This window comes from Seriola aureovittata, chromosome 14 (genome assembly GCF_021018895.1).
Source record: "Seriola aureovittata isolate HTS-2021-v1 ecotype China chromosome 14, ASM2101889v1, whole genome shotgun sequence".
Classification (NCBI taxonomy): Eukaryota; Metazoa; Chordata; class Actinopteri; order Carangiformes; family Carangidae; genus Seriola; species Seriola aureovittata.
Genome location: NC_079377.1, coordinates 15,115,444 through 15,217,526, shown reverse-complemented (window position 1 = coordinate 15,217,526; position 102,083 = coordinate 15,115,444). Strand labels below are relative to the sequence as shown.

The 102,083-nt window shown below is 39.6% G+C and overlaps 4 protein-coding genes and 1 long non-coding RNA gene across 7 annotated transcripts; 2 read left to right on the top strand and 3 right to left on the bottom strand.

The window, feature by feature from the left end:
- The first annotated feature begins 8,759 nt into the window (after positions 1-8,759).
- Positions 8,760-14,846, top strand: plek (pleckstrin). Its single transcript, XM_056394566.1, has 9 exons — positions 8,760-8,915; positions 12,073-12,228; positions 12,438-12,619; positions 13,142-13,233; positions 13,318-13,502; positions 13,706-13,810; positions 14,028-14,111; positions 14,238-14,307; positions 14,460-14,846. Exons 1-9 carry the CDS (start codon positions 8,874-8,876, stop codon positions 14,597-14,599), a joined length of 1,056 nt encoding a protein of 351 aa, XP_056250541.1. The 5' UTR covers positions 8,760-8,873; the 3' UTR covers positions 14,600-14,846.
- A 9,200-nt stretch (positions 14,847-24,046) lies between these two features.
- LOC130180914 (uncharacterized) lies at positions 24,047-29,242 on the bottom strand. 3 transcript variants are annotated; one of them, XR_008829492.1, is made up of 5 exons: positions 28,799-29,242; positions 28,257-28,459; positions 25,489-25,584; positions 24,885-24,958; positions 24,047-24,583 (listed from the first exon to the last, which is right to left on the bottom strand). It is a non-coding gene; the product is annotated as an uncharacterized LOC130180914 (long non-coding RNA). The 3 variants fall into 3 exon arrangements; XR_008829494.1 differs by having other exon boundaries at positions 28,257-28,338; positions 28,935-29,228; XR_008829493.1 differs by having other exon boundaries at positions 28,257-28,338; positions 28,799-29,225.
- Positions 29,243-32,855: 3,613 nt separating this feature from the next.
- prokr1b (prokineticin receptor 1b) lies at positions 32,856-40,849 on the bottom strand. The gene is made up of 3 exons (XM_056395786.1): positions 39,210-40,849; positions 37,692-38,316; positions 32,856-34,334 (listed from the first exon to the last, which is right to left on the bottom strand). Exons 2-3 carry the CDS (start codon positions 38,156-38,158, stop codon positions 33,629-33,631), a joined length of 1,173 nt encoding a protein of 390 aa, XP_056251761.1. The 5' UTR covers positions 38,159-38,316; positions 39,210-40,849; the 3' UTR covers positions 32,856-33,628.
- Positions 40,850-44,282: 3,433 nt separating this feature from the next.
- LOC130181421 (filensin) lies at positions 44,283-56,594 on the top strand. The gene is made up of 8 exons (XM_056395637.1): positions 44,283-44,656; positions 45,810-45,870; positions 46,433-46,528; positions 48,281-48,373; positions 50,305-50,412; positions 51,498-51,718; positions 52,347-52,438; positions 52,739-56,594. The coding sequence occupies exons 1-8, from the start codon at positions 44,283-44,285 to the stop codon at positions 53,764-53,766; spliced, it is 2,073 nt and encodes a 690-aa protein (XP_056251612.1). The 3' UTR covers positions 53,767-56,594.
- Positions 56,127-86,153, bottom strand: pcsk2 (proprotein convertase subtilisin/kexin type 2). Its single transcript, XM_056395638.1, has 12 exons — positions 85,689-86,153; positions 83,640-83,744; positions 79,323-79,436; positions 78,754-78,862; positions 77,596-77,633; positions 72,006-72,082; positions 70,930-71,018; positions 70,142-70,317; positions 65,222-65,437; positions 62,879-62,979; positions 61,212-61,439; positions 56,127-57,221 (listed from the first exon to the last, which is right to left on the bottom strand). Exons 1-12 carry the CDS (start codon positions 85,872-85,874, stop codon positions 56,732-56,734), a joined length of 1,929 nt encoding a protein of 642 aa, XP_056251613.1. The 5' UTR covers positions 85,875-86,153; the 3' UTR covers positions 56,127-56,731.
- Between the last annotated feature and the right edge of the window lie 15,930 nt (positions 86,154-102,083).

Here is a 102,083-nt window from a genome sequence, read left to right as displayed (position 1 = left end):
AAGCTACCACATACAGCCTCTTAGCTTAGTTTAACACAAAGACTGGAAACGGGGGGCTGGCTCTGGTCAAAGGTAACACAATCCACCAATCAGCATCTCTAAAGCTCTCTATTCAACACATAACATCCTATTTATATGTTGAAGTAACTGAACAATTTACCCTTATGTTCATCTCTAAACAGTTTATTGATGGTAGGTGTAAGTCCATGACCTGAGGTGCTCCAAGTTTTTATTTTTCAATACTAAGCTCAGTGTGGGTTGATGATCACTCCACTTTGTCCATCTCATGCTGACTTAGTTTAAAATGCACTCAGAAGAAGAAAAAAGCTGCCATAGGTCTTAGTGGAAAGACTCGATTTTATAACTTATGGTCGAAGAGGTCAGAGCCAATCTATACTTGTTTCATATGGAACCACAATATGCAGCGATTGAATGGTTGCTCGAGGCAGGGTGTCAACCTCTGAGCTCTGGAAGTGTGGGCTCCCATGAGGATTTTGGATGCCATCTTTCATGTGTCGCTGCAAAAACCATTCAGAGATCTTGATTAATGGAGCGGCTCTTTTTTTTTTTCTCAGACAGACTGAAGCAGATTCAAAGCTTTTCCTTTTGCCTGTCGCAGATTCTGGGACAAGGCTGTGTTTCAGAAGTGAATGACACAGCTTCACTATTTGACTTGATTATTAAAGTAGGTTCTCGAGGCAGGTTTAACTGGAAGGAGCAGATCCAGAACACATTGGAAGAATGAAATATCCCATGAAGCCTGGGGACATCACAGGATCCTCCAGGATAAGTTGGAGGACAAGGCTGGGGAGATCGAATTGGCAGAAAATCTACAAATGAACAAATGAACAAAACACTTATGTTGTATCTCAATCCAAGGATTGGCCTCTTAAAAGTCTGCATATTTAGATTATGTAAATCAAAACAGGCCAATGAGGCCTGCCGCAATTCAAGGGCTTCAACAATTGCAGACAAGATGTGCTGCCTTCATTTACCCAGGACAAAAGAAACAATTTGAAGCCTTCAGAATTGTCTGATTCGTGTGGTCCTTGTCTTCTTGCAAAATGACAAAACCACAAAACCAGGTATTTGTCCACAATTGCTCATTTGTCACAGTTGGTCCAAGGAATTTAAATCATATGAATATACTTTATCAATTAATCTGGTACACACTTTATCATTTATCATTTGTTTATCATTTCTCATCTAGAATGTGTCAATGTGAAATGTCAAGACTTCAACTGTAATCTCAAGTACCACTGAATTTGTCTCAGTATTTTGTCTTCATCTGCCATTACCGGGAGCTTCCTGGTGAGAAACCACAAATGTTTGACATTACAAACTGCCGTGGGCCACCCAAATGCACCATTGAATTTAGTCTATGTGAAGCTAGAGTCTCGTTTTGGGAGCTGACACAGGTTTGAGACATCTTTGTGATTGTTTCGTGACAATATCCCTCCTGGATGAGCCCACAGTTTGTCACAAACTGAGCGACAAAAAGAGTCACACATGAGAGAGTAACAGAATTTATTATGAATTTAAGAGAAAATAAAGGCAGACTAGCAGGTGGAGGCCTGCTAGGGAAGCAAAGAAGAGGGTGAGGTTATAAAATTAAGCCACTTGAATACACTGAGGCCCAAGCCACTCAGGTGTAGACCGTTTCCTGGAGTTCCTCCCTTCTCTACTTCTTGACTCCTGAACCAGAAAGCTTGATCACACACACACACACACACACACACACACACACACACACACACACACACACACACACACACACACACACAACTGCAGCAGGCAGAGAGGAAGGGAAGTCCAATCACTGAATATGGACAAGGTTTTAATCTGCAGAGACATTGCCATCACGTGTAATTAAAATTTTCAACCGCAGTCTTTTGTTTGGTTCTTTTAGCTCCGGTTATCAGTATAGATAAAAGGCAACACATACTATTATCTGACCCTATAAGCTAGGGCACACCTGGCTGATAATACTTTATAATCCCTTAAAATTTCTCTAAAATCAAATCTCTAATGCTTTCCACCCACATCACTATTCTACTGTTGTAATCACTTTTGCATGCTTCTGTTCCCACCGAGTTCTGCAGTCATTAACCTGGTGGCTGGGGTACTGAAGCTCCTAGACCCCAGAAATCACACTGTGCGTGTGTGTGTGTGCCGTGAGCCCTATTGTCTCCAGAGAGATTTGATTTATATCCTGCTTCAGTCTGTTGCTTGGCATCTTCTCACTCCCTGCTACCCTCAGTCCCCCAGAGCAGTAGCAAGCCAGCCCTTCCCATCAAAACACATTATTTCCATGCCAGCGCTCGCCCGCAGCCACATATACCCTCTTTTAATTAAAACTTGATAATTCACAACAGTAGAGAGCTTTTGAGTGGAGCTGTTATAAAGCATTTTGATACAGATCCCAGATTTTTGTTCATAAACATATTAGAATAATTATTGTCAGAACAATTAAATGAGTACCTCAATGTATTTTTTGGTTGGCATTTTTATTGCAGAAGGTGTAAAGGAAATAAAATACTAGTATATTGTCGAAGTCATATTTCACCAGTTGCAGAGACTGACTGTGATCTGCTTTCATGTCTCAAACAAAGTAAGATCAAGGCTCGAGGCGAATGAATGCACAGCTGGAACAATCTTTCGTCCCACGTTTGAAAAAAAAAAAAAAAAAAAAAATTTTAACATTTGTACATTAATGATGTGGGCACAATGGCCCAGCCTGGAGCCACAAGCATGAATGTCAGCATCCATTTTAAGCAGCTAAAGGGACATAACACAGCAGTATCGTCCACAGGTGTTGCCAAAGCGTTGCAGATCAAATTGAATTTATGTAAAAGCCGGAGAAATAAAAACAATCTCCAGGGCACTGAGATTGAGCAGACAGACATATGGATACACCTCATCAGTGCTTTGGTCCGATGAGGAGGAGAAATCACTTCAGTGGCTCCGGGCTGTTACTCAAATCAATACTTTTTAAAAGGTTTAGACAAGACACATGAAGGCACTCAAAATCTGTCAGCCACTGCATTTAGTGTTGCTACTCCGTGGCCGCATCACTAGTTGCAGATACAATATAATCATCTGGATAAAGTGAAGATTTGATTTTTTTCTGAAGCCATAACCTGGTGTGTGTGTGCATGCAATTGTCCAAAAAAATATATAGTAAGGCAGCTGTTCCTATCCAAAACAATGGGCAGAAATAGCCAGCAGCAAAGCAGGTGTGAGGCGACGGATAAGAGGCCTTATCTGCATGAGAGCAAATATAATGTAAGAAAAGATCACATTAGCATAGCTCTTCATTAGAAAGAAACTCTTGAAGGGACTTTCCAGCAATGGCATGGAGAGATTAGAAAAAGAATTATGAGAATAAATAAATTAGCTTGTTCCTCTAGGCCGTTAACAACACGAGGGTGGTGGTGGTTATGGTGAGCATGCGGTGTAGTACCCTGCAGGGTTCACAGCACCATCAGTCTTTTCTGATCCCCAATGAAACTATTTATCCATTAATTTCCTCTTCATTTAATTGGCAGAGAGAGAGAACTCCTCCTCCTTCTTCTGACCTAGCCTGCAGGTTTATTAGTCCCACCACAGCAGGCCAACTTCTCCAGCAGCTCATTCATTTCACTTTGTTGTCAATTTAGTCGGTGAACGTGATGTCTTTGCCCTTTATCTCCCATTTTATTTTGCACCCTAACTGATGATGGGATCAAGAGGTAATTAGAGAAAAAATCACCATAAGGAAGAATTGACCTGATGTTATAGGTCAGACAGATGTGGACGTCCAGTCTGAACTGTGTCTGCTTTGGCAAGAAACAGTGATACTTTTGCATGAAGATGACACTTTGGCGGTACGGCAGAAAGTAGAAGGTAAATGTAGTGGACACAATGTGGAATGATTTCTGTAGAAATAATGTATGGGTGCATCTGCTCATCTTGAATTAAAGCTCACCTCATTATGACTAATTAAAACACAAGTCTACTTCCATGCTAGTGTCTCAGTGGGCTTTGGTATAAGCATATGCTCAGGTATAGCATTTATCATGCTGCCATCGCCATTACCAGATCCACATTGCTGGCTTCACCAAAAAAAAAAAAAAAAAAAAAAGCAGTTAAACTGATTCTGAATTGGGTTTTCACTTTACTACTGTTTACTTGTTTTCTCCAAACATTCAAAGCAGCTGCACTGGACTAGATGCTCACAGACAGCTCATAAAATATCTGCCATGTTATCACATAAAATCACCATGTGTCAAAATGACAGACTTCCAATATGCAAATAATCATCTCCTTTAAAAATCATGATCATTTGGCAGGATGAAAAAATGCATATCTATCAAAGACCAGTCATGGCGGCCTTATTACATTTCCCAGTGAGATTGTAAATGTTATCTTTCATTCTGCAAAAAAATATGCCTGAGTCTTCTGGTATCATGAAATCTGAGTTTCAAATGAGGCATCGGCTCAGTGTGGGATGTGTGGAAACAGACAAATGTTGTAATGTCCTGAGGGAAGGCCAGTACCATCGATTAGCACCAGTCTCAGCCTAAAAATGTGATTTACATGTCTGTGTGATTCATGAAAGCAAGTACGAGACAGACTCTCTTCAGAATGCAACTTATTGACACAGTAGTGCTGAAATTGCCATTTCTGTATGTGACCAAACATACAGTTAAGCTTATTAGCTTGTCTCTCCATTTCATGGTGTTTTTTTTGTTGTTTTTTTTGTACATGGTCCCTGACAAAATGTAATATATCTTCAGAAATTGCCTTGTAAAATCTCACAGTGGATGCTCATTTGTGATAACTCGTGATATACTATATCGTTATCTGAAGTGATCTATATGTCATCTATCTTAAAAGGCTGACAGGTTTTGCAATATACTGTATGTTTTCCAAACACTGATTAAATTCCATCATGCTTTTTATGTCTGCCATCCAATGCTTATCTTAACCTTTCAGCCCTTTTCACTGATTAATAATGACCACCGCTCGTGGCTCTTTGAATTATAAAACACACAAATACAAACACTCTTGAGAACCTAACTTCAGCAGCGGAGAGCTTTATGTCAGGGCTAAAAGCTGTGTGTCTGTGTGTTCCTGCCTGTGTGTGTGCCTGCGGTCCACGCCACACAAAAATGATAAACAACATTGCAGAAGGTCATGTTAGTAGGAAGTGTGGGAGCACGACAGGAATGGAAAGAGGTAGACAGATTGACTGTGCCATGGAAAAGCCATCAACTGCCCCCCACCCCCACCCCCCCATCCACCCCATCCCCCCCATCCCCTCACCCAAACTCCCCTCCCATTTTCAGCCCGGTGCACTCTTTAGCAGAATTATTGATGGCGCTTGTGAGGTACAGAGGACCGGGATGAAGATGTCTCAATCCCTGGGCTTCAAAACAAGAGCTAAGGCAAAGGGTGGGGCAGCAGAAGGAACAACACATGCAGTATTTATTGCTGTGTTCAATATGAGGGGAGAGAGGAAGAAAAATGAAAGTGATCCCTGAAGTGGAGAAACACACAACTCATCCTACACTGCTGCTACTGTATATTAGCAGTGGTAGAAGAGGCAGTCCGCTCCTTTACTAAAGAAGATGTGGCATTAACACATGAAAATATTGAATTACAAGAAGAGTGATCCCCTTAGCGTGCAAGGGTGTGAAGTGATCCGTATAGGAATATTGATTCCAGCAGTTTAAGTACAGAAACAAACTTGCACAAAAATTGTTGGAAATATCGTCAGTGGATATAAAGTGTGGCGATACTTTATGGTTTTCAGTGAGGATCTGAAGAGAAGTTTCACCTTTTACTTCAAAGTGTTACACTTTTACTGAAAAGAGTGGGAGGAATGTCAGAGGTGCATGCAATAAAAGGTCTGGGTTAGTTTTCACCACAGGATATTCACCTGTGCATGGTACACACTCTACTGACTCACCAGGAAACTGGAAGGAGCTTTCTGTATTTTTATTGATTATAAAGGAAATTATAGTGCTTTGTTATAAAGGTCAGGGTGCATCATGTGTACTGAAAGTACTGCTTGTAGGTGTTTTTGCACTGCATGTTGATGGGTCGCTTCGGGTGTGGAAAAGAAGTTTTATGTGGTTGGAAGAGAGTGGGTGTTTTTTTTTTTTTTCTTGTGAAGGTATCCTGTGTCTTCAGTTTCATCATGCTTACAGTACATTACTCGCCTCTTCTGTGCCAACAGATCCATGTCTTCTCTCTATTCCCAGGGTTTACAGTACATCATTACTACCTTATGCACCATGTGTGGATAAAAAAAAGCAGCACGGTGAGGAAGAAAAGAGACGTGATTTCAGTCAAATCAACCAAAGAGGTGTTTTGAATATGATTCCCTTTCTCTCAGCTTTTGTTATTGCACTTTTATGTATCTCATCCAAAGAAGACCTGGGTTAATGTAGTGGGTTTTTTTTTTGTTTTTTTTTCTGAAGCCGCCCTTGACACCTGGTCTTGATTAGAACAAGAGATTACAAATGTTCTGTAGTGTCCTCTTTGCTTCTGTCTCTTGTTTCCTCACTGAGATTAACATTCCACACCTCGAGACCCTTTTCAATCACCACCACAGAGAGATGACTCTTATACTGGCAGTTAATGAAACTCACTGCCTCCAAGATTCATCAATAAACTCGTAAACACCAGCCTCCTTGATGTTTATTCATAGAATGGGCAGGAGGAAAACATGATTCAAGGCAGACGGACAACACTATGGCCTGCTGTCCATTTTGATAAGAACATTCCTATGATCCATGTTTATAGAGTGAATGAGATCATCATCAGAAGGTGACTTTTCATGGTATGGTGTTCATAAAAAAATAAAATAAAAAAAAAGATGGTTGATTGAGAAGAGGCAGCTAATTTAAAGCCTCTCTCCATTAGGAGGATTACTGGAAACATATGACAGTTATTGATAAACATTATGTATTTCCAATTAATGATGTTTAAGTTTCACCAACAAAGATGCATTTATTTATGTGTTATTGTGCCATTCGTTCTCTGCCTATTGTGATTTGTTCTCTTTCTCACTGCCTTTTAGCTCTTGTGCGACCCCTGAATGCAGCGCAGCAAGCCTCCCAGATGTCATTCAGTTTATTTTGTTTTTGTGGCCCTCTAGAGGTGCATTTACAACATCACAAAAATAAACCAGTGTACGTGATGTCAATAAATTTCTAAGTTGCTTCATACAGCTGAATAGGAAGAATAAAAATAAACTGAAAGTACAGCGTGTATACAGGTTGTTGTGTGATATTGTGCAGTATGTTACACTTAAAGTATCTGAGAAACAAAAGTGAAAAGTATAAAGAAATCTTTACTCATTCAGTCACAATCTTCCAAAAGAACTCAAACCTGCACCCTTTCAATCTGTCACCCAGCACCCAGTGTTTCATCTCTGCCAGTCACTTCATTGTTGGATCTTGCGTTATTTCTCTGCCACAAACAGCTGGGTCACCATGTTGATGAGCGCTGACGTTTCAGATACGGAGACTTCCTTTCATGCCATGAAAAAGCCACAGTTTGTGAAACTGCAGCTGTGACACATGTTCTGATAAGGAGTGGGTGAAGTCTGGTGAATTCCGTTGTAACTAAAGAAAAATGACAGGAGAATGGAGAATGGACTGTGACTGCACATTTAAGAAAGCATCTCTGTATTTATGAGTAATAGATAGATGATATTTACTGTATCATATGTTAAATGGTGTATGCTGTGTTTTGTTGGGTGTGTTGTAAGTGTTTGGGCTCCATTCCTCTCTGTTTCTCTGTTATCTCTGTCTGTTTTTTACACACATGTTGAAGTTTAATAAATTACGATTTTTTTCCCCCTTTAGTTGTTATTCAGTCAGTCAACTTCACTTTGACTACAACAAACTTTAACCTCCACTGGAGTCTGACTCAGGTCAGCTGTTGTGATGCATCCTCCCATAGTCACATCATGTACTTACACTTAGTCATACCCCAGCTAAATAAAGAGTAAGGGTGTATGTGGGTCAAGAGTTTTATTTTTCCTTTTTTGTGAACGCAAAACTGCAATATTAATGATGACAGAACTACAGTTTATTCCTGGTGGCTCTCAAGGTTAGTCATCTTACAGAAAAGTTAAAACAAACAGCGTCAAAGCATCGGACAAAATGTAAAAAATGCAGCACAAACATATGAAAGACAACCACGAGATATAAAGGTCCACTTAACCACAGAGAAAACATGCACAGATGATCTCTACATCTCTACAGCAGCTTTCAGACACAGACACATTTGTAGAAGTGCCTTACATAATGTGAGGAAGATAGAGTAGGAAGAAAAAAAAAGTACACAGTAAAAAATAGCTCAAGATGTACAGTAACAGAGGAAAGGAGGAGAGTTTCATATATATCTGAAAGTGGTTCAACTTTTGGAACATTTACCGTCAGATCATCAGGAAGTTGGTTTTGTCTGTGTCTGTTTTTTTCTTCAACTTAACACCTCTATTTAAAACTCCAACTCAAACAGATTACATTTATTGTAACTGCAGTGAAATGTCCACAACTTGTCCAAATATTTCCATCAAAACTGTCACAGTTATTTATTTTAATTTATATACAGACATCAGCCAAAGAGCAGCAGCTGTAACTAATAATACCACAGGGAAGAGGAAGCTGGTTGACCAGTAGCCGTTGTCACACACTTTGCAGCATAACTTCCTGCTTGTGCATCTGTGTGTGAGATTGTGGTTCTGACGGTAGGGCAGAGAGAGAAAGAGAGAGAGAGAGAGAGAGAGAGAGAGAGAGACATTTGGTGGATTGGGTAGCAAACGGCTTTGACAGTCACTAGCAGCGTTGCAGTTGACAGCAGCAGAGAGCAGAGTAATGGAGCCACAAGAGATCAGAGAGGGATACTTGGTGAAAAAGGTAAGAACTACTCGAAAATACAATTCATCTCCCTGGGTCCCATTTGTAGAGCTTGAACTTGTTCTTGTCAAGTGTAACATTTACAATATTATAGCAGAAATAATATTAAAACTGAAAGCTCCATTGGAACTGCAATGAAAGGTAGAGATGTTGTGAATTGCCAGAGATACTTAGAGGTTTGGCTTTATAGAAACGCACTCAATAAGTCGTGAAGAAAACACTGACTTCAAAGTGATGCAGTCGCAATAACAAATGTGAGTGACAGAATAAATGGCAGAAGGTGTCATAAAATGTTTAAGTTTTCAAACAATGATGAGACAAGTATCACAGTGGTGATGAACAATCACTAACTGTCAGTGCAGGTTTAAGGTTAGTTGATGCATCAGTAACTAAAACTGGGAAAGAAACTACAAACCTAAATATCCAAAAACCGTCACGACAACACAGTTTCCTGGACAAACAGGAGAATAAGGTTACTCCACATCTAGAGGAACAGTTGTGAATGTCACATTAAAGTTGCTACATAATACAGAAATACACACTTCTGTTCTACAGCTGCAACATGAACTCCAGTTCCTGCTTCTGCTCAGAGCCCAGAGTAAAACATGAAACGTGTTTTGGATACACACATTTTTCTAGCTCAAGCCCTTTGTGACCTTTTGCTTTTGTTTCATAAAGTGAATTTTAATTCATTACTTCTGTGTGCTTATTTATTCTTTTTCATTGAGTTTGTCCTGAAGCACTTTATAAACCCTGTTTCAACACGGGTACTATGAGTAGCCACAGATGTACATAATAGTCATGGTTGAAGGCGTTGTCAGAGAACATTTCTTCGTCATAGACAGAGTGGTGGAACAGTCAGAGATATTATGCAAACAGCTGATTAATGGTGTGGCTATTTCCATTCATGACTGTGTCAAGAAGAATGTAATGAAACACTAAGCTGAAAGTAAAAATTGGTCAAACAACTAACTTGTCCAGCAGTAAAAGCTCATGTAAAATTAAGAACGGACGAGCGCCAGATACCTCAATTGGTTATTTCATGTAGGCAGATTCTTAAAAAAAACAAACACACTACAACAAGGTCCTATATATTTTTTAATATCAACAATGAATTGATCAGATCAGTATTTTTTCTGTGTAACCAAACCTTAAAATACAGCTTATTCCTTTGTTGTAGTGCATTGTGGTCCAAATGTGTATCAATCAAGTGGCTGAAAGTAGTCACTAACAAATGCACTATATATTGCTGTTTAAGTATTGTTTGCTAAAAAACTACAGTTCCAAGCTGTTAGGGAAATGACTGTCTTTTTAATAATGAAAATGAAACTAAATATTTATAACCATTTATAACCAAGGATTACTTCTTCATTTTTTTTTTTTTACAAATCCATTTGGGGATGTGTGCCACAAACAGGGCAAAGAGGACAGAAAGTACTGAGAAATGAACTAAATCATTGTGGGGTTTGCTATTTTCATCAGATTTGTGAACATTAAAAAAGTCCCAATTCATGTTAATACCTGTGGGAAGAGAAATCAGCACTGTGTATTTATGCCTCTGGTTTTTGCATACACAGATTTTTAGTATTGAACCTATATACAATTTTATGCTCCTCCAAAGAACAGAGCTAAACATGGACGGGGATGTTTTAAAGGTCTCAAATATTATACTTTTGTTTTATTTGAAGTTTTGATATCCATAAAAAGTTATATTTGGGGGTTTAAGTACCCAAAACATGTCAATGTAGTTTTCTGAGTGATGGAATATAAATATTGCAGATATCAGATAAACACTCCAAAGAAACCAAATCCTGCAAAGCTGGATTGTGGGTCCGGATAGGCCAAGCTTGAGACATGGCTGGGAGTGGTGACTGCTTTGTTGTGACATCACAACTTCACAGAAGCCCCAATGGCTTGTTTTACAGCAGTTTCTGAATATGGGCTGTGTGCATTTCTCCATGGACTGAGCGCTTCGTTACTTTCACAGTATTAATATAGAACCTAGACCTATTTTATAATTAAAAAAAAAAAAGACATGGAAAACTCTATTTATACAATTTGAGACCTTTAAGAATTAACTACATCTCCATATTCCTTACTACTCAAATAAATTATGACTGGTTCAGTATTCTGCTACATCGTGCAGGACGTGAATAACGTGAATGACAAGAATGACAGCCACAGTCGCTCAAAAAGCAAGAGCTGATATTCCAACATTGTTCCGTTCCACTTCCCCTGCATAGTTGAATTATTTGAGCACAGCCACAACTCTGCACACAGCTTTCCTGTGATGCTTGAAGGGGCGTGTTTGAAGGTTGTTTTGGTAAGACTTTGTTTCTAACATAAGTTATTTAACTTTAAATGTTATAAATTCTCAGGAGCATGCCATGCTGAGAAGACTCACATTGGTCAGAACAACCCTTCTCCTATTCCCTGAGGGAATGAAGGGAGCAGAGGACATTGCAAGCTGAACAGGGCATGATAGGGTTTGCTCAAAACCAAACCCAGTCAACTGGATCATTTATTTAAAAAGCAAACAAACAACAAACAAACTCAAACTGGTCAAGAAAGGGGTTGCCAAAGTCAGGGTTTTTTTCTTCAGCATATGAATAAACCAGAAGTCTTAACTGTAGATTCATTTCTGCATTTTCATGCCCTAATACATGATCAGCTAAAAATAATCTACTTTCATTTTTTGGATTGTATGTTGATCTTTCACCTCATGTCAGCAAACTCGGCGTGGGAAACAAAAAAGAATATTTAGAGAGAAAATCATGTCAAACTAGTAATTAATTAGGCATTTTCATGTTATGTCATCTGAATAAAAAGTTAACTCTCTCTTTATGTGAAACTTTTGTACTTTTGACGTATCAGTGAGCTTCCATGAACACTGCATCAGATTTGAAGGTCACTGTTGAAAGTAAGAAGCGTGATGTACGGCATTATTCATGGTAGTAATATTTGGACGAGAGAAGATGAGGAGGATATCAAAGTAACAGACATGAGGACTTTTGGGGTTTACACAGAGATGTTAAAATAGGACTAAATCAAAAATATTCAGTCAATGTACAACATGCCCTTTGTAGCAACTGCTTCCTCGACCAATACTTTTGCTCAAGGCCTGTGGTCACCTGTCTGTATTGTTATTGATCCTCAGGGTACGGTGCTAAACTCCTGGAAGGCAGTGTGGGTGGTGCTGTCAGATGATGGGATAGAATTCTATAAAAAGAAAACAGACCATTCTCCGAAAGGAATGATCCCACTAAAGGGAGCAACACTCCTCACTCCTTGCCAGGACTTTGGCAAGAGGACGGTAAGAAAATTATACCCTATACCTAAAGGTATATGTATCAGAACTAGTATTGAAGAATAATGCTGTGAAAACTCTCAACATTTTCAAAATAAAAATTTTTCTCAAAATTGGTTAAATTTAAATTTTCCTCATATCTAGGGGAAAATGTCAAGAGAAAACAGAAACTATAACAGTGTGACTGACTAATAATGCATTAATGCTCCATTTAGCTGGTTTTCAAGATTACGACTGACAAGAAGCAGGACCACTTCTTCCAAGCCTCACATGTGGAGGAGAGAGAGTTTTGGGTCAAGGACATCAAGAGAGCCATTACCTGTCTGCAGGGGGGGAAAAAGTTTGCTAGGAAGTCCACAAGACGCTCCATTCGCCTGCCTGACACAGTAAACCTGAAGTATGTTCTGTGACACCTTTTTGGTGGTGGAAATAATAATTCGAGAAGAGCTGTTGATGGATTTATTTTATTCTAGGGATTTACCTTAGCTGAGCCCCACATTGTTTGTAGTGACAATAAAGGCATCAGTCCAAATTTTAAGCAATTTGTGGAAATGTGTCTTTGATATCAGGCAGGAAACAAAAACAGTCTGTTGATTTAGCCAGGGAAATTGTAACTGTTGCTGGCAGGTTTTATCAGCTGTAGTGAGTCAGCCAACTAAGCTAATGTTAAGTAATGTGATTTGGTTGAAAACTCAGTAGCTCATGAGTAACCTGTAAAGGGATCTTAAATATCCACTTGACAGCCAGACACATTAATTATGCTGCCTAGGTTTGCCATGCTTAGTTACAGTTGCTAAGCTGTTATTTTCCCAATGGCTGTTTGGGGCAGGGTTTAAGTAAAGGGTCAATTGCTTGTGCTTAGTAATAGAGTGATAGTATGGGAAGACATGTTGACAGTGTTCACATTGTGTTTTCCCAGTGAGCTGTACACACTGATGAAAGATCAGGATGATGGAGTGAAAGAGTTAAAACTGGAGCAGGACAATCGAGTCTTCAATCACTGCTTCACTGGTACTGCCATTTTGGTTTTATTGATGTTACAACCTGTTTTTTGAATGGTCTCACAATTTTCACTCGTTCCCTATTTTTGCTCAGGCGCAACAGTGGTTGAGTGGCTGATTTCAAATGAGAAAGCAAGAAACAGGCCTGAGGCCCTGATGTTAGCAACAGGGCTCCTGAATGAAGGTTTTCTCCAGCCTGCAGGAGACCTGGCAAAAGATGGAGCTGAGACTGGAGAGCAAACAGCCTTCTTAGATCAGACAAAGGCTCTTTACTACTTTGTAAGTTGATGCATGATGCATGTCAAAAAGTTACTATGTGACATAATATTTTATGGTTATTAGAAATTGAATTTTTTATGTCTTTTTTCATAAATACAGAGAAAATATCAGTATTAATAAGGTTGGGGCTATTCATTCATTCAAAAAAAAATATATGTGTGTGTGTGTGTAATGTTTGTGTGCATGGCTGTTCTTTGTGGCAGGCAGACAGTGGATTCTTCTGTGAAGGCTACTCCAGTGATGAAGATGTGCTTGTGAAGGAAGAATTCAGAGGAAACATCATAAAACAGGGGTGCTTACTTAAACAGGTGAATCAGAAAGAAAGCACAAATATCACAGTGTTTTAGTTGCACTTCCTGCTTTTACACTGTTATTTACAAGAAAAATAATAACGATGAGAAGACATTGTACTATGCTGGCACTCCTTGTAATTCGTCACACTCACTGAAAGAGGAAGTGTGCTTCACTTTTGCTTGTTTGCTGTTAAGTGGTGTTCAGCTCATCTGATGAGTTATTTCTTCACAGGGACATAGGAGAAAAAACTGGAAGGTGCGAAAGTTCATACTGAGAGATGACCCTGCGTTTATGCATTATTATGACCCCTCAAAGGTAAACTTTCTGACTTGTACAAGCGGAAACACAGAAAAGAATCACTTCAGCACAGTTTCCTCTTCTCACATGTTGTTTCGCTCCTAGTTTATTTCTTCTTTTGTCTCATTTCTCTCTTGGTGTCAGGGTGAAGACCCTCTGGGCTCGATCCATCTCCGTGGGTCTGTGGTTACAGCTGTGGAGTATGTGCCTGATGGTGAGTGAGACCATTGCCTCATGAGAAATATGGCTAGTTGCATCACTACTGTGACAGACTGTGACGAGGAAATATAATTGGTGTTTACTGCCAGTAGTTTCTCTTCAAGTCATCCCTTTTAACTCCTCCTACTCATCTCTTCCTGGTTTCAGCCAAAAAATATGACATTGACGGCAACCTCTTTGAGATCATCACCTCAGATGAGGTTCACTACTTCCTCCAGGCTGCTACAGGCGAAGAAAGAAAGGAGTGGATCAAAGCAATACAGGCAGTGTCAAAAAGTGGAAAATAACAGGAACAGCGGAGCAGCAGTGCAGTGTCTGCCAGGCACAGTTGATCCTACTGATCTTAAAAGCTTGATAGATCTGTAATTATGTTTAACAGTGTGTTAGCTAAGTGTAACTAAAACATTATCTTAATGTTGTGCTGTGTCATTCTAGATTAACTGGAATGTTTCTCCTCTCTATACACTATCAAACCATGATGTTTTTGTGAAGTATGTAACTAACTAAAGAGAAATAAAAGTTATATTGTCTACATTTAACAGTATAAAGTTTTATCACTAATGCCAAATTACATTTGTGTATAAAAATGATGTCACACTGTTGTGATGTGTGGCAATGAATTAAGTGAAAGGGCAGACACAAACCACAGAGGGCAACTCCAGGGTTGTCTACCCCAGTTCAAGACATACCTACCTAATGGCTACCTAAGAAGCACTTTTAAGAGAAAGTGGCAGGAAATACTGGAACGAGTTGAGAAAAGGAACCCTAAACACTTAAGGGTGATGCTCTAGAAAATGCATCAGCCATAACATTTTCAGAAGCTTTAAGTTGCCGAATATCCAGCTGGAAGGACTTTAGGAACAAGCACCATCTCATCAAGTGTTGATTTTGGTTCTGTAAAGAATGCAGAAATGTGTGGGGGTTATGATCAGTTTACACCACCAAATGCCTGCACCCGCTACTTATGTGTATCTCAAAGTGCTGTAATGCCCAAATCAATGAGAGTGCCTCATTATCTACAACTGAGTAGTTTAGCTGGTAGGCGTTAAACTTGCAGATGTGTCCAAGAGGGAACATATGAACACAGGGTGGTACAGCTCATTTAATCTAGACTGTGGCAAGTATCCAAGCAATGACTCAAGTTTAACCAGGGTCTCCAGGGTTTTGGATTAGTATGGAGTTTGACTGCAGCTATAACATCCTCTTGACCAACCAGGTCATAAGGAATAGTGACAGCAACAGGCTTTGGTTCCTGACTGGGTTAGGGTGCTTTGTTTTTTGCTTTAAGTGTTGGGCATTAATTTTTCCAGTAACTTTGACCCAAACAAAGGTTACAACTTCAATTTGCATCCCCTTTTCCCCACCAACCATTATCAAACACCTTGGCACAGGACTCTCCACCTCACCACCAAACTTAGCCGGGCGGCGAGTTATCCTTCCCTCTGCAGGTATTATATTGTAGCGAGAGTGAGGGGGATTCCCCCAGTGAGTGACGTCAGGAGAGGGGACTCCTGTGTGTAATTAATGATTTGGTGCAGCTGTGACTGATGGCAACATGGGAAGAGACAAACAGTGAAAAGATGGGCAGAGGGAGCATGACGGTGTTGGTTTTTGTAGTTTTAATAGTATGGAGTGGGAGGGCTGATTAAAGGGGAAGTGACGAGTCATGGGCGGGGCAGTGTGCCTTACCTGTAGTGCCTCCTAGCGGAGGGTGTCAGCATGTCAAGTATTGCCTTATGCTAAAGCTTAGCCATGTGGGGGTGGTTTGTCAGTATAGCGTGCCGTGTTCAAAGGTGTGCCTCAAAAGCTAGTAAGACTAGCCCTGTGTGTAGTGTGGGTAATGTGTGTTTAGAGCAAGCCTTTTGTGTGCTGTGGGTAAAGTAAAGGAAGCCGTGTTCCCTCATGACTGTCGCCTTGTCCAGCTGAAGCTCTCCACCCATTTCTATGAATTTCATGATACTGTATTAATAAAGATTGTTCCTTTTTGTATACTATCCCTTCCCTCTGTGTGTTTATTCAAGGGTTCTGACATTTTTAGCACTTATTGCTGGGTAAACCCACATTTATTACAATATGCATTCATGTGTACTCATCAGCTAGAAATGGGTCTCTATTACTTTTTTAACCTAATGCTAATTATGAAGTAACATGTACTGGGAGGATATCATGAGAACTAAAGAGTTAATTCCCTCAACTTTCAATGCTTTTCACTTCAGAAGCTGTCAACCATCGCCTGAACTGTATGTTCAGCTCACAGACAAGTTCAACATATGTCTGGCTCACTGACCTCCATAGCTTCCTGAACTGCTGACAATAAGCTTCAGGCACCAATTCATAAGCTTTTTGCAGTGCAGGATTAACCTTGTGATAGTCCTCACTGTCAGCTATGCTTAGTGCAGAAAATGCTTCTTGGGCTTTACCAGTGAGCAGACATTGTAAGAGCAACTTCTTCTCTAGATCAGACCACTGTCATGTTTACAGTTTAAACAACCAAAATAAGTATCCACATCCATCTCATTAAATTTTGGTAATAACCTCAAGTTGTATGCTACATCAAAGGTTGCTGGGGAAACCCCAAGAGAAGATGGGTAAGATTTACCCTCTTCAATCAGGTCCAATCTATAACACTCCTGTTGCAATTCAAATTCATGCAACCTTGTAGTTACATTTAGCCTTTCAATCTCAGTTCTTGCTACCATTGATGAATCCTGTGCTTGTTCGTCCTGTTCATTTTCCTGCTTATACTGCAGCAGAAGTAGTTTTTTTTCTGTTCAAAGGGTCACCAAAGTAAGACAAAGGAAAATTTGACCTTCCCTGCAACAGGGGGCCAGGTGCTGTTTCCTCAATGGCCATCACATCATTTTTTGAGCAACTAAGCGCTACTAGGGTGGGTAGAACTTTAAGCTGTCTTAACTGAGCCCTTAAAATGGTCCACATAGCATCTTTATTAATCTGTTTAGGAAGATCTAATTTATAATTTTCTCATAGCTCAATACCTGGTTTTAAGTACACTCACCCAACATTTGCAATCAGGGGCACTGCACAAATTCATACAAGGTATCTGTCCTTTAAACAAGACCAAAACAGACAAATACTCGAACCACTAAATCTGATATCAAATGACACAACATTACCACCATGTTACTCAAACCAGACAGACCTTATATGGCAAACAGCCATCAACCAGCCACTTAGTCATTATGCCTAAACCAGGCTACACACCAAACCTTTACCCTGGTATATCTGACAATTGTCTGTTTGAACATGTAAGGCAGGAAAGAGGCTGTCATTTCAGTTTGAGGCTTATTATTTTACCCGGTGTGGTTTTCCTCTGTGTTCACTTGTCTTTCAAAAGTATGAGATAGTTTGAGCTATCATACAAGCGCACTCAGTTTCCTGAGTGTGAAGTGTGTGAGTCTGAATCATATTCTGCCTTCACAGTTCATTGCCACTTTGTGGCTTTTAGGCGTGCATGTGTGAGAAAATGTATGTTTTGTATGTATTCAGTATCAGCCACAGTATGAATGATGACTGGAGTCAAGAAAATTAAAGAACTTCCAGTTTATGACAACTTGATGCTTAATTTCATAGGGCTGGACATCGGTTCTGTCAGTCCTAATTATATTATACTTTTACCAATAAAGTGTTTCCTCCAACAAGGCATACTGAATCACTTTGACAGCACTGTCACTTTTCTGGGTAACAGGTACCAATGACTCACTTGCTTGCTTGCTCACAGAGCTGTTATTTTCTCACCATCTACTCTTCCGTACAGCTCATATGGTAGATAAGTAATCCTTGATTCAAAGAGAAAAATCTGAACTAGTCAAATAAAGTAACAATACTAATGTTTGGTGGATTGGAGCCATAATGATTGCACTGACTGGTTTGGGAAGTTTCTTTACAGATTGTCTGATGTTTGTAGAAGGGTGGGTATAAGCTATATGGTTTTGACTGCTGCCTTTTGACACTGAGTCATTATCTTGAAAGTGTGAATTGCACATTTCTGTTTTCAGTTTCAGTTGTTATTTATAAGAAGACCAAAGTTAAGATCGATCACTTACTGTGATGTTTCTATTTTCATGATCAAATAATTGTTATTGACAATCAGTCCCAAAACACACATTAAATTTGGCTGTCTGCATGTGTGGGTGTTTTACCATTTTAACACAGGAGGGCACTATATATCAACCTAAGACTGTTGCTGTGAGTCATAGCTAAACAGGGTCTTGCTTTCAATGGTTGATGGTCAATTAACTATACTCGAAAAACATGGTCAAAAGTCAAACTGCTTACACATTGTACACATGTAATGCTGTCAACACCCTGTGGTTCATAACCCACATACAGTCTCAGAGCATGGTTTACGTATGTCCTTCTCAATAGGAAACAAAATCAGTCATACTTCTGTGAATCATGTTTGGAAGACAGGGACTGTGCCCATTCAATAAAATACATTCAGAATGTTTGTTGATCCCCTTGAAGGTCAAATAGATACAAACAGGGATGTGGAGCCCACCACACTGGGAGAAAAACACAAATAATTCAATAGAGACACCATCACAGAATGGTCACCAGCACCACCCACAGTCAATCTTTTCTGATCAGTAAGTGATGGAGGCAGATTAAAGTGTGGCATCAAGACACAGCAGCTCTTTTAACCATTGGTTAAAAAAACAAACAAGAAAAAAAACTGATTCTGGAGGAGGAGAAAGCATCCCACTGCCCACGCTGTTCAACCAACACACTGTCAGCACAGATGGAGATAGTGAGCTGCTATTCCAGCAGGCAATGCAGTTCAACAACTGATACAGTAATGAATAAATGATTAACTATTGATTTCTTTTGTTAAGAAAAATGCAGTGTTCTTCCTTATAATGACCACCTGATGAAAACCATATGAAAATTCAATACAGTTAAAATACAGTCAAAAATGTACTTATGTACTGTAGGGTTGATGTTTTCACAAAATGATTTAAGAGGTTTTTTTTAAATCCTCTTCTCAGCTGAAAAATAAAAGAAAAAAAGAAAGAGCAGAATCTATCAAACTTCCTCCACTGGAAAATGGGAGAAATAAATCAACAAACAAGCAGTCGTACAGAAAAACAATCTTTTATCTAATCCTACTCACTCTCATGTCGATGCTTTTAAAATGCTTCTTTTTCTCTTTAGTTTTTGGCACTCTGAACACTATGCCAGCTCTATACCACCAAGAATCAGAGGGGAACAAATTTGTAAAGTAATGTTATGTGGGAGGGAAAAACTGAACACAAACATGGCTAAGTTGCCTACTTCCATGTAGTAAGAACACTAAGAAGCCAAATTGTGACTCCTCCAGCTGTCAAGATTTTTTCTATATTTTAATTTAACTAATTGCACAATAAAGTTGTCATTTTTTTTAACCTCTGATCTTTATGTCTCTGAAGTCACTCAAATCTAAAATAGCAAAGTGTTTTAGTGCAGCGTTGACTTATCCTTGGCATGGTTTAACAGGTAGCATTTACTTTGTAACTGTCAATAAAACTACAGTATTACTAAGTCGTTGTGTAACATAGATAACATAAATATGTGGCTGACAACATCTCTACTGTGTGATCGGCACTATAGTGGCATAGTGACAGTGGCAATGAACAATTCTGATGTTTTCCACGTGCTGTTCCATTCAATTGCAGGAAGATGACCACTTCTCTATTGTTTAGTGTAAAGTGTAAAATGGAAAACGCATGTGAATGGCATTTTTAAGTTCATCAGAATTCATTTGGGGATGGAGTCAGAAACATCAGGCAGCTTTCTGGCTCAGACCTGGGTTTGGCTAAATCAATCATTTGACAACCTTTTTTGACCAGCATGGAACAAAGCTTACCTCACCTTTGACTGGCGACTCCCCAAGTGGAGTCTTTTATACAAGTCTGCTCTCAAAAAACATGGTTTTAAGATTGGATCTGTTCCCTGTTGTTAGATCACAGTTCAGTTTCTGCCCAGGTAGAGTATTTCAAAGCTCTTCAGACTAAAAGCCCATCTTCAACAAACTGTTCAACAGACACAGACTATGTCTACAAGATTGGACCTGTTACCTATTAACAGCATTTAAAATTAGTATACGCTTTCTTTGTTCTAACTTCAAAAGGTTCTGATGTCTGACTCCCCAGCTAACACATTATGTACTGGAGATGATATGTTTTTGTTCTTTGTGGAAAGACATATTCAGAGAACTTCATCACTTATTAAGTGACAAAAATGGTCATATACATATAAAAAGAAATGTAATATTCATTTAACACATTCCCATTGTTGCAGGATAAATCTTTCCATCTTGGCTAACATGACACTTTACACTGATATTCTGTGATGTGCAAAATGAGACGCCACCTCATCTTTGATAAAAAAAAAAAGTGATCTGAAGCTGAGCTGCAGTTCAAACATACAATTCCACTGATGACGAAACCGAACAATCCACAAAAGCTTTAATGGGAATTTGGAAGAAAATATCTTCTGGTGGACATAGAGGTCTAACTGCTTCAGAGATCAGGGATACATCTGCTATTGAGGTCTGCATAGGTCCATCCAGCTGAAGATGAGTCACTGAATGGTTGATGAGAATGAAAATGATGTGACTCACTTCACAGTCAAAAGATCTCTGGGAGATTTGGGCAACCTGTTAAAAAGTGTTCTCCTCCACCATCATCAAAACAGGAAGGGTGGCGTTCATCCCTCCAGTAGATTTTGAGAGACTTGTGGAATATTGGGCATAGCGTTCAGGTACATGCAGAAAGAGTACTGAAGTCAAGAATAGTGAGTGTTGGGGCCCAACCATGCAGTTACTTTATGCGCAAGCTTTGTTGTCTCTGCTAAAAGATGGAAAACCGAAGCATTTAGTTAAAAGTGGCCTAAATCTGCATAATGAGCTTTAGGAGGCACAGGTGTGGTCAATATTACAAACTCAATATGTCATAAAAAGACCATGATGCTTTGCTTCTCTATATTTAAATGTAGTTGATTGTTTTTGATTTTGTTATCTTTAAACTCCACATTTCCCTTTCTCTTTCTTTTTTTCAGGCTTACTCACATGCACACATGTGCATTTATTTAATAATAGCCCACCCAAAACAATATATTCTTGGACAGTCTGTGTTATTTGGCATGCCAGGTCAGCATGAATAAAGCAACAACTTCCATGTAGCAATAGTTGCCTACAACAGAAATGACAGAATAATTACTCCCTATAAGAATGGATTATTTCAAAGAATGACCCTCCCCCTGCACATGATGTGGATAACAAACACTGAATCCATTAACTCTAGAGTGAGGAGCATACAACAGACTGTGAAAACTTTGTCACAGTCCCTGCATGTTTGACACTATGATACTCTGCATACAATTCTCTGAGCTCCCACATTTCTGTACAAAGTAAGCAAACATATAAATACATGAAGTACATATAGTAGAAAATTAAATATCAGAGCTGTTGTGGTGATTCATTTAAATTGATATATGAAATACAGTTTGCCCACCCAGTTCAGATGTGCTTTTTGGACTTAGAAAAACATAATGACCACATCCTCCAGGCTGTTTTGTGGACTAAAACTAGAAAATGACCAAAATGCAACTAAAACTAATGTGTGTTTTTGTCAAAAAAAACAAAAAAAACAAGACTAAAGCCAATTCATAATCAAGTGTTATAAGCTTACCTCTGTACAGCCTGTTTAAAGGGGCTATTTGTAAATTTTCTCTGCCGCCGATTGTGGTTTTTAGCTGGGAGGGGATGGTGGTGACTGTCACCTGACAAGAACTTTAGCCATTGTTGTCCTTATAATACAAGAGGTTACAATATGTCCTCTGAGCAGCACTATGTCTTCTGGACAGATTGAAGGTTAGCTGGTTAGCGTGCTAACTTCAGTCGAAGTAAAGACATCAGAAACAAGAGTTGACATTGGTGTTACTTTCCACCACTAGAGACAGCTCTTGGCGACTAAATGAATAAAGTCTGATGTTGAAGTTGTAACTTTTCTTCTACACTGGTTTGTAAACAGATTTTGATGCTAAAGTTGACTATGTAGCAATACCAAAACTTGCAAATAGCTACTTTAAGGTATATTTAAGTTTTAGATTATTGGCTGTGGAGGAATTACAAAAGATATCTGAAAATGGACTTGCTGAAGCCTAAAGTCGTTAGTTAAATCTATTTTCATGAAAAGAAAGCTTCCCTTTAAACACATTATATCCCACTATCTGTTCTAGCCTGTCCTCCAAAACTGATTCATTTGCAAATGCATCAGGAGCCTTTCTACAGACCTCCCTCACAGGCCCATAGGGAATAATTGTCTTTTTGAAACAAAGTGCATCTATGTTACTGTGTTGAAAAGCCTTTTCCATCCTTACAAATTTTAACCTGATGTTTCCAAGTCTTCAATTTAAAGTACAAAATAGTTTGTTTGTCAGTACCTTCCAAAATGACTCGCATGAAGAAAAAGATTACTCTCAAGCTTTTTGTCATCTGTCATTCTTACAGTTAACAAAAACTAGTGGTTTAAGGTGAGGGGAAGATCACCTTTATGACAGCACTTTCCTCAACTGAGAGAGGGAGGTCATTATTGCAAGAAGAGGTCACTTGTTAGGAAAATGGAAACATACAGTTGGTTGTTTTGACATTGTGAACCAACACTTTGAACCAAAGACCTAAGCAGTCATTTCTCTGAGTGGCACAATCACCCAAAAGTAATGCACTTTGAGCTGCCATGTTTCATAGTACAACAAGCAAGGTTGACAAGAGGGCAGAAGATGCTTGAAATAATTCACAGAACTTGTCATTTTAAAAGGTCATGCTGGAAGCATTTCAGTCTGGAATATTAAATTTCCAGACACTATCACCTCACTTCACCTCAGTTTGTCCTGGGCTTCATTCAACAAAACATGTGTCCTTGTAGTAGAAACAATTGTGTCAGTATACAGTCTTTGATTATGAATAGAAAGTAATGGATCCAATTTAATGAGAGGTTATAGAACTGACTAAACCCCCAAGGACATAAATTTCATGTTAAATTCATCAACTATACTGTAGTGACAAGGAAGTGTTAGTTATAGTACTTGGCATTCAACTGGATTAAGGTGGATGTCTACCAAGGGTGTTATCATCAATGTCAAATAGGCAATAGTTTTATGAGTATAAACTTTATAGGAATATATTTAGAGGTAAATCTTTTGACTGTAACGATGCATCTGTAAGCTGTTTGCTGTTGCTAAAAATTCACGACTTGTTTTATATCTCAACAACTTGACATCTGTATCAATAGTCTGAATGCAAAGTCAGATTGATAACATATTAAAACAAGCCACTAATACAGTATATGTGTACATGTTTATGACACTGTTTCCGACTAATATTGTTTTAAGTTTAGTTAGATAATACTTCTCATTTCATGCGAGTTGCACACATACAACATTTTCTCCTTATTTTTCTTGTTTACCCTCTTATCCCCCAGGAGGAGAAGCCATTTCCAAAGCCAGCAAACCAGAACACTTAATTTTCTATTACTCTGAGGGCCCCTCCACGGCACCAGAGAGGCTCATTGGATTTGTGCTGCAACTGTCCAGGTCACAATAAATGACCAGTTCAATAGTGTAAAAAATAAGGTTTGCCACAGCAAGAGAGAGTAACAACAGGGACATAACATATATAGTGCTATTATTAATTAACCTTTTGTTTTAGTTGAATTAATAATAAAGAATCTGTTACATTTTTATCTATATACCTGGCTTTATTAGATCACAGTGTAGGTCAAAGGGAAGATCTATATCAATGGGACAAGTACAATATCACTGACAAACAATAAAAGCGAAGTAAATATTATGGGTTTTTTTGTACTAAAAGATGTCTCCTTCCATTGTCTTTTATAACTTTGATAACTCTTTTCCTTTGCTTAAAGTAATCAATTTTCTATATCATCACGGTGTCTTCATGTCTGACAATGAGACCTCTGACCCATGCAGACAGTAAGTTAAAGATGTTATTGACAAAAGCCCTCTTTAGTATTTGAGCTGGTGAGATTGTTATTGATGGATGGTCTTGAAAGGTTGATGAGACCTTGTCCACATGTTCAGCTATGCTTACTTGTCCTTCTCCTCTTCCTCTCTGATGTTATAGAGGGGCTAAAATCTGGCCTTGGCAGGTTGTCATCGCTATGCCGTTCACATCTTAGGAGGGTAGAGCCACGCTAACAGATCATGACACAGTGGGATGGATGTTTTCCTGTTCGATCTTATGCCTGGTGGGGCTGAAAGTCAGAAAACATTTTGCTCAGCAGGATGTGATGCAGGCTTGAAGAATAGAATGACATGCATACACCACATACTTAATTATGTCCTGTAACATTACCATGCTCAAGTTTTACATGAGAAACTGCTAATTATTAATAAACTGGATTATTTTTCTTACCCTATAGTGTATTGTTACATGTCCAGCACTGTAAAGCGTCCTTTTGCTGATAACCAATAAAGATTTAAATAGCTATTGCTTTACATCACATAATTAACATTCTCAGTGTGTCAACGGCAAGACAGCAAATTGTTATTTACCTCAACGTGTTGGCAACCCTGCTGAGCAGGTCGTACTGTAGCTCTGTGAATCATGTCAGTTTCATGATTGATGACTGAGAGCAAAAATGGAGTCAATTAGAAAACAGCCATGGCCTTATGTAAATGCTGAGCTCCATCAGTTGATTTTAAAGAATGTACATGTAATATTTATGCTGAACCTAAGAGTTTGTATGTATAAAAGTAACAAATAAAACAATAAAAATCTGACCAATTTTAAGAACAATGAATAATAAGATTGTTCTTTAAAATAAAAACACACAGCTTCCTCTCAGTTCACACCCTGTGGTTTAGAGCTACCTGTGACACTGTATAACAAAGGTCAATGGACAAATGGGCACTTATTCATTTAAGCTGTTAAAGGAACAGTATTGATCAAATTGTTCTCTAGTGAGCACAAACTGAGGCTGAAATCAGAATCATTATTCGTGACCAGCCAAAGATTTGCTGTCACAGGAGGTCTGCAAAGCTGTGGGCCATGTGAAGGTAGAAAAGTACACGATAGGTGGCCTTAACAGCCCTGGTTTGTTGTCTAATCGTCATTTGTCCACTGAACATGCTAGCTCCCGGCAACACCTATACCCACCTGCTGATCTGCCAGAGGAGATTCTTGCCAGTTTCTTGATGAAATTGGGGGAACTTCTTTCCCGTCAAGAAAGAGCAATAGTGCTCTGATATCTGTCTGTTAGATAGAGCCAGGAGATGGTTAGCTTAGCTTAGCATAAAGAAAAAACAACTTTTTGTCTTTAAACCACTAACTTTGCTACTTAGGAGGAGGAATACCGTTATGTGGAGAAACTATTGATGTATGGAACATACTGAATAAAGAGTACTGTCTGGATCTGGTCTGGATCACCATTTGTGACTGCAGCTGTCCTCCATGAGGAAGCAAACTACAAGCCTTTAGAGCCACCTTTCAAGCCCACAGGCTTTGCGTTTTCAATGCTCAAAGGTCAAATATCAGTGGATTTGTTTCTCTAAAATAGTTTAATACAGAAATGGCTGCCATGTCACAATAAGTGGCATCATAGGGCACTGTATTTGTTGAATCACATTAACGGGTGAGAGTTCTAATAAATGGATGGAACAATTTGGGTACCAATAAATGCTGATGTCTGTAAATTGAATTCCCATTAAAGGAAAAGAAGGGTGTCTGTGTTAGGAAGGCAGTTTGCAGTATGAGCCAGCTACATTTAGGAAGGAAAAGAAAGAAGCAACTTCTTGTTAATGTCAATTGTAGCTTCCTGGACAGACTCATCTTGTTGGATCTGCTTCTATTGACAGTCAAACTGGTCGACAATATAAGGAAAGCTTTTTATACACCACACAGCCTGAAGTTGTAACATGAAGTGTTGTGAAGTTCAAGCCAAGCACTCTGGATAGACTCACTGTGCTGGATCAACTCCTGATGAAACTGAGAGGAGCTGGGCAGACAGGTCATGAGACAGACCCATCACTGTCCCACAGATGAACATCACACACACACACACGGGTCAGACTGTATACAGCCTGGTGGGAATGCAACATCATACCCCTTTTACATGTAAAGTGAATTATCAACATCAAGTAATTTTGCATGTCTTTGACTTATCGAGACTTTTTAAATGCTCAATGCTCTCTTCAACATATCAATAGTAATAATCACTGTTTTAACTATGGGGAGACAGTAGTTGGAGTCTGTCTAACAGAGAATGAGTAACTGGCTGAAAGATGTCAAAGGAGGATGACTCAGACTCTTAAAAGCAAGTGATGGTGGACTGTTGAAGATGGTGAAATGATGGCACATTCATTCTGAAAGATCCATTAAAAGAACTGTAAAGTTGTGAATTGACATACATGCATTGTTTATGGTTGTGATGTCGACACAAAACAAGAGTTATTGGTCAAAACATTGTATATGGCTGGAACACATCTTTGGCTATTTGCATTCTGTCTTCTGTCAGCTGGTTTCAGTTTGCTTCTCTCCTACTTTCTGTGATCACATATACATTTCAATACAGCTGAATTTCCAATAAATTGTTTTTTTTTTTTTAATTAATATAAAAAAAATGCTCACTCAGAAAATTACAAGCTCATTCACATCAGCTGTTGTCAACATAGAGAGGTGTGCCTGCTGGGAAACTCCGACCTTGAATAGTAGCAACTGTCTTTTATGGAAAGCAGCTAAGATTAGTCCAAAATGTCGTTAGATTTGTCGCTAGGTGCTTCTTTCCTTCGGGGTGGATGTTACGACTCATATTGAAAGAGCAATGGCCAATAGAGAAAGTCCATCACTCAACTGACAGACCAATAGTGTAACTTCATCACTCAGTCAGTCAGTCACCTACATTCTCATATATGACTGCCCCTGCTGTTGCAGTCCAGCCAAAAATACACAACAGTTACAGAGGGTTTAGGAATAAATATGCTGGACATTGTTGGACGAAAAAATCATTTTATGGTCTGAGGAATACAGACCAGGTTCCTGCTGTTTGATGAGAGGAATAAAGGATAAGGATAATCCTTCCTGATTTCATGCAAAACATCATGCAGTGGATCAAAAGTCTACATTTGCACATGGTATGGAGTGTAAATTCGTGGCAGATTGAGCCCCTTGATAAAGTATTGGCAGAATACTACATCTAGACATCCCTGCCAGTCAAGTGTGTGTGTCCCTTCTCTTCATGGCAGGAGTGCATACACCTTCCTTTAATCACATTATTTTTGTGAATAAAGGATAATTCCTGGTGCCCAACAAAAAGATTCATTCTAGAAATGTGAGAATGAATTAATATTACAGGATTGCTTTGTGAGGTGTGCTATAATTAAAACCAATCCCAAAATTACCTGCATTTACAGAAGTCAAGTGAAAATCCAGTATTCATTCTTAACTTTTCAGGTGATTCAGCCTAATGATGATAGTCTATGTAACCCACCTGGTGTGTAATTCCACTTAGCAGGTGTATCCAGTATTTAGGTTCTATGAGGAGACTTGCATATAATGAGGCAGAGAAGGGAATTGTGACATTACTAAACCTCCTTCAATAACTTACAGCAACAACAGATTTCTTGCTTTTTTGTGATTGACTGTATTGTATTATTTTTTCCTTGCTTTCCTTGTCTTAATCCCTTTCAGTTATTAGAACAATAACCTTTCAAATGTCCAATGTCATTTGCAGTTATTGGAACCATAACTTGCCACACACTCTTTCATTCCACAGTTCTGAAAGTTGACCTCAGTAAGAAAACAACAAATAAAGACAAAAAAACATGAGCTCTGAAAAAATGAAATAGTCTGTACCCACAATATCCACTGTAATGTGAAATTAGTCTCTGTTATTTTACTCTATTTAGTGTCTGCACTCAGAGTCCTACCTCCACCCAGGGTTAGGAAAACTGTTCTTGTTCTCAGGATGAAGATGATGAAGATGGTGAGATATGAGGAATGATGAAGATCCTGCAAAGGGTGAGAAGGTGGTGATGAGGGAGGTAGAAATCCAGGAGGCATTGGGGTGATGGCAACTCGAGCCACACAGTTCAGTCTGGAATAAGTTCTCAACGAAAAAAAACAAAACAACCTGCACAAGACGTGCAGAGCAATTGTTTAGTTGTCCATATTATTTAACTCAGTCATTCTTTATAAAACTATAATTAATTAAAATTAACTTATTTCCATAACTATACATCTTAACAACATATAATCTCTAATTTATCTTAGTTTTACTTCACTTGTCCAGGTGACTAAAACATAACCAAAATATGTGACATCCAAATCGCTGTTTACCTGCATCTGAATAATTAATAACCAAACATTAACTCAACAGTTTCCCATATTTATATAATTCAACAATGTAAAGCAAAACCACACAACTGATAATCTGAGTGCTAATTTGCTAATTACCAATCAACTAACTCACCTGAATGCTCAAGGGGTCGGCAGCTCCGTGGCTTCTGTGTTTAGCCAGCTAGCTAACTAAGTCAGTTAAATACAAACGCCGGTTTGAGCCGGCAGCTCCGTGGCTTCTGTGGCTATTTAGCTAACAGCTAACTCACCGGGGTTCTCAATATAAATGCCACTTGAGTCGGCTGCTCCGTAGCTGTTGCGACACACTCTAATCTCTCTTTTATGTCGATTCACTTGTTACTCTTTCCACTTTTTCCAAGTGATAACCGTCTTTTATCAACTTTCCTGCATAGGAGCTATCGGCTGCCCGGTGTTGGTCTGTGTTTCTCTCCAACATGAATAAAATCGTGCCACTCCCACACTCACTTCACTCGCCACAGTACGCCAGTAGGGGGTGCTAATCTACCATAGTAACTGAGGGAGTAACTAATGAAATATTGTCAGATCTGTTTGATGACCTTAGACGAGACATTATAATAATGATTTTATTTCAATGGTCTTTTAAATTTAAATAAGATGATAACTGTGACTAGACATCTGCTGACACTGACATATTAACATAATGTGAGGATATGACTACCTCAGACTACAGGCCTACACTACATAACCCTTGACCCATGACCCCCTAGCACTGCATGGATACTGTTATAGCATGATCCCCTTGTTCGGAAACCAAGAAACCAGGTAGGTGTAGGGGAACTGAAGGGATTGTGTAAAACCAATGGCTTTTTTAAAATTTAAACATTCCTGTATTCTCTATTCTGAAAATATTTGTATTAATTAATGTCTTAGTTCTGCACTATATATATTTCCCTTTTTCAGGTAGGAGAAATAGGCTATATGAAGTATAGTCTGTGAAGTATAGGAAAATACATGGCTTCAGATCAAGTGGGAAAAATAATATTCCGGAGGAACGGTGATGTGTAAACACTTGAGTCTCACTGGGAAAGAGCCCACTCGAGCCTAATAATGAGAGGCTGAGCTACCCGGTGGCAGGAAAATATATATGTTTGAAAATGTTGTTTATTTGTACAACCTAATAGCAGGTTCTACAGGAAAGTGAGGTATGGGGGGGGGAAAACACCCATGCGCTAACTGACAATTCACCCACAGGGGCCAGAGCACAGAGACTAATGGGTACAATAAGCAAGGACCCTGATAATGGGAAAATAAACATTTCCCAGCATCAAACAACAGCCTGTTAGAAAATTAGCATAAAAGGCGACAATCTTCATAACCTGTCAATATACTAAACAAGAACCTAATGGCCCGATTGGGAGACACATGACTAAGCTTACTGTAAAACAATAAGAGTGACACACATCATGCAATGAGGTTGATAAGAAAGAAGGTCAGCATATGCAATTCAAAGTAAATGTGTTCCAGACAATATCTCATTACTACTGTGCCTACTTTACAGGCTAATGGTTTGGAGCTTGTTAAATTGTGTATGTGATTCAGAATGTGAATGGCCTTTTAAGGTCACTGCTGTGACTTCATATAAAATTGTTATAAGCACTCAGCTGGTCAGGATTCCCTCCATAATGGAAACAATGCCCGCTGATTTCACCACCACAGCAGCAAGAGGTGGGAAGTAAAAAAGTAAAGTAAACGTTCCACCCTCTGCTGGCGCTGAAGTGCTCCACTATACTGCTGGTTCACACCTGATTGCAACAATATAATGCACTGCTACAGTTTAAAGAATGAGACTGGCAATGCTCTATAGTTTGTAACTGTCAACAAATACCATGAAAGGACCAAGACCTACAGTGTATTAGTCCATCTCTCAATACTGTCTAACTTTCTTAGCATGATAGTAGCTCAAAGCCATGAAAGCCATGAATGCAGTTTCCACTGTTCATCAATAGAATGGGCTGTAACCCCAAAGTAGCTATGATGTCAAGCAGTCACCAGTAAGTACAACAGTCGCTGTGAACTCCAACTCCGTTGCTAGTTTTCCCACTCTTTCATACAGCTTATGTATCCTAGTGACAACTGTAAATCTCGAGGGCAGCTCTTAAATTGAGCCGTTGGGCGCAATCCGAATTATGTCACACAGACCTTTGTCCTCTGCTACATAAATTGGCCAGCCTGCTGTAGCTATCCATTTAGAGTATAGAGCAACTTCTGATATAATCTGATTCACATGAAGGCTGAAGCAGCGCTCAATTAATTTGTAGCTTCAACCACAGTTGATACATGTCGGTCAATCAGAACCTGCTTTAATATAAGCAGTGTTGCCACCTCCCCCTCTGGGTTGTTTGAGTTTTCTTGATAGATTAGTGGCCTATCCATTATGTATCATGCCTTTTAAGCCTGTGTGCTGTAGACTCAAGCAATGCATGACCCCGAGCAGTATAAGTGGGTTAGTAATGTGCAGATGGCTGTCTTCACTCCTCTTTCAAAACAATCTTTGGTCTCAACATGTGTGGTATGTGGTCATCAGAGAACTGTCCCCTGTCCTTTAGATGTAAGGTAAACTACTGAATCATGACATGAAGAGAAGCTGAAAGTGTCAGCTGACATTTCCAGCATGAAAGCACATGGTTCCAACCCTTACCGCATAAGAGAGAAGAGCTCAGACAATATTTCGCAAGAACTTGGATTATCAGTGAAATGTACAGTCGATGCGTTTTGGAGAGAAACTCATTGAAGCAGTCTTTTACCCCAAAGTGATGATTCTTCTCGATAGTGACGATGAATTTGAAGCAGTAATGTCAATTCCCTTCAGCAGTCACCTAACAACAGTTGAAGACAAAACATCAAGTGACACACAATACCGTACAATGAAAGAGCCCTGACCGTGTGGTTGCGAGATGATGTTAAACTCTTTAGGGCCTCCAATGTTCAGCTGCCCATGAACATATTTGAGGCCAGGGGTTCAGTGGTAGTAATGCTGTCAGGTGTTGTAAGTTAGGATGGCCTACCTTTACCTGTTAGTCCTGTGATGATCCGGTTCTCTTCCCTCAGCAGTTTCCTAGGAATTAGTCATATTGGATGACTGTGCACCTCATATTGTACATTCAGTGCCAGTGCAGAGTAGTGTGCATGCTTTGCAGTGAGGTGTAAACCAAAGATGTGATGGTCAGAATGGTGGATAGGTGTCAGATATAAAAGTCAGATTTTCATGCAGGTAAACAGTGTTTGCAACCTCCCACAGCCCTGTCATTAAAGTTTGCTTTTTTATGAAGTGTAACCGAGATCTTTCCACAGGTTTTGCAGAATTGTCCAATATCAATGTATGAATACTAATTTTCCAAATTTAAGATGCAGAGAATAAAAGATTTATTCTCACACATGTATATATAAACTATTTGGGATGCATTTCGGGCTGTGACAATTAAGGTATGTATCTCCAAAATATGTTTTTTTTTTTTTGGTTTTGCTACAATTTTATTCAGAGGCAGGCACATAGGGACATGTAAAATTCATGAACTAGCTGGGTTCTTAACACATGTTCAACAATCGGATTTAAAATTAAAAATAGATGAATGTCATAAGTGCATCTATAAACAAATCCCTGCATGATTCTGAGAGAATAACACTGCACCCTGTAGCTTACTGTTCATTTGTTTTTCTGTAGCTATGGTGGAAACTTTTCAACAGTTCTTTATATAGTCACTGTGCATTTCTATTTTATCCACAGGAAAGATATATATATCTAAATACATTATTTATAGGGACTCAGCACCAGTGGTGGAAATAGCCCTCGTGTTTTAAATAATCTTTCTGGGTGTTTACTGTGGCACTTGTTCCAGTGTAGTGTTTTCCAAAAGGAAACAGATACACCACTCCTGATTCTATTGGTTTCTAAGAAGAAACCCAGAGCACAAACAAATCTGTAAGAAACCGGGGATGTTTGAAAAAAAAAGCCAGTGAAGCAGGTGTTCTTTAGCCCCTCACTATGTCTGCACATAACAAGGTTTGTGATAATGGTCACAAAGCTGTAGGCTTTACAACTGATAATGAATGTAACCATGGATGTTAAAGGCAACTAACATACAGCACAGGAAAAAGGACAACTGAAGTACAACTTAAGTAAGTAAGTAAGTAACTTTTTTTCCCCCAGTGACTCATTATTTATTACCATAAGCACACATGAAATGCATTAATCTACAAATAAAACATGCAAGAAAATGCACTGATTCCTTTCAATGACACATAATCAAGAGAAAAAAATATTTTTAAGACATTCAAAAGATGTTCTTGCTGGTTCTTCAAAGGAACCTTCTTCATACTCTTCATTCCACAAAATGACAACACGACTAAAAAATATAAATAAAAATTTCTTAGAAGCAAAAAACATGAATGGAAAACACAATAATTTAATTACAACAGCAATGGCCAATGCAAGGGTTTTTTCTTTAGTGTCAGGCATCATTTGACCTTTCTGAAAATCAATTTCATCTAAACATATACAGGCAATACAAACATTGACCTCATGTACAGTAGGTAGCCAACACCATGGATCAGTTACGGCAGCAGCTGCTATTATTTTTAAGTCTTCTGTATATCTTATACATGCAGTATGCTTCAACATTTCACAATACACTGTATAGTCACAGTATGCACAACAATTACATTCTAGTAATACCCCAAATAGAAATGCTACATGTACTGCTGACCAAGAAAGTTTGACCTATGTTGCCCTTTAATCAATGTACTGTACTGTATATGGGGTTTGACCTTTCCTGCTGCTTCATAATGCTTGTAATCTTTCCAAAATATGATTTAAACATGAGAGAAATGCCATGTCAAATCTCACAATCATTTCCTTCAGTTATGTAGTGTCTGTATGTCAACAGTCCGAATCTCAACTGTTAGATTACAGATTTTCTTCTCTTCACCTCAGGTGAATACATTCGATCTCCTCTGTTACAGGCATGGAGGAGGTCCTCATATCCATCTCATCCACAGTCTTATTGGGGGCATATGTCGATCTCCAGCGCAGAAGTACAATCTTCTTCAAGTGCTTAACCGTGTTGTTCTTGACGGTGACAAAACAGAAGGTATTTATCATGCTGTTGCTCATGGCAATGCACTCAATGATGTAGAAGGCCACCAGTGAGTTCTTCTGGCGGGAGATGAGTGTTGGATGAAAGTCTCGCAGGATGGTGAAGCCGTAATATGGCGCCCAGCACAGGATGTAAGCTGTCAAGATCCCGATCAGGACCATCACTGTCTTGCGGCGACAACGCAGCCTCTTCCTAATCTGCTCCGTCTGGAAACCTGGGACGTTCTTGAACCAGAGCTCGCGGGAGATTTGGGTGTAACACATCGCCATGACGATCACAGGCCCAACAAACTCCACGGCAAAAACAAACAAGAAGTAGGACCGGTAGTAGGCCTGCTGGTCCACAGGCCAGATCTGGGCACAGAAAACTTTGTGAGTGGTTGGGGTGGTGCCGCCCTGAGGGTACATGGTCTCAGAGGCAAAGTAGGCAGAGGGAACTGATATCAGAATGGGAACAATCCAAACTCCTGTTATCAGGCAGTAGGCGGTTTGGTACTTCATACGAGGCCTGAGGGGATGGACTATCGCCATGTACCTGGAAGAACACAGACATATTGTTGTATTGAAAAGGCTGGGAATACATAATACAGTCCAAACAGCCTATTTAGCAGTATAAAATGCTGTGCAGACTCAATACATTTGGCAAATGGCTCTCCGTCACTCATGGAAGTTCATTACACCATGCTCCATTATTCAGTGAACTGAATTTTTCATATTAGTTGAAGTTCATTTTTATGGAGTCAAAAGTATGGAGGCTTTTTGTTACTTAAGGGCACAATCTGTAATCCATATGTAAATCAAGAAGGTGGCACTGATATAATGGCCATTGAATTGATTTGCAGGTCACGTAAATGCGTGAACCTACATAAAAAATGTAGGTTATTCATGTTTTTCATATGTTCCTATATTAAGTTTCATATTTTCATTTACAATATGTTTAGAATGAAAAAAAACTGCCTTATTTAATATCAATAGCTCATAGCGTGGATACACTTACCAAATATACAGTACAAGTGAAATGTTTGGACACACTTGAACGAAAAAGTTTGAATTTACATATAAATCACAAGTTTTTTGCATACATTATGCTGACATCTAGATTTTACATGCAAATGTCATACTGTCATTCAGTGTGGGAAAAGCAACTTAAAGAAGTGGTTCATTTTTACAGGTGAGATGCAAAGATTAATATGAATCAAATTTTCCTGCATGAGGTATAGAGATTGAGTTTGGATTTGTAAAGAGTGGGAATGGGAGAAACACCTACAGTATCTAGCCTGGCTCTGACATAGTTAAAAAATATACCTACCACTGACTGTAAAACTGCCTTGTTTACATGACGTATCTGGTTTGTTTAACATACACATAAACTGAAATGAAAAAAACAATTTTAAATTCTCACAGCCGATGGTTCTCTGTGCTGAGGAGGCTGTGTAATGATGTTACTGATTAAAACTGATTAATGCACTTTTAAGTTTTCAAATTAAATTTTAGATTACAGATGGTCCAATCTTAAAATTGTTTGGTGTCTAATTTGATTAAATGCTTTTTAAATGTGTTAGTTAATAGTTAAATTTAATTATTCTGTAATTATTCTCATTCTTTTCTGTCTTGATCAAATGACCAAAAAATATTTCCAGACAAAAATAGTCTTTTGATACTTATTTTCTGATGTTGTTGTCCTATTCAATTCCATTCCACAGCTTTATTGTGCACACATCCCTTGAATATTTAACATTTAAATATACTGCGCACCATCCACAAAGTAGTAAATGATCACCCAGTAGTTTGGCACTGGGTGGATTCTCTATAACAATAAGCTGCAGACAGTAAGCTGTTGCTTTTTGTCAACACTAAAAAGCTCAAACAATTTCTGGAAGATTATTGACGGAACAATAATTTAAAATAATTACATTGGCACACTGAACACATTATCCAGCCTCAATGTTATGTTTGGGGCACAAATCAAACAACACTCCTGACAAGGCATCTAAAATGTGAACCATACTTCTTTGTGAATCTGTGGGTGTTGTGCGCATTCATGCACAAAGAGAGGAAGTGTTATAGACCGAATTACTGTGATCTGTACTGCTCTCGAAAGCATTTTAACAGAGTCATGGCCTTTTTTATTGTTTATCAAGCTTTGTTTGTGTTGCTCCTAGTGGCCTCTTCAGTATTTGTGAATGCAGGCCCTTTTCACAGGAGACATTTTGACCTGCCATTGCAGGAAAAGCACGTATGTGACTAATAATATTAACTATGGCTCTGTTCTTCTCAAGTGACCGAGTGAGCCATGACAGTGTGAAACACGCAGTGAAACATGCACAATACTAGAACCCTGAAACCAAAGAAAATGAAACCCAGCCATCATTAATCTTATTTACACCTGTTCTTTTCCTCCTGTGACATGTCAAAATGTCCTATTGAGCCTATTGAGCCTATGTGTGTATCTGCACTGTAGCTTCCGTCCTCTAATTAACTGAACATGGTCATTGATTGCCCCTTTGCCCTGTATGTCAGCACTGACGCAAGTCTGAAGGACTCAAATGTCTGCGGTTCTATGTTACCTCACTTTTTGTCTCACCTTCAGCACTTTTGCACAACAAAGAAACTATTTTTGCCTGTTGTTTTAGTGAATGATCAGTTCAGTTTTCCGTTCTTTTCCTACATGTTAATTAAACACAGTACACTGTAAGCTTGGTATCCCCTCTCCCTAAAGTTTTGACTTGCAGCATTATGTTAACATTTAGCAGATACATTTGGTAAAAACATTCTGATATGTTCACTTAAGTGTTTAACAAGACACTGAAGATGGGTTGCCATCCCGGCTCTTGCCACCAGTTAATGTTGATTTCCTTTAACCTTGAGGGCGATCATTCCTGAACCTTTACCAAATACTGAGTTCACTTAAATCAAAGTAGGCGTACTTCTGGTGAGTCTCTGACGGAGGGGCCAGATATGCTCACATGTTTTCTTTTTGATTTTTACATTTAGTCATATGGACTTTGATGCTGAGTGTTGGCTCCACCCCAGTCTAATTGAATATTGCATTGCAGTGGTTTCTGCATGTAGGCTACATGCATTCCTTCTCAATCTATCTGAAGTTTGTGCCAGAGCACCAAGGGCTAAAAAGATGCAGCTGGTACAGATACAGGAGAATCTAGAGATAGACTCATCATGAGAGGATATTCTGCCTGTTGCATGCATGAACACAGTAGCAGGGGGACTGTTTTTTGTTGAGCTTTTTTACATAATTAACAGTCAAAACTAAATCATGTTTTTACACAATCTTTGAAGTACTGGCGATAGTGTGCAGGAACACAAATCTTTTATTTTGATAAGTTATGCATCAAGACAAATCTGAGGCCCCAAACCTCAGTTGCATGCACGGTGCCAGTTGATGCCAAGAAAGGACTGCAACATTGATGAAAGTATCTACTCTCTTGAATATAACAAGTAGCGGTGAACCGTTACAGAGTAAATAACCACTGTGATTAGGCTTGCAGGAGCTTGGTGGTACTTTGTAGTACCTGGAGTTAGCGTTAGTTTCAATCTACAAATCGGTTTACTGAATCTGCCAATAAAAATAATGAAAAAAGCATTGCATCAGTGTCTAAATAACTCTAAATCTCATGGATACAGCAGGATGATGAAAGACTGGAATGTAATGTAATTTTAAATTACAGCTGTAGAGCAATGTGGTTATTTGTGAGGGAGAATACGGACATTTAAAAAACATGGATACTTTCTTCAGTCAAATTTTTGTAGACACTACTGGAGGATTTTTATTTTTATTTGTAAGAAGCAGTGGCTTTTTGAATTAAACGAATGTTTGTGCTCACAGGGACACACTCAAAGATTCAGAAAAAAATGAAATCCCTAACAGACTCACCTGTCAACTGCAATGGCAAGCAGTGCGTTTGTGGACACGTAGAGTGACACGGTCCGGAGATAGTTGACAGAGGCGCACAGCACCAGTCCATGATTCCAGGAAAGCTGTTTAACCACATAGTAGTCCACCAGGAACGGGCAGCACACCACTGCCACAATGAAGTCTGAGATAGCCAGGTTAGCGATAAGCAGGTTGGTGAGGTTGCGGAGCTTTTTGTAGCGTGTCAGTGTGGCAATGAATATGAAGTTTCCCAAACCACAGACAAGCATGATACAGACAAGGACCACGCCGATAACGATGGTGGCCACAAAGAAGGCCTGGCCTTGCGTGGTGTCTGGGATTTCATCAGGAGGGATGCCATAGTCCATATCATAGTTGTCCATGTAATGATCCAACTTTCCTGCCGGGAGACTCTCCTGCATCTCTGTATAAGCTGCAGCCATGTGGCTGATGTTGGTGTCTCCCATGTCTTAGCACACACTCTTATTTTGGTAACTTAGAGAAACAATTTGATCCAATAAATTAGGTGCGAAAGGGTCATGCTTTTCGGTATATCCTCAATTAAGTTGTTTCTGTAATGATGAAAATCTGGACAGGCTGAGTCAGACACAGAAGCACATCTCACCTGGAACAGAAAGTTCCCATCTCAGCATTACTCATGCTGGTTCAGGATTCATGGCAACAAGATATAGTCAGAACAAATTACATGATCTCAGTGCTTCAGGCGTAACCATGCTGGCATGTGTGACATTTCTATGATCTTTTTTGATGAAAAATGTTCGTGGGTGAGGTCATTATATCTAGGCCTTCATGTAATTTATTAGGACCATGTCACTTTACAGCAAGTCAGCGTCGCAGACTAGTCTCAGGGTGATGACAGGGCATTTTTAATTTGCTGCAAAAGCGGTGACTTAAATCCCCCAGCATGCATGTGAGCGAACCCAGACTAAAAAATAAAGCCACTTAAAAGAAACACAAGCACATTTGAACAGATAAAAACAGATTTGTGTTGATACAGCTGCGCAAGGCAATTAATCAGGTTGCTAAACAAAAACACAGCACACTACCACCAAGAAAGAGAGATCCAAAACCAAGAGAGGCAGATATGATCTCCACCTAGCTTTCACAATCATGACTTATGTGATCCCCACTGATATAATTCTAGGTAAAAAAAAAAGAAAAAAAAAAAGACAGAAGTTATTGCTTAAGGAGATCTCTATATAATGCCATGCCATGCAAAAGAAAAAAAATCTGCAGAACAAAAAATGTACTTTAATTGGCTCTATAAGCTGCAAGAGGTCTCAGGTCCTTGAGTATTAAGCTCTTATAGATCATCTGAGTCTGCGGGGGGGGGGGGGGGGGGGGGTTGCGGGGGGATCACAGTCTGTGAATTTAGATTCAGAGTAAAAACAGACTCAAAGGTAGACTTTTGGGTGATAGAGAAACGCTTTCTCTTTCTTTATGTAAGACATTGATTAAAACCCCAACAAGCTGAAACAAATCATTTCAGGTACTTACCAGCAAATGTAAATTCCGCGACTTTTCTGAGCTGATAATAGCAATAATAAAAAAAACTAATCTAATTGCCCTCTCTGTGGAAAGTCGAAGTCCTTTATTATTGGACAATCCCACCAGTGTAGACAGAAGGTCGCTACATCAGCCTCACTGTATGTGCTGCCGCTCCGCTCCGCTTTCCTCCGGACCGCTTCTCCGAAAGGAAATTTTTTAAAAAGTTGCTTCTCTTTCTCCTCTGCCTCAAGTGACAAAGCCGACGATGACCAGAAGAAGAAGAAGAAGAAGAAGAAACCACACGTCGCTCGTCTTGCAGGTGGTGTGGAAGAGGATGGTGGGCGCGTGTGCGCGTGCACATGTGGGTGGTCGCAAGGTTTTAAATGGTTGAAAGTTCTCAAGCTAAATGGTTGTCCATAAATAGCTTACATACTGTGCACAAGATGTTCTTTATGTTTAAGGCTATGGTAATATTTCTTCCTCTATTTCTATTTCTCACAAGATTGAAGAGGGATGAAGGAGGCAAACATTTAAATAACAGGACATTCACATGCAGTCTCTCCATGATAATATATCCGCATCTCTTGTTTATCACAGTGCACTGCGCTTTATGTCATAGGTAGCAAACTGTTGACTGAATCTCACTGATCCTCTTTAAATCATCAGAAAGGAGTTGCACTGTTCATTATTCATAAGGATAAGCTGGTGAAACTGTCTCAATATTTGTCTCTCATCTCTGATCATAACTAAATTCATGGTCTCTACAAATGGGATGAGTTACTTTGATATTAAACATGCACTAACTTTTCTTGGCCACCTGTGACCAGCTGAAAAAAGCTATACACACAACTTGCCTTGTAAGTTTATAGTGAATTTGTCAGCAACAATTGTCTACACATACAGCAATATTAGCATAGAACATATCCCCCTGGCGAATGTAAGAACAGTACTCTCTCCCCTATTAGCTCTGTTTTTTGTCTCCACCAGCTCCTGAAAGATATATCTGTTGCTTTCATGCATGGCAGTGCAACATCACGCAGAGCAAGGCTGGCTGCGCTGTCCCAGGTAGCACTGCTCTGGTTTTCAAGACGTTGCCACCCAAGGTTCAACCAAACTGAAATTTTACCCCAAATGCGTTGACCGCCAAGAGACACATCCGTTGGCATTTCATTATCACTGTGAAACCCACTGGGAGCGAAGAAACTGCCGTCCGACACTTCTCACTCATCTCTGTGTTGCTGGAATGTTTGTGCATGCAGGTTAGCAAGTAGCTTGCTCATTAGCCACCACTGTGTAAATAAGCAACCTGTACTTTTACCAACAATTTGAGTGACAGTTTGTTTTGCTTGTATCTGTAATCCTGGAAGCCAGGGATGTAGGAAAGAGGGAAGCCAGAGAGTACAATAATGATCTTTCCTCTCACACATGTTTCCTGAGCAGGTAAAAACTAAATTGCTTTCCTTTATTTCTATCAGTTCTCTGGGAAAATACTACAGCTGCCAGGTGAATTTTGAATAAAGTTTTTATTTTTTGCATCTCTAGTTAGTCAAGCGTGGCCTGTGTGTAATTACTTACAAAGTGATTTGTCTGTGTACCCAAGAAAATGAATGGTGTTGGAATTCATGTCACATTGCACCATATTCAATGGGTCGTCACTGTGACAGTGGAAATTTCAGTGTTGAGTAAAAATGGAGAAATAATCAATTTTGTGTGTCTTTGAATTCATAGTACTATGTGTCTAGCTTGCAATCTTAACAGGACTTGGGTAAAAAAGGAAAACATCCAAGATGAAGGGGAATCTCAATCTCAACCAGCTGAGAACAGGATGTCATGTAAGTATTTATTTGTGATCGTTGGTTGCAAGCGCTATATTCACAGTGGCCATTACTGACCCTGATTGCATAGTGGCTTTGGGGAAAGAAATCCATCAGAGATGTTTAGGAATATGTGTGATCATTATTGACAAGAAACCATGTCTTATTTTCTACTGAATGATATATCTAGAAATTCTTACCATTTTAATGGGCCTCTGATTACGTTAATGGGATTCATGATAAACTGCATCTATAAGACTAATCAGGAAGACTGTGGCTTGAAACTTATCTTTTTTCCTTTTTTTGATGGTGGTGGCAGTGGTGGGGGGGTGTCACTACCATATCTCCGTGGCCAACCATCCTGAACAGCAGATAAACAGGCACAGACAGCAGGACTGATGACTTTTTAGGATCAATTTCTTATTGTGATGGAGAGCTAGCACTGTTGGTTTTTATATCACCTCTCACAATCATCTGTCAATAGCAGTGATATGGCTTTTTGTGTCCTCTCATATTGAGTGCAGCAGGCTGGCTGAGATCGTCAGCGGAGTTTAAATATAATAACAGATAACAAGAGACACAAGTGAACCAGGAGTCAACTTCTGTCATCTGTGAATGACACAAGGTGGAGAGAAAAAAAACTTGTTTTCTTTTCCAGATCTTGAACTCATGTGTTCCCTTAGCTCACAAGAGATGAGAGAACTGTCTTTGTATGTTCCTGTTAGTTTTTATTACCCTTTAAATATCAGCGGCTACTTGCTCAGCTTTGCTAGTGTCTGTCACTGTAGCCCAGGAGGCCTGAGCATCAGATAAACACTAGGCTTTCATTTCCAACTCTGGACAGCTCTATAATCTCACCCAGTCCTCGGATTTACTGACACTCGTAACCAATGAATATAGATGGAAAAGGAGGCAATGTGATCCTAGCATTCTCTCTTCAACCATGAAGAATATGCACAAGACATAAAATTTATGGTGTCTGTTAACATATACTGGGCAGATGCTGAGGTAGTTTATTGATGACAACGTTACGGTGGAATAAGCAGCAGTGAAACAGAATCCATACAAATGTATATGTGGGGTTTAAATCTGAAGCGAGGGAGTCTGTTTTGGCTAAATGTTGGTCGCTGACTTTGTGAGTCCAAGCACTGCCAGTGCTCGACCACATAATCATTGCGATCCATTCAAACTGGTGTTCTCTGTGTTTCTTTTTCATTAACTTTTTTCTTTCAGTCTCTGTTTGTGAGTGAAGTTGTGTGACAGCAAATTACTGGATGTCCTGCTGGGTTTACTTGCTTCTGTGGGACTCAGGAGCGTATTAATCTGCATGTGGGAGTCTTCAATACAGTCTCAGCTACAGAAAAAATATACTTTGTGAATAAGCTTTCTTGAACATTCTCTCCAACATTTTCTACATTTCCTCCAGCGTGTGGAAAGTGGTTGGAATCTGATTTCACAATGAAATCTAAGTGATATTTGTTTGAAAGAATGATGTGCACCTTACTAGTTTATGTCATGCAGTATGCAATTCTTTCCACACCGGTAACATGACACTGGAGCTCGTACGGTCTATAAATGAGCAATGTCTCCGTGTGCTCATTTGTTTCCAATCAGTACATGTTGTGGAAATGTCACTTGGATACTCTTTAGGAGCCATTCCACCATACGTAAGGACAGACTGATTTATAATGTATGCATCTAGTGTGTTAGTGAACTGATACCAATCCCAGCATACTCCTGGAGATTGACACAGGCAAGGAGTCGGGCGTCCTTGGAGAGACTGCTTATTAGTTGCAAGGAACATACTTGCTTTTGGTGCTGTGGGAAATGGCAAGTGATGAATGCTTAACAATAGAAAAATACTGTGAATGTCATTTTTAATGGGTAAGGGAATGATTTTTTCTTCTAAACCCAACATTTACTACTAGTACTACTACTTCCTACCTGTTTATTGCACTTTTAAAGATGGATACATGGTTATATTTAATTCACGACTGTGAATGAGAAAGAAAGACATTTTCTATAGAGCATTATTTAACTCCACCAAGTTGTTTATTAGTTAAATTTTCTTACTGCAGCTTAAATACCACAGTCTGCCATCGAGCCACGGGCTTTGCTGGGGCCAAAATATGCTGAAATGCTGATGTAAAGCCATTTGACATGTGTTTCATTCAGCCGTTTCAGAGACAGCTTGCTGGATCTGTCCAGAGGGACGTTTTGACTGACCTTGTACCACAGCCTGCAGAGAGCAAGCCAGAGCAGAGGGTCCTCTGCCTCCTCGTCACTCTTGAATCATTCTGTCTCACGCTCATCTTTGCTAAATGTTACAGTAAGTGGGAGAGAAAGAATGGAAATATGAAAAGGGAAATATAGAGATGTTGGCTAAAACACCTTGATGAAAACAACTAGAAGCTCTCTTTCTTGTTATCAAAAAAATAAAGAGAGAAATATTTCAGCTTCCTAGCAAAACACATACTTTGCATTTGAATATGGACTCTGCTGTTTGATTGTTTCAGTTAAAACAAACAACATAATGTGGAGAAACAAAGGTTTAAACTTTTATAAGATATTTAGATCAGTAGTGTTATTTTTCATTATGTTTATAGACAGAACTAATACCACGATAAAACAGTCACTTTATTGTATAACCATGTATCTTTGTAATTGGGCCTGTCTGCTAATCACCAAATGTCAACATTTTTGTGTAATGCTTTTGAGATTATTAACCAAAACACAAATACCACCTAACTGCAAACAAAAAAAAACAAAAGTTTATTTAAGCACAGTGCACAGTGTGTCAACACTTAGCCACTTTAGAAAGGAATAGTTTTCCAGAGTCCACACAAATTGCTATGCACGAAATTTCCCCTCTGTCCTGTGGTGGGCCACCATCCAATGTACCATATCAAACAGGGATCTAGAAAGCAGCTGACTAAGAACCAAAATAATGGTGTGTGACAACCCAGTGCTTTCGCGGGCCAGTCAGTTGTTTGTATTTGTGCTTCTGCTTTGTCATCAACAGCATGGCTTTTCTAATCTCTGTCACAAAGGCAACAATACCCTCTGGAAGGCCCCAGGCTCACATCATGCGTGGCCACGGCCGGGGGGAGGTTTTGGGGGCTATTTCGCCGCCAGCCAGTGCTGTGCAGCGTTTAGTCTAGCATGAGACAGCCAAGGGTGAGCACCCGAGTTTTCACACAATAAAGGTGCCGAAGGGGACCAAGCACTCCAGGGATACCATCAGCCCAGGGGAGAGAAGCGTACCACCATGTTCAAGACCAGCTACCTGCGCGAGGTGCGCAAGGAAAAGTATGAGCGCTCAGATGTCTTTGAAGAGGAACCCGAGGACTCTGAAACCTCTGCAGGCATCTCAGCCATCCAGGGTTGGGAGAGTCTCCAGGAGCTCAACAGCCGCTTTGCCCGGTACATCAACAGGGCTCGAGTCCTGGAGCAGCGCAACGCCGTGTTCCGCAAGCAGCTGGAGACGTTGCAGCGGATGGAAGAGGCCAGCGGTCTGGAGGAGGCCTTCACAGAGCAGATCGATGTCAACAGGCAACGCATCCACGAGCTGTCCTCGGACCGTGCCAAACTGGACCGAGAGCTGAAGGATGCTTGCCGCATGCTGGATGAATTCACCAGCAAGTAAGAGAGTGGGCAGTGGTTGGTCCTACCTGTGTGTCAAAGGTCAAACTTTTTCCTCAGAGCTGGAGTGATTAGAAATATATATAGAAATGTGCTGAGAATTAAGAAAAGGTGATTAAGAAACATACATGTGGGTTGTAAAAAAAAGATAACTAATTCTTCTCCAGGAGTTTAGGAAATTATACATGAATATAAAATCAATGTCTGAATGCATCCAAATTTCAAAATTATTATACTCATAGTTATATCAGTTAGGTAATCATAAATAGATGATGAAAGATTAATTTACTGTTTTGTATTCTGTTTGAAGAATTCATAAAACAAGAGGTTCGATATTGAACTAACACCCAAATTACAAAAACAAAAGCATATTTTCTCACTTTTCATGTACACCGTTTAAAAAAAAATCCATCCTTGAGATTTCTACCTCCTAAAAAAATGGAAGTGTATGGACTTTTGTTCACAGTGCTCTCGTAAGGTCAATCAGCAGTTGATAGAAAACAAATTCAAATGTACCAACTCTTTCCAGAAACATCTGTATAATCCATAGATGATTTGATATTGTTTTGTCATAGGGACTATTTGTTCCAGTGAAAACGGTTCATAACGCGGTTTGTGAATTGTCCAGAGTAAACATTTTTCAACGCCGTAAGCACCACAAACAAAATTCCATTCACCACCAATGTATTTATTGTGGTGGCACGAATAAGAGAGGCCCTCAACACTTGCACAATAAAACTATCTGCATTGCTACATACCATTAGAGAAAGCCTGAAAATGTTTTTGTAACCAACCCTTTAATTAGAACTATCTACAAACATGGTGTAGTCAGCTGTCTGTGGGCAGAAAATCCTCACTACATTATGGACGAGCTGAGAAAAAATATCGGCCAACTGTTGTATCGGCTGGTGAAGAGAACAGAAAGTCATCATGTGCAGTTTAGATTTATGGCTCTGACATATTAAAAACAGTATTGTGCTTCAAAAAGGAAATGAGCTTGTTAATCTGTGCGGTCTCACTGTGAGCACACAACACAAACATGCAATTAGACTAAAATAACACAGCATATTATGACACTTATTACGACGCATCGTTACATTTTATTGTTAGGCGACCTCTACCAGTCGAGTAATTATAATGTTTTATGTTGCAGATATAGAAATGAATGTGACTATCAAGAACAGCTCCGGGGCACGCTGGAACAGTTAAACAAGGTACTGTATGGGTGAAATTAAGTTTGTTTATGCAATCATACAAATGTAAATAAATAACAACATTTTAATGCATAAATACATCCGAATTCTTCAACATTTAAACATCATTGATTGAAGACGTACAGTAACTTTGCACAAAGAATTCAGGATTTCATTTTCAGTGTAAGTGTGTAAAAACAGAGCTTAGCTCATTTTAGATCGCCAGTTCCAGACCGGGTTTGATTTGTAAGACTTTTCGTGGAAAGAGTTCAGTGGATCACTACACTGTTCTTTTTTTAAATGTTGAACTCAATACACTTCACTCTGTACCTTTCATTACCGTTTGTTTCCCTTGAGTCCTCTATTGTTCTTCTCTTCTCTTCTCTTCTCCTCTTTTCTCTTCTCTCTTCTCTTCTCTTCTCCTCTTTTCTCTTCTTTTCTATTCTATTCTCTTCTCTACTCTTCTTTTCTCTTCTCTTCTCTCTTCTCCTCTTTTTCTCCTCTTTTCTATTCTCTTCTCTCTTCTCTTCTCTTCTCTTCTCTTCTCTTCTCTTCTCTTCTCTTCTCTTCTCTCCTCTCACAGGAAGCTGACAGTGCTCTTCTAAGAAACCTGGAGTTCCAGATCCAATCACAGTTCTTGCAGGACGACATCAACTCCACCAGAGATAGACACAAGAAGGTCAGTGGTATCCAATAACTAGCTTCTTCAGAGGACATAAAAATGACTCATTCGATATTTTAGATAGGAAACCATCTCACCATTGCCATGTTGAAAAGAATTTTTAGACAAAACTAATCATTTCTTCTTGCCTACCTATAAGCCACCTACATTCTCAAAATGTCTTTTACAGTAGTAGAATCTCCTGCAAACAGATGGCTGGAGGTCTATCAGGACGTCAGGATGTGGAAATTCCAGCTCAATGGAGCTCACAGGATTTGATCTATTTTTATTGCACTTGTGTTTTGTTTATTGTTTTTTCTTCTTTTTATAACGCCATATAAATTTTCATTGCTCAACATATGTGTTTTTATATACACACATAGAAATCCTTTGTCCTAGAAATTATGTGTAAACACCACTGATTTGTTTTGGCAAATGCATTTTGAGGGAAACACGCTTCCAGGGTTTTATTCAGTGGCAACCGGAAACTTGATGTCATTAGGCAGCAAAAAGCACTTTGATTCAGGCTTTGGTTAAACTCTGGTAAAGCAAACACATCCTGTCTCATGACTGAAGCCACTACACAGATCTTTTCTTGTCAGTGGCCAAGGGTAGAGTGTTGTGGGCTTTATCAGTACATAGGAAACAGTTTTGATGCTGGAGATAGATACGTACAGAAGGGACAGTGTGCAACTGTATGGATGCTCACATTATGGTGTTTCTTATCGATGGCTTTTAGAAACTGGGCTAATAAAAGCCACTCACTGAGAAATGGCTGTAATATTACCCTGTCAAAGCTGTTGATATCTCTGTCATATTGCTCTGTAAAGGGCTGCAACATCTTATATTACCATATATGTTCTCCTTGACATTATCTTTGATCTTTGCAGACAGTATATTTTGCATGGATTTAAGTCTATCAAGAAACCGAATTTACATCAAAAATCAGTTCAAAATATTTTACACAACAGTATGTGTTGCTTTTGAACACTGCTGACCTCAGGCTGCTACTCTTCAAATGTCAAGGAACAAAAACTTTGACATGGGTGCCAAAGGATTTGTTGTGATGTACCTGGGGTTTTAGCAGCAATTTACCTCCTGTGATGTGAGTGAGGAAATGATTGCAGGGAAATTGTAAAAATGCTTTTGACGGGCTCTGACATATGACAGAGAAAAGACAAAAGAAGTGAAATATTACCCTCTGTGTAAGAGAAATAGCTCGAAGCTGCAACGCAAAATGCTTAGACAAAAGAAAACTGTGTGTGAGTGTTACAAAATGCATCTGGCATACTTTTCATCAACTTTCCTGCATGAGCAATTTCTCTCTTTGTTAGTTCCACTCAATGTTGCTTGTTATGAAGAATTAATCCGTGCCTCTGCAATATTCAGCTAGCATTTCAAAGGGCACTGGTGATACTATATTGTATGGGAAAGAATATGGAGTTGTCTTACATGAATATCGGGCTTGTGCTCCTGAGCTTTTGATCCCTGTGGAGAGAGGACATATATCTGCTTTTTATGACTGAGATCATGTGTGTACATATGGATTACAGAACTAGCTTTGCTGTAAAGGAATGTTAGCATAATTTATAAATATATTTCAGATAAATGATAGCCTTTGAGTCTCAGTAACAAGTGCATTGTAAATAAGAAAGAATTTGGGAGCAAACCAGATAAAATGGTTTAAGTTATGTAATAGTTCTGCAATGTTCTTCTTTTTGCTGAATTGTGTATCTTATGTTTTCTTTTATGTGATCTCCCCTCACCCAGAACCTCGCAGAGATCCAGACCTATGTAAACATTTTGCAGCAAATCAACCAGACACTTCCCCTTGTTCCCAATGTGTCAGTGGGCATCTCCGAGGTGAGGTCACTGTGTTTGTGTGTGTGTGTGTGTGTGTATGTGTTTGTATGTGTGTGTGTGTACTGCCGCCTCCAGGGACGAAGATGGTGTTTGCATGTGTGTCAGCCCTGGCTACGTGTCTAGGCTTGATGAGGTTACTGGTTTCTTAGTCCAGTTGGTTGCCTGTGTCTGCACGCCTGTGCTGTTATATACGTGTGTGTGTGCACGTGTGAAAAGCAGAGACAGACAGTCAAACAGTCCTTGGGACACGTGGACAGGCCAGCAGTTTGAGAGTGTCAGGACACAATGTAGCAAATGCCAGGAAGAACGGCTGTGCATGCTAATTTTTGAGGGACTGCAGCCACAGTGATCGGCATTTGTGTAGCAAATTATGTTTTTTTTTGTTCAAATATTTCTCAGAAGCATAGCTGCTCGGGGTGCAATAATAATTTTATTGTATAAATTGCATTAAATAGCCACAGCTCATGCTACAGTGCTGAACTAAAATCCAGTGAAAAAACAAAAGGTAAGCAAGGGGGAGTTAATGTTATGGAGCTTGGTGATGTTGCTAGTCTCCAGGGGTCAGTTAAACAGCTGAGTGACAAATTAAAAGAAAAAACTGAATTAATGCAGAGTTAGAAACATATGTGTCATACAATATGCTATGACCTTTACAATCCAACACATTTGAACCCCACTTGCTAAAATCATCATCATTTAAATACCAATTGAGGGTTTTATTTATTTATTTGGACATGCACAATATATTGTACAGCTTGTGGTAGCAATCACCTTAATAAGCTACTTTTTTTCTTTAATTTGTCACTTATCTGTACATCTACATCATTCATGTCATAAACATAAGTACAAAGTTTACATCTACTAATACTACAAAAAATTTACAAAGACAAATATAAATGACTATAAATACAAAGCATTAAAATACTGTAGCTAAGATTTCAAAAATATTCTTAATCAAATCTTTCATGTTCATCCATCACTGGGCCAAAACGTTTACATTTGGCCATGATTTTACGCCGCTGTAGTACTTTGTGGCTTTGTGGGACAAGCTAGCTCCAGAAAATGTATCAGAAATGTAGGATACATTCTAGCCATATAGCTAACTTATGTAGCGGTGTACTGACCCTCCAACATCCTGCATGCTATGCTAATGAATAAATTAAAAAACATAAAATGTACCATTATTTTATATAGAAGAAAATTACATACTTATAAATTTACTATTTCACACCCTTTAAAATGATTTTGTTAAAAAACTTGCTGACAAAATCCAGCTTTATTTTCTGTTACACTAACATGTCATTGTTGGCACACTCGTTAGCTAATGTTACAATTAGCTAAATTTGCTGCAGGCTAATGAGGTAGCCAGCCTACTATCTGCAATTGCATTGACTGAACATACAATTACTTACAGGTACGCCTGCAACATTTGACAACAAATTACTCAAACAAACATGAAACTTGAGCCAATTTGAATGAGATCCAAACCAGAACTATTAAACAAAACTCTCTTCTACTTCTTGAGTTATTAGAGATAAATATCCAATAATGTCCTCTGCTTCTAATAAGTGTTTGAACATTTTAAACTCTTTGAACTAAAATGATTTGTTTTGAACCATCACTGCTTACAATAGTTAACATCCACCAAGAGTTCACTATCATTGATTCAGTCTCTGTGAAGTGGACACTGCACTCAAAACACTAATTTTAAAGAGAAGACCAGCAGAAAACATTATTGCTGTGAGGAACGCAGTTGTTCTAATGCACTTAAAATCAGTGAGGCTTTTTATACAGTGAGACGTCAGAAAGAGACTTGATTGCCAGCTGTGTGTGTGTGTGTGTGTTTGTGTGGTGTAACCTTCATGCTTTAAAGACACGCTGCACTTTTCTGCATGTTCTCATTGATTTGTGCTCAATGTGTGAAGGAGCAGGAGAAGCTGCTGGCTCAGAGGAAAGTGCCGGGGCTGCAGAGTCAGCTGGAGGAATACAAGAGCGCCCTCTGTCAGCTGCAGGCCCAGAAACTGCGCCTACAGACCGAGGTGGGTCACACGGTCACCATGACAACAAGAGGTTCACGCTGATTGTATGCAGTGCAGTTCCCACCCTTTTTTTCCCCCTGCCAGGCCAATATTTACAGAACAACACATGAAACACTCATAACTCAAAAAAGTAGAACAGTTGTGAATTTTGTGAGGCTAACCATTGTTTTCATTAATGATTAATATGCAGGTTATTTTCAAAATTCATTGATAAATCGTTTTGTCTATAAAATGTAAAAAAATCCATCACAATCCAAGGGGAGGTCTTCAAATGGCTTGTTTTGTCAGACTAGCATTTGAAACCCAAAGATATTTAATTTCCTATCAATCCATCAGTTCAGCTCCAAAATTTGAGGAATACCCATTGTCTGTGGTGTGTCTTATTTTCCAAAACCTGGTCAGGGGATAACTACTAGGGATATGTGATAGAAAGATAAAAAAACACACAAAAATAAACAAATAATTAAAAAAAAGAGAAAGATTACAGTTACAAAAAATAAAATAAGATAAAACAAGTGTTTACTTGTTATTTGGTCAAAAATCAGTAATCATTTGATTTGCATTACATGTAATCACTTGGCAGAGGCTTTTATCCAAAGCGACTCTCATGTGAGGCACAAGTATGCACTAAGTACTGAATCTGTTCAATGATTTTAAAATGATTTTTAAAAGGGCATTTTCATTTTACTTTTCTCATTTCACTTCTTATGTATGAGTTAAGGAATATAAAAATTCACTGAGCAAGGCATTAAATAGGCCTTCACACTTCAGCCTCAATAAAGTTGTGCTAATAGCTAGATGCTGAAGAAATACCACTAGATGTCAGCCATGACCATGTTATGTGACAGTGTGGTGTTTCCTCACAGGAATTAGAAACACAGGAATGCTTCAATTGAGTGTTTTCTGCAAACACTGTTTTCATCATTTTAATATGACCTTTACTTTACTTTCATAAGCAACACATACGAACTCCGTTAGTTACTAATGACATGAATGAGAAATTTCCTCCAGGGACTTTGTAATTTTTTTTTTTAATTTTCAGTCATAATTTCATAATTAATCCCTACCCCTGTCTCCACTTTCAGACTACTATGTTGGATCAAGCCATCAAAAACACACAGGAGAGTTATGACGATGAGATCCAGATGTACAACGAGCAAATCGAATCTCTGCGAAAGGAGATTGAGGAAGCTGAGAGGTCACTGGAAAAGTTCACCAGTGAATGTCGCCACCTGGCCATGTACCAGACGTCTCTTGAGAATGAGCTGGAGAGGTACAAGAGGATCATCGAGAACGAAGATAACAGGTAGACTGCCTCCAGATGCTGCTGACACACACAGAGACTCGCTTGTTTCACTGGCCACCACAAAATGAGTTAAAAAGAGTTGAAAGAGTAGTTGTTTTTTTTTTTTACATTTTACTTAAACTGTTTTTACAGCCAATGATAGTTTCCATCAATTTTTTTTATCTCCCTACATGAAGATCGAAATGCTCTTTCATGGTCGTCTCCACACATCCAAGAGGATTGTCCTCTTGATATGCACTGCTTTATTTTTGTTTAAATATTTAAAGCTCTTGAGTGTAACTGTAGAGTAAAACTCCTCAGGTCATTAAAGCCCCCACATTACAGAGGTTAGGTCTGCTTGAAATGGCACATAAGGTACATACGGCTGTAACCAGGTTAATATAGGGTGCAGAATCAGCCAGCAGATGGCACTGTGTGAAAGCAAACGTTTTCCTCCACTGCACTGGCACAACAATAATCAAAGTGGGTTTTTTTAAGGTCAGATCAGCTAAATGTGTGTTATTCATAGTTACTTCATGTCTCCGTTTATGAAAAATTTGATTTTCTTACCAGATTTTCTTGCATAGCAAAGTTCTTCGGTGCATGACTGTTGCATGGGTGACATTTTTCACAACTCTCTCTTCTGCAGGTTGAATTCAGCGATAATTGGCACTCCCATTACCCTGTTCACCACTAATTACCGCTACACTCACACACCCACTGCATCAAGCAAGGGGAGAGGTAAGGGCACCATGAGCATATCACAGCTGGTTTACATTGAGAATCACTATTGAGTGCACATGCAATCAGCTGCCATTGTTAGAGACAACTATACTCTCTCTTAGGGATGCAATTTTGCAAAGCTAATGAAGCTCCTTACCATTCAAAGTAATACATTTATTCTCTTGAGCATCCCAGTACATTTAGGTACACACACACACACACACACACACACACACACACACACACACACACACAGTTTTGGTCTTTTCTTAGTTCACTAGTTCTAGCTAGTTAACTTTTGCCTTCATTTGTGTCCAGATATCACCCAGGCTATCCAAGATATCACCAGCATCAAGCCACGCCAGAAGATCCTGGCCAAGAAGGTCCTTAAGAAGAAAGAGCTGACCCCGAAAGATGTGATAGACAGTGGCCAAGAGGAAAGAAATGGGGGAGCCCATGGAGAGACTCCAGATGAAGAAACAAAGGGGATCCCATCAGAGCAAGTGCAGGAGGAGAGGGTGAAGAGACAAGAGCAGAGACCTGTTCTCACTGGAGTGTCTCCACAGGATGTCCCAGATGGAGCTCAGATCAGCAAAGCCTTTGACACTCTTTGTAACATCGTCAGAGACAGAATGAGGAAGTACAAGAAACCTGAGCCAATCGCTGACTTCTACACCAAGGGTCGTTACGTCCTTGTCACCGGCGACGGCAGCTACTCAGATCCCTGTTTCTGTACCTCCACACCATCAGCCGGCCACATTTACGTCACTATCAACAATGGAATGACGTCTCCCTATGAGCCTTATGGGCGCAGTACACCCCCCCCTCCACCTCCTCAGCCCATGGTAGGTCCCAGGCCTCTCACTCCCACCCGGCCCGCTAATGCAGGAGGAAAGGATGATAATAAGGGCGGAAGAGGTAAGGACAATGGAGGAAAAGGTAAGCAAAAGAGCGGAGAGCCTCAGCCTCAGCCTCAGCCTCAGCCTAAAGATCCGAACCCAGTCCCTCCACCCACTGGACCAAACTCCGGCCCTAAAGATCCCACTCCAGCTGCCGATCAGTCCAAGAAAAACAGGGATGACAATGGCCCAAGCGGGCCCACTCCAAAGCCAGCTCCTCGTGGTGCCAGCACCAGCTCCAGCTCCAGTTCCAGCACTACCACCAGCACCAGCACTAGCACCAGCACCAGCTCTGGCAGCTACACCCCAGACGCCATGAGCTATGAGAAGGTGGAAGTGGTGGAGTCTGTGGAGAAGTTCTCCAATGGCCACAAGGTTAAAGGTTATGAAGAGACTTCCATGGTGGTGGAGACCATGATCGAGAAGTCCAGCAAGAAGAAACATTGAAACCACGTAACCTGACATGAAGAGTCAGTAAACTCCACCAGGGTCCTAAATGGTCCAGGTCCTCAAACAAGGAGACAATACTGATGTTAGTATCAGACCACATAAATACCACTGTTCCTCAAACTACTGTATTAAGACCAGTGTTTTGTCTCTGAGGGAGACCAACTATGCTTAAAGACCATCTACACATTCCTGCTCTGATATTCGATGCTCTTCCATTTGCTTGCAGTCTCTGGTCTTGCGTCCAGAATACGTTTTGCTGGTTCCATAAGTACTGCTGTTGTTGTTCGACTTCATGCCCATGATCATGCTATGAGTCCTTTACTGTCTGAAAACTTGGGAGAATGAAAAACGAAGCTCCATGCCACCAATAAAAATCATAAGAAAAACATATAAAAAACTGAGAAGTTGTGCCACCCTTCTGAACTCTGTCTTAGAATTCCAACTTTCCCCTTTGAGCTCATTTGTTCAATTGGATGCCTCTGCCTGCCCTCAGCACAATTTTGCTGTGTATTAATTTGCTTTGATATATTGAATAATAAAAAAGATTAAATCATCAAAATACCTTGTGCAGTTTGATTTTGGACAGACACTGTGTATCAAGCACCTCACACACTTACTTGATAGGTCATAAAACCACTAATGCATGTGTATATATGGGCACAAAAATGTTAATAATAATAATTACTCCTTGGCTTTTAAAAAAGCATCTATATTTTTGGTGTTCTTAACAGTTTACAGATGGTTGTCACAGTATCCTTCTGGGTTAAGAGTTCTTATTTCAAATGCTGCAGCATCCATGAAAAACTCATGCATTATTTATGTGACCTTGAAGTCACAGTGTCCTTTGCATTTACAGTAGTATGATCCAACCTGTCTCCAGAAAGGAGAATGGTTAAAGAGAGATAAAGAGTTGGAGGAAGAAAAACACAAGGATGATCTCAGATATAGAAGATGACATGAGCAACAATGTCAGAGATGATTAGTGAGATAGATAAGAAACATTTGACCTGATTAAGCTACAATAAGCTGCTTAAAACAAAATATGTTTTAATATTGAAAGTCCAAAGGCAAGAAGGTAGTGAATGAAAAGAAAACAGGACAGAGTGAATGGAACTCTACACCAAAAAAATAAATGTATTACAATCAAGTTGGTGTTTGTGATAGTTTGGTATATTTAGACGAATGAGATAATGGTTGCGATAATTAGTAGTCCCCCTTGCCATTGCTGTAGAGTTCCTAAAATGTATTACTGTCTAATAAACCATGTTTCCGTCTGTTCCACTAATTGTGTTTTTGTTAAGCTTTCCCTCTTTTTGCCATTAAGAGATGTTGTTTTTGTTCTCTGGTCTTAAACCTACATTAAACAAGTTAAATGACATATTATAACCATTTAAGCTGATATGGCAAACGGTTGCTTACTTAGACATCCAGCAATGCGACACAATATTAGAATTCATTTGGAGTCTTTGGAGCCACCTAATAAAGGCAATCCGAACATTTATTCTACTTTTAGCTCTACATCTAGCTCACTAGAAAATATCTGCCTAAATACTCCACAGCGTTCAGCAGTCTGTCCTTTGGTGTAGCTCAGGAAGCGTGTAGTGGGTTTTTGGAGCGTTTTTGCTGACAACAGCGCCCTGAAATGATTCTGATGAGAGCAGTGACAGTGAACCAAACCGGTAAAGTTGTGTGTCGTGAAGCAAAAACACTGAAACACTAAAGCATAGAGCTGAGGGGAACTGCAGAATGAGGTGACAATTTTGTCTGTTCGTCACTATATATATTTATTGATTATAGCTACTTTAAAGATCATGGCTGGGATCATTTGTCGTCTCTGCTGTGATGTTGCAAGAAAGTTTCTAAAGATTAAGCACATTTCTCATAAAATACGTTTCCCTCTGTTTCACAGAGTACATTTTTGCCATAAAGTAACTGTCCCTGTCCTTCTCTTCCAGCCAGATGGCAGCAGACATTCTCTAAATGCAATGAGACCAATTCTTCTCAGATTTATAGTCAATGCATTATTGAAAATTGATATGACAGTGATTTACTGATGCTACATGTAGAAAAAAACGTGTAAAGTGAAGAGTACCTTGGCTCAGGCTCCACTTTTTAGAGAGCATTCTCCCTTTATTGAACAGCACAGTACACAATGAAAGAAACGGGAAAAAAAGCGGGTATGTTAGGGTTAGGTAGATTGCAGGGCCAGGGTGCTGCTTGTGCTCTTCCTTTCAGAATATATTATTATTACTCCAAATTCTCTGTTTTTCCCTAAAAAAGTTTTGGGGCATTGAAATGACAGAGAATGCTACTTTTACTCAGCATGTTCAGTGTCGTGTTGTAAATCACTCAAGTGCTTTAATAAACAGCTGAATAGATTTATTATAGTATACGTCAAAGATTATGAAATATGAACTGAGGACCACAGGCTGCAAAATGAATTACACATTCCTTTCCTTGTTTATATAAACAGTGCATGTCACAAAAATATAAACAGAAAGAAGTATCACTGCTCTGTTTGCAAGATATTAAACTTTAAGTAGAATGACACAGAAAATCATTTACAGTCACAAACTGTATAACAGTTGGCAGAAGAGAGGTGCAGGGCAGTTAAAGCAAGAGCATGAAAGAGTGGATTATATTTGGTTTATGTACAGTTCTGTAGAGTGTAAAAATTCAGGTGATATAGTTTGCTTTCTCTATGTAGAACAGATTATCGAAGGTTACACTTTTAATCATGGTTGGATTACAAGAAACATTCATTGAAGGTTGGGGGCTAATTGAAATACTTGATAACAAAAAGCAGAGTGAAGAGGGGAAGAGAGGTAGACAAAAGGGAGGATAACGAGAGAGTGAGAAGAACCGAGGAGATGCAGTGAGATTTAGAGAAGGATAGAGCGAGATTGCAGAGAGGGAGAAAGATAAGAGAAAGTGAAAGGGTTGGCAACATGCAGATGGGAGTTTAGTTGTTTTTACTCATTAAGCTCTTCAGACTTCTGTCTATAGCCTCATCCAGCTCCTCCTCCAGCTCTTCCTTTTTGGACATGGCGAGTTTGGACTGATAATCACGCACTATCTGGTCTATATAAGGGGCACTTTGTGTTCCGTGCAGCATGAGAGTCCACTCCTTCAGGACTCCGCGCTGTGGCTCCTCACCTTGAAAGCCCACCTCCAGGACCCAGGTCCCTCGGGGGTCCTCGCCCCAGGTGTGGGTGGTCATGAAGGGCCACTTGTCGAAGCCCACCTTGGAGTCATCGTCACGGGGCCTTCGGCTCAGCAGGATGGACTTTGTGCCCATGGGCGAGGTCATGTTGATGTTGAGGTCGCCGCGGCGGCTGGCGTTGACAGTGACCACTGCCTGGACGTGCTCTAGGTAGCGGACAAAGTTGTCCTTCCCCTGGCAGGCTTCAGTGGTGATGGCCAAGACTAGCTTGTTGCCAGACTGGATTTTACTGGAGAAAGAGAAACAGATTGAACAAGTTTAGCAGAGAGACAGAGTAAAGTCAAATATCCCGACACCGTGATAGCAGATGAAAGAATTATGTTTTTCTTTCAGTCTACTTACAATCTGCAATGTTCTTTTTTGAGTGTCCCAGTAAATACAGTACTTGACCTACTTTTCTTACAGAACCATCCAACCCTGACAAAGCATCAAGCCTCTTTTTGAACCTGCTCCTTCATTGCGCAACAGCAGTGATGATTGTCATGTCTGCTTGCATCGCCATATAAGTTCTCTGTAGAGGAGGGGATAAAATTCTCTGCTATTTGGTCTATAATACATGGGCACCTTTTTTATTTAGTGTCACAAATGTTTGACACACAATTTTTTGGCTGCCACCAATTTGAAATTATTTTAATGCGTGCTGTCTTAAAGTAACAATTTAAAAGGAAACATTTCACAGAAAAAAAGTTTCCCTTTAAGTTCCATGAATCATAAGTTGGTAATGATGCAAAAACATTAGTCACACAAACTACATCTGCTGATGAAGATCAAGTGCTATGCTCAAAAGCCACAGAGCAGCTACCTTAAGGTGAGATTATTTTCTTGTGAAAGTATCACTAATGATACTGTCACTTACTCTTGTAACAGCTATACAATATACAGGGGCTGCGACTAATCATTATTTTCTTTATTAATTAATCTAACAATTATTCAAGATGTTACCTATCAATAAATAGTAAAGGGTTCCCATCACAAGTTCTCAGAGCCAAATCTTCAAAATGCATCCAATAATCCAGATATAAAATAAACAACTTTACAGTAGAATAGTCCGAGGTCTGTGAACTGTGTGAAAAATGCCATATACTGAACCAACCCTGAATTCCAGCTCCTTTTATGTGCATGAAGAGATTCTTTTTCTTTTTTGTTCACATGGATTTGTTCAGAACAGGGTGTAAAAGCAGGCTGGTCCTTGTATTGTTGCTGCTTTGTGGTTGGGAGGACATACTGCTGTTCTCATCTCTTTGGGTGATGGAAAGAAAGAGTGAGAACACAGCAGGACAGGGGTGGTGACCCAAGGCTATGAGGAGGCTTAATAACATTATTAAAGGCCAAGGCCACATTGCCGGCGGTGGGAAATGGGGGAGAGGGAGGTGGAGAGGAGGCAAGGGAGACAAGACACAGAAACTCACTGAGAGAGTGGACGTGTGGAACAGCAGTCAGCTTGAAAAATGATTAATAGAGCACTATGCTGAGCACAGAGAGGTGAGGGTAAGGGCTGAGGAGGCGAATGACTATTCCCTGAAAAACAGAACAATTCACAGTGGGAGTTTCACAGTCACACCCTACATGCATGTTGAGAAATCTAACCAAATAACCAAATATTAAACAGTTTTTTTCCATTAACAACATGACATATGAGGGTTGTTATGTGCAAACCAAAGTGCAAAGAGACAATGTTAAAAGTCATTTTAAAAACTTTTTTCTCCATCTTTGCTGTCATTAAAAGTGTCATCATTATTTCTGTTTAATTATAATTATTAGTTGTTATTATTATTTGACTGTGGGAGTGAATATGTGTTGAATTCACTTCTGACACCCAAAACGTTTTCGTGTGCAGCAGGTGCACGGTTCCCATCGGATAATGTGTAAGAGTAATTACAGCAGTCGGTCATAGAGCAGGGAGAGGGACGCCTCTGATGGGCAGGACCAGCAGAGATTAAAAACAACCCCACCACACAGTAGGGCAACTGAATGCCAGCTCCACTGATAATGAGAAGTTTTCCTCCAGCTAAGTAAGCAGCAGCCAGCCAGAGCAGCTATCAGGTCGGTGCTGAGCAGTGTGCTTGCAAGCATGGCTATGTTGGTGTTTATTGCTTTTCTCAGCTGATACACTATCATCAGAGGTGGGCTCATTGTAATTATATCTCTACCACAATAGAAGCAGCAGAAGCCCTGTGGCGCTGCTGTGGAAACAGTGAGCCGATGAAAAATATGACACAGCCAGCGACACAGCTTTTAACTCGCAGCTCAAAAATAGCTTGAAATATAAGTATGGTATTTCTCCCTTATAAACACGCCCTTAATGAGCAGTTATTCTGTCAGATAATTAAGTTTCCTCCATGTCTGAACTGATGCAACTTTATGCAGTGGAAGCCTAAGTGATCAAGGATCGTCTATAGACACAACCAGTCTGCATTATGAGGGCAGGTCCTCTCCACCATTTGCATGTGATGTCCTCAAGGATGCACTAAAAGCCATACAACTCTTCAGGGATGCTCCTTTTGTATCCGGCACTGCACTCAAGGGAGGCACACACATCGGCAGACTTTCAGAGCATGTTGTTGTGACTGTGTTGTCTGCAAAGCAATGATTAGAAGCTAAAATAAGGAACTGGAAGTGTTGATGGTTTCAATGAAATACAAAGACATAACGTATTCAGTCTGCCTTTTTATCTTCACCCACACATTGACACTTTCACAATGCATGTGAAAGCTCGGGGTTAAGGCACACACACATCAACACACATGCACACCTCCACCTGGAATCCCTTTCTGGCTGTCAGTCAGTGTAATTGACAGTGTTTCCGGGGCACGCCATGTCAGGCCATTTATGGCGCTCTAATTAGAGTGAATGAGAGGGCTAGCCACAGGAAACCACCAGACGTCACACACGGGAGCTCAAAGCCTCAGGATATGGTAGATAGATGAATAGCAGAGCCCTTTGTGAGGCATGCAGAGGGTGGGGGGAAGGTGAACAGGGGGTGAGAGTGGAAAGGAAAACATATAGGGAAGGAGGCTGTAGGCACATAGGAGAAAGTGAAAGCAAGGCTGTAGATGGAGGAGATGCGGGGAGGAAGACAGGATGATGCAAGGGGAGATACTACTTAATGCGAGCGGACACTGGGAGGATAAGATGATACAACAGACACTAACTGCAGCTGCTTCTGTGAAAGATGAGGGCAGAGACTTAGAATCTCCTCATATAACTGAGTCGTTTTAAAGGAATCATCATCAAATAAAGAGCATGTTGTTTATTTTCAAAACATGACTAATGTACTTTAATAGTTTTAATTTAAAAAATGTAACTACTAGACACAATATGTCTCCTACTTCATTGCAAAGTCCATTCTCACAGCACAAGTATGTGCACTGGATGTTTCAAGTTTCCACATCACACTTCTGTAAGATGCTTATAGGTCCAAGTGAGACTCTTACTTTAGCTGTACAGCAGCCACTGTGGCTACATGTATCAAATTGCTAATTTACTGTTTTGCGAAAATGCTAGACTTCTGTAACAGTGGTGAAAATGAATTTTGCACTAACTCAGTAATGTCCATTATACAGAGATAGCTACTTAAAGTTTGGTAGCAATAACTAAGATTAGCCACCATGCAGACCAAGACCAAGTAAGACTGTAACAGCAAAAGCACTGATTGTATTAAACTGAGCAACAGTGTCTTTTATTGTTATGAATTTTTTATGTGCAATAAGAAGAATGTGTTATTTCTTCGCCCCAAAAGCTTAATTTCATGTGTCTTTTTTTTAAAGACAACATATCTTTTCACTTTTCACTTTTAATCAAAACAAAATGACACTAGATGCCTTTTCAATAGCTTTTCAATAGTTTTTAGGTTTGTTTGCCATTATCTGTCATACAGAAATCAAATTCAAATGTCAAAAAAAATGACTGATGCATTAGACCACAAACAGCGGCTGCCAAGATAATAGACTATGTCATTACAAATCTACCGCACCATCAGACAGACTGAGCAGCTAATCTAAATATTACAGGGTTATGAAGTGGACACTCCCATCACAGATGTTTTATTGAATTAGGCCTTATTGGGATTACCCAGTAATTAGATGAGCGTGTCTCTCATGCTCAGTAGTGTTTTCCTTTCAACATCTTGGTAGGTACAGTTTGAGATTGCAGAATACATAGTGCACACATGTAGTATGCAGTATGTATGATATAAAAAATGAATAGAAAAGAAACTCACTGGGTCTCCTGGATGGACCCAGCTACACAATGGAAACGCTCAGGCACAGTTTTCCAGTCCTTGGCCATTTTCACCATGCCCCCAGCATCCAACACACCATACCCAAACAGGTGGTTGAACTCAAGGCCAACGCCATTCCTCCTCCACTGGTGGACCTCGTCATGGAGCTGGTTCCTCTTGGAGGTCAGGACTGACAGGTGCTGCATGTCTCTCCATGTCAGGTTAGGGCTGGGGCAGACAGACAGTCACCAGGACAGAAGCAAGTGGATAAAGAAAGGATAGAGTGATGGAACAGAGACAATATTGTAAGTTAGAAATGTCAGGCAGGCTCACAGGAACAAATAGTAAAACTAATCTGATTCATTTTTGTTTCAATGACATCCCTTCAATTATCTAAACATCATAGGGTCGCTACGTTGAGGCAGATGGTTGCCTTTGTCTGTGTTTCCCTACATTATGTTGTCTGTGTGTTGTGACAGCTTTGTTCTGGCTGACTCACTGCCGTTGCATGGTTCAAGTGTGTTTGGGCAGTAAAATGGCCACACACTCTACCTAACAGCTCAGTGGGTTATTTGCCGCCGGATAGGGTGAGTATCCACTCCTCCCAACAGCAACATCATTATCATGTGTGCAAAGCAAACATTGCTTCTTTATTCAACTCCACTTAGGTAATGGCAGCAGAGGCTTGTCAGCCTTTAATGTGAGAAATGAAGCATCTGAGAGAATGGAACGGCTCTCCTCTGGGATTTGAGAAGCAGAAATTCTCCAGGTTTTAGATTTGTCATATTTGTCTAATAATGCGTGGGTAGGTTTACTTAAGTGGCATATGTTTTCAATTTTTCTCTGATCCACAAGGAATGACCTGTTCTGAATTCATCATGATTATAAAATGCACTCCAACTTGTACCGCAACGTTAATATGACATGATTAACACATTTTGTTGTGAACATCAATCACTGAAGCTCTGGTTTCACCATTGGCCTATAGTTAGCAACATTTGCATCAGATTGAGATGACCAATTACTGCATTGTGTTTCATCCTTTCATCATCTAGTACAGTCTCTCTGCATCATGCATATAAGAAGTACAGAAAAAAATAAAACATAAACACTGAGAGCATTCTAACCGAATAATATATATAAACTGCATTTTTCAGCCTTGTACTGAGATATAAAGAGCACTGATCCAAATATGATGTGCGTCCTTGGCACAATCACATAGAGTGTGTACTTTTTGGGGGACAGAATAGGGGCTGTTTCACTCTTCATTCAGCTTATAGTTTGATAAATAAGCAATTCAGTCAAAAGTGGAGAAATGATTTGCGCTTTTGAGGTGTGCAGGCACAGAGAGAATATTAGAATAAAGGATTTGAGGATAGAGATTGACGGAGGAAGTCAAAGACATTAATGCGATATGAAAGACCAGGGTTGTACTTGAAACACAGTAGCTCACAAATGAACAGCATAAAACCGTTTTGTTTCAAATCAAAGACAGTACAAATTTATGGTGGAAAACATTGCATTGTGAAATTACACCTTCTGACCAGCACTGTGTTCAACAGAGAGGAGTCGAATGTTGTAATGTAATAACGTTTTATACAGACAGCCCATCTAAATCAATAAACACAATTATAACAGGTGTGTGGAAGAGGCAGTAGATCACATACTTAGCCTCAAGAGCCAGAGCAAAGACACCAGCTGCCTCTGGAGCTGCTGCTGATGTACCAGAATGACGCAGCGTGCAATTCCCATACAGGTCTGTAGTGGCCTGGAATAAAGAAATCACAAGAAAGAACAAGAATGCATTTTTGCAAGGTACTCTGTGGACTGACTTCTGTGTGAAAGACTCATAACAAATTTTTCTGGGAAAACCCAAAAGATGTGACGTTTATTCTCGCTCCTTTTACTGTTAAGTAATATTATTATTAAGTAATAAAGTGAGTGAACATTGGCTGAATTCTTACATAAACACGTCAACTGACAAATTGTGTTTATATTTACTGAATAAGCATTTATTTATTTAATTTGGTTCTTAATTAGAAATGATAACAGATTGACTGCAATTAGACAGGAAACCCTAGGGAAGATCTGTGGCTCTGTCAACAGCCAAAGGTGATTTGCATAATCACAAACACAAACACTGCTGCCTTTACACTGGGAAATTCACACGCATGGTATAGAATATTGTCTATGAGGGCATGCTAAGATATAAGAGCATTCATTATTCTAATGTTAGCCATCAATGTCAGGCATCTGTCCTCAACACAAGGAAGCAAGCACCATCTTTCAAGCTTTTGCTGTCTCTCTTTTCATTGTGGTTGACCCAACCACTCATTTTTTCGGGTATCTCCCACTGGTGACACAATTCTCCAGGTAAATAATCAAATAGCCATACACCAGTTACAGTTATAGTCCATTTATGCTTACTAAGGTCAGGTTCTCTTTCATTTATCATTTGTTTGCCTTGTTACTTTTCTTTCCATTCATACAGAAGAAAACGATTACAGTAAAGCAATTTGGTGAAAATAAACTCTTTCTGAATGGTTGCCTTTGTCATTATCAGGGTAGAGATCAGGCTCTTTAAGGCCCCCCTAGTCCTTAGAGCCCGTGTGCTGTGATTGGTCAGCTTCCTGGCAACTACACGTTTGGTTCCGCTCATGTATTGCTTTCTTCCACAGCTGTCATCGATATATTATAATGGCAGCTGTAAACAAATGGTTGTGGCTATTACAATGGCGTTGGTTCTGCCTTATTAGTTTGAGCCAGAGTTCAATCTTGAACAGGAAGATGGTAGACCTGATGCACCTTCGCAAGCTAGACTAGAGCAGGCAAACAAGCACACCCACTGCCATACAGTTGGAAGGAGAGAAATTGCAGAAATGAGGAGAGAAGTGCTGCAAATAAAGTAGCTCGACAGTCTGCAGTGGACTTGACACAATGACTGATTGCAACTCCCTGCCAAGATTGCAGGGAGTGTCCAGCTTGCTAGTGGGTAGCACTAAGGGACATATTGACAATTATTAACAATTAACAGCAGATACGATAACACCATCACCTATTGGTATAACTGTTATTGTTTACACTGTTACAATTAACAATCAACTCTCTCCACTACACCACCCCCTCTTTTCTCCTCTCACACCCAACCGGTTGAGGCAGACGGCCGCCCACCCTGAGCCTGCTTCTGTTGGAGGTTTTTTCCTGTTAAAAGGGAGTTTTTCCTCCCCCTCTCACCAAGTGCTTGCTCTTTGTCGCAACCATTGAGTTTCTCTCAATAATAATGTAAGGTCTTGACCTTACCCTGTAAAGTGCCATGAGATAATGTATACTATGATTTGGCGAAAATACTGATGTCAACAGGTCTAGGAAGTAAGGCCTGGACTGCCAACAGGGCATTTCGTCGAAATGAGAAAAGTGAGTTTTATCCAAATAGAGATATTCTCTTTGAGCCTTGCAACTCTGTAGACCATTAACATGCACAAAAAGCTAAATAATACACTATAGGAAAGGGAAAACTCTGAAAAGCATAATAGGTCCTCATCCACTATGCTGTAAGTGTTGTGATCATCACAGTATGGCAGCCTCTCTCAGCATCCACAGCAAAATTTTGCATTTGGACGTCCAGGAAGTTAATCAGAGAAGAGCTATTCCCCCCAACTGAACCTCAATTTTTTCACAACCACCCAGCAATTACAATGTAACAGCTTCTTAGGTTTTATCCCTGGTCTCATCCAATCTCCTGAAAGGCCTAGGACACATTGCCTGTGGGGCAAACTGAAAAGAAGCTATTTAAAGCTCAATCTATGAATGAGGAGATATATTTGAAAGACACAAAACAACAAACAAGTCATCTTTGAATGCTAAAAGTGCTTATACCTACTGAAATATACAACTTCAGCAAATGTAGAGTGTTAAAAACATTTGTTAAACTGTACAAGCATTTCAGATGATTTCTTTTTCAATCATGTGAAACATGTTAGGCCTATGTAATTAAATACAAACACACTCACAACGCCAGCCTCTGGGTTCCTCTTGCGTCCGTTGCTGAATGTTGACGCAAGGGTGGAGGAGCAGCTCTCATCGTACAAGGCGGTGCGTCCGTCATTGATGGCTGAGTTGATGGAAATCGTCCACATGCTCGAGGCGTAACCATCACAGTTGCAGTCGTCATAGCTACCACCATCTCCTGATGCCCATACGTAGATGCTGCCTTTTCCTCCACGGCCCTTTAAACAAAATCACCATCCAATCATCATCCAAATGGAGTGAAAGAGTGAAATATGTCACCGCCCTGTTTATCACTAGAGGGAATAACATGGCTGAAATAAGAATTGGGAATTTGGGAATTTCACCAGGGTGGTGTATTATACAATAGGTGTCAGTGTGTGTTTACTAACTGTGAACATCATCTGATGCCAAATGATCAAAAAATTTATCTGAATCACATAGCAAAGACACAGCCATGTAAGACATAGCCTATGTAATGACCTGATTTACATTATCAGTTGTTTTGTATTTCTTTTCTTTTTTTATCTTAGAAATGGGCATTATTGCCAATTATTGATAAGAAGCCATATCTGTTAGACTGATGTTAAGATGTATCAGAATTTACTGAGTATGTTTTTGTGCATCTATCATGAGATTTAACATTCAATTTTCATAATTGTTTAGTAAGTGATTTAATTTACAGTTTACATATATTTAATATATATTTTAGTATTTTAATAAGATTTTCTAAGGCTTGTTAATTACTGAGATGGTTTAATAATAATGTTTAATTTGGAGAGTTAATCTGAAGGAGTGTGATTTCCGGTTGACATCTGAGTGATCACGAAAAAAAAAAGAAGTTGGTTGGGGAGATAGGCACTGTGACGAACAGAGTTGGGCACCAGTGAGAGACGCCATGGACTATTAAACGTTTACCGAGTAATTCTGTTACGCTATAACTGTGGACTATTTGCTAGTTAACTCGTTTCTTATGGTATAAGTTATGTTAACTGTGTGTGTGAGTTTGGGACTGTTAAGCGGCCGAAGAGGTATGTTTTTTTTCACTCTGGAGTGAGCTAGCTTGATTAGCAGAGCTGCCGCCATTGTGAGAGACAATCGCCTTCTTCACCTGCACGGACGAGAGTGGAGGAGCTACGGTAGGACGGAGCTTCCGCAGTCATCGCGGAGAATTTGCCCGACGCTGAGGACGGTCTACCATCAGACAGGGTGTTTTTCCGGTTATGTTGTTCCTGCTGTCGCCGCTTCGGACTGAGATGAGCGTGACCTCAGGTGTTTTCTTCAGATGTGGTAAGATTCATACTCACGCCATGCAACTGTTTGTTTCTCCATGAGCCCCACCATTAAGCGCGCCAACCAACCTTAATGCAATTGTTGAAAGAACAAACTAAACTAAAACGTGCACTGTAGTTTAAACTGCGGAAATGTGTTTGTTTTTTCACAGTATATGTTGAATAATTGATAAGATGATTCACATATTTCTACAGTATCATCACACTGGGTTATTAAAGCCAGTAGTGTTCCCTTAGCCTCATACTTTACCCTAGACGTGTATATTATTCCCTGAGATGTCACTTTCACCATTTTGGAGTTTATAGGGGTTTAATACTTAAGCTCTGCATGAATTGTTCTTCATTGTTCCAGTGGTGAAATGTAGGGATCGACCAATATGGTTTTTTCAGGGCCAATAACTGTTATTTGGAACCGATATGCCAACACAAAACTACTGCTGTATGAGGACAATCACTGTGGCGTCCAGGTGTATCTATTATTTTGTCCACCCCATTTATGTCAGTGAAAGTGGGCTAAGTAACAAAAACACCTGTATAATGTAATACAGCTACACACACTGCATCCTCCATAATGATCATACAGTTGAATGAACAACTGTCTGAAACAATTTTATTACTAACTGATTATAAACTTCATGAAGGTGGATTTACTGCAGGACTGTTGTAATACTATACATTAGTTTTAGCTAGATGTTCCTAATAAACTGATAACTGAGTGTATATTAGTAATCACCAGGTGTATGCACAGACTGCAAAGAGCCTGACTGGAATTAATTGGTTGATTTCGGTGCTCTCCTCACCTGGCAGTCTAAAGATGTTCTTTAATTTAATAGTTTTATCATATATTATTATTATCACCAAATAAGATGTTTTCCCCCTTTTTGAAATGTAACATGTATACTCTGAGTCCTTTTTAACTGACTTACTTAGTATTTTTATCAGAGAACATTTTTATGCAGAGATTTTACTAGTACTGTAGTAAAATATCATTTCAGTAACAGTAGCTACTGACTGTTCACCTGCTGACGTGCTGCCGTCAGTGTACTGTCTCATCTCCAGTGGCAGGAGTTTTTCATATTTGTAGTGTTTATTGCTGCTCTGTTTTATCACAGGTAAATATGGACATATAATAGATATAATAACAAAATTAAACAACTTTTGACACTGCAAAAAAGAACAGTCGCATGTAGCTTTCAAGTATTTAAAGTAAACAATACTTTGCTAAAGTAAGACTGCAGCCTGGTAGTGGACTTTCCTCATCCTCCGTTTGGCAGAGGCAGAGCTTCTGCCGGAGAAACTGTGCTCACGTGTGTTCCGAGTCACTCAAATGTTGCCAGTGATGCAGTAATTAGGTTTAATGTTCTTTTACACATGTTCTTGGTAGATTACTGTCACTTTTTTTTTTTGCACCATGAGATAAGTTGCTCATACAGTTAATGAGAACCTGCTTGTGCGCAATTAGATCTGATGCGCGAGCGGGCGTAGCGCAAACCTTATTCAACTACCTCCCGGAACAGGATGTCAATCTTATGTTACTTCCCAAGAGGGTGACTATCAATTTCGTCATGTGTCAGTGCTTCGATGCTTTTTTAAAAAAAAAAGTAACTTATTTTATCGGTTATCGGTTAAAAAAAAGTAGTGATACTGAAAAATGACTAATTTTACCACAGATAATTGGCCGGGCCGATACTCTGTGAATCCCTAGTAAAAGGGTTACACATAGCAAATAGATATCAAATACATGCAATTCATGTAACCCTAACCCTAGAATAAGAGCCAAGATTGTGATGGTGCTCTTAGTTTTTCTTTGGCCCTACTTTGTGGAACAAACTGCCTGAAGTACATTGTGTTTACTTAGGCTTATGATGAGTTATCATGTTTATTTGCATTTGAGTGTCTCTGTGTGTTTGTGCAGGGTGTGTGTTTAATTCTTGCCTTATTTTGTTATAAATAACAAAACATGGCTTCTGTTTGATTTCTCACTGAGTGAGTAAAGGAGCCATGAAATCTTAAGTAAACCACCATAATAATGATATGGGTAATAGTAACAATTTGTATGGCATCAAATGATAAATTAGCAATGCAAAAGTAAAAAAAGTTGGTGGACAAACTGTACGATCAAGTGCTGTAGTGTTAACCTATTTTAGTTACGGTAGATAGGAATTACAGTGGTGAAGGCACAAAAAATTGAAGACAGTCTTTATCTTTTCTTTGCAGTGGGGCATAATACCATCGGTAAATTGAATCATCAAATATCATCTTTGTTACTGATAGAGTGCCTGGAAACATGAAACAACTGACTGTGGCTTCACGCAGAGAGCGTCCTCTTCACCAAACACTGCACCTGTTTCTACAAAAGGCCGACCGTTCCCCCACAGAACAAAGGATCAAGTGGAGGGGGAGTGGCATGTCCTTCCCTTCATGATGCTTATTTATGTCTCTCTATTTGAATTGCAAAGAGAGGTTTGAGCATTGCCGAGCTCACCTATGAAGCTTCAGGCCTTCTGCCTTCCGTCTCCTGCACAAGCCCAAACAAAGTGCTTTAATTTTGCACTGCACACACTGTCATTTATTTCCATTATCGGTGGCAATTTGCTAAACCACACAGTTATGTCTAAGATGCAGATTTAAAGCTACTCTGTCTGACTCAGTTGTTAATATAACATAATGCGATTCGTTATTTTAAATGTTTCCTTTTGTTGCACAGTGTGCATCATGCTCAGCCATCATAAGTCTATATAAGTGATCATTAGAATCTAAGAAGCAGATTGCAGAGTGGCTGCTTGATTAGTTGTGTTTACATGATCAGAGATTACAGTCAGCTTTGCTCCTACTCAGCTACCCTGCCTGAGAAAGGGTCATTTCGGAGCAACCCACACCTGCCAGCACACGGTGCATGATGATTAATCAAGCAAGTAATTGGCAGTGACACTGTTAGCATGGCAACTCTGTGTGCGTGCCTGTCCAAAAGGACTGCTATTCCACTAGAGGGCCTACATTTAAGCCCCCGTTGACAGGCCTTGGAGAGTTTTCACCTTGCTGAAGTGTCCTTGCGCAGGACACAGGAATGAATGCTTAATCAGCTCCAAAAGACGTGAAACTCCACAGACTTGTTAGAGGGCTATGGTTAACTAAGATGAAAATATTCTTGTGGAGTTAAAAGTGGTGTCACACAGTAGGGGTGCTATGATGGACTGAGCGAGACATTAATATTTGTACCATATTTCATGCCAATCCATCACATAGTTGTTGACACATTTCACTCAAAGTCACAATTGTGAACTTCATGTTGGGAAGAGGAAAGGTCAGGGGGACACCAAAGTCATGAAGATTCATCCTCTTGGAACCATGAATGTATGTAAAAATTGTGTGGCAATCCATCCAGTGGTTGTTGAGAGATTTCAGTCTCTGCGTGGTGGGCGGACTGACTGAACAGCATTGCTATACTTTCTAGACCACCATTCAAAGACAGTAGTTAAAATAAGTCAGAAACGTGTCCCATTCATAGTTTTGTAAAAAGAAAATGTGGAAAGATGGAATACAAAGCCTAATATAAACCACCAAAGATGACTTTCTGATACACTTTAACATTATTAAGAAACACTCAGCACAGTATGCACAATACCCCCTCACCTTATTGACACCGTCAGCCATAGCCTGTAGTGTGAGCTCTCGGGGTCCATCCACCGTCTTGCCGTCATCGGTTGGTCCCCAGCTGGCACTGTAGATATCAATAACCTGGGGCATGTGGCTGATGGATGATGCCTCGATGATGTCAGTCATAAAGGGTTGATCCAACATTCTGATACCTGACACAGAACACCTCCATATGAATTTGAAATTAAAATTCTGGCTATCATTGGTTTACTGTATTGTTATTGCTGCTGGAACACAGTGCAGTTTAGGTACCTATTAGAGGGTGATTCATAAAACCCTTTTCAGCTGGTTAGGTTTACACTATAGTGTCAAGACAGTACAATAGCCTACCACATATTTATAGCATCTGAACCCTTAGAAATGGCAAGAAAGTGATGTCAGGTTCATAGCAGGACACAAATCAAATAGTCAATACTCATTTTCTTATTTCTACCCATACCACATTTCACGAAAACTCAATATGAAACGGAAACATGGGGCTGTTGGGATTAATGGTGTTGTCCTGTTGATATGTGGACTCCAGCTGACCTCTACAGTAATTTGCAGTAATTCTATGGGTAGATACCAAACAATGGAGTGCTGATCTTCCAGAACAATATATGTTTTATACATGGTGTATACAGTATTTCCCCTCACAGCGAATCACCCTTATCATACCTTTGATCCTTTGATCATACCGTTATCAGAACTGTCATTTACTATCATCAGTTTGCTCATTGTTATTCCTCTCACTGTCCAATCTGCGGCTTTAATATGACACACACCTGCCACCTTTGAGTTGTAGGCGACTCCCACACCGCAGATGTTGTTATTGGCTGCCGCAGACACCTCTCCAGCACATCGTGTTCCATGACTGGTGGCAGCAAAGAGCAGAGAAAAGAGGATTTGCATGAATTTACATGAATTTACAAATGATACGTTGTGGGTTAAGTCTGAGGTATCACTGATTAGATACATCTCTTGTTTTTGTTGACTAAATGAGAAATCTGTTGATAGGAAGGGTTTACCATTTTTGTAAATCGATTAGAATTAGCATAAACACTGTAATTCAAATGTAATGTAACTCTGTAATTCTGTAATTCTGTGACCCGAAGAACATTAGCTCATAGAAAGCCAACAACATTTATCCATTCATTTTCCCATCACTCATCTGGGTCCGACTGAATATGTTTGCACATATCATTGTTTTGTGTGCACCATGTGTCTCTCTCTCCATCCCCTACAGGGACACTGCAGAGAGTCAACCCCTCTCTCCCAGCATGCTTTGCTACAGACAGGCAGCTATTTATAACAACCAGATGATTAGCCAGCGAGTTGTGCCCGACAGTCAGCAACTGCTACACTGGCAAACCCAAATATTCCCTTCTCACTCCCACACACAGACACACATACACTACACAATACATCTGAGCAGATGAAGGCACAGTGGAGGAGGAGAGGCGGAGAAAGAATATATTTCTCTTTGTTCCGCTCCTCGACGTGCTGCGGCGGCAGTGGATCACCCAGTGTGATTGGGAGATGGGAGGCAGATAAGGTGTTATCAGACAGCAGGTCATCACTGTAAACACTGCAACTCTGAGAACAGACTAGACTTGTGTTAGTCCTCCTTTATCTACCTTATCTCCTCCAAGTGAGCAGGTAAAAATAGGCATTATGTTTTCTATTTTGTTGTGCTGGACAACAGCTCTGTTTATACGGCACCATTATGTCTTAATGGAACTATGCGGAGAGAAAATCAATAGTAGGAAAGCTGCCAGACTCCAGGGAGAGCACACACATGCACACAAAAACACACTGAGCATGTGTATATATAAACAGGGGTTGGCTGGGTGAGCTTTACCTGTTGAACCAGTCATCTGTGTAGCGTGGAAATGGGAACGGGTCATTGCTGCTGAAGTCATAGCTGGCATCGGCATTCTGAAAGGACCAAATGGATGCATTTACAAAAACAACAACACTGAGGCAGAAAAACAAAAGGAGAGAAGGCAGAGAGAAGCATTTCAAAGTGAAGTGCTGACCTTTATCACAGCCTGTTCTGTCATTTGGATAGACCAATTGAGAGTGATTTTGAGTTTTTCCAAAACATGGCTTGCTAGTGTGTAATACTTATAGTTTATTAGGTACATCTAGGAAATAAAAAGAAACCCCAGTTTGACATTTTGGGGAATATACTATCCACTTTCTTGCCAAGGGCAATATATATAATTATATAATATATTTTAATATAATATAATTATAGTTATATCTTCATTCATTTTTTCATTCATTCACACATCAACCGTATCTAGTCAGTAACATGAATTAACTTATTTTTTTCCCCTCTATTAGAAGAACTAATGATGTCTGCACTCTGCACTGTCCATTTCAAGGAAACTTTTCAAAAAGCTGGATGTGCTTGGATGTAAAAGAGATAATATTCATCTGTAGGGTTGCCACCTTTTATGTGAAAAAAGCTGGCAATTGGTTTGGTTTTACTTGACATTACATTATTCACAGCACTTTTAAGACATAACATAAACGAAATATGGGACAAATTTCCTCCCATATTGATTCAAATTCACAAAGTAGTAGTGGCAACCGCCTAGCAATTCTCTATTCAGGAAAAACCCTGAGTGGCATTGACCTCCTCCTGTAACTTTATTTAACTTAGTTTTCCATTTCTTTTTAAAGGTTGTAATGTTCAGTTTTTGTTGAAACTGTTGAGATTTTGACAAAAATTGTTAAAACACATTTCTCTAATAGTTTCAACAAAAACACAATATTTTAACCTTTCTGAACCTAAGATTTAATGCGGGGCTGTTGTATTTGACTGCATTAGGTTTAGTTAGAAGCAACCTAATAAACCGGTATACACACAACAACAGTGATCTGAGCACGGTGATACAATACTTAACTACAAATCTTTCCTCTGTGGCAATACTGAAATAATGTGTGGTCACAGCGGGGATTTCAAACTGAGAAAATAATGGACTAAGCATTGCCAGCATTTAATTCCACATGGCCAAAAGTAATAGGATCAGAATGAACAGCAGCAGAAAAGCAGGAGGAAAAGCACGCAGGAGACACACATCTGCCAGAGAGACATTAATGTAGTCAACATAATTATCAGAATAGCCATGTCTGGAGGACAGGACACACACAAACACACACACACACACACAGTAAGATTGAACAGACATCCTTGGGAAAGTCTCATACTTATTGCGCTCTCTGTAACACACTTCCAAAGCTCTCCTTTACCCGTTAGTCATGTCATTTGGAGTGCTATCTATATTCTGCTCTCTGCAGCCAGTAACAGGTGCTTTGTGTGCTCACGAGTATAGAGAAACCACAGCTGTGTTCGTCAGCCAAAGACCAAACATATCAGATCAATCTTGGGGGCTGCCTCCAAGCTTGGGTCTGACAGGCCTGCTGGCTGGCATTTAGAGGAGATGACTCAGTCAGCGACAAAAAGAAAACAAAACAGCAAAAGCTTATTGACCTGATGGAGAAACACCATAATTATTAGGAGATGGGGAGTGGGTAACCACTAGAGGAAAGTAGAAACACTTACAGCAACTGGGCTTGCATGATGAAGTGCCAATAGGGACAGATTCATACCTCTTTAATTGTATGAGGAGATGTGCTGATACATTTAAGTGTAAATGCCATTTTTCTCAGTTGGATTACTTTCTTTCTTCTTCTGTCTTTGTCTGTTTTCTCTCAGTAACATGTGTACGTGTCAAAGAATCAATAAAAAACTTTTAAAAAAGTCGAACAACTTTAGCAGTGAAACCTGTTAAACATATGAAAAGTCTAAGAACTTGCTTGAAAATGTTATTATTCACAGCAGAACATTTGTGAAGAGAGAACACACTGCTCCCAAAAACAGCTTTTGCTCACGTCAGGAGCAGGAGTGTGTGCGCGTGTGTTTTTTTTCTTTTTCATTAAATGGAGTGAAAAGTGCTGAGCCCCAGTAATAAATGACACAGGCCCATGTCCATGAATCATTTGCTGTGCTTCTCAAGCTCATATCTTCAGCTATCAATCAGACTCTGCTCTTCCTCTAGTGTCCTGTGAGTAACCAGAGTCAGAATAATGGATTGTGCCCAGCATCAGCCACCTCACCTTTCCCCAGCAACCATCATCTAGTCGCCGTTCTCTGAGCGAATGGTACTTGAGGGAGCTGACTCAAAGTTACTATAGTGGAAGCCAGCATGCCCTGTTTCTCTACAGTTAGACATAGCAACAACTATAGCAATAAGGAGGTTGAGGTTGATGTCATCAGCTTGATGTTAGATGAGAAAGTAAAATAAAAAGATTTTCACAGTGGTGCTGTGAAAGTACTGTACTACATGTACTTCAGCTGGTACCTTCCAGAACTTCCTCCACTGTAGAAAGCTCATTGACAAAAAAAGAGATAACAGAGGAGGACAGGCAGACTTGCCATTGGAACTGCCAACTCAAACCCTGATAAGGTGGTGGATTATCAAAACATCCATAGTTTAGGTTTTTTACGTTTTTAGCAGCTCTGTCAGTGTCTTTACCAGCCTCGGCAGTGCCATTCATGCAGCCGGTCTCACTGGATAAGTCCAAGGCTTTGAAAACTTTAAAAAGTTGCTATCGCTTGCTGGTTTGCTACCAGCATTACCATGGAGCATATCATGCTAGCATGTAATACCAGCATAGGCTAATGGTTTTGGCTCTCATGTATACTAGGTAACTTAATTCAGTTGTTCTTCTTATGTGTTTAGTGGCCGCTTTCACTGGGCTTCGTAACACATTGCTAACTGAGAATGTAAAGGTCGGGGGTGGGGTTGTTGTAGCTGAAAGACGGCCGGAGCTGTGGTCGACGAAGTATTTGTTTTGGTCTGAGATGCTGGTGGTCTAGTGCGACATTTAGTGGCAGTGATCATTTACAGAACCATTACAAAAGTATTTACTGGTAATAGAGTATTTTTTCATTGTTGTACTGATACTGAAAGTAAAGGACCTCAGTACTACTTCCACCACTAAAAGGCAAATATTTTAAATCCAGCTTGAAGTCTGTCATTGAGCTTAATGTTCTAGATGTGTTTATTCCTGAATTATTACTATACGTTGATGTGGACCAAGAACAGACAAAACATCATGTGCCTCTCTCAGTGCCATTCATCTTGTTAGCATGGCTGAATTCAGTAGTCCATTTGGTGCTGATAACCTAATCTATAATGTAGTAAAGCTGATGCGGGATTTCTGTATAATGCAACCTTGCTTGAAAGCCCTTTGCAAGATGCTTCAAAGTAAAAGTACCTTGAAAGAATCTATAACACAAGGTCCAAGCCAACTTTAAAGTGATTACAGTGAAGACGGATACTGTTCTTCCATAGCTCTTGAAAAAATGGCAGTGAACATTTGTCTCACAGGGTATGACAAGAGCCTGAACATATACTGTAAATCTCTTCTCTCTTTTAATCTGGCTCTCCATCTCATACAAATTCAAACAAAAGACACATATGAGATGAACTTCATGGTAATGTGACATCATAACATTTTATCATGGTAACTTCCCAGGGTGTTCAGGGGTGGAGAGCAACACTTGCAACAACGTGTTCATCAGAAGGGACATAAAACCCAATACTATACCTCTGCTCCTTTCACACAATTCTTATTGAGAAAGACAAGAAAAAGGTCATCCACTGATCACTGCTTTCGTTACTTTGAAATCCCTCAAATATTGTAGCAGCCAAACACGATACCAGTATTGATTAGGTGCTGGCAAGCATAGACACAAAAAGAATACCTGCACACTCATTGCTCCTGTGGAGGAATTAGGTCAAACTCAACACGATAATTGTTTTATAGAGACAATTGGATTTCTTCTGTGATATTTACCACTGCCACCATCTGATATTACGTACTGTGATCTGTTAAAGATAGGAAATAAGTATTACAGTATATCTGCAATTGTATCACTTAGTGGTATAATACTAGAATCTGTATAAATGTATTTATTTATATAAAACTCAAATTCAAACTACTATAACTATTGGCATTTGCAGATAAATGTACCATGAAATTGAACTACTAAGTTAGAAATTTCTCATTTCAGGACACACACAATCTCACAAGTAATTCACCGTATCAAAATGTATCTTATGAGCTGTTACAGTATGATCATTGCACCAAGTGGCAAATCTTTAAAAAACAAGAAGCAGATAATCCAACGCCCTCACATAAACTAACATTTGGCTGTCCAAAAAAGATACACACATACACACAAAGATCAACCATAACCACACAATCAGTTCAAATCCAACTGAAAGATGTGATGATCCCAAAAGGACATTTATTTCAATTTTTTGTTTTTATTCAGCTAGCAGTAGGAGGTCTTTGTGGATCTGCAAAACACCATGACGACAGTAACAAAACAGGATTACATACACAGTGTCCCTCTTTCTATCTCCCTCTCTCACACACGCTCCCACTCACACACGCACACACACACACACACACAGACACACACACTTTAGATCTATGCACAGCATGATCCATCAATCCAGTGGAGCATGCTCCTGCATCACCCCAGCTGAGGCTGAGTGTTATTTTTGGGCCAAGGCTCGTCTCTGTTCACAGGCAAGAAGCATGCAAATGCAGGGAAACATGGTGGTAAGTGAACAGATACGTGCACACAGAAAGATTTTAAAAAAGAAAAAAAAAAAACACTTGTGCAAGCCACATTTAAATTAATCACACAGTGTGCACATGAGCTGAGGTGGAAAAGCAAAACAAAGAGCACACTGCTCTGAGATCATCTTCATTATCTCTTTGCAACAATATATTAACTAATAGGGGAGATAAGTATGCAAATTACTGGCACTTTTTAATAAAATTCTTGTTAAAAAAAACAAGGGTATAATTGTTAAAAGGGTTTTTCTTTTTGTTTTCTTCAAAGAATCATGACTCACTCGTTCACACCGCCTCCGTTTCTTTGACAGAAGAGTTTGCATTTATGCATCCTTGGGTTCAATGACAGCACAATGAAGTCACACTGATGACACTGCAAACTTTATAGCCAAATCAAACTAAGCCTTCTGCATTTCCTTGTTCCATTTAGCAATCCCTCTTGTCCTTTAAGGTTTTATCAGTATTCTGGAGATAGAGCATCACATTATGCAGCGCCAACTACCCTGGCATTATCTCTGCTTGTGACAGATCGGCCTGCCATTGTGCCTGCCACAGTGCAGTGTGCATTAACATTAAACAGCTTGGCTGGCCGTCTGCCTGTTTCTGCGTCCTCCAGGAATACAAGGAGACTCGGCAGCCATGAAGGCAACTTGGAAAGCACCTGTCACTGCCAATGGCACGCCACATGAAGCCCGTGAAATCCACCACCTGAACCCGTGCTTCACTTATTAACAGCAGTTCAAAGAAATGAGTGTTATGAAATTCAATAACACTGATGTACTCACATAATTTGATGCCAGGTCTGGATGCAGATAGTCGATGCCTGAAATGTTGACAATAATAAATGATTAAGTATGAGAGGGAGTGCTTTATGGAGGATAGCATGACCTTAAGTGTCTTGTGGCTATTACACCACAGTTTCCTATTTATTTAGTTTTGTCTTAATTTAATTCAGACAAAAACAAAGAAATGCAGTAACAATGGATATGGAATAGTGCTAAAACAATTAGTCGGTTAATGAATTGATTGGCGGAAAATTAATCGCCAGGAATTTAGATTATCAAAATTTTCTAGTTCCAGCTTCTTAAATGTGATGAGTTGCCATTTCTTTTCTAGTTATATCATGAAATTAATATCTAAACTACAAATCCAAGCATGTCACCTTGGGTTTTGTGCCATCACACATGATAAGTGTATCAAGTTGCATTAAGAAAAATATTAGAAGTCAAATTTGCCATTATGTGCCTGTTTATTTTTAAGATTATTTTACTTATTTACTTTACTTATTTCTATGTGTTCTATGTGTGCATTTTATCTGCTATCTATTTAAACACTATTATTATGACAATATATTGCCAATGATCTTTCTGCCACTGGTTGCTGCTGTGAACATTTATGCTAGCTGCAGTAAGTGTATCATTTTTAAAATATCAGTCAAGACAGTAAATAGACAAAGGCATTTATATTTGTGTCACATCTGGTTTCTGCTCTTTGACATTTTACTAGTGATACAGTAGCACTAATACTTCAGAATAAAAGTTGGCACAGCATGCAATAAAAAAGAAAAAGTTTTATTAACTCCAAAATTCTATTACATCTTAAAATAAATGGAAATGTTTTGATATTTTGGAAATATATGGTTTTCATCATACACTTTCTGGAAGGGTTTGTCTTATAATACATCACAGTCTGAGCAAGTTAGTCACCTTAAACAGAGAGTAACAAATCAGACTGAATGAGTACATATTCCTTACAATAAATTCAGCCTTATCAGTGGTCACCGTACATGTTCTGGAAAGTAACATTTCGTTAGTCATTGCATTGTTAATTAAACGGATGTGAGTGAAGTAGTTCATTTAATTATTATAATGGATATGTGCAGGTATAATTGAGTGCTTTCAGACAGCACCCCAGGGTACAAAACAACAGCACTTTATACTCACCATCGTCCATGATTGCGATGGTAACTCCTTTGCCCGTATAGCCCAGTTGCCAAGCTTCAGCCACATTAAGATCAAGCCCAGGGGTCCCGTCTGCCTGGCCTGTGTTTATCTAGTCACTCAGACAATATGGAGAACATCCATGACTCATGGCACCCAGGTGAGCCACCATTAGTAAATTAGTCAAAGTGGAGAATATGTGTGTGTGGGAAGGGGAGGTTATGGATAAGGACCACTTGGGGGTGGGATAGCGGAGGTGAGAGGAAGGGGAAGTAAATGTCAGCGATACGGCACATTCATCAGACTTGCCAGATGATTGACAGCAAGCTTGCCATGGCATAAAAGTCATGCTTGCCAGTTAGGGTAAACAAGTGGGGAGGAAATTAGGCGGCATGAATGCAGCGATGAGATGGCGCAGACAGTACTGGCTGGGCTAATTAGAGAATGAATAACAACATTGATTCAGAAAGTGTTGGGGAATATGCCTGGCCTCTGAGTAATTAAGGTGGAAGAATGTGGGTTGGTGCTAAAGGTCAGGCGGTGGGCAGACAGCTGCTTGGCTCATTACTCACCAGATACCACTGTTTGGTGAATAGCGGGTCACTCATGTTGACTTCAATGTCATTGATATTTCTGTAACCTCGCTTCTGACGACTGAAACCCTCTTGCTCAAAGACATTCTTCACCTGAGGAAGAAAGCAAAAGAATTATCAGATCATGGTCAGTCAACAATCAAACCCAGGTGCACAATAGCACGTATGATAGAGCACATAAGTTAAACTAGAAATTGTATTTCTCATGATGGGTGAGATGCAGGCACGTACTACTCTCAGCACAGGAAATCAGCAAACCCAGCTGTGCTCTACTGTAGCAAGAAGGCAGAGCATCATGTAAATCAAAGGGGCTATTCTTTTCTTCCTAATCAGAAGGGCTGCAGCTGGAGCCAAGGCCTCCAAACTCACCTGCCACACAAATGGTGGAGATTTTTTTTCCTCTCAGTACATTTTTCAACATTGCTGCAGCAATTACACTCACAAATACACTTGTGTTTCTTTGACTCATCAAAGACACACAGGCGGATGAACAGCTGTGTTTTGGATTACATATGCTTACTGAAAGCGGCCGCAATACCACTGTAAAGCACTGGAAGATAACATAGGACAGACCACATAAATGATAGGGATAAATGTCTTAGATGAAATTTAGGCTTGATTGCTTGATTAACTGGGGGAAGGCTGTCAACAAAATGATTGGGTGTCTTTGAGAATGATGTATTTTTATTTCTGCTACATTTAAAGATTCCACTCCCAATATGTAACCGCCTTCATGTTTGTCAGTAGATGTAAGATCGACAGTATAGCTTATCAATTTAGCCATTCTAATTTGAAACTGCATTCCATCTCATGTGAAGTTTTAGCGAATTTCATCAAATAACCACCTACACGCATTTGAAAAAAAAAAAAGTGAGGTTAAAGAGAAGTAAAGGAAGGGAGAGCCATTTAATCTATTAGAATCTGGCAGTATGGCTAAACCGAGCCTGAAGTGACGCTCTCAGTTTGAAATTTATTACCAACAATCTGCTTGTCACCAAGGTCTCAAGGACAATGATTTCATTTGAAGGTTTAGGTCCTTTTCTATCTCTCCCTGTCTTTCTTTGTGTGTGTGTGTGTGTGTGTGTGTGTACTAGAAAGGCTTGAAAATAGACTTTTTCTACATAAAATTGTCAACACTAAAAATAAATCTATACCTTAGATGCCTCATTGACAAAAAAAACCTTTAATTCCATTTTTATACCTGCATTTGTGGTGGTAATAAACGGTTTCAAAGATGCATCTTGGTTAAATGTTCCTCTTGTGCTTACCCTTGGCAAATTCACTCCAGTGTGACTGAGAGAAACAGCCATTGTCCGGTGTGTTTACCACCACAGATAAGAGAGCACAGCCACACTTAAGACGGCCTTTTAAAATGGCCAAAGCCTATTCATCCACATCTTTCTTTTATGGCATACTCTAAGCAATCAGGAGGCACACACGCAGTAAATTAGCACATCAGTTAGTCCTTTAAATGACAAGTCAGTCATGAAAAAAATGAAACCACATTTGCATGTTTATATTCAGTCTTGGAGGATTTTAAACTGGTGAAAATATTTTTACCATTGCTTTTTAATTATTAATAAAAAGTTTTGAATTAGCCTCATGTTATGTTTGTCATCACATCATTTAAGAGGAAAACTGCCAGCAGTTTCTACATTATCCTCCCATTTCCCCCCCGTTCTCTCCATCCATCATCCATTTATTCCATCACTTGGCAGGAGAGCTGGTATTTCCCTTGAGACAGCATGTCATACTGCCCACTCACAACATCAAACAGTGCCCATGCACTACCATCACTCTCCGCCTTTGCCTGCTCACAACTCACAACACTCCAGTTCACTTCAAATCAAAGAGCTGTGCTGCCTTTCTCCTCGTCCTCATTTCCCTCCTGGCTTTCCCAGGCATGTGTCCTTCAGGGTCAAGGCACACTGCTGATTCACAAAGATGTATTCAATTTTCTATTTCCCATGTTTATTTATTCACCCCCTTTAGTGTGCCTCAAATAGACTTTGAATGCATTTATCTCATGTTAAAAAAAAAAATGGGCGGAAGGAATCATGGATGGATGGATCGATGCATGGATGGACAGGGTGAAGGCACGGATGTGTGGATAAATAGACGTCTCATTTGCAATCAATGCAGGACTTGAGATGTAAAAGGACAGGAGAGGACAAGGACGAGTAAGCACAGAGAAAGATGCAGAGAGACACAAGGAAAAGATAGTGGGTGAGTAAGAAGTGGGTCAACACGACTCACTAATAGAGTCCAACATAGAACAGGGCTCCTGGGACACTAAAGAAATCCATCCAACAGTACATTCAGTGCTGCTTCTCAATTAGACATGGTTTTAAGTATGTTAAATGAGTGTGTAATGGCTCCTGTAAATTAAAAACTAATTTAATAGACTACTACAAAAGGTGAGATTCTTTTTTAACCCTTAAAACACTACCTTTTTCTTCATAAATGCTCAAATGCAAAAAGCTAGTCCCTTTCTTTATGACAAAAGTGCAGGTGTAAAACTGAAATGTGTCCACCATGCTATCTTGAAAGATGTGGGGGGAGACACTTCAGAATGACAAACAGGCGACATTAAATCAGACTAGCTGACCTCATCCATTCCAGAGATGCGCAGAAATCAATACCTGCAGTGTCGCATATGAGCATGTCAAGCATCTGATTATAACCCAGCATCTAGAATGTGGACCTGTCCGTTTTCGTGCTGTCTCACTTCCATTAGCTGCATTAGCTCGGTGGAGTGGCTCGCATTTATTTTCATTAGCACCTCTCACAACTGCAATTAGAGAGGTTAGTTCATTGTCTGCAGCAAGACCTCCACTCTCACCGCCCCTAACGGTGGACAGAGCTAAACACTCAGAGCTTTTATTTGGATAAGACACAGCACATCTTTCTTGTTTGCTTTATGAAGTAGAGCTGAAACCGTTTCTTGATTTCATTTAAAGTGTATCGACATAATATTAATCCACAGTTATTCTGACAATCCATCAATCATTTGAGTAATTTTTCAAGCCAAAAATGGCAAACATTTAGTGGTATTTAGGGGAATTCACAGCTTTTCCTTGTGAATATATTTGGGTTGTGAACTGATTGATCAGAAACAAAAAAAAGCAACTGTCACCATGAGCTCTGGGTAATAGTGATGGACATTTTTCTTCTATTTTCTATGTATTCTATTCTATGTATGGAGAAATAATCAGCAGATTCGATAATGAAAATCTACTTTCTCACATGTGCTCTAATGAAAATAATCTATAGTTGTAGCCTTATTATGAAGATAAAGTCTGCAAGTATTCATTAAATCACCCCACTTCCAAAAATATATACTGGAAAATATATTGTTACATATTGTTGTTGTTGTCTTCACAACAATCCCAAAATACAAAGGTGGAGCATAAAAAGCAAATACATTCAATTTTAGAAAAAAAAAAAAAAACTATCACCAAACTGCAAGCCTCTAAAGGAGAGTTTTAGTGAGTGATTTAGAGCTGGATATTGAATTAATGGCAGTCCACAGGGTTTCGAGTTGCCCTGATAGCAAAAACACAGTCCCTTTTTTGATGAAACAGAAAGAAAGTCAGAGAGCACCAACGGTCTATGATAGTATTACTGAATGTGGACATTATAGTTAAAAAGGGTCCAGGCCATGCAAGTGTCTATTTGTGTATCCCAACAGCAATGACCAACAAACGGTCACAGTGTTTTTCTGTCCTTGTGTTCAACATATCAACTCAGTAATAGTCACATGCAGTTGTTCAGGTTTCAGAGACTTTTTTCTATGTAGAAGTTCCAAAGTTTTAATTGTATTTGTTCAGTTAGTGGAAGGAAACGGTCCCTGAAGATTGGTGGGATGATTTCCTGTTGATAACTGTTGTCAGTCATCATTCAACTGGTGCTCCAGACATCATCAAGTACAGTACAGAAAAAAACCCACACAGTTGAACACAGTTTACACTGCATACTGTTGTTTACCTTAACTAGCAACAATAATTTTTGCTTTGATGTGTTTTTCTAGATACTGGCTCAGCAGAGTCAGTAGTAACCTTTGGAGCTCAGACAGTCACAAAATTGGAAGAGACTATAGAAACGTGTGAATGACTTTCTTTCTGCAAGGTGCATCCAACATATAAGTCCTGATTCCCCACTGTATTTTACATAAGTAGCCTCAGAATAACCACTGTCATGCAAAGTGAATGGGGTGACCATGCTGCTATAGGCACATGTATGCAGGAAACACACAAGTCTTTTCTTCTCAGTGTGTATCTCTGCGTGTCTTCTTACCCTGCGGTCTTTCTGGAGCCGCTGTCTGCTACGGGTGCTGCGTTTGCTCCGTCTCTTTGAAGTGTCCTGAGGATAGAAGTGAAAGAGCCCCTCTCCAAAGGGAAGCTGCGTAAAAAAAAAAAAAAAAGATGAGGAAGATGGCTTAGAAGCAGAGGCAGAGACAAAACAAACACAGAGGTAGCAATCAGAAAGTGTATGTGAGGCAAATCAAAATCATAGATCATAAATAGTGGAGAAGGACAGCAGGTCGTCCTCCAGGTGGGAAAAAGGGCACTGATTCTCTGGCATTCACCCAGGGTCTATTTTAAGGCACTAGAGAACAGTGCTGGAATCAACCATAATAAATCACAAGGGCAGGGAAATGAGATGCATCATCCAGAGCTTTCCCTCTGGCACTGTGCACAGATTAAAGACCCCCTTATGCTTTAGTAAGAGTCAGGGTGCAGGTCAATCCTCAAAATAAATGCTTTCAGATGCGCCTGTCACATCTAATGTGAAAATGAAATTCTTATGGGAGGAAGAGGATTATTCGTATACGCTGCTCTTTAATTCTACCAGGAAAAATCACAAACACAAAAAATACAAGTATAAATAATGTAGCCTACTTCCATTGAATGTTCTTTTAGAAATAAAGTTGTTTTTTTTTTATTGGCTGATTGCAGATCTATTTCCCTCTTTTATCGCTCTTTCCCTCTTTTATCTATCTTTTAGTTCACATCTTGACGTGTCTTGCGGTTTTGTGTCCTGGTCTAGTAAATTAAGCAACAACAGAATATAATTCAAACAACACAGACATTGTTTAATGATGCATATCCCATCAAGACAAATATAGCTGCAGATTACATAACCTGGGAGGCAGGGAGGCAGAAGATGGGGGTGTGAGTGGGGGGTGGTGGGGGTCTAGTGCCTACAAGAAAAGGAACTAGAAATCACAGATGCTGCGGTCACAGATGCTGCACGGCCACCACACAGATATCACAATATGATGAGTTACAGACTGATACAGTTTTTTTTGTTATTATTGTGGAGGTAAAAAAAAAAGAAAGAAAGAAGAGAAAATCCTCATTCAGAGCAGCTCGAGCACCCCTCTGCTCACTGCTACGCCTCACTGGCTAAGGCTCCAGCCAATTTCACCCACACATTTATTTTGACATGTGACAAGGCATACACAGTGTCAGGGAATCATTTCCATTGGTCTGCCATAAATGGCTTGTTAACGTCTTTTGACATGTTATGATGCGTGCTGCATTTGTCAAGCTCTTTAATAAGACGTATTGTCTCAGGTGAGTAAATGTCTGCAGGGGAAGCCATGTATGTCACAATAAGCAGTGTGAATACAATATGTGCTCTGTGTGTGAGAGAAAGGTGTGTTTTTGATTAATGTTAATGTAAAAAAAAGGATACCCTTTTGAACAAAACAAGGTAGTCAAAGCAATTTAACAGAAATACACAAGCATGTTCTCACCCATTAAAATGGGATTTAATGACTAAACACACAAAGATGAAATCTATCAAATTCCCTAGGATGAGATCACACCACAACTTCATGTTGTGAGAGAAAACAGGTTGTTCTTTTGTTTTGTTGTTTTTTAAAGAGCAGCTTTCACAGATGAGTCTTGCTCTGCAGGACACTGACATGGGATCATTTCATTGTTTCAAAAATATAAATGAATTTGGCCTGGGCAGAGTTTGAGTCCATAGCCAATGGGCCATAAGCCAATGGGCAACCTGCTTACTAGGGCCTGCATTTTAGTAGGAATGACGTCATCAAATTAAGAAGAAGTGTAATGAAGTCACATAAGAGGAAAAGCTTGAGAAGCTTCTTAGCATCTTCTCTGCTGGACTGTGTATGTTGCTAAATACAACGTGACTGACCATTTACGATGAAAGGATACAAATGTTATAGCTTATGTTTTAGCACTTAATGTGAATATTCTGATTTGCAATAATAAATTATTCATTAATGTTCGGTTTTGTCAAGAGACAGGCAAAAAAAAAAGAAGCTTATAGTGTCAGCAATGCATGGCAGCTTTATCAGAGCATCCCTACCTTTCGGGCACTCTGGAACCCATGTTGTGTTGCAAGTTGGTGCGCCTCATCCTGTGCGTCCTCGTGCAACTGAACCAGAAGATGGTCCGTTAAGGCTCCTTCTGCAGCCTGCGTCGCAAGCAGCAGCAGCGCGTTCAGCAGCACTATAAATCCCACGGCTGTCCCATGTCGGGGAGATCCACGCATCGTGTCTGGCTTGTGTCAGTCTGCCTGTCTGCCTGCCTGCCAGTCGGAGTGAGATCAGGGTGCGGGATGCTCCTGGCTGGTGGTGGGAGGAGGAGGTGGAGGAGGAGGAGAGGAGAGGACGAAGAGGAGGAGGACGTTAAGGGGGTCGAATTAAAGCTTTTGCGGACGCATCTCCTCGCTGTCAGCTGACTGAGACCGCTGGAAGTTGTATTTCATCGAAGTGTAGCCGCTTCTGACGTGAACCTGATCTGAACCTGCATCCTCAGCTTTCTATCTCTCCTCCTCCTCCTCTCATCTGTAATTCATTTACCTTCCTCGCTCGGGTAGTTTCTGCGCGTGACGTTGTACCAATGGGCTCAGGCGGGTGTGTCCCGTTGTTTCCTCCCCCGGATGAGCTCGGGGACACTTTTCAGCACCTTGGAGAATTCCTCCCATCATCCTCAGAGTTGATAGGTTTTCTATTGATCAGTATCTGTTTCTTGCCTCACCCAACCAAAAAGGACTGGTTTGCCATATATAGACTAGTTGTGGTGGTATATAATTTATAGCACGTCTACAATAGGTCTATAGATTTGACATAGTGTATACCTCTATGACCAGTCTGACCCTCTTTGTGTAGTGGAATGTAAGACCAGTCCTGCTGGACCATAATTGCTCATTTGGATGTGAACAGTTGTTAGACAGAAACCTGCTCTTATAAAGGCTGCTCATTAAAGCTCTCCTGCGGCTTCCCTGCTGCTATACGGTACATGAATGAGATCCAGAGCTGCTGTTGACACATTTAACAATGAGGCACACATGTGAGAAAGTAGAGAGTAAGAGGGAGAAATGAGCTCCCATGAGTGTGATACTGATAATTTCCTTTATACAGACATGGGTCAGTGAGAAGGCCTGTGTGTGCTTACTGCTGCACAGCTGGCTGTTTTGTTACTACTGTGGTCACTTCAGTTCAGCCATCAGGGTGTCATAGTAGGCACCTAACAGGACAGGTCATTGCCCTCCCTTATAAACATGACAGAACTCTATGTGTTTTTTCACATGAGCACGTGGAGTGGAGCAGGAGCATTTTGTTTTTCTGATTTTGAATAACACCACTGAAAGATATGTTATTATCTGTCGTAATTCTTTCTGCCCCGAGAACCCACATTGTCCATAAAGTAGTTTCATGGTTGCATGCTTTAAGTATCCAGCTGTCGCAACAAAATAGTCTAAAGACCTAAAATGAGATTTACAAAAATTATCCCTCTCATCTCACTAGTCCCCATATTTCAAATATTCAATGTTGCATAAATTTCAAGAGACAGCTTCATAAATCCCATTTAAATGGTGAATTCAGTGATGAGAAATTATTAGTTTTCATGCTCTGCAGTCTTAATGGTAAATTGTTTCACTTGTTCAGTAAAACGTGAGATAAAAAGTACATGGAGAGAATAAGAACAGCCTTATAAAATATGCATGTGCCATGTTTTGTGTTCATCTTTGTTAAGTCATTATGCACTTGTTTAAAAGATGCTAATCTATCACATGCAATGTTTGCTCTTATATAATATTATATAAAAGTTGTGGTAACAAGGGAGTGCAATAGCATGTGAATCAGTTATCACAGAAGTCTGGAAAAATAATGAGGGTGGATTTTCTTTAAGTGGATCCACTTTACTAATCACTGTTTCCATGCTCCCTGCAGACCTCCTCCCACACTCCTGCCATCCTGCAGCCCAGAGATTATTTATTTAGCTTGGGCAAGCCGGCATCCTTCCCTTCTCCATCAGCACACCATTCTTCAGCTCTGGGCCCTCATGACCGATCCACACTGCTGTTTAGACTGTTGATTCACACTTGAACTGTAGCCTCTACATCATCTCTATGTCTGAGTAAACCTGCAAAGAAAAACTACAGCATCTTCTGCTTTTAGACAGTGCGGGGGTTTTCTGACAAATCAATAACAGTTTACTGTATGTTGTGAGGAGTTGGTGTTTATATACCTTTAAAGCTTCTCCGTCTCCCACTGTGAGAAATAATACTCAAAGAGTACTGTATGACACCTCTGCTTACACAAGTAAAAGACAGTAAGATACAGGACCTCTTTCACAGCCCAAAAAACATGCTTTGATACTTCATAACATTTCATAAGTTTGCAAGAATTGCTTGTAAATATGGTGTAACTGACTTCAAACATAAATAACCGCACTGTAACTCATCTTTATATACTATATATTTCTTTTTTTCAGTGACTTTTTTGCAAGCAAGACTAATATAGGTTGTTACTTTATCACCCATTTAACACATAAAACATGAAAAACAATATCTAATAACAATGCTTTATGTTAATTTCCGTACTTTTCTACATATTTCACATTTTTAACATATTCCTCTGCCCTTGTCAGAGGAAAAGAAAACTATTTAAGGAAATTACAATGGTGAATTAATTTCAAGCATGCAGAAGTAAAGGTTCTGTGGGACACCATGGGGAAGTTAAGTTACTATCAACAAAACACAGAGGTTAATTTGGTAATTGTTAAACATTATTAAATATTTACACTGAATATCTCCTATGAGAGACTGAAAGTAGGAATGCTAAACAAATTAACTAAAGTCCAGTGTTACTCATGCTGCACAAGAGGCGTACAGACATTATTATGCATAGAGAATAAGGTGTATAGTGAAATGGTTAGCTACTACTAATATTCATGTTTTTTTCCATTCTTGCCCTTGGAAACAGCAGTTTCAAACAATAATTCTCAACACAAGCTCCAACTTCTGTGTTGCCTCTGCAGCTTTCAGTATTGTGGCCTGCAGTGGTTGGATGAACAAAGACAAAGATTTTTTCATATTTCAATTAAGAGCATGAGGTCCTGGGAAATACCTAAAAAAATGTATAAATTTCCTGAGGAAGCAACATTTCATTTAGCACAAGATGTTCATTCAAGTCATTGTTATTGTTAATCATTTATGAGGCTTCTTCATTCACTTTCATTTAATGATCAAATGTCACTTAATCCTACTAAAGTGGATTATGAGTTTTTACAGTTTGATCTTCAATTTGATTTTAATGTTAAATTAGTTTTAATACAATATTTGGAGGATTATCTCTTAATACAGGTTCAGATAACATCTTGTGCCCTTTCAACCATCTCCTTACAAAACACACACAGACACACACACACACACGTCTGACTTCCTCCTCATTTTCCTATTCTGTGGCAACTTTTGGACATTGGATATCTTACAATTTCATAATTCCCTTGTAGATCAGCTGTACAGAGATGACATAACATACATGGAGCTGGATGTGTATCTTCGGCAGTGCTGGAGGAGGAGCTGAAAAATGTGGATCTTTAATTTTTCATATTTGCCTGAGGCTGGAGCGGACGCAGTCTGCCTGTCAGTGTTTCTGCTATGAGTTTCAGAAACAGCAGGAGTGATTAGCCCAGCAGCTACAAGCTGATACTCAGCAGATAATCAAGCATGCACACACACACACAGACCATAACACACAGACCACAAAACCTTGGCAAAGCCCCTGCAACCTCTGCCACCAACCTTTCAACCAGAGTGGAATTGTTCACCAGCCCTGACAGACGAGGGTATTGATCTTTCACTCCTGCACTTTGTAGTGTTTTCAACGCGAAATCAATCTAGAAACACCCGGTGAGTCTGCAACAAAGCAGTTTTTATGCATTTTATATGCAGAGTTGATGAATAGTTTATGATTAAAGATCCCATTTATTTAGATGCTGACACATTCAGATGCTTTTATATTCATGTGAAAGCAAATGAGTGTAAAGTTACTTGGGAAACCTCAAGTAAAGACCTGCAAATGGAACTGTGAGCCTGTTAACATATTGCAGTCTCCTTCTCTATTAGTGTCACAGAAATGAAGAGCAGCACAGAGAGAGACAGAGATAAAAAAGACAAAAGCCTTCCCTGTAGTTATGCTGTCATTTCAGAGGCAGCTCTGTACTCTGCTGCTCCGTTGTGCCAGTGCTGATGCTGTGGGACAGGATGTCTGAGGGATAGTGAGTTGGGGGGGTTTGGGTACTATATCCGCATTGATTGCAGTGCGGATAGTGTCATGAGCCGCACTTCTGATGGTTTCATTCACGCTCTCGTTCCATCACTTGCTATGTCTCTCCGCTCCACTCTCTCTATATTATAGGAAGCTACCGCCTGTCTCTGGCTTCGTGAGATAAGATGCCGGCCTTCACAGGTAGATGGGTTATCAAAACCCACACACAACACTGGTCCTCATAATGTCAAAGAGGCTGACAAGTGATGACATATCATTACCCCGACGGCACTTGCTTTAGATCATTCAGTTTGCCTTCAGCTGTGGTCTTCTAGACATGAGAGCGGGCAGTTAAATAAAGAGTCTTGGGTCAATCATCAGATGCGGATCAATACAAACTCCTGCATAAATTGGCATATGTCAAATGCAAGTTTTGGTCTGTTCGCACAGGAGATATAAAGTCTCATAGTTCTGCTATTCAAGAGTAATCTGCCTACAAAGCTGCCAGAGTGAAGTCACTGGAAGGAAGGTTTAATTGCAGCTTCTCTATAAGCAGATATGGCTCTAACATTGTGTTGTACAGATCTATTACTTCCATCAGGCCAGCTGGAAAGGCAGATAGCAGGGAGCAGAGGGACAACAAGAGGTTACACTGGGCTTGATGTGCTGTGAGGTGTGGCAGACAGCAATGCCAACTCAGGTGGAAACACCGGCTCGATTTGTCATGGACCACACAACTCAGCACAGACGAAGATTAAATTGAACTCATCACTCATCTTCTACCTCACTCATTCACAGCTTTAATATTCCTCTGTCCTCTCTCTCTCTCGCTCTCTCTCTATCTCTCTCTCTCTCGCTTTCTTTTCTTCTGCAAATCGTTATATCATTTCCTCCCCCCTCTCCTGAAATTGTCATGTTACCGTGTAAGTGCTGTTTACATCCCCCCTGCAGGTCTGAGGGAGTCTCAGGAAAGACTGGGAAACATTTTAATTCATGTTATCACAACCCACAGCTTTTATTTGTGAGGTCCAGTACAACACTGCTGTGATGTTTTGATTTTTCTCTCTGTGGGGTGCTCGCTAATATGGACTCAATTGATATTCCTGCCTGTGCTTCATCTTAGCCTTGAACTAACCATGACCAAAATATAAAATATAAAGTACTGTAATACTTCAGAGTGTCTATTATGTAGTCTATTCATAAAGTGAATAGGTAGCCTATGTTTTATTGACGCAATGAGCCACATTTCCACATATCGGACATGCAAGTGCAACTTGATATGAACCGATTTATATACAGTATATATAAACTATAAAGTGATTAGGGTAAAAACCTAACAATCTCAAAGTAACTTGTGATTCAGCAAAGACTAACACTGCAGCAGTCTGTTGCAGTAAAAGTATCCATGCTTATTTTCTAATCATGCAATTAAACAGTTTTCCGGTGCTGATATAGTTGCATATGTCATAATTTAAACTTCCATTTAATTATTTTTTATCTATTCATTTTTTTGGCCACTTGGGCACAGCGGAAACAAGCTGTAAACACAACACTGGCACATTGTAAGTTGATGTGGTAGACTTTACAGAGCAAAATTTGCATTCATTTGGATGATGTTCACCAGCTAGTCACTCTCTTTACCTGGCTGCTGTTTGGTGCTAAGCAGACAGTGCACAGTGGAGTGTTTTTGTTTTGCTACGAGAGGAGTTAGAGTGAACAAAAACATTGAAGTTGCATGCAGAGAAATCAAAAGGATGAGTTCAAAAGCTTTGTGGTGCTAAGGGGAAGTGCAGGGTTGGTTGATAACTCTCTGTGTCTTTGTCTCTATGAATGACATTCACATTTGATCCATTGATAATGTAAAAAACATACTGACCATAGCCCCTTTAAGAGCGCACATTGGATTAGAAAGTTAGAGGCAAATAATCTACATCTACCAGAAAAAAATCAGTAAGCACTATTTTTATCAGTTTATTACTAAACAAACCACACACCTCATTATATTTAATCACAAATCACATCAAATCACAATCACATAAATCATCCTAACATGTTTCATATAATTAATGGGCATCAATATGTTTACATCTTTTATATTTTGAAAAGCAGTGAACAAATGTACATCCCATAATAATATTTATGTTTTATTCATCAACTGGAAGGATAAAGTGTGTGATTGTTTTCCTTTCGAGAAATGAAAAACAGCAATTTCTCCTCTCTAGCCTGCTCCTTCTATAAATCCCTGTACAAATGACACGTAAACTCTCTGAGTTCGTGCCAAAGCTCAGCCACAATATGGAGGAGAAAAAAGCGCTATATTATTAATAGTCTCTGGGAACACAATCCGCTATCAAAGCCTGTAGCGGTGCAGTTCTCACACAGCTTTCCCTTGCCAGCGGCGGTGGAGGTGCAGCAAGAGAATGGTACCACCTGCTTTTTTATACAGAGCATATTCCGAATATAAATTTTGTCTTAATTGGAAAAGAAAAACAACTGTGCGGGCAAAGATTAAGCGTAATCACAATAATTATTTCCCCCTGTGTGTTACTTATTTTGAGGTGAGTATGCTGTGCTGTCTAATGAATGCACCACCTAGGAGGGAATAAAAGGACATGCAAATTAACTTCAGAGATGAATCACGTTCATCGAGAGAGAATGAAAAAACATCCAGTCTGATTTGATTAATTAGCAAACTCACTCTGACTTTGAAGGAAATAACATCTTTCACGAAATTACTAATATCTGCATTAACATGGGGATCTACAGAGACATTGTCTTCATACAAGTGTATCAAGAGTTTATTCTGTGCCCTTTTTTATCTGCACATACTGCATACACTATCCCCAAGGTCTTCGGGGTCTTTGGGTTCCTGCTTTGCTGCTAATGAAACGTGTCCAAACAGTGTTAGCACCAAGCTGCAATAATTTGATTGTTGTCACTGTCGTACTGTCAGACTGGCAGTTTGGAAAATGTGTTTTGACCTTGACTCTGAGGTAGAGCAGTACTGCATTGTTTAGGCTGTATTTTGAGCAGAGCTCGTCTCCCAGCAGCTACATCTCTGTATCACATAATGGGATGATTTGTCAAGAGCACGACAGTAATCAGCCAAATGATATCAGCGGGTGCTTTAGAGTTTACAGTAAGTTTTTGGATGAGCAGTTCTCATCTCTAAGGCAAGCATTCATGCCCAGCGTGTATCCAGAAATTATGTTGATGTCATGACTGCTGTGGTTTAATTGCCATTACTAGTGTATCATGCTGAGTGTCCCTCAACGTGCCACAATCAAACACCTCAAACACATTTTCTGCTGATGATTTGGATTGGACACTGTGGAAAACATTACCTCAAAGTTAATTTTTCTAATCAAGCCTCCTGAGCTGGTCCCAGTCCTCAGCTGCTCACAGCACTGCCAACTTTCCCATTTCCTTTCCTGTGCTCATTAAGTCGTCAGCGAAGTCAGCCACCTCCAATCTGATGTCTGGGCAATTATCAGCTTCAGTTGGGCTGTGACGTTTGACGTTGCCACGTTCAACATCGCATGGCTTTTTAGGGAGTCTGATGAGACAGCCTGACCTTTGAGGCACAACAGGAAATAATCACCATGTAACTAAGGTGACTGTCACAAACTGTGTTGAGCTCCATGTCTTAGCAAGAGAGGTCACCCTTTCCATCTGTTTCTGTTAGGTTATAGTCATTAAACAGTGAATTTAAAAGTGTGTGTACTTCCTCAAAGGAAACACTTGATACTTATTTTCTCAAAAACCTAAATAGCCTCTTAACCTAGGGGATTGACTGCACAGCTACAATTAGCCAAAAATTCCCAGTGTTTAGCTTAGGTGGGAATGGAGTGTAAAATGCTCAGCGTCAGCTCATCAATTTGAGAAATGTTCCTGTTTTGCGAAGAGGCTTATTTCTGATGCATCTGTGACTACAGGAAGGGGACAGGCCAAGTGACCTTGGCAGGAGATGATGACAATGGGGCTGTATCACGCAAACAGCATAAACAGCATACACAGCAGTCTCTCTGTGTGGGCTGTGATGCTCTTTCCATTTTAAAAGGACATTAGGGCTAATGGTAATGGTATCTTAGAGGTTTCAAAGCCTCTTTCCAGTGCTGCCCTATACACTATAGCAGCCAAAGAGCACAGTCCATTAAGAAAGCAAACAATGGATATTTTTCATAGGCCACACAGGGCACAGGGTAAACATGACTATGCCACAAGCAATTAGCAACATATCATGTTGGTTTAGCTATTAAGCAATGCAAAAAAATTCTAAATGCGAAAAAAAATACTGACAGTGTCCTTTAATAACACAAACTAACAGCCAACTAAGGAATGAAGGAAGAGGTTTTTGGAGGAAAATGGAGATAAGGAGTAAATATTTCCAGGAACCTAGACGCAGAGTCATTAACATGACCATTTGACATTCAAGCACTGATTGCTTGGAATAAAGGTTACAATGGATGCAGAAAAATGCTGTGAAAAAAGAAAGAAAAACAGTCTTTTGTATGTGTGCATGTGCATTATGCTTGTGGATGAGCATGGTTTTCCATGTCGATCAGCTAAGAAGCAGTGACTCTCATGGAAACATGGAGTTTAACACCTTTCATTAGACTCTTAACATAGATGTGAGAACCTGCACTGTTTGATCTAGCCAGGGATTAGTGATGGCCACAGTCTCTTTGTGGCTCAGCAACTGCACAGAGTTGACAGGAGCTAAGTGATAAGCCTGCCATTCTGCCTACTGACTGTGAAGTCACCACTGCTAATTAGCAGTTCTGTGCTGTGCTGATGAATTTATTTAGTGTAGCCTCATTTATTTAATCGAATAAGAGTAATTCATTTGCATAGAGTTTAATTCTGTTCACTTCACAACTTTACTAACTATAGCTACTTTATGTTAGATATTACGAAAAAGCTGTTCACTTCATTATAACCAGTCAACTGTGCAGTGGATGATGTGCAATACTCACTCCAACACCTTCTTCACAGATCCATACTGCCATTGTAAAAACAGGCTGCGAGCAAAGTGTGTAAATAAACTCTGCACTGGCCGCTCCAAGAGGGTCAATAAAACGGCAAGCTGAAATGCATTTAGAGATCCTCATTGTTCATTCTGCCCCTGCGATTTGCAAGGATACCCCAGCCAATCAATACAAGGACCATTAGGCTTAACAAACCTGGTTCGTCTATAAACTGCCCACAGGCTCTGCAAAGCAACAACATGTACTCTGGGACAGCCTGCCTACCTGTAATGGCTCAGAGGCAGGTGGTTTGCACGAAGCAGGATGTAATTTTATTCTGACATACTGTATTCTGAGATTCATTTGCCATTTATTACCGAGAACATTTCACGTTTCACCTTCAGGTACACGCAGTGACGCAGATAACCCCCCAGCTACATGCAGTAATGCCTCTAATGTATGTGTGTGCATGTGCTCTGTTTATACCACACTGTTTGGAATGATTTGACATTTAACCAATGGAGTAATACATGACCATTTTTTTTTCATAATAAAAAGATATATTACAGCAGTTATTTTCTAAATTGCTGTCAATCATGTCACTCTCTGGGAACAAGCTTTGGGTGGCTGCAAGACTGAGATATGGAACTTGAAAGAAACAGGACAAATCCTAATAGACGAGGCACAGCCTTATGCAGTGCGGTGACATAGGGGACATCAAGATTTGACATTAAAAAAATAAGAGCTCCTGTGTTTAAAAAGCCCTACTGTAAATAAGAATTCAATGATCAAATGTTACTACTCTTACTGACAGCAGAAACACACACCTTGGGAAAATGAGTATACTGTTTATTTTTATTCAATCGTTATTGAAGTTTGTCTTATTCTGTTACAATGGTGTTTTGTAATGTAATCAGCCACTTAAAGCTATTCTTCCTGCTTGTTATGCATGACAATGCCTATTCAATGTAAATATTTTGCTTATATCTTACGTAAACAACATGTCTGTATGATTACTACCGCTATTAAAAGTATGTCTGCAGCAGACAGTTTGCTTTTAAAATAGCAGGAGAGCATAGAAGTGAAGCACAACACGGAAAATATTCTTATATAAAACTCCACATAAGACCATTTTTCTGTGTTCACACACATAGACGTGAGCAGGAACACACTGAGAAATCCTGCAACACACAATTTTGTTTCACCACTTAATTGCCTTACTTAGCCTCACTGCTTTTGTAATGGGTAATTGGTTGTCATGACAAACACTCAGTCTATTCATAGCTCAGAGGCTTGTGCAAAAACCCCTCTGCAAAAACGTTTGAAGACAGAGAAGATGTAGAAGATTTCTGATGGAAGCTTTTCACGACTCCAAAAGATGAATGATGAAATAAAATGATAGCCTATTATTTCTCTTTTCCCCAAGTAATCTGTCAGCCTGATCTAGGGAGACTCCTCAGGTTAAAATGGACCTCACCTTTTGGTTACATACAAGAAACCAGTCTGACAAAGAGCCCTAACAGTATACTCTTGTATTAAGTGGGGACTAAAGCGTTCTCTCTTTCTCTGCTGAGAGAATCTAAAAAGCTCTATCGATCTTTATATACTGAAAGAAGAAAAAGAAAATGAGCAATAATACAGTGTCACAAATACAGTGTTTCATTTGTGTGTCATTAGTGTCATTAGTGTAAAGCTGATATGATGCCAACACACTGGAAAGCTTGACTGTACTGGGATTTCAACAGTTTTTTCTGTGAGGTGTAGATGATGTCAAGACATGTGATCATCAAACACAGCAGACAGCATTCTCCAAGACCTCCAGCCATGTGTTACCTAAACACATGCATTATTTATGTTACAAGGAAATGAATAGAGAAGACTATGAGCTATCTGTGACCTCCAAGTCACAATCATACAACTAAAGGGAATAAATAGAGGAGGTCTTTTGCTGACAGCCATCAGCTACGGCTTCATCGCTTTCAGTTTGCTAAACAAGGTTAGCAGATATGCTCAAAATAGACCTTTTCAAAGCTTTGTGAGACCCAGACATGCTTGTAAGATAACATGTTCATATCTAATGTGATTTCTTTTACAAAGCTCAGAAAATACATTGCTTTATGTTACAGGAAAATATTCATTGGCTTGAGGTTAAAGAGAGGGTGATGAACAGTTTTTCAGTCTTCTAGATATTTGGCAGTTGCTTAATGACATCAAGATTTGGTGAGGCAAAAATGTAAAAATCTTTTTTTTAACTTTTGATGCTCACACTGTATCGCAAACACCAAACTGTGTAACCCAGCAGGTGTGTATAGACCACTGGCTTTTATTATGCACTATTCAAATGCATTTGAATTTAAATCCAGAGATGTGATCTTAAACGATCAAAACCTTTTAAAAGACCAATTTGTAAGTTTTGCTATTGCTACATGGCCAACATTAACAGACAGTTAATTACCAGTTTAGAAGAAACGTTGCATGACTATTATTTGACCTGCCAAGAGCTGGCTCAGTGGTGGAAGGAAACACTAATGTTAACTTTTGTTATGCTTCTATTATTTCTTTTCCTCTACTGAAGTTAGCATGCTATCCAGCTAGTCCTGGTCCAGGGCTGTCTTGTCACTTTCTGTTGGTGAATCACTGTAGTGTCCAGTCTGCCCTGAAGAAGTCATGCTGCTTAGAGGGTGTATTGTAACCTCTTGTATAATAATATATATATAATATAAATGTAAAAATGGCAAGACAACTGTTAATGCTAACATTGGCTATGTGGCAATAGCAAAACTTAAAAATGGCTCCTTTAAGGATACCACTTGGCTAACAACATGGTTATCAGTAAAGCAGGTCTATTTGTTTCATCCAAACCAGCAAATGAATTACTGACTAGATAAACCTTAATCCTTTAATGACTGGATGATTTCTTTTTCGACCTAGTTTTACTTTACATACACTATCATTTTATTATATGGACTAGCCACTTACTGGACCTTTAATTATGTATTAATCCAAAATACATTTATCAAACTAGTCTCAGTATTAGTTCTCTTATTTTTCATTTGTTAAAAATTACAGGCTAATGGCTGCACCTAATTTCCTCATGGCACCATTCATTTCCCGTCTTTTTCTTTCAGCTTCATGACCTTAGACTTGAACATGAACATCATTAGTAAAATAGAGATAATTACATAAAGCATCTCTTGAATCATTGTTGAAGGTCCTCTACACTGCTAACCCCGCAAACACACACACACACACAATTACCTTTCCCTGAATCTTTTTGGTAACCACGGTGATGGGCAAAACAGAGAGGGAGAAAAAAGAATGTAAGGAAGTTGGTCCCCTTGGATAGGGAAGCTTGCAAGAAGGAGTTTATACAGGTATGACAGAAATGTAGGTGACTGCTGAGACAAGGGAGAGAAGTAGAACAGCATGAAAAGTATCAATTCCAATCTCACTTCCACTCAGGAACTCTTTCAGACGGCTTTCTCTACTTTACCCCCACTGAGGTCACACACACACACACTTCTCAGCAGACATTTAGAGACTTCTCATTGGACGGAGTATACACTCAACAAGCACTTTAGGAACACCTGTACACTTGCTTATTCATGCAATTATCCAATCAACCAATCATTTGGCAGCAGTGCAGCGCATTAAAATCATAGAGGTACAGGCCAGGAGCTTCAGTTAATGTCCATATCAAACAGCAGATTTTGGGGGTGGGATGTGTGTGTGTGATCTCAGTGATTGTTGGTGCCAGACAGGCTGGTTTGAGTATTTATGAAACTGTTGATCTCCTGGGATTTTCACATAGTCTCTAGAATTTTTACTCAGAATGGAGCCAAAAGCAAAAACCGCTCCAGTGAGCAGCAGTTCTGGAGACAGAAATGCTTGTTGATGAGAGAGCTCAGAAGAGAATGACCAGACTGGTTGGGGCTGACAAAAACGCTTCAGTAACTCAGATAACCACTCTTTACAACTGTGGTAAGCAGAAAAGCATCTCAGTATGCACAACACGTCAAACCTTGATGCTAGGCCTTAAGACCATGGTGGGTTCCATTCCCGTTGGCAAAGAAAAGAAATTTGAGGCTGTAGTGGACACAGGCTAAACAAAACAGGACAGCTGAAGACTGGAAAAATGTATCCTGGTCTGATGAATCTGGATTTCTACTGATGCACGCAGATGGTATAGGGTCAGAATTTGGCCTCAACAGCATGAATCCATGGACTCAACCTGCCTTCTCTGCTGTTGGTGGTGTGATGCTGTAGAGAATGTTTTCTTGGCACACGTTGGGCCCCTTAATACCAATCAATCATGGTTTGAATGCCATAGCATTAAAGCATATCTCTTTATGGCCACAGTTTACCATTTTCTAATGGCAACCTCCAACAACCGGTTTTTATGAATTCCTGACTCACCAGATCTGAATCCAGTAAAACATCTTAGGAATGTGGACAAACGGAAGATTTACAGCATGAATGTGCAGCTGACAAATCTGCAGAAATGATTTGATGCAATCATGTCAACATGGACCATAATCTCAGAGGAATGCAGAGGGAGACCCTACCCAGTATTAGTATGGTCTTCGTAATAAAGTGCTTACAGGTGTATGTGCTTTGATTAGCTGAAAATGTGATTGTGGAGTGAAACAAATGGACTTACTATGATGAGTGACTAAGGCTATTTCACTATATTTCATTTAGCAATTGTCTGTTTTTCTCCAAAATGCAGGTTTCAATGCCTCCTCAAATGTCTTTTTTTTCCTCTACCAGAATAGAGCTGTAACCCTCAAGTAAGAGATATAATGGAGTGCTGAGCTGTTTGGAGGGTTGAACACACTAGAAATGAAATCAATGGTTTCTTTGTGTGGTTGTGTGACAGAGAAAATGGGTGGAATTACACTTGCTTGTGCAATTATATGAGTCAGAGATATAAAACAGACACACATAGACAGAGAACAAGAGAGTGAGCTGCAAACACTGAAAGTGAAAGAATATTGTTGAAGTTGCACTTTCTTCTCGATTAATCACTTTTCTTTTTCACCTTATCCTTGAATTATGGCAGAAATACACGAGACACGGCCAGTCGGTGGTTGCACAATCTTGATCCAAAACTAGGCTGACAAATCTTCGAAAATACATATAAGATATTAATCAAGTGAGAAGGACACCGCCGATCCTCAGGCTACGGCGGTGATTGATTTGTGCTGACTGATTGATTGATTTGGTTCAAACAAGTAGTGAGTTGGCATTTACTGACACTCTTGAAGAAAATCTGTGCTGACAAACCCTATCATTCAAGCACCTTTAAGACACTACCGATTAAGTCAGTCGCCGCAGACACACACACACTCATGCATGCTCAGGCCCTCGTCACGCATACATACATAAGGCACAGAAGTCTTCCATCCCTCTAGAGGATAACACATTAAGTTTTCTGTCTATCATCATCCTGAGTGAATACTTTCTCTCGGGGGGACAAAGCCCCTTGTTTGCCCATGGACAGAAATTAGCTGTTTCATCAAAAACCGTCACACTGAGTCATTCCATGTTCAATATGACCAATATTATTGCTCTTCAAGTGTTCCTCCGACTTCACTCTTTTTTTTTTCAGTCTCACAACAATTTTGCTCAATCTAAGTTTATATAGATTTTCAGAGCCAGACAAGACAGAGATATTTTTCCATCAAAGTGCTCTGGAGTGTTTTGTTTCTCCAGGAACCTCTCTCCCACAATTGAAATGATCTTTTGCTGATTATAATTTCTTCTCCCTTTTTATAATGGCCTTGAATGTAAAAAAATAAATCTGCTGCAGTTGTTGGTTGTTCAGATTAAGAGCTGTTAGACTACATTTGTTTAACAGTATCACGGCTTGTTGCATCACACATACATGCCAGACATGAGTTTTTTGGGATGTAAAAAAAAAGTCATGTTTCCCAAGTCTAAAATGTCACACTCAGATGCTAACCAGACCTGAGGCTGTTGATTTCCCAGCTGCACAGGGTGCTGTGCTGCCGGGGGGAAGAGGTGTGGGTGTGACACCGGATGGAAAAAAAAAAAAAATGCGTCTGCTGTAGCCTGCATTTGGCAGCTGCTCCTTTAAGCTCACACACAAACATGCACGCACATCAATCTCTTCTGTCACACTATCCCTGCTTGTCACCATGGTAACACCCTAAAGCTACAGCTGTCTGATGGAAGATTGACTTTAGACAGGAGTAACTTGCTGTGAATTGTGAATTTTGGCCTACATATTGGCATAGGCACATACACACATGAAAAGGTGAAAAGGTGATGAGTGTTTCATCCCTTTGAGACAATTGTAATGGTGGTATTTATTCTGAATAATGCTATTCATTTGCCATTTATTCTGAACTGATTCTTATCTTCTCTTCTCTTGTGATCCCCTGCTTTAACAAACCCCCTTAGACATGTGCCAGGTATGTCTTTCCTGAGTAGCAGTTTGTGGTAGATGTCCACATTTGAAACAGGTTTGTATTGATCTGGGCTGAAAATGGGACAGGAGATTGATCGTAATGTGTGGCAGACCTATTTCCTAAACTCGTAAGCCTGCCTTTCTAAGAATGCCTCAGGTCAGACAGAGAAATAAACTAATGAAAATTACCTTTTTGCAATGAACTTAAAAAATCATTGCATGAAGCAGTCATGTAAGCAACTTCCTGAAATAGCAGAGAAATGGAATGGAAGCTCTGAAGAACATTAGCTAAATTATCAAGTCTTCCTTTATCCAAATGAAAGGTCTTTGGGTTTGATAATCCCCTGTTCTAAATGGAGAACGTTTGATTGAGATGTTGTATTCACTACTATCTCTGTATCTGGCTGGGTGCTGCGATGCATAAAGAACAGATACTGACGATTCACAACCAATCAAAGAGAGATTCAAATCATTCCGTGGAAAGAGCGTTAACTATGACAGTACGTCAGGCCATGTTTATTCATAACAGTGTGTGTGTGTGTGTGTGTGTGTGTGTGTGCGTGCGTGCGTGCATGCGTGTGGGTGTTTGGGTGTGTGTGTGGGTGTGAGACAAACAGAGACACAGACATAGGGTGAAATGATAATCTCATATCTCATATAATTTTAGACTTTGATAAACAGAAATACACTGGACCTATGCGTGGTATGCATGCAATAATGTAATAACACTTAATTGAAAATAACATAAACATGAAGTAAATTCATCACAATTAAAATCAAAGCTTCAAAGGTCATATTACACT

Excerpts from the sequence above, each read along its gene's own strand:
- pcsk2 (XM_056395638.1), bottom strand. The coding sequence starts at position 85,874 with ATGCGTGGATCTCCCCGACATGGGACAGCCGTGGGATTTATAGTGCTG. Across the intron at positions 79,437-83,639 it reads GGCTCCAGAAAGACCGCAGG|GTGAAGAATGTCTTTGAGCA; the intron begins GTAAGAAGACAC and ends TTTCTTCCTCAG. Across the intron at positions 65,438-70,141 it reads TGGCTGACGGTGTCAATAAG|GGCCGTGGAGGAAAAGGCAG; the intron begins GTGAGGGGGTAT and ends TTTTGTTTAAAG.
- LOC130181421 (XM_056395637.1), top strand. The coding sequence starts at position 44,283 with ATGTTCAAGACCAGCTACCTGCGCGAGGTGCGCAAGGAAAAGTATGAG. Across the intron at positions 44,657-45,809 it reads CTGGATGAATTCACCAGCAA|ATATAGAAATGAATGTGACT; the intron begins GTAAGAGAGTGG and ends TTTATGTTGCAG. Across the intron at positions 45,871-46,432 it reads CGCTGGAACAGTTAAACAAG|GAAGCTGACAGTGCTCTTCT; the intron begins GTACTGTATGGG and ends CTCCTCTCACAG.
- prokr1b (XM_056395786.1), bottom strand. The coding sequence starts at position 38,158 with ATGGGAGACACCAACATCAGCCACATGGCTGCAGCTTATACAGAGATG. Across the intron at positions 34,335-37,691 it reads CTTGCCATTGCAGTTGACAG|GTACATGGCGATAGTCCATC; the intron begins GTGAGTCTGTTA and ends GTGTTCTTCCAG.
- plek (XM_056394566.1), top strand. The coding sequence starts at position 8,874 with ATGGAGCCACAAGAGATCAGAGAGGGATACTTGGTGAAAAAG. Across the intron at positions 12,620-13,141 it reads CCTGACACAGTAAACCTGAA|TGAGCTGTACACACTGATGA; the intron begins GTATGTTCTGTG and ends GTGTTTTCCCAG. Across the intron at positions 14,308-14,459 it reads TGTGGAGTATGTGCCTGATG|CCAAAAAATATGACATTGAC; the intron begins GTGAGTGAGACC and ends TCCTGGTTTCAG.